Genomic DNA, 121,896 nt, shown 5'->3' with positions numbered 1-121,896 from the left:
CAAATAAAACTATTCTTGCTCTTATCCATAATAATCTCATTACGTAGACTAGCCTACCTGCACTGTACATGCAAGCTGTTGGCTAGAGTGCACTCGCCAAGACCAGAGTAGGTACATTTGCCATTTAAAGCAACAGTTCTTGTGACAAAACTATCAGTAGCATTGAAAATGCAATGGAAACACATTGAACTTTACATTTTTATTCAGTACATAAAAACGTTAGTGAATAGTACATTTTGTGTGCACTATGTCATCACATACTGATTTTTATCCGCAACAATTCAGTTTGTTGGAAACACCATTGGTGGGAAAATGTGCATATTTTCTTTATGCAGATTTTGGAATATTTGCATGAAAATCTGTCACCAATTGGATGGAAACCTAGCTATGTATACACACTATTTCATTTTCATCTATGGTTAATACTGTTGATTTTCATCACAATTTTTATCAACCTGTTCCTGCATTATATTTCCTTCCTCAGTTTTGCTAAAACAGTCCATGAAAGGGAGGGGTAAGTGGTGGGGAGGGAGGTCCGTCCATTAGTGGGTTAACAAAGTGTGAGAGTCTGTCATGTCAGCTTCCTCTCTGGTGACCTCTAGCCCTGCACCCCTCTCAAGTACAGATTACTGCACCACTCCTCAGGGCTCCATGCTAAGCAAAACTAAGTGTGGCTTTGGCATTTATTAATGTACTGTTGTTTCCAGTATTGGGCTATTTTAGGATAAATAGGAGTACCCCCCAGTACAGCCAAGATATATATAGGATATATGTCGTTAATTAGATTTATATCAATTGACCATATCAGTAAAGATGTCATGTTACAATAGTTATGGGTGGCTGTTTTCCAGAATATCACCACATAAGAAGCTCATATAAAGTGAATTTTGTGCAGCATGAACAGATCACTTGGTTGGCAAAATGAACTTGGCATTGGGACAGCAGTATACCCTGCTGCAAATTAGGTTTCTGTTATGTCTCACTGTTGTTCCTATGGGATGCCGACTGGGAGGGAAGAAGAGAGTTCCTGAGTGAAAGAACAACTCAGTTTACTCAATCTGAGTCAGCATACTTACGTACTATTGTGTGTACAGATGAACGTGGTACATTCAGGCATTTGGAAATTGCTTCCAAGGATGAACCAGACTTGTGGGAGGTCAATTTATTTTCTGAGGTCTTGTCTGATTTCTTTTGATTTTCCCATGATGTCAAGCAAAGAGGCACTGAGTTTGAAGGTAGGCCTTGAAATACATCCACAGGTACACCTCCAATTGACTCAAATGATGTCAATTAGCCTATCAGAAGCTTCTAAAGCCATGACATAATTTTCTGGAATTTTCCAAGCTGTTTAAAGGCACAGTCAAGTTAGTGTTTGTAAACTTCTGACCCACTGGATTAGTGAGAGTGAATTATAAGTGAAATAATCTGTAAATAATTGCTGGGAAAATTACTTGTGTCATGGCACAAAGTAGATGTCCTAACCGACACGCCAAAACTATAGTTTGAGTGTTTGAAAAATGAGCTATAACTTCAGCCCAAGTGTATGTTAACTTCAACTGTATATTTTTTGCTATTCACGATTATCATTTGGCTGACCAACTACCGTCATCCAAAATCCATGACAGTCACAGGCCTACACACACCTCTCGTCAAATACCAGCTCCAAAATGTCAAATGGGGTTAGAGGCTGTGAATTATAATTGTTTTGCCTCCAGTCATTTTACTTTTTTCTATTCTTATCAGAATGGCTCTGCTACAGCATAGCAACGGGATAGCCTCTGCTGAAGGCCAAATTCTATCATGCAGATTTAATTACATTATCCCCAGTCACTGAATTCCAAAGACATAAATTGCTTAATTACATGTGTGGAAATTGGCTTATATGGACAGGGATAAATTGAAATGTTTCTTACAGAAATATGGAAATCATATGCATACCCATGGTAGCTATTAAAAGGGAACAGTTGAGATTATGTGGAAATTAATAGACTAAAAGGACAACAGTTCACCTGACAAGACAATCTAAACATTAGTTGATTTTATGTGCATTTTACATTTACTGTACTTTGCCACATTTGTTGGTAAGGAAATCTAAAAATACACTGGATACATTCAGTAACATAAGAACATTCTTGGAAAATTTGGGGTAGGTGCAACATAAGACAAATATGGGTTTGAGTGAGAGGACTAACTGGTGTCTCCAACTGGCCACACCTCTACAAAGTGTGCACAGTTCCTAAGTAATTTCAATGCACTTATGACTAAAAGACGAGTCTTCAACTATAAGGTGATTTGAGTCTCCTAGCTCTGCCATTGAGGAACTAGAGCAAGAACACAGGAACACAGCCTTGCATCCCCGCCTTTACACACTCAAAAAACAGCCAATTATAAATCACAATCTGGGTCAGGTGGGTATAATTTGAAAGCTTGTTCCATTGCCAACATGACTAGCAAAAAGATAAAATATGATCTTACAGTGCTAGGCTTTCTCAAGACAATTCAAAGCAGGTCGTAATTGGTGAGCATAGAATGGAGTCATGAGTGCATTCAGATGTGTGGTAGACTGCAAATCTTCACAATACAACAAACATGGTCTCATTCTGTTCAGTACAACCCAGGGTATAACACCATAACATCTAGTAACTGTACATCAAACAGTGATTATAAACGTTGACACTATATTACAAGTTTCATATGGTAATGTGAAGTACTCATTTGTACTCACCGGTGTTTGGCTTGCTTGTATGACATCAAAGTTGTATTTATTACCCTCATCGTCTCATCTTTGAAATACAGAGTACCGGTAATCCTAATTTAAAGCAAAAAAATATATAATTTTAAAGATGCCCAATTAGGGGGAGGGATGGGGCACCTTGTCCTACGTGGTGCAAGTTCAGAACGGCTGTGTCAAAACCCATACGGAGCTGTGAAGCGCAGAGCCAGAGCTCTGATCTCATGTATAGCATGTTACAGTACAGAGGTCCAATTTAGATACTTGTCCAAATCTGCCATTTTCAACCAGTATACAGCTAGACAGATACTGCAAATCAACAACTCAATGATAAGCTAACCATTGTCAAGGTCCAAGAGCCAACAGCATTTTTTTCTCAGAATGGTTGGAACACCCGGAAGGATGCAAAAGTTTAAACCTCTGCCATCTGAGGACAAGTACTCCAATACCACAGTTGCAACATTCCATTTGAAGGGGGATGTGGTTAGTCAGCTGGAGAATCAACAATAACTACGGCATGTTTATTCAGCTTTATTATTCAAGAAAAGGTTAACACATTGAAAAAGCTCTGTTCACTATGCGGGGCAGAATAAATCCTAGAGTTTAAGGGCCAATAGCATAGTATTTTGTGCACTTATATCAAACAAAATAGATGATTTTCTATCAGCCATGGCTCGATCAAGATCTCCGTCTAGCCAGAGAAAACCTCAATAAGCCAGCCTTGGGTTTTAATTGCTGAGCGCTAGCAGCCTCCCCCTCCACAGCTCCTCTAAGGATTATGACTGTTTCCAGGTCTGCCGTCAAAGGACTCCGTAATTGGGTTCATTGATTAAAGCCCAGTTATTACTGACAACACCACCGCTGTATGTAATAGTCCAGATGACATTATAAACAGAGACACGTCTCCACTGGCTGCTCAGTAACTTCAGACACCACCAAACTGACATGATCTATCCATTTTTGACAGTGAGAAACTGTACACTGGAGCACCATCAATTGGGAGTGGACCATAGAAATCAGAATTTTCAATAAAAGTTTTTTTTAATCAAAATCTTTGCCATACAATAAGCCAAGAGAAAATAGTTCAATTTCTGTTTAGACTTGATATAAACCGAAACATAAAAAACATTAGAAGCCACACCTTGTGTCCCTAGTATCAGGGTTGTCTGAAAACAAAACAAGCCCTTAAACTAGGCGCGGGTAGGAGACAGTACAAAAATAAAAAATAAATCCCCATCCCTCAGAATGGAACCATTCAAAACAGTTGAATGACAAACTGAAAAAGTCTGTCACCACAATCACTCTTTAGTGTCCATGACCTCTTTAGCATCCATGCTCTCCATTTCTGCATCCTCATCATCATCGTCATCATCCACTTCCAATTCCACCTCCGGCATCTTCTCATATGCCTTCTCAGAAGGCTTCACTGTCACTCCATCCCACGTGGATGTCTCCACCACTAGATCTGACCAGAGAGGACAGAACAGGTAAACGCGTGTGGGGGAGAAAGTTCAATCACTAATAAAAGTGCTGTAAATGCCTCAAGTTCAGGTGAGTTGACTTACGGCTAGCGTCTCCATCCAGACCCAGAATCTTCATGTAGCCGCCATGAGACAGCAACCTCACCAGGGTCTGAGCAGTGAGGCACACCATGTCCTGGACAGAGCAAATATTATGTCAGCATCTTGGTATGGTGAAGAAGACACTGAAAATGTATTGTTTGATACACTATTATTATAAATTAGGCCACGACTACTGTCTTGCAGACTACGGTTTAGACAAGCTAAAAAAATGGAATTCAAACAGAATAATTCAAGGTTACATTCAGAAAGTTCAGGTTTACACTCTTACAAGATAAGAGACGGGCCAGCAGGTAGCCTAGCGCTTAAGAGTGCTGAGCCAGTAACCGAAAGGTTGCTGGTTTGAATCCCTGAGCAGACTACCTGAAAAATCTGTCAATGTGCCCTTGAGCAAGGCACTTAACCCTAATTGCTCCAGTTAAGTCACTCTGGATAAGAACATCTGCTAAATGACCAAAAATGTAATGGAGAAAGGCCAGCAGGCAAGTACCTGTTGCTCCAGGTTCATGACAGTGAATACACGGTAGTGTCCATTCTCACAGGGGTCTGCAATTCCAGCTGAACCAGGCAAGAAAAGCCCCGATGACAGCATCTGCAAGCTGCGCCTGAAGGCCACATTGAGGGCTAGCGGCTGTCTGCTGGGGTTGTTCATGACTGCAGAGTGACCCTGGACAGAGAGCGAGAGAAACTGAAAATCTTCACCACGGAAAAACAGACTATTCAGGAAGCGTCTTGTGCCAGTACACATATTGACGATTTCGTTTCAACGCTAAAATAGCAGGGCCGGCCATTTCTTCTGCCTCGTAAAGTGCATTTCGCGTGGGTAATAAATGACACTTAGAGACCCTTGAGTACGTCTCCAACTGCTGAGCAGACCAAAACCTCTGCTCTAAATTAAGCTCGTCAGGAGCAGGCCCACTACATGAGGTTTAGGAAATTAGAATTAGGCCAACATTGAAGTCTAATGAGCACATTAACATATGGGAGTGCTTTTTTACACCTCTTCAGGTTAAACAATCTTTCCAATGACGACAACTAGTTTGCTTAAATAGGGTCAGGACAGACATACACTCAATTTATGTTGTATGCAGACAGTTGTGCATGGGGCTCACCAGTAAGTCCAACATCCAGGGGGTAAGGGGTTCAAACCCTGGGAAGCGGATTCTCAGGTCCTTCAGCAAACGGACCAGGACCTTCACCCTGATAGGGCAGAACCAGACCCCACACACACAAATTGACATGTTTGGATAGGTATATTTAACATCAACAACATTTCCATTCTCTATTCAATCCAAAATTGACCGTTAAAAAAATAAACCACTGATGAAGCCATAGGTGGGTGGGAGTTCGCATTGGCAGCTCACGTGGAGTGGGAGGCATTTTCTTCAAACCAGCGAGCGTGGCGAACAGCAGCCAGGGAGTTCTGCAGGAGCTTCATATCGACTGTGGAGAAGGGAGACAGACAGAATCACTCAATATGTCTGGCTAAACCTGATGACATTGATGTTTTAGTCCCTCGTGTCAGCTATAACAGCAATATTTCAACGACTGGCTTCTTCGATCAGAGGATACACAGTAGAAGTGAAAGGTTAACAGCGAAACCATCTCCATATCTCTGGTTGCCTCCATCCACCCTTCACCCCCCCCATCCATTGTAAGAGTGTGACTGTTAATCCTTGCTATACGTACTGTGCACATCAGGCTCCAGCTTTCGCATGTTGTGGGGCACGGTGGCAATGAGGATCTTCACAGTGGCGTCGGCCGAACTGATCTCAAAGCCCGTCTCGTTGGGCAGCATGGAGAGTACTGGGGAAACATATTCAAACACATACTGTAGATTACCAATATAATCTCAGAAAACCAGACCTAAAATCGTGCATAATTACACCAGATACTTGATTAGGTTCTAAGACCGATGAGAATGTAAAGAAAAGTGATGTGCATTACCTTCCGAAGGGTCCTGTGTGCGTAGGGTCTCCACCACCTTGGTTCCCAGAGCGGTCACTGTCTCCACTGGAAGAAACAGACATATTAGTGGTCAGTTGACCATGATCCATCCACTACCCCCATTTCCTCTGAGTAGTGATCATCACGTAATAGTGACATTAGAAATGCATTTAGGTAAAAACTTACCAGAAGGCAATATCTTCAGAATGACAGCAAGGTCTGCAACATTGTGTCCTGTTGTCATAGTGCCTTTCTTGTAGGAGCCTACCTGTCTCATTTCCTCAATTTCCTAGTTAGAAAAGTTTGAAAACAATTCGTCACATTCAACTCAACTAACTGGTTTGAAATATCCTCATCCCTGCATTTGAGGATTCACCAAACTGTATTTCTCTGGCGAGATGAAATCTGACACTGTAGTACGTACCACTTCATCAGCCCCAGCTGAAACGATGAAGTTGTCAATGACGTTGGTAATTTTGGTGACCAGTGACAAGATGGATGACTAGAAGAAAGAGAGAAAAGGTAAAACTACTGTCTGACGGCAGTTCTAACGTGCTAGTTCTAACTGGAGTCATCTTGGACACTGGTTCAAAATGGTTTAAGAAACACTGGTCTATGAAGCAGACAGCTGGAGTGAAGTAACACATTGGGCGCCACTAAACTATGGAGTAGGCTGCCACCAAGTGTCTGAAATCAAACTGCCATAAACACACAAGTTGTTGAGCACTTGAAATCCACATCCCTGCCACAACAGTTCTTGCCTGAGAACATTGCAGACATGCCAGATCTTACAACGTATTAGGTATTTGTAATGGGAAATTATAGTAACTATTTTCCTGTATTTGAGTTACTGTGGATATGGATCGATAAATAAATAAATGTTTATTACCTAACTAGGCAAGTCAGTTAAGAACAATTTCTTATTTACAATGACGGCCTACCAAAAGGCCTCCTGCGGAGACAGGGAATGGGATTAACAATTAATTAAATACAAATAAGACAAAACCCATCACGACAAGAGACAACACTACATAAAGGGAGACACAAGACATCATAGCATGGCAGCAACACAACATGCCAAACATTATTTGGCACAGACAACAGCACAAATGGCAAGAAAGCAGTGCAAAGCAGCCACAACCTGTCAGTAAGTGTCCATGATTGAGTATTTGAATGAAGAAATTGAGATAAAACTGTCCAGTTTGAGTGTTTGTTGCAGCTCATTCCAGTTGCTCGCTGCAGCGAACTGAAAAGACGAGCGACCTAGGGATGTGTGTGCTTTGGGGACCTTTAACAGAATGTGACTGGCAGAATGGGTGTTGTGTGTGGAGGGGAAGGGCTGCAGTAGATAGTAACATGATTGTATCTGTGGGGAGATACAGCCAGAATCATTCCCTTGGGGAAGGGAAAAAGGAATTAACCATAAATGTTTAAGTACCATATTTAATGAAGCAGTTTGGTGCCTGTTTATCATTATCTGATATAACTATGTACTGATGATCTTACCTTTGATCTGTATCGAATGTCTGCCAAGTGTTGAATGTTGTGGATTTAGTTTACATTTAGTTTAGTTGACAGTAGCTAGGCTTCCATCCAATTGGTGACACATTTTCATGTGAATGTTCTAAAATCAGCATAAAACTAAAACTAAATTTTCTCACCAGAGATGTGTTTCAATCAAATTACAGTGTGCGCAATGACGTAGAGCACATAACTGTAGCGGTTAAATTCCCATGTACTGAACACAAGAATACAAGTTAAATGGGCTTCTATCACGTTCTCAACTCGACTTTTGGTTTGGTAAAATTTTTTGTGTTATACAGCAAATCTCTGGTCTTGGCAAGTGCACTCTAGCCAACAGCTCAGATACAGTGCAGGTAGGCTACCTACATGATTAGAGAGATTATTTTAGTTTGTTAAAATGACAGTCAAACATTGATCATCATGTCATCAGAATAACACCCTCAAAATGTATTGGAAAGGAACATCAAGCTCATCACCATGCACTGGACTTCCTGACGGGCCACCCCCAGTTGGTAAGAGTAGGCAACAATACATCTGCCACGCTGGTCCTTAACACTGGAGCCCCTCAGGAGTGTGTACTTAGTCCCCTCCTGTATTCCCTGTTCTCCCACGACTGCGTGGTCAAACATGAATCAAACACCAACATTAAGTTGGCTGACGACACAGAAGTGGTAGGCCTGATCACCGACAACAATGAGACGGCCTATAGGGGGGAGGTCAGAGAACTGGCAGTGTGGTGCAAGGACAACAACCTCTCCCTCATTGTGAGCAAGAGAAAGGAGCTGATTGTGGACTACAGGAAAAGGCGGGCCGAACAAGCCCCCATTAACATCAACGGGGTTGTAGTGGAGTGTCGAGAGTTAAGTTCCTTGGTTTCCACAGCACCAACAAACTATCATGGTCCAAATATACCAAGACAGTCGTGAAGAAGGCACGACAAAACCTTTTCCCCCCTCGGTAGACTGAAAAGATTTGGCATGGGCCCCCAGATCCTCAAAAGGTTCTACAGCTGCACCATCGAGAGCATCCTGACCAGTTGCATCACCGCCTGGTATGGCAACTGCTCGGCATCTGACCGTAAGGTGCTACAGAGAGTAGTGCGAATGGCCCAGTACATCACTGGGGCCAAGCTTCCTGCCATCCAGGACCTATATAATAGGCGTTGTCAGAGGAAAGGCCATAAAATTGTCAGAGACTCCAGTTACCCAAGTTATAGACTGTTCTCTCTGCTACCGCACGGCAAGCGGTACCGGAGCGCTTAGTCAAGGACCAAAAGGCTCCTCAACAGCTTCTACCCCCAAGCCATTACACTGAGGAACAATTCATAAGAATCCCCCTTGTTTGTTTGTTACATCTGCAGTCACTTCGCCCCCAGTTACAGATTACCTCAACTAGCCTGTACCCCTGCACACTGACTCGGTACCCCCTGTATATAGCGTAGTTATTGTTATGTTACTTTTATTACAACTTTTTATTTTCGTCTACTTGGTAAATATTTTCTTCTTCTTGAACTGCACTGTTGATTAACAACATAAATGGATATTATTCCCAGCTTATATTACAGACACAGAACTAAAAAGGGCACTTGCTGCTGTAGTGTCTCATCAGACCACCTCACTTGAATTACTCCAGTTGTAAGGTCTGCTGCATGTGAACATGTTTAAAATAGTAAATGGTCATGTGTGCACGTGTGTGTTTAGTCACAGACCTGTTCAACAGAGGTGGGGCCAAGGTCCTGGTTCCTCTTCAGTAGGGCCTCACTGAAGGCTGTCTCATCGGGGGCAGGCTTCAGACGAGGGAAGGCTATTTCACACTGATGGGGAAATTGATATTTATTAACACAATGGTACAAATATAATCTCAGTCATCATGTTGTATTATGTAAATAGCAACATATTCCCATCAGTCATCTCTAGTAGAAGGAAACTATGCATCGAAAGAGTGCTGTGAAGCAGGGTCTTGAGAAGAAATGTGGAAGCTCAAGGATGGAAATATTAACCATAACTTGTGTTCAAAACATCAACATGTAATTTCTTTGAAACTGAACAAGAATACTCACCACGTAGAGGTCAAAGGGGATGTGAGGGACAAATGGGCGAAATCTACAAACGGACAGGGCAATTTCACAGATTAATTTTATAAATGCATTTGAATTTCAATGCATTTCCTGAGTTTAAATATAATTTACCTCAAACATTACTAAGGGCGCACACTTTGCAATGTTCAGTGTGGTGCTCAGAAGGTGCTTACCCTGGCACAGATCCTCCCCCCCGAACCCCAAAACGGCCACCACGGCCTCGACCCCTCTCGCCTCTGGCAAATGAACACATTCATAAACTTGATTCAAAGTATTGAACACAAAGCAACATTAAACGACGTGCAAAGTGATGTATTAATAAACAAGTAAGGGGCGTGATCTAGCACAATAGCTAGCTAGCGAGTTCCCTGAACTCTGTATACAACACGAGGTAACGTTACGCTTACGACGCTAACGTTAGCTAGCTAGAACACCTCGAGCGAAGTTTTAACTAGTGTTTAAGCGTGGTGAAATGCGTTTGGTAATTTATTATTGAAAGCCATCTAAATCACATACGTGTAAATATATGTACTTTACCTCATTATGTGAGACGTTGTGGAAACTTCCTCGAAATCGATATGGAAAATGTGCACTTCTGCTGCTAGGTGTGTTTCGAACCGGCTGCGTTGGCTTGTTAGTGGGTGTGGATTCTTCTTCTTTTTTTGAGGTTTAATGGCAGACTACAACCTACTGTGTATTGCCGCCACCTACTGTTAGAGGTAGTGAAACAAAAAATGTATATTGCGGGAAAGCTGTGGGGGGGACACCGACATCATACAAAATACAGTAACTCAATCAAAAACATTCCCAGTCCTTCAGTCACAGTTCAAATAACATCCCTACAGGGGCATGTGAGGTCGACAGGATTCCTTGTAATGCCTAAAATCCATTATTTCTTCCCCTCTTCTCACCACCTCCGTAGAGGAGTCATGTTGGACAGCCCTTATTCTTGCCACCTCTGTCTCCTTCACACTAACAGAGCACTTCAGGAATTCAGGCCCATGTTCACCACCATAATTGCAGCATATATGCTCTGCTGGCATACAATACTTCTCTCATCTATACACACTTGACCAAATACATTTGCATTTATCACACTGCATGGGTTTGGGCATTAAGGTTTTTACAGGGTATCTCACAAATACACATGAGAAGGGAGAAACTCTTCTTCAAAAAACAATAGAATGGATAGAGTGGGCTTCCTCACTCTATCAACCACGTGGGTCAGATGGTGAGCACCAACCACTTGATCCAATTCTTCACATATATCCTTTGCTTCTAGCACCACCCCAGACATATCACCCCCCTTGATAGGCACCCTGCTCCAAAGATCCACAACCTAAAATCCAATATCTTATTGAAGCGCAGAGTATGCTCTGTCTGTTCTACTGATAGACAGAAAACCAAAAGAAATCCACTTCTTGTTACGCTCACCTTCTCCAACGCATCCACGATTTTCAGACTTAAAATGATTCTCCCAGGTAACTCCATCAATTCAAAATCCCTCACTCTCACCCAAAAAAATATCAGAACTAGGCTTGGATTTACCAACTTCAACTACCACTTTACTTCACTTATTTCCTTTCGTATTCACCACTGATTCCAACCCTTCTCATCTCCACTCGACGCGCCATCTGATTCAAACATAACATATAGTTCCACCATCTTCCCATTAGTATTTTCCTGTTGACGGTGGCTTCTTCTTCTTTGGATTTTTATGGCAGACTACATCCTATTAGGTATATTGCCGCCACCTACTGTACGGGTTAGTGAACGATATGTGGGCTTGGCTAAAGTGTGAGAGAGTTAGCATGCAGCAATGACTGGTCCACCAAGAGAATGCTGGCACCTCCGTCTCCTTGTCGTTTCACTTAACGCCTCATTTACATTACAAAAGGCACATCTCAATAGGGCTCCAGGTAATAAGTGATAGCACTTATTTTTTCAACAAATCAATACATTAAGAACATGGGGAAACATAAATATATATAAATAACATACAAAGGATAATTGGGCTAGGGGGTACAATATCACATATATTTAATTGTCTTAAAATATAGTTCAATTTCTTTTTGTAAGGTAAGAAAATGTGGTGTTTTGTTTGTAAATTTGAAATTTGTGAATATGAAATTTGGCCAAAAGAATAATGAAATTAATTACATAAAATTGTTTCAACTTATTTCTATCATAGGTAAAGAATCCAAGCAGTACATCTCTCCACAATAGTGTAAAATCTTCATAAATGTGTTCAATTATAAATCTACTGATGTCTTGCCACAGTTTCATTACATGAATACAATGAAGAAGATGCAACACCGTTTCTGGGTGGTCATTACAAGGTACAATTTGAGTTTATCTTTTTCTTAAACTTCATCATATAGTGGTTGGCAGGATAATATTTATGAATATTTTTAAAGGAAACTTCCTTAATTTTGTTAACAAGTAGATATGTGTGTGGCAACATCCAAACTTTTTCCCAACAGATATTAGCTATAAAACCGTTCCAATAAGGCATGACTTAAGGTACAACATCCTGCTGAAACAAGGTTCGTATCGGTCTGTTGTTGAATGGACCGAAGGAGAAACAAATCTTTCCTACTAATGAGTCAACAGGGTTAATGGAAGGTAGGTTCTGAGGGTCAGGTCTTGACACATTCCTGAATAATAAAGCAACACCTGAGGGAATGGCATCTAAAACAATTGCAAAATCTTTGGGTGTTACAGGGACCTTGTAAAGTGATGAGAATTCCTTATAACTAAGTAAAAAAACATTTACAAGTTGGCTCACCAATAGGATATTATTTCGGAACCAATATTCTAAAAACAAAGACGTATTTTTATACAATATATCCCGATTATTCCATATATAATTTATGTGTGGAGAAAACATATGCTTATAAATTAAGGACCATGGCAAGAAAACATGCCGATGAAAAGCAGAGTTTCACTGGAACTTTGTCAATATTATAATTGCAAACCAACATGAAGTTAAGGCCACCAAAAGTAAAGAAGACAGGAATACAATTCCACATAGAAGTGGCTCCAATTGATCCTGAAAGTATTATTTAAGGTAGTAAAGTCCAGAAAATTCAGCCCACCATACTCATAAGTGTTCATTACAACAGTTTTCCTAATGTAATGGGTACGGTTTCTCCACAGAAAGTTGAAAAGCATCTGGTCTATTCCCTTGCTTATTTTACCATCAAGATATAAAGATAGAGCGCCATATGTTAGTCTAGAGATACCTTCTGCCTTGGTTATTAGGATTCTTCCTTTTAAAGATAAGATCCTTAGTAATGGTTATGCCTAAATATGTAAGTTCTTCTTTCATTGGAATACCATAATATGAAGGTATCACACAATCTTCGACAGCCATGAGTTCACATTTATTCATGTTAAGATGTAGACCAGACACTTTGGAGAAGGATTGTATCATATGGGAAGTTGGTTGGCATCTTTCAGAAAAAGTGTAGTATCGTCAGCCAGCTGGCTTATAATCATTTCTTTACCAGCTATGGAAATACCTTGTACAGGACTATTATTTAAAGAATTTGTAAAGAAGTTGGGTGATTAATAAAAACAGATTCTGTATCGCCGATCGAGTGAACATTATTTAGTGAGTCAAAAAACATATTTACGGATTCCTGAGAGTACGTAGAGCTATACAATTTCCTGTAAAAATTACTACAGTATTTAGCGATTCATTTTTGGTCATCTGTAATAACACCATCAATGTGTAACTTATGGATAGTGTTATTTGTAGAATGAAATTTCTCAAATCTAAAAGAAATAGGATGAATTCTGTTCTCCCTCCTCAAGTCATTTTTTCCTAGATCTAATAAAGGCTCCTTCTGCTTTTAATCTATAAACAGTTGAAGTCAGAAGTTTACATACACCTTAGCCAAGTACATTTAAATTCAGTTGTTCACAATTCCTGACATTTAATCCAGGAAAAAAATCCCTTTCTTAGGTCAGTTAGGATCACCACTTTATTTTAAGAATGTGAAATGTCAGAATAATAGTAGAGATAATGATTTATTTCAGCTTTTATTTATTTCATCACATTCCCAGTGGGTCAGAAGTTTACATACACTCAATTAGTACATTTAAGTCATTTAGCAGACGCTCTTATCCAGAGCGACTTACAAATTGGTGCATTCACCTTATGACCTCCAGTGGAACAGTAGTGCATCTAAATCTTTTCAGGGGGAGGGGGGGTGAGAGGGATTACTTTATCCAGTATTTGGTAGCATTGCCTTTAAATTGTTTAACTTGGGTCAAACGTTTCGGGTAGCCTTCCACAAGCTTCCCACAATAAGTTGGGTGAATTTTGGCCCATTCCTCCTGACAGAGTTGGTGTAACTGAGGCAAGTTTGTAGGCCTTTGCTCACACAAGCTTTTTCAGTTCTGCCCACACATTTTCTATAGTATTGAGGTCAGGGCTTTGTGATGGCCACTTCAATACCTTGACTTTGTTGTCCTTAAGCCATTTTGCCACAACTTTGGAAGTATGCTTGGGGTCATTTTCCATTTGGAAGACCCATTTACGACTAAGATTTAACTTCCTGACTGATGTCTTGAGATGTTGCTTCAATATATCCACATAATTTTACTTTCTCATGATGCCATCTATTTTGTGAAGTGCACCAGTCCCTCCTGCAGCAAAGCACCCCCACAACATGATGCTGCTTCACGGTTGGGATGGTGTTCTTCGGCTTGCAAGCCTTCCTCTTTTTCCTCCAAACATAACGATGGTCATTATGGCCAAACAGTTCTATTTTTGTTTCATCAGACCAGAGGACATTTCTCCAAAAAGCACGATCTTTGTCCCCATGTGCAGTTGCAAACCACAGTCTGGCTTTTTTTTATGGCAGTTTTGGAGCAGTGGCTTCTTCCTTGATGAGCAATCATCTATATATACACTGCTCAAAAAAATAAAGGGAACACTTAAACAACACAATGTAACTCCAAGTCAATCACACTTCTGTGAAATCAAACTGTCCACTTAGGAAGCAACACTGATTGACAATCAATTTCACATGCTGTTGTGCAAATGGAATAGACAACAGGTGGAAATTATAGGCAATTAGCAAGACACCCCCAATAAAGGAGTGGTTCTGCAGGTGGTGACCACAGACCACTTCTCAGTTCCTATGCTTCCTGACTGATGTTTTGGTCACTTTTGAATGCTGGCGGTGCTTTCACTCTAGTGGTAGCATGAGACGGAGTCTACAACCCACACATGTGGCTCAGGTAGTGCAGCTCATCCAGGATGGCACATCAATGCGAGCTGTGGCAAGAAGGTTTGCTGTGTCTGTCAGTGTAGTGTCCAGAGCATGGAGGCGCTACCAGGAGACTGGCCAGTACATCAGGAGACGTGGAGGAGGCCGTAGGAGGGCAACAACCCAGCAGCAGGACCGCTACCTCCGCCTTTGTGCAAGGAGGAGCACTGCCAGAGCCCTGCAAAATGACCTCCAGCAGGCCACAAATGTGTATGTATCTGCTCAAATGGTCAGAAATAGACTCCATGAGGGTGGTATGAGGGCCCGACGTCCACAGGTGGGGGTTGTGCTTACAGCCCAACACCGTGCAGGACGTTTGGCATTTGCCAGAGAACACCAAGATTGGCAAATTCGCCACTGGCGCCCTGTGCTCTTCACAGATGAAAGCAGGTTCACACTGAGCACATGTGACAGACGTGACAGAGTCTGGAGACGCCGTGGAGAACGTTCTGCTGCCTGCAACATCCTCCAGCATGACCGGTTTGGCGGTGGGTCAGTCATGGTCTGGGGTGGCATTTCTTTGGGGGGCCGCACAGCGCTCCATGTGCTCGCCAGAGGTAGCCTGACTGCCATTAGGTACCGAAATGAGATCCTCAGACCCCTTGTGAGACCATATGCTGGTGCGGTTGGCCCTGGGTTCCTCCTGGGTTCCTCCTAATGCAAGACAATGCTAGACCTCATGTGGCTGGAGTGTGTCAGCAGTTCCTGCAAGAGGAAGGCATTGATGCCATGGACTGGCCTGCCCGTTCCCCAGCCCTGAATCCAATTGAGCACATCCGGGACATCATGTCTCGCTCCATCCACAAACGCCACGTTGCACCACAGACTGTCCAGGAGTTGGCGGATGCTTTAGTGTATGTAGGTCTGGGAGGAGATCCCTCAGGAGACCATCCACCACCTCATCAGGAGCATGCCCAGGTGTTGTAGGGAGGTCATACAGGCACGTGGAGGCCACACACACACTACTGAGCCTCATTTTGACTTGTTTTAAGGACATTACATCAAAGTTGGATCAGCCTGTAGTGTGGTTTTCCACTTTAATTGTGAGTGTGACTCCAAATCCAGACCTCCATGGGTTGATAAATTTGATTTCCATTGATAATGTTTGTGTGATTTTGTTGTCAGCACATTCAACTATGTAAAGAAAAAAGTATTTAATAAGAATATTTCATTCATTCAGATCTAGGATGTGTTATTTTAGTGTTCCCTTTATTTTTTTGAGCAGTGTATATTATCAAGTTGATTTAAATTTATTATCCAGTTTATTTAATCTATATATATTATCCAGTTGATTTAATCTATATTTATTATCCAGTTTATTTAATCTATATATATTATCCAGTTTATTTAATCTATATTTATTATCCAGTTGATTTAATCCATATATATATTATCCAGTTGATTTCATCTATATTTATTATCCAGTTGAATTAATCTATATATATTATCCAGTTTATATTAATCTATATATATATATATATATATATATATATTGTCCAGTTCTTTTGTAACTCAATCAGTTCCATCTTCTCCTCCCCCAAGTGAGGACCTCTGAGACCTCTGAGAAAGGTCTTAGCAAGATTACTACCATATTTTCTAAGGAGTTTGGACACCTCAAACTTAAAGAGCTCACAGTTCTTGCAATAAGATTTTTATTCACAAGCCCTTTCCCAAAAGTGTGAGAGCAGACCTTTAACCCCAACCTGAACTATATCATTATTTAATAACAAGCTATTTAGCTTCCAGTAGGATGCTCTACCAAGGTTAGTATCAGGGGTAAATATTTTGATATCAATGTAAATGGCCCGTTGCTCTGTGAGGGGAGTAGTACAAATATTTGTAGTAACACACTCACTATCAATACATTTGGATATAAGCCACAAATCTATTCTGGATTGTCTGGAACCGGTTTTGTTGCTCCAAGTGAATGATCTGTCGGCTAGAAACCTCTCTCTCCATATATCAGTAAGATCAAACTTTTCCATAAAAATTATTAAACCCAAATTCTGACTGTTTGGCCTACCTGGGGGCCATCTATCAGATGAGTTATCTTTTGTAATGTTACAGTCCCCTACTATCAATAATAACGAATTAGGACATTTAGATAATCAATGAAGTACATGTTTATCTTTAGGTTCAAGCAACTCGTAATTCTCATGTTTGGTGTTATACCCGTAGAATTTTACAGTAATGAGCATAAAGTCATTGTAACTGATCACAAGACAAATAAAGTGACCAAAAGGGTCACATTCCGAGTGTAGAATATTACCACCAAAGGTATTTTTCATTGTAGTGACACCAGCGGAGCGTTCAGATCCATGGGAAAGCCAAATATCGTTGCCCCACTGTGACCTCCAGAAGTTGGCATCAGCAGAAATTGAGTGAGACTCTTGAAAAAAGCAAAAATCTGTAATTTTTCTGCAAATAAAAATAAGGCCTTGCGCTTCACATTGTTTCGTAACACCCTGGCATTAAGATCAAGTATAGACAAAGACAAAACAACAAAGATAATATAAAAGTATACATTGTAGGATGAGTAAAAAATGTAGGAGCAGTGAACATAAGCGATAAGGAACCAAGATCTGCACCATTTAAGTCAACTTAAAGTGAAAATAGCTTATACCATAAACGTTGAGCTAGTTGTTATCCGGCTTTTGAAATTCAACTCAACAGAAAATTATGTTCAAGACCAAACCAAGGGTTCTCTGTAGTAAAAGAGAATAAAAACCCTCTTTATGTCACGACTTCCGCCGAAGTCGGGTCCTCTCCATGTTCGGGCGGCACTCAGCGTCGCCAGTCTTCTAGCCATCATCAATCCACTTTTCATTTTCCATGTATTTTGTCTTGTTTTTCCTCACACCTGGTTTCAATTCCCTCAATCACTTGTTGTGTATTTAACCCTCTGTTCCCCCCATGTCTTTGCACGGTTTTTGTACCCAATATATTGTTATTTTTATGGCGTTGGTTTTGTTATTAAACTGCTCCGGCTATTACCAAGTTCTGCTCTCCTGTGTCTGACTTCCCTGCCACCGGTTACGCACCCCCTACACTTTAGTGTAATCAGGGACTATTCTAAGAAATAAAAATAAAATACTATTTTTTTATTTAAAAAAAAAGGGAACTATTTTAAATAAATATGAAAACGGATCATTAAAGAAATTAAGAGTAAAAATGTTTTACATATACACATTCTAAGACCCATTTTACTTGGAAATAAGTATTAATATCTGTCACGCCCTGGGGCCTGTTGCACAAAAGTAGAATTAAGACATCCGGGATAAATGACTCAGCTGAGCTCAATGAAGCCAAAACATGTGCGTCCAGGCTTAATTGGTTGCACAAAGACCAAGCCAGGATGAGCAGACACGGATTCATTAAGCCAGGTGAAACCAATCCTGGATAGGTGCGCGCTCACGGCTCACTCAAATAGACCCCGCCACAGATAACAGATTAACTGATTTACCATGGCAACTAGAGCCGCGTACTTTTCCCCGTCGGAAGCACAAATCCTCATGGAGGCATACGAGGAGGTAAAAGATATAATTAAGAAGAAAGGCAACACCGCCACAGTGATAAAGCAAAGAGAAAAAGCGTGGCAAAGTATTGCAGACCGCCTGAATGCGTAAGTAGTGCACAATTACACACTCACCGCTCCGCTGAAACATCACAATTACAATTCAAATATTTAATTCACATCTCCAAAAATGCATTGTACTGTAATTATGAAACGGTTAAATTTTTAATTGAAATGCACTGCAGATATGAGTGAAATTGTGTAAAGTAACTCCATCACACTGTATAAAGCTATGATACATTTTTTGATATTTTTACTGAAAACAAGACAAAAATACCAAGTAATTTTTTGCAGTGTGACTCCATTAAATGTGTGTGTGTGTGTGTGTGTGTGTAGATTAAACATGAACGGGCCAAAACGGACATGGCAGCAGGTCAAAATCAAATACAAGAACATTCTGCAGAATGGTATGGTCCCTGACTAATATTTAACAAAGCACAAACATATATTGTACCCAGAAGGTGCCTGCTCACACATTGTCTGTACTGTTTTAGCAGTGAAAAAGAATACCCACAGACAAGGCACGGGTGGTGGGTCACCAAAGGCTGACCTTACCCCAGCAGAGGACATGGCCTTGGAGCTAAATAAAGGCAGGCCCGTCTTAGAGGGGATCCCTGGGGGGAAAGAGACGAGCATAGGTTCCTCCCAAGATGCCACCCGCTTCATTCAAGGTATGTCCTTCCATCTCTACATGGGATACAACCACATTCATATTGAATCAATTTGGACTGTCTGACTTTGGTTTACCTATTGCCTTGCAGTGCCTGGCAGCACTGTGTTCCTGTTAGAGCCACCAGCACAAGCACCAGACGATGCTGATCCAGTGAGTACTCCATCAAAGGCATACTGTAGGCCTGGCATGTCTTGTCTACTAGCTTTAATATGAATCCGATTAAATGTGATAGGGTGAAGGCCCCAGTGCAGCAGCAACAGCACATGATGGAGACGATGATGAGGAGGAGACCATCTCTCTGGATTCCAGAAGGCATGAGGTATCATGTTAAGACTGTGAAAGTACTATTTACTCTACAATGGTGAGGAGTCCTCATCAAAAAATCTAATTTCTTTTACAGGACCCAGATGCTATACAGTGGGAAAACCAGCCTGGCAACATAGTGCGTATTAATAAAAGGACACCACATCCTGCCAAATTCCAGCTGCGCTAATTGTATTGTGTTCACAGAGCTCACAAGCTATCAGAAAGTTGTATGGCAACCACCTCCGGCGCCAAATAGAACTGGCAGACATAGACATTCAGTACAAGAAGAAAAAGATGGAAAATCTTGCACTGGAGTCCGAAATAAAAAAGAGGACAATTAGGAAACTGGACCTGAAATAAAAAAACTTGAGAGGGAGGTGAGATATGCCTTCAATGTACACTGTATGCTAACTGTAACACAAATGTATTAATCATTATTTTTCTTTCCTCCCCCAGCTCCAAGAAGATGACACAGCTCAAAATAAAAATTAGGTATATTCTCGTAAAGTCAAGTGAGCCATGACATATGAGCTCTTATTGTGAGCACACAGGACGGTGGCATCTTTCTAAGGTTTTTTTTATTTTCCCAGCAATCAGTACAACCAAGTCATCGTTATAAGGCATCGCCCTCTTTTGCCCACCCCCCCCAGCACCAGGTGTGGCCACTAGCCTATATGAAGGCCCAAAATTGTGTGTTCCTTTCTGCTCTGACAATGGCATGCCCATTCGTGCGAGATGTGGTGGATGAAGAAGCACTTGTGCTGAGGAGAGCCTTCAGGCGAGAAAGGGTCTTCAGGGACCGGTTGGACCCACTGGCCTTCCCTGATGACCATCTATATGAAAGATACAGGTTTTCTGCAGATGGCATCAGGTATCTATGCAGACTACTGGGTCCCAGGATTAAGCACCGCACTGCACGGAGCCATGCACTGAGTGTGGAGCAAATGGTTTGTGTAGCCTTGCGCTTTTTTGCTAGTGGAGCCTTCCTGTACTCAGTGGGGGATGCTGAACAAGGCCACAATTTGCCGCACAATAAGGAGTGTGTGTCTGGCTATCAAAGCATTAGCAGATGTCTTCATCTCCTTCCCTGGCCACAGAAGACTCTGTGACATCAAAGAGGAGTTCTATAGGATTGCAGGTAAGAGGATCTACAAATTACAGGACAACTGTTAACACATAGTAGGATACTCATTACTTTGTGTGACAGGTTTCCCCAATGTCATTGGTGCAGTGGACTGCACACACATAAGGATAAAAGCCCCTCAGGTGCCCATGAGGCCGATTTTGTGAATAGGAAATCCTTTCACAGCATTAATGTTCAGGTGAACATAACTTTTTGATATTGTCCATTGACGAACACTCTGCATTGCCAGTGATGTGCATTGATTGGTGTAATATTCCTCATCTTATGATTTCAGATGGTCTGCAATGCTGACTGTGTGATCAGCAATGTTGTGGCAAAATGGCCTGGCTCAGTCCATGACTCCAGAATCTTTCGGGCCTCTGAAATCTATCACAAGGTAAGCCACACAACCCCTATTTATAACCATCATGGCTTTGTCAAGAATATCACTGTGTTTATGAGGTAGTAATGATGAGATTTTGTGTTGACAGGTGAATTCTCTGGTGTGTTGCTGGGAGACAGGGGGTATGGCTGCCAGCCTTTTCTCCTGACACCTTTCACAGACCCCCAGGAAGCACAGCAGGCCTACAACCATGCCCATGCCAGGACCAGGGCCAGAGTTGAAATGACCTTTGGCCTCCTGAAGGCACGCTTTCACTGCCTTCACAAATTAAGGGTCAGCCCTGTTAGGGCATGTGATATTACTGTGGCTTGTGCTGTCCTCCACAATGTGGCCTGCCTGAGGAAGGAGAGGGCCCCCAGAGTGCCACCAGCCATGGACTGGGACAATCCGGCAATCTTCCCTGATGACGACAGTGGTCGGCTGCTGAGGGACCAATATGTGTTGAATTATTTTAGTTAGTATGTGTGCTTTCAATTTTGGTTAAATATGTCCTGCGGTGGCAGAGGAATTTGGGTTTTTTGGGTTCGTTTTTTGACGAATTTGGCCTCTTATGATGTTTGTGCGGTATACTGTGTGTAATACAAGGCTGCAGGGAGGCTACTGCATCCATTCATTTGTCTGTTCAGTTGATGTGTATGGATTTGTCCTGCATTTATTTTAGTGTGCAGACATGCAGGGTGTGTTATATACAGACCTTTGAATGTGTATGTATCATTTTGTATAATATGCTTGGATTCTGTGCTTTCCATCTTGTAGAGTCACTGTGACTTCAGTTTCGAAAGGAGCTGATGGTTTACCTGCTTTGTTTTGTCCTTATTCAATAAAGGAACATAATGTTACACATTGTGTTTTTATATTCATATGGAATGTGTATTTGTTTATATGACAGAGTACTAGGGCCACACTGAAGAAAAAGGATAAAGTCATAAATTTATGAGGCTGGTTCTTTCTGCAGAAAAGCTACATATTGTTTTTACAGTTTTGATACTTATGACAATGTGATACTTAATATTCTGGCACATCAGCATGTCTTTGTTTATGAAACCATACTGAAGTACAATTTCACGAAATGCCCCACATCTGTCATTTTAACAACTGTCCTCCTTTAAAACAACTGGTTACAATATTATGACTTATGTTTTTTTCCCCTCTGTGGCCCTAATATTCTATCATTTTATATATAGCCTTATAGTCTATGGGAAACTGTAAATTATCTAATGATAGCAACATCATCTAAAAATCATTTTTTTATCCAAAATCATTGAAATTAATGATCACAAACGTTTAAATAATAACAGTGGGTCTAGTTATATGTGATAACAATGTATAGTGAGCAGTGAAATAACTATTGGTTTCCATTTGTGGTGACTGCTGACTGACATTAGGGATGAGATTAAATAGATCCTGGAATTTAGCCTGGTCTGAGGCAGGCTAGCTCCACAGAATAAATCTCCATGGTAATTTATACCATAACATATCCTCCTGCCCCCTATCCATCTTTAGTGCAACCGGATTACGGATCAATTGAGCCAGGATCACCAAGATATCCTGGCTTAATCCCTTATCCTAGTTTTGTGCAACAGGCCCCTGGGTGTGACATGGGTTTATTTTGTGTTGTGTTTTCGTATTGGGGTTTTAGTAGGCATTGGGATTGTGGCTGAGTAGGGGTGTCTAGCATAGGCTATGGCTGCCTGAGGCGGTTCTCAATCAGTCAGGTGATTCTCGTTGTCTCTGATTGGGAACCATATTTAGGTAGCCTGGGTTTCACTGTGTGTTTTGTGGGTGATTGTTCCTGTCTCTGTGTTAGTTATTCACCAGATAGGCTGTATAGGTTTTCACATTCCGTTTGTTGTTTTTGTATTGTTCGTGTTTATTCTTTCATTAAACATGTATCGAACTAACCACGCTGCATTTTGGTCCGACTCTCCTTCAACGGAAGAAAGCCGTTACAGAATCACCCACCACAACTGGACCAAGCAGCGTGGTGACAGGCAGCGACAGCAGAAGCAACAAAGAGAGGATTGGACATAGGAGGATGAATTGTTCGGAGAAGGACCCTGGGATCAGCCTGGAGAATATCGCCGCCCCAAAGAAGAACTGGAGACGGCGAGAGCTGAGAGGCGCTGGTATGAGGAGAAGCAACAGCGGCAGCAGGAGCAACAATATCGGGACTACACTACTTGGGAGGAAATAGACAGGTGGGCTGTCGACCCAGAGAAAGTGCCGGAGCCCGCCTGGGATTCGCTGGAGCAGTGCGAAGCAGATTATCGGAGAATGGAGTTGGCGAAGCAAGCACGGCGGTGCGGAAGGAAGCCCCAGAAATTTATTGGGGGGGTGGCTCAGGGAGAGAGTGGCAGAGTCAGGAGTCAGACCTGAGCCAACTCTCCCTGTTTATAGTGAGGAGCCAAGGAGGAGACCAGAACCAGAGCTGGTGTTAGAGGTGAGCGAAGCAGAGACTGTGAAGGAGTTAATGGGGAAAGTGGAGGAGAGAGTAATGAGGGAGTTGCTAGTTTGGTGCTTTAGGTACGATATTCGTCCGACGGAGCGAGTCGGGGATTTGATGGCACCTGGGTCAGCGCTCCATACTCGTCCTGAGGTGCGTGTTAGTCGGCTGGTGAGAATTGTGCCAGCCTCACGCACTAGGCCTCCTGTGTACCTACCTAGCCTTGCACGTCCTGTGCCAGCCCTGCTCTCAGGCTCTCCAGTACACCTTCACGGTCCGGTCCATCCTGTGCCACCTTCACACACCAGTCCTCCGGTGGCAGCTCCCCGCACCAGGCTTCCTGTGCGTGTCCTCGGTCCAGTACCACCAGTTCCAACACCACGCACCAGGCCTTCAGTGCGTCCCGCCTGTTTAGCGCTGCCAGAGCCTTTCTCCTCTCCTGCGCTGCCGGAGCCTCCCGCCTGTTCAGCACAGCCAGAGCCTTCCTCCTCTACAGCGCTGCTGGAGTCTCCCGCCTGTTCAGCACAGCCAGAGCCTTCCTCCTCTACAGCGCTGCTGGAGTCTCCAGCCTGTTTAGCGCAGCCAGAGCCTTTCTCCTCTCCTGCGTTGCCGGAGCCTCCCGCCTGTTCAGCGCTGCCAGAGCCTTCCTCTACAGCGCTGCTGGAGTCTCCTGCCTGTTCAGCGCAGCCAGAGCTGTCAGCCTGCATGGAGCAGCCTGAGCTGCCAGTCTGCATGGAGCAGCCTGAGCTGCCAGTCTGCATGGAGCAGCCAGAGCTGTCAGCCTGCATGGAGCAGCCAGAGCTGTCAGCCTGCATGGAGCAGCCAGAGCTGCCAGTTTGCATGGAGCAGTCAGAGCTGCCAGTCTGCATGGAGCTGCCAGTCTGCATAGAGCAGCCAGAGCTGCCAGTCTGCATAGAGCTGCCAGTCTGCCTGGAGCTGCCAGTCTGCATAGAGCAGCCAGAGCTGTCAGTCTGCATGGAGCAGCCAGAGATGCCAGTCTGCATGGAGCAGCCAGAGCAGCCAGATCTGCCAGACTCTTCCAGATCTGCCAGTCAGCCAGACTCTTCCAGATCTGCCAGTCAGCCAGACTCTTCCAGATCTGCCAGTCAACCAGACTCTTCCAGATCTGCCAGTCAACCAGACTCTTCCAGATCTGCCAGTCAACCAGACTCTTCCAGATCTGCCAGTCAACCAGACTCTTCCAGACCCGCCAGCCAGCCAGGATCTGCCGGAGCCAACTACCTGCCTGAGCTTCCTCTCAGTGCCGAGCTTCCTCTCAGTGCCGAGCTTCCCCTCAGTCCCGAGCTTCCCCTCAGTCCCGAGCTTCCCCTCAGTCCCGAGCTTCCCGAGCTTCTACCTCAGTCCCAAGCTGCCCCTCAGTCCAGTGGGGTCCTTGGTGAGGGATATTAGGCCTAGGTCGGCGGCGAGGGTCGCCAATCAAAGGACGCGTTACAGGGGGACTAAGACTTGGTTGGAGTGGGGTCCACGTCCCGAGCCGGAGCCGCCACCGTGGACAGACGCCCACCCGGACCCTCCCCTATTGGTTTTAGTGTGCGGCCGGGAGTCCGCACCTTGGGGGGGGGGTTCTGTCACGCCCTGGTCTTAGTATTTTGTGTTTATATATTTATTTGGTCAGGCCAGGGTGTGACATGGGTTTATTTTGTGTTGTGTTTTCGTATTGGGGTTTTAGTAGGCATTGGGATTGTGGCTGAGTAGGGGTGTCTAGCATAGGCTATGGCTGCCTGAGGCGGTTCTCAATCAGAGTCAGGTGATACTCGTTGTCTCTGATTGGGAACCATATTTAGGTAGCCTGGGTTTCACTGTGTGTTTTGTGGGTGATTGTTCCTGTCTCTGTGTTAGTTATTCACCAGATAGGCTGTATAGGTTTTCACATTCCGTTTGTTGTTTTTGTATTGTTCGTGTTTATTCTTTCATTAAACATGTATCGAACTAACCACACTGCATTTTGGTCCGACTCTCCTTCAACGGAAGAAAGCCGTTACAATATCTAATTAGAACAATAACTGTGTAAAGTCAGAGCAGAGCTGTATGCCCCTTTAAAACAGTATCTTAGTTACTGTATACATTAAAAAAAATACAACTTTCAGTCTTCGTGAGTTTGTAAACACAATAGGCTTTCTTCTGGTCCAGTCACAAGAACAAGCTAATAAATTATTGAGGTACCTGAGTGTTCTGAAAAATAGTCACCTGAGGCTTGTTAGGTAATCAGTACAAGGAAAATGAGAATACCATGGCTGAAACCATCAATCTGTTCTCTCTGGTGAGATTCTAGGGAGGAATATCAATTTTCGAACCGTTGATGAAGTCTCGTCCTCCGACAAAGTAAGCAGCCTTTCCCTCATTTCGTGCTTTCTTGAATGTTGGTCATAACTTGTTCCTTCTTTCTATGTCTTCCGGGCTGAGATGCTCGGCGAAATGCAGACTATGACTCTGAAGGAACGCCTTCTTCCTAGCAGCTTTCCAGACAGCATCCCTGTATAATCTGTCAGTCAAGAGGATGATGATACCCTTTGGTCTTGAATCATTTTGCTGTTCCTTCTTGCCGAGACAATGCACAACATCAATGGTATCACCAACGTCGTTCTTCTCTGCAGGCATAACTTCTTGGCAGATGCGGATAGCCTCTCGTCGCACATCTTCATTCTCCACCTCTGGCAAGCCGTAGTCTCAGGTTCCATCTTCTTGTGTATTGTTCCAGATCAGTGAGACGTCTATGGTAGACATTGTTATTCTGTTCCACCTTTAACACACGTTTTTAACTTTAGCCACTCTCATTTTCCCATCCTTGATTACACCACATGCAAACTCTACAGTCTTTTTCAAGCCTTCGATAACCATGGTGTTCGCACCTACCATTTTCTCAATGGCGTCAGACCTGGAGTTCATGAGTAAGGAGAGGGTAGCCACGATGTCAGAGTCCATGTTTGGTTTTTTGGAGGGTGGAGGTTTGCACTGAGTAACCGGTAAAGACGGGAACTAGTCATCTTCAACAGCATTCGAAAGCATGAGATTATCCATAGGGCAAGCGTAGTTATGACAGTCAATACATTTTTTTATGGATTTCTTCAATGCTCTGAATAATCAATCTTCAGGTCGGCTATTTAATTACCATAAAGCAAAAACAGTATTGTTCCCATTTAATAAATAAAGTCAAGCACATAAAATAGGACACCAGCAACCACTAAAATTAGGATAGCAAGTTTTGTGAAGAGTATACATTTGGACCACAATGTCATGCTTAAGATAAGGATATGTTTGGATTGTACACACTGTTTATCTCTTAACCGAATGAGGGCCAAAGGACATTTTTAAGTACACGCAAAAGATATGACAGTTTGCTTACAGTGCAAAATGAGTCTCTCAGCATTCAGTTATGGGAGCTGCAAACTACATTGAGCACAGATGCCAGTCAGAAACTAGCTAGGCAGTTTCACAAACATGTTAATGTACACACGAGTAAGGTAGTTAGTCCAAAACATAATCCATCGGTGTAGGCTCACTTTCAAGGAGTGTGTGTGTGGTGTACACTAAGACTTGCTTAAAGAATGCATAGCCAAAACAATATATTCATATCTGTGGTGTTTTTCCAGCTACAATCGAACAACCTTCATCCTTCCCACAGGATGTACTAACTCCTCGGAGTTCAAAGTTAGAAACCTTTTCCATACAAACATTAAGAAGTGGTACTTAAATAGAAAAGTCAAAAATGTTTAACCCATTTTGAAGACCATTCCACCGAATCCCAGATTAAACCTTGTTTGCACCACAGCACCAAAAAAGAGTAAGGCAATGGTTAGGCATTGAAGGCACCCAAAGGGGTCTGGTTGAAAACCAATGTGGTAATAGGGCAGCATATTGGACTGCCCCAGCATATTCCTCCCATTGTCCATAATGAAGGCAAGGAGCTTTGAAGAGCTCTATAAAGCAAATGGAATGCAGTCAAACTAGTTCATCAACACTGTCTACATCTCATCAGCGTGGGCTGGTTTGGTGGGATCAAGGCTTGTGCTCCCTTTTCCTGTTGCTGACACCAGGCCCAGAGGTTCAGTCTGCCCGTCAACCAGAGTCGAGCTGTTCCCTGGTTGGCTCTCCTCCAGGGCAACACCCTCAATGTCAGTGATTTCGAGACTTTCTATTGGTTGCTTTAGTATTCTGGAAGCATCCGGGGGATCTGATTGACTGAGGTCACGGGAAACGGGTAGGGAATCTGGCTGAATGATATGGTTATCCACATCCTCAGCAGCTTGCAAGGATGAAGCAGGATCTGTGAGGATGTTTCTGGAGATAACTGAAACGGTAAAGAATAGGGAAGGCTATTTAACTTTCATAGTTTAAGAGAAATAATCCATTATTAATTCCTAAATGGATAACTAACCCCCTTTTGGTGTATAGTCCTCTTCTATGGATGAGGCGCCCCAGTGGAAGGGGCTGTAACTTGGGAAGATGATGAGGCCCAGAGAGAAGAGGATAATCTGATGGGAAACAACAGACACACGTTCAATTCACTTTTTTTTAAGATCACCCTGAAAGTACACAAAGGCATGGAGGTCTCACCATGACGCAGGTGCTGGTCTGTGCTGCTTTAGTGACCGTCTGCTTGATCAGCGACTGTAGTCTGCGCAGCTGAGCCAGGAGAGACCTGTGCATGGAGATATTATAAAAAGACCATAACTAACAAGACACACACATCATCATTGAGCATCATCAGTGCAAAAAGGTGATAGCCAATTTACTTACATGTTGTGTTTCTCCAGCTGTTCCACGGTCCTCTGCAGCTCTTTGTTTTGCGCTGAGCAAGCCACTGCCCTGAGACACAGAAAATACCTAGGGTCACTGACAGAAAAGTATTCCTACTGTCCGACAGTGTCGGCCCATTGGGGAGAGTCAACAATAACTCGGTGGCAGAATAGAACAGAAGGACCCATTGTCAGGACTTCCTACTGCACATGCCTCGCTGTTGTAACACAAATGAAAATGCTAAGGAAATGCAAGTGACTTGTTTATAGAGGTTATCCACCATGAACTACAAAGTGGGTCCAATTTTCATGGTGCCAAATAGAAGCCTCAGGCCTCACCTGCTCTCAAGCCCATCCACATAGTCCTTCTTCCTGCGACGGCTGTCTTGGGCTGACTGTTTGTTGCGTATTTTGCGTCTCACTTTTTTCAGAATCCGTTCCTCAGCCTAGAAGGGAATTCAGTCCAGTACATTTAGATGCAATTCAACTCAGAGCTAAACAATTTCAGTCAAATCACAAAAAATATACAACAAAGTCATTTGTCATGTCAAAGTTGTTATGCAAAAGTAATGTAATCCAAGTGCATGCAGGGGAGTAATGGATTTGGGTACATTGAATAGTGTAACATCTACCGTGCGTGTGTGTCTGACCTTGGTAAGGGGCAGGTTGTTGGGCAGAGAGATCCCCTCTTGGTTCAGCAGTTTCTGCTCCTCCTCAGTCAGCGTGAGATCAGGGTAAAGCTGATCAGGAGAAGAGAGTATTGTGTTTATAATCCTCACCGCCATAATCCCATAGAGAGACACTTGAACAACCACCTGGGGTCTCAGACTAACTATCCCCCTCCCCCACTATCTTCATATTGTGCCTATCTTGTCCATTCATTAGGGACTGAGGCCTATGGATTTCACCACATCTTTACAATACATTTGCAGGCCTCAATTATAAGAAAGCAGGAAAGATTGTCACTGTTTACATCTAATTAGATGGTAAAAACATTCCCTATTCATTTGGGATTGAGCCCTGCAACTTTTTCCTAATGCATACGGTGGGATCTTCACAACAGATTCCATTGAATATGGTCTTATCTTGGCATTAGACCACTTTTGTGGTGTGAAAATATCTGAACATTCTGATTTTTGAGTCAACTTGCCCCTTTTAGGTCTCACCAGTGGGCTGTCTGGACTGGTGGGGCCTGAGGTGGAAGCAGAGTGGGTAGAAAGGTGACCATGGTCAAATCTCCCAGCGGATACTTGAGGTAACTCGTTGACAATACAGGACTCCGAGATCAACATCTGAGAACGCCACTCATCTGACATAGGAAAAGAGAGTAAACTCCCACCCAACACACATGGACTCACACACACACACACACATATGCACGTGCGCAAGCGTACACATACATACATAAACACACACACACCGAGTTCTATGGAAATGACATCGACACTATGCTGCTCTGGCTCCGTCTTGATGTTGGCCAGGGTGCTGATGTCATAGACCACCTGATAGATAGTTGTGGGGGCCTGAGAGGGGTCCACCGTGGCAGCTAGAGGGCTCTCGGAGCAAGGTTCCTCAGAGATGCCACTGTCGCTCTCTGAGGAGGTCTCCACTGGGGCTCTGGTAGGGAAGACATCATTTGGGTTGATGGCATAAAGCACATCCTCTGGCTCGCTGTCGTTTAGACCCTGTAACAAATGAAGAGGAATTTGGTAATACTTTAAGCAAATGGTATAATACATTATTACATGTTAATAATGTGTTAAGAAATAAAGTTGAGTAAATATAGCCCCAGATCTTTGCAAATTTGCTCACTATATTGTACAACTAGTTATAATGGGAAACATTCCGCACACTTTGGGGGTCTACCGTGCATTCATCCAGGGTTTTTTCAGAGCCAGCATAGATGACATCAGAGCAAGAAAATGGCTCTTCCAGTCCCCAACTCTCCTCTGTCATACTGTCCTCCTTGTGTCTGAAAAACAGCTCTCCATTCTCTACATCCATGTCCTAGAAGAAACAAAACAGCAGTTAGAAGTACTACAAAATATTTAGCAATTCAGTTCCCTTTTGTGTACTTCTCTTATTGCACTGTCAGTGTTACAACTCTTTGTTATTAAAGTATTTGTAACTCATATCTATGTTGTTGTAAATTAAGATTTATAAAGCATGAAGAAGGTGTGGCAACTGCTCATTGAGCTGTTAAAGGGTGGAGCTATATATATTATTACTGTTTAATCAGTGGGAGTCCTTTCGCAAGCGGATATCAGCATCCTGGTACACGCACGCACGCGCACTCACACACAGTTGCATTAAAAAACTGATAGGCTTTCTCAATAGCAATAGCAACCCCTCATAAAATCACAACCATTAGACTTTTTTGACCTCAAATGTAATATGTAGACCTACAAGTTAGGCTAGCAAAAATAATAATATCACGTGACCCACACCAGTATTCTTTAATAAACTATAGTCTGTCTATACGTATGTTTTCTATATTGTAGGCTATTGTCGGCATATTTCTGCCAAGTGTTAAGAGAATGATCTCAAACTATTAAATTGCGGAACTTGAATAAAGTTGATCCATTAAAATTCAACATTCGTAAACGATTGCCTTATTGGTTCGAATTAGATGTTGAGTTTGACACTATACCTCGGTCATGATTCCCTTCCCTGTCAAGCAGGATAAGCAAGAGTTACATTGTACTCCCCGACTATAGCCTCATGTCACCACAAACAACTTACTTGTCTGCTGCTGTTTTCAGAAGCGATGTTGTTCAGAATATATATGTAGGTCTACTTCAAGAGCATTACAACAATAGTAGGCCCAACCAGAGGAGAAAAATGCAGACGAGTAGTATTTAAAGATCAACCAGTGTAAAACGCATTTCTCCCAAAAATCCAGCTGGCAATTCTTATGTCAATCATCCCGTAGGGCGAATAACCATACTAACACGGCGGATGTGCGTCGCCTAAGCGCAACCTGTTGGCTCTAAAATCACTAACTGATAGAGTATATGGATTTCTCTCTGTTTCTTACTTATGCCATAATGCAAAAACATGTATCTTTTATAAATCAGTACATTTACACCGACGTTGTGCAGTTCATAATCGTCAAATAACCCCGAAGTCCCTCCCACTTTACGCATTTGATTGGCCAGGGCAATTTACCAATACAAAAAACAGTAGAGGGTGTGAATACTTTGGAGGCAAAATGTAGCAGTGTGTTAGAGATGATACTGGACATACTGGAAAGGATCAGTTACAGTATCGTATTGAGTTCTGAAGTAAGCAAAGGCCTATACTTTTGCCAACATTCTCTATTGAGGCGTTTTTGCAGTAGGACCGTTAGAGCAAAATCAGGGGATCATGGCAAAATCTAAAAGTGCGTCACACCATCTGGAGTTCTGACTTTGAACAGGTAATGGATATCTCAAAGCAGTTTTGATGGTTTGGACTAAATGCCTGGCACATCAATGATGGCTGGAAGAGCCTGGTCTGTTGGTGTTCCTTGCAAAAATGGATAGCAGGGTGGTGAGTCAATCTTTGTATGTGCTCACTGCTCTCTTTGCACTTATCTATTTACAATAGACACGGATCTTTTTGTCTCACTATTCTTTGTAGTTGATTGACTGATCAACAATGGAAAAGGCAGCCAAATGTTGTGATCTTGAATGCAACTTCGTGAAATTGTATCATTCCCTTTACCCTGTAGGTGGCGCCAAAGTCTGTCCTGCTGGTGGATGGTGGGGAGACCATTTGGGTGCAAGCGCTGGGGGTGACTCCTAGTGTGCTTGGCCAGGGAATTACTGGTGCCATCCAGAGACATGTGACAGAGTATGCCTGCAGTCACTTTCCACAGCTCACTTGCCCGAAAACTGTGCCCAGGACAGACCCATCATCTGAAAAACAGTCTATCGCCTGTTGGCCAAAGAGGTAGGCCTACATAGCTTGCATGCCAGTGTGGTTTTTATTGAGCAGGGATGTGCACAACTGCAGTCCTTGATGGCCACAGTTCTGAGGTCCAGTCATTTGACATAGAACATTCTCTAGTTGTGTTATTTATAATTATATGTATGGACATGCATCATGCAATGTATCTTGAGCTGAAATAGCCTACTCTCTTCAATCACCTATTGTGTCTGTGTTAGGGAATTCTTTCTTTGTGTTGTGAGGTAGGTGACATAGGATCTTTCGTTGAGGAACTACAACAGAGACTCGACCAAAAGTACAAGGCTGAGGCCTTTAACCCAGTGACCCTGAGCAAAGCAGGCAGAAGAAGCAGTGCTGAGCACACGTGGTTGAAAACCTCTCTGTTGTGTGGCACCATTATCAATGACAGGGAGCCACTGAAGCTAATGGAGGCTAATATGGAAGTGCTTCGCAGGAGGGGGCTGAACTGGGTAGTAGTCTGCCCACTCAGGCCCAATGTCTCTGCACCATACCCAGTGCCCTATTGCCCTCCGTTTAAACATCAACATTTTTGGTCACAGCCTTGATTCAGTCTGTGCTCTGATCCTGGCACAGCTTAGAAACCCACTGACGCTTGGTACTTACAGTACCAGTCAAAAGTTTGGAAACACCTACTCATTCAAGGGTTTTTCTTTATTTTCACTATTTTCTACATTGCAGAATAATAGTGAAGACCTAAAAACTATGAAATAACACACATACTCTGCGTCTCACAAAGACACGGCGGTTGGAACCAAAAATCTCACATTTGGACTCAACAGACCAAAGGACAGATTTCCACCGGTCTAATGTCCATTACTCGTGTTTCTTGGCCCAAGCAAATCTCTTCTTATTGGTGTCTTTTTAGTACTGGTTTCTTTGCAGCAATTGGACCATTAAGACCTGATTCACGCAGTCTTCTCTGAACAGTTGTTGTTGAGTTGTTTTTGTTACTTGGACTCTATGAAGTATTTCTTTTTTGGGCTGCAATTTCTGAGGCTGGTAACTCTAATGAACTTATCCTTTCGTCTTTCTTTCCTGTGGCAGTCCTCATGAGAGCCAGTTTCATCATAGCACTTGATGGTTTTTGCGACTGCACTTGAAGAAACTTTAAAAGTTCTTGAAATTTTCAGATTGACTGATCTTCATGTCTTAAAGTAATGATGGACTGTCGTTTCTCTTTGCTTATTTGAGCTGTACTTGCCATAATGAGCATGGTCTTTTACCAAATAGGGCTATCTTCTGTATACCCCCCTACCTTGTCACAACACAACTGACTGGCTCAAACGCATTAAGGAAAGAAATTCCACAAATGAACTTTTAACATGGCATACCTGTTAATTGAAATGCATTCCAGGTGACTACCTCATGAAGCTGGTTGAGAGAATGTGCCAAGAGTGTGCAAAGCTGGAATCAAGGCGGCTACTTTGAATAATCTAAAATATCAAATATATTTTGATTTGTTTAAAAAAAAAAAGATTACTACATGATTCCATATGTGTTATTTCATAGTTTTGAGGTCTTCTATTTTTCTACAATGTAAAAATAAAGAAAACCCCTGGAATGAATAGGTGTGTCCAAACTTTTGCCCGGTACTGTGTGTGCATCCCAGTATCCATCCTGGGCTAAAGCAGTTTTGTTAGAACCCTTCCAGTGTCACGTTCTTCAAGGATTATTGAGAGGAGCTTTTGCCAGAGACCTTTAACAATATCTGGAGCTGGAGGAAACACACAGTGTCGTTGAGCATTCATGTACATATAATAACACCATACATTCAAAAGCTACATGCTGAATCCCAAACCAGGCCTTTAGCCAAAATGTCAGAGAATGTATTTAATATATGAATGTCCTTTATATTGTGTTTATTTGTTTTATTATGGCAAATATACACGGGATAGGATCTCCTGTATACTATTGCAAAATAGGGCAGTTATATATGACTCATGCAACTCCGTTTTCTTCTTTTTAAACAAGGCAAGGTTTGCCTCTTTATGATCTCACCTCATAAGAAATGGGTTGTGGCATCTGCAATTTCTGCCTCTCAATAAATACAGAAAATAATTGTGTTGGTGATCTTTTGAAAAACACAGATGGGCCTAAATTCTAAACAATATATGCAATCAAGATATTTTTATTCAATACAGGAAGTAATAACACACATTACCTAGTAAGCAAAATGTCCATATGTGCATTTCAGGTGCTGAATGAAAGGTTAGAAGACATCTTATAGGGACATCAAAAATATATCTGTACCGGATGTCAAAAAGACATTATTTACAGACGTGAAAAACCATGTATTTTTCTGTCATTGATTCTATGGACAAATTTCAACTGCACATACATTCTCAATGAAGCGTTCTATCACAAAAATATAGGAAAGACTGCAACTGAAGACTGCAACAGAATATTTATTATTGTTCCCATCTGTCACATGCACTTAAGGTTAGATTTTTCAAAAGCTTTAACTTGTGGCCATGATGTTCAAATTAGTCCAACCTCCAGAATAAATCAACAGACCACTTCAACTACAATAACATTCTTAGTAACGGTTACAGATGTTGTTTTTTTCATGCTATGACTGTGATATGTTCTTTATCTACCTTAGTTGAATGCCCTGACTGTCAGTCTCTCTAGATATGAGCGTCTGCTGAATGACCAAATAAAAAACTTGGAATGATGGTAGCCTTGTGAGGAAACTGAGAGAGAGATGCTGCTTATAAACATGGCAAGGTGACCGGGCACAATTGCATGGTTAAACAGAATAAATATGATCAATACAGATTGATTAAGATGACAAGACACAAGTATAGGGACAAAGTGGAGGGGCAATTCAGAGGGTCTGACACAAGACGTACCTCACCCACCTGGACAAAAGGAATGCATATGTGAGGATGCTGTTCGACTACAGCTCTGCCTTCAATACCATAGTGCCCTCTATGTTCACCACAACGCTCACGGCTCTGGGACTGAACTCCTTCCTCTGCAACTGGGTCCTGGAATTCCTGACCAGGTGGTGAAGGTAGGCAACATCACCTCCACACTGATCCTCAAAAAAAGGGGCCCACATGGGTGCTTTCCCAGTCCCCTCCTGTACTCCTTTTATACCCACCACAGCATGGCCTCACACAGTTCCAACTCCATCATCAAGTTCACTGACAACACGACAGTAGTAGGCATGATTACCAACACTGGCAAGACGGCCTACAAAGAGGAGGTAGGAACTCTGCCGGCGTGGTGCCAGGTAAACAACCTCTCCTTCAACATCAGCAAAACAAAGGAGCCGATTGTGGACTTCAGTAGGAACGAGGCTGGGCACATCCTCACCAACAGAGCCACTGTGGTCCAAAACTTCAAGTTCCTCAGCTTATACATCTCCAAGGAGTTAAAATGGTCAAACCACAGGGACACTGTGGTGAAGGCACTACAGTGACTCTTCAACCTCAGGAGGCTGAAGAAATGTGTCCTGTCCCATCACAGTTTCTACAGGAGCACCATTGAGAGCATACAGGCATCACAGCCTGGTACGGCAACTCCACCGCCGCTGAACGCAAGGCTCTACAGGGAGTGGTACGCTCAGCCAGTATGTTTAACAAGTTTAAACATCACATTAGAGTATGTGTAACAGTATAACTTTAGACCGTCCCCTCGCCCATAACCGGGCGCGAACCAGGGACCCTCTGCACACATCAACAACAGTCACCCACGAAGCATCGTTACCCATCGCTCCACAAAAGCCACGGCCCTTGCAGAGCAAGGGGAACTACTACTTCAAGGTCTCAGAGCAAGTGACGTCACCGATTGGAACGCTATTTAGCGCGAACACCGCTAACTAGCTAGCCATTTCACATCCGTTACATATGGCAGTTTAGTACAGTACGGCACAGGACAGTCAAGTTGTATTCAGTAGAGTACAATAAGAGTACAGTAAAAGTAGAGTATAGTTTAGTAGAGTATATTAGAGTAAAGTAGGGTACAATACAGAGCCATATTTAAAAAAAGAATTAGATATCAAAAAGACATCAATGTCTGTAAAATCTTAATGGGAAGTGTTGGCCTACACTCGTTCACTACAGTATTTCCCACAAATCTAAGAAGGAGATTCCAGCATTTTGCTAAGGCTACTCATAATGTTTCATGGTCATTGCTGCCATCCCATTTCTGACACCAGTGTAGCGAACAACATACTCAGTTCTTGGTGTGAAAGGCAAACACCCTACCAGACCAATCAATAGAAGTCTATATGTGGCCAAATCAACTCCAGTCTGGACCTGACCAAATCTAAACCAATCATAGACGTCTGTTGACGTTGAAATCAAGGCCAGTCAGGACCACAGCAAAAGAAAAAGAAAAAAAAGATCACTGCTCCACACAGGACCAGAAAATAATAAGTCCAAATTACGTTGCCTGACTGTGTAACGGTTTTCTTCCGCTGAAGGAGAGGAAGACCAAAATGCAGCATGGTTAGAGTTCAACATGTTTAATCAAGACCATACACGAGAACACTACAAAATAACAAATGCAAAAACCAAAACAGTCCTATCTGGTGAAATGACACAAAGACAGAAGACAATCACCCACAAAATACCCAAAGAACATGGCTGCCTAAATATGGTTCCCAATCAGAGACAACGACAGACAGCTGCCTCTAATTGAGAACCAATCTAGGCAACCATAGACATACTAAAAACTACCTAGAAAGGAAACAGCCCCATAAACATACAAAACCCCTAGACCAGGCAAAACACATAAATCCCCCATGTCACACCCTGACCTAACCAAAATAATAAAGAAAACAAAGATAACTAAGGCCAGGGCATGACAGACTGACTGTACATGCTTCGCGGGTATGTATCCTACTAGATTAGAGAATGCAGCAGAGGTGTGGTACTGGTACTCATGACATTGTCATATTTTGCACATTTACTGGACTGATACAAAGTCTAGAGATGGCTCATGATGTCCTCTCAATCCTTCATCTGTTGCAATTGTGTGCGATTTAATGAGTGATACAATGTACAGTATCTTGTCTCAAAAGTCCACGAATGAATAGACCGCGAAAGTAAGAAGTTGCTCCGAAACAACTGATAAATGATCTGTTTAGCGGACCCCCAATCTTGAGATGAACTATCGACAGCTAAAACGCAGATCTGACTTGAGATCAGATTTCACTGAGCGCTGATGAGACAGTGATATGCCCCTCCCTCGAGGTCGTCCCAGCCTCATTCTGATCAACTGACTCACCACTTCCCATACGGAGTGCAATTTTTTGGAATAGCAGTAATGTAATTTTGCTGCCTTTTTCCCACTTGTTATTAAGTCTGTGCCAATACAAGCTGCTCACCAAGGCTGTCCTTTTATGAGATAATACGATAGAAGGTAATACATTATTTATAGCTTGCGATTTGTAATGTGAGAGATGCCATAGGCAGAAAGCTATACGTTTAGTCAAATTGTTGAAAACTTTTGATGGAATAGCTAGTTAAAACTTTCTAACCAGCTATACATGATATTATCACAGGCCCAGTAAAGCATTGTAATGTTATCTGATGTTAGATCAGTCACATGCTTTCTATGCCCCCCTTTCCTACACTAACTTTACATTCCAGATCCTTTCACATACTGTATCTGGGAATTCATATTATTTGTTTGCCAAGATCCTAGAGCAGATGTTACAATGTGACATTTTCACAGATGTCTCTCACCCTAAACCATGGGCACTATGAAAATGTATGCAATAAATGTAAAACTGTGTTTATTTGTATTGACTTGATTTGAATGTAGGCAAATGTTCCTCAAACTTCTCTGGTGTAGGTGGTCTCCCCTCCCCATTTGACTGTAAGCCAATGGAGGGTGTCTGAGAGCTACACTTTGCTGTTTCACTCAGACTTGAGAGAGAAGCAGGTTGTGCAGACATGGCTCTCAGAAAAGGATCTTCTTCTGTTGCCCTCTCCGGGTGGTCATCTGAAGTGCAGATGAACCCAGCTGATGTCCCTGGCCTGGAGGTAAAGCTGGGAGGATTGGTTGTTCTTTTCTCCATCACACTGGTTTGTGGCTTCGCCCCTTTGTGCTTAGTCAGGGGGGCAGGGAGGTGCAATGTAGACCCAGGTAAGTGGCACTTTAGATCAAAATTAATTTAGAGAATGTGATGTGGAAGGACCACCAGAGGGCAGGCTGGGCTCATGGATAGTAGCCCAACAAGGCATGGGAGACAAGGTAACCAGAGGCAATTAAGCACAGCTGACGGTACTAATGACATACTCTCCTTCCCCTATAAGAGAGAGAATGGAACCAGCAGAGAGGGGTGGGAAACTATCTCTGGAAGATGGCCACCGAGAGAGAGGAGCTATCCAGGAAGAACCACTAAGACGGTGACAATCCTGTGACTTTTTGTTATAGTTTAAAGATAATCCTATTGTGTTCCTGTTTCATCTGGAGAAGAAGATGTATGTTTTTCCTTGGAAGATTTTCATTGATTATGTTGGAGTGTTTGTGTTGACCAAATGCCCTCAATAGAGAACTGTGTTCAATCAAGAAAACCTACTCCTGACTCGTTTATTCCACCTTCCCGCTTTAGAGTGACGCCTAATTACTTGGTCCGCTCACAGTGACTTGAAGGTAAACCCTTTTCAATTGAATAGAACCTTCCTTACATATTTTCCCATTGTAAAAGTGCTCAGAAAGTTACTTTTTGGACCTGAATGCCAAAATAGTCAAAAGATAAAAGTCCTCAAAGTTGACCTATTTTGCATACACACCATACCATGAGACATCTCTTCATCTCTGGAAAATATAAACAGTTGAGATGTGTATATATACAAAAGCTTATGAACAGGGTTTTAATACTACTCTACTCCTCCACAAGAGCATCATCTCTTTCAGTCTAGCCCTAAAGTTGGCCCAGGGCAAGCTGCGGCGGGCAGCTGTGGTAGGTTGCCTCCTGCTCTTTGCTCTCATGTCCCCGTTGGGCATTGCCGTCACCAAGACCAAGTCGTCCCCCCAGCACCAGCTGGCCAGGTCCACCTTAGAAGGCCTGGCGTCTGGCACCTTTATGTATATCACCTTCATGGAGATCCCAATGAGCTAAGCTCCCCGCAGAACCCCAAGGTGGCCATGATTCTCACTGGTTTCGCAGTGGTCACTGGGGTGCTGTTCATCAAAATGTAAATATTCTGTAGATCAATCCTTATGGTCTGATTCTATGAAAAACTGACAACCCTTCTGGGATATAATACAAAAACAAATTTCCTTTTGCGCCGTGAGAATGCAATTTGGACTGATAAGCATTAAACAATGTTTACAGCATGAGACCAAAAGATACTCAACTGTATCATTAATTCAAACATGTTTCCTTAAGGTGCAGGGAGAATGCTGGTTACACTGAAAACTTTTGATTCAGTAGAGGTCTTTTAGTTTTATTATGTAGATGAATGTTATTCATTCAGATTTTTTAAAAAGGGATATATGCTAATCCTGCCATGCTTTTAAATTATCATCATATAACATTTTCTATTTGAGATATTTGAACATTTTAATATCTATATTTTTTACATAAACAATGACATACTTCACAGACAGCTTTCTGTATACCGTGATGTGGTCAAAATTACTGAATTAAAAAAGGAAATATTAGCACTTTTGAGTAATTTATAACTCCTGGATTGATATTATAGCAATCCTAATGTTATTCTGGCTGTGAAATCTGACTAGCAGTGTCCTGAATTGTACACAGAACATTTGTTTGTTCAGTAGTATGACTGCCTAGCCCCTGCATAAACATAATAAGAGCATATACAGCTGGCTATTACTTTAAATCCTTAAAAAGCTAAATGGAGTGTTTGCTCTTTGTCAGAGCCTTACATTGAGATCAACATATAGGCCCTTATTTCACTGCCATGTGGTGAGAAAGCTTTGAGATATAGTCCTCTATCTTGTAAAACTTGAGTTTGAATAATTGAAATGGCTGCTCTTGTTTTTATGTTCACTTTTAAACCAGGACTTGTTTAGCTGTACCTGGTTGACTGATTAAAAGTAATCTGAAATACTTTTCAACATGTTGCCTAGTTATTTTTCCCCTGGAGAGTGATAGGATTTGTGATGAGTACGATAGTGATCAGACAACCAGTGTGGCAGTGTATTTTACGACTGAATAATCTTGTTTATATGCAGCCCTTTTCTTTGAGGAAACCAACCAATACAATAGTTAACGTTTTTTAATCAATATCCAAAATATCCATTATACAGAACTGTAATTTCTGTATTGATCTAGCCTTATATATAAAAAATAAATAAAAATAAACTACATGTCCCAGATTGCGTTTGGGCGCTCTGACTTTCTCCTCCCACAGGTCAGATGGTTTCGACTAGCTAGTTACCACAGACAAAGTAAAAATGGGCTTTATCGTACAAATTCATGAAAACAAAAAATAGCTTTTTGGTCTTCGTTTAAGGTCAACTGTGTTGTTCATGTTAGGTTTAAAAAACATTTTAAGATAAATTGTAGAAATAGGCGGCCCTTATCACTTTGTGGCTATGGTAACTAACGTTCGTGACGACCAAGTCAGATCATCCCACTGCGTGAAGTCGTTTGGCAAAGATGTCTGCTACGGATGTAGGCGCTTGTGGACCCGGAGCAGGACCCAGTTCGGGTGCTGGGTCCGGGGCATCAAACCCTCGAAAATTTAGCGAGAAAATAGCTCTACATACCCAACGTCAGGCTGAAGAAACTGCCGCTTTTCAGGAGGTTATGATGGACATCACCTCCACCAGGGTAAGTCGGAGGGGGGAGGCAAGAGAGGAAAGCTGGAGTAAGTATAGGCCCGGGGCTTGTCAAGAGGGTAAACAAAAAAATAAGAACATTATAAACTAATATAACGTTAGCCAGCTAACTAACTCTAGCCAAGAATGAACGTTATCCACGATTTGCCTTTTATCTGTTGGAGTTTGAATGTCTAGTTATTTCACCTAACGTTAACTAGCTAACTACGATGTTGATTGCTATCTTATCTAACTTGTCAAAAGTGTCATGCGAACCAGCTAGCTAGTTAACTAACGTTACCGTAAATAAACGAGTTAGCTAGCCCTGAGTTAGCCACCTGTGGCTAACTAGTATTTCAATTTCAGTAGCTAACGTTAACTAGTTAGTTACGTTACTTAACGTTAGCTAGCTAACTACTTAGCAAGCTAATGTTACGATACATTGTAGTTATAAACAACTTTTTAATATATTTTCGTTTCTCCTACATTTACAAACCAAACTACGTAAGAACTGCTGAATTGTGTGACTGGTTGATAACGCGGCAGGGTAGTGGTTAGAGCGTTGGACTAGTCACCGGAAGGTTGCAAGTTCAAACCCCCGAGCTGACAAGGTACAAATCTGTCGTTCTGCCACTGAACAGGCAGTTAACCCACTGTTCCTAGGCCGTCATTGAAAATAATAATTTGTTCTTAACTGTCTTGCCTGGTTAAATAAAGGTAAAAAAATAACGTTAGCTAGTTTGTCAAGTGAAGTGGTTCATAGTGGCTGCTGTCAACCAGAACAGATTGCAAACTCTTGGCATACTGCAACCAACTCAATTATTTTTCCACTGAGTTTAACATTCACAAAATGGTGTGTTTATAGGAACTCCACGGCTGTATTAATTACGCCGATTCTGATGCAAGCCGTTTACTCCAAACATTTTTTTTAACGAAAACGAGAGTTTCTATTGGACAAATTCCGGTAGGTCTTCCCCCGTTTTTCATCGTTTGCTCTGTTTGTGTACGTTTGGTTCTTAAACAGGTTTCCGTTGCAAGACAATGTATACACCCCAGAGTTTATTCTAAGGATCTTTCAATTTGAAGTAAATACGCTTGAACTGATTTTCAAACAGATACAAATTATTAATTTGGTTATTAATGAATTTATGAGCATCTTTTTTTGAACATTCAATCTTTTAGAAACATGTTAATGCCCACAATTTCCCCCCTCTACGAATAGCCTATACCTTTTGAGGTGAATGTGATGGAGACTGAGACGGAGGAATAGAAAGGAGAAGAGGGCAAATCAAAATCGGTGATTACATTTTTTTTAAACCTTTATTTAACTAGGCAAGTCAGTTAGGAACAAATTCTTATTTATAATGACTGCCAAACCCGGACGACGCTGGGCCAATTATGCGCTGTCCAATGGGACTCCCAATCATGACCAGATGTGATGCAGCCTAGATTCGAACCAGGGACTGTAGTGATGCAGTGCCTTAGACCGCTGCGCCATTCTGGAGCCCAAAGACTCACCCTCTCATAAATTGCATTGTTGAGCAGCACATTCAATGGCTGAAGTCTTGGCTCATCCCAACCGCTCATAACACCCTACTTCCTTCATTCACGGTAAATCCCCATTGCCATCTCAACCACTGCCTTTTCTGGGAATTCTGCTGAGTCTTGTCCTTTACAACCGTCCCATCTAATATACTCCAATCAGCCTAATAGCAAGGCAGGGGCACAGTTACCGGTAAATGGAGACGGAGCATGCTGCAAAACGTGTGTGTGTGTGTGTGTGTGTGAGAGCAGGCACGAACTATGCAGTAAAGTAGTACAGAATTACGCTGAGACTTCACTTTAAAATGTATGTCAAACAAAAACAATTGATTTCTAAGTTTAACAAACCATGCAATTCTATGCACAATGACTACTTTGAACAATTTACTCAGTAAATTAAAAACATCTAGTGGAAAAACTGTGCAGGTGCAAAGTTTGATAACAGAATTTCGGTAAATTCTCACTGAGTTTTATTCTGTTTCCAGACTTTGTATCTGCACAGTTCATCCTGTAAATGTGCTTTTGTAAAATGTTCAATGGAAATTGTTAAAACTAGTACTTGTGAATAGAGTTCTATGGTTTGTTAAACTTATAAATCAATGTTTTTTTTGTTTGGTATTAATCGGAGTCTGTGCGAATCTGTTACCATGGATTTGCCCACTTCCATTCATTTATTGTATTTATTCATCAGTTTGGTTGTACAGCCTGTATATGTGTGGAGAATTCATATTGTCACCAGTGTGATGAATACTGAAAGCTCTAGCTACTGTAATCCTATTCGCCTGTGGCTAGGCCTATGTAAAAGAGAGGGGATTGAATCTGCAGTAGGGGAAACAGCTTCACCTTCCGCCCCATGGTCGTTGTTATTGCATTTGTTTTGTTGACGAAGTGAAGGTGAGGAGCGTCACCCATCATAGTAAAACTTGTAGCACATACTCTGCTGTTCTATCACTGGTGCAGTGATGTCAGAGGGGAAAGAAACTGTTAACCTCTTTGTTGTAATATCGCAGTTTCACAATTAAGGATTCCAGCTTTAATGCTTTTGGGCATTTTTAGGTGGGTTTGTAAAATATGACACAGTAGGTCTATCTAATCTCTATTCTGGAACAGTAGTGGTTCATATTAATCAATTTCAGAAGGGAAGGGAACGTTGTAAGAGCAGATTTAATCTTATGTCCTATGAAGACCTTGTCTCATTGTTCTGCTGTCATAATATTTTACACTGCCAATGTCACAAAGGTACACAAAGCAGTATTTTCTCACTGTCACCTCGCTGGAAATGTTTTGTCCAACTTGAAATGTATTAGTTAACTCCTGGGTGTTATTATCAATATCCAATATGCTGGTGGGGATGTTGTTGCTTTGTGACTGTTTTCAAAGTTCTTATTTTTTTTGAAATAACAATTTAGCAGCTTTTCCTCAGTACGTGTGGTTTTCCCTGTGAATGATTGTCCATATCTTTTACAATGATGAACTCACTGCCCTCTGTTTTAAAGGTTGAGAGACTGCATGAAAGATGTCAGAGGCAGGACAGCACATTATAACATGTCAAGTTCTTACTCAAAAGAACAAGGTCTGAAAAGACACCAAGATGTTTGCCTGTGTCATTAATGAAAATGGCCAGACAGTGTCTTACTAAAAGAATGGGCCAGCTCATTTCAAACATTCTATTGTGACATAGGACAACCACAGCTTTGCAGGTGATAAAGCACACAACAACATTTACATTTACATTTAAGTCATTTAGCAGACGCTCTTATCCAGAGCGACTGGACAACAAACTCTTGATGATCTTGTTACCCATTTGATTATCTCAATCCACTGATGTGGCATCTTGTCTCTGTGTAGGCTATGCAGCAATCCAGCAGTGAAATATTTCAAGGACACACGTATTGTAGTTTGTCTTACAGAAGACATTAGGTATTCATAAAGTCTCCATTGCCTCTTTGTTCTCCAGATCCAGGCTCAGAAAGTGCGTCTGGCTAGAACCCAGGGCCCGTACTATGGGGGCTCCCTACCCAACGTTAATCAGATCGGCAGGAACCCAGGCGACTTTCAGGTGAGAGAGGCTCACCTTTTTTTTAAATCCTCAGTGTGTGGGTAGGTCCACATTAATATATAGCCTAAAAATCTATCCATACAATCACTTGACACCAATTTAAACACCATGGCATCTCTCCCTCTTCTCTTGCACCCCTCTTTATCCTCTCTCCCTTTCTGTTTCTCTGTTCTCCTAATGGTTTCTTTCATCTTTCCCCCTCTCTTAGGGTTTATTCCACTCTAACCTGGACTCCAGTCGCTCCACACGGCACCACGGCCTGGTAGAGCGGGTCCAGAGGGACAGACGCTTCATCTCCCCAGTGCGCCCCTACAGGAGAGTAAGTATCCTTCACAATACCTCTTAGACCAGAGTCTGGGAGGTATTCCACAAAGCACAATCTAGGAGCTAATCCAGAGTTTTGCTCTACTTAGGCAAAGGACTGCTTTGATAATATATTATTTAGTCATTTTCTATGTTGTGCTGACCAAATCCCTGATTGTGGATGAGAAGAGTAGATTTAGTTGTTGCCTTGACTTGTGTGCTCCTCAGGTGGACAGCTCTCCATACAACTCAGCCTATCTGTCCCCACCTCCGGACACCAGTTGGAGAAGGTAATGATCTAGAGTGGACCCCAATCTGCAGAGACATGGGTATCCCCAGGGAAGCCTGTTCATTTTTGATGTATCGTGCTTAGTTGTTTTTCTCTGCAGCATTATAGCTTGCTCTCAAGGTAACCATGCATACTAACGCAATTGGGACTGACTAACAAGACACCTGATTTTAGCTTTCCTTCATAGCCTCGAATTCAGTTGCTTTTCAGAACTTTTAGTTGTTTAACTTTCCCCACTTTCCTCCATTTTCTGGCATCTGAATACACTTACTCTTTTTTTCTTCAAGTTTTGGAAAGAAACTCCCACCGCTTTTCTCTTGCCAGTCCTCTTCTTTCTTTTCTTTCTTTTCTTTCTTTCTCTGCTAAATGGAAGAGGACATACTCTTTGAGAAAGGGAAGCTGGCTTTGACATGAAATTATGACTCTTACACACCTCCCAACAGTTCCACTTATCTTAATCTCTGCAAAAAGTAAAGGCATGTCGAGTAGACATATACATTTGCTTTGACACATGAATAAAATGAAGGCCGCTCTAAACCAGCGTTTCTCATCCCTGCTCGCTTGGATGCTGCACTTTGGGGAATGGCCTCCATTTATCAGGTGAATGGAGGGAGCTGCTCCTGAAGTTTGTTTATGGTGGAGTCGGCACAAGTCTGTCCGATTCTTTCCAGATCAGCACTGGAGTCTGGAAACACTGATAAACAGCCTCGTAAGCTCTACTGATGTGAACCAATCGCTGCAAGACCCCATTTTAGCAGAGAATTTAAGAACCTCTTTCATAATAGCCATTCTTACAGAAGCACATGAGCACACACATGCATGAGCGCAAGCTCACTCTTGTGAATGCATACATTTGTGCACATGAGCATGCAGTAACACACACCCAATATTCTCTGTATCCACCAACATGAGTGAAAAGTATCTATGGGATGGGCCATGTGTTCTGTAGAATGTCAATCTCCCTCTTTTCCTCCCTCTGTCTCTGCATCTCCTATGCTCACGGTTTGTCCCAAGCCTTCTATCTTTACATTACATTTTTTAAATTATCCTTCTTTGGAGATTAATGGCCATTTTTGTTGTTAATCACGAAAGGAACTGTTCGGGCAACTTCCCAGGAGACAAAAGCCAGTTATTTCGCCTCCCCACCATGGCACTCAACAGGTGAATCCCGCCCTCTCCATCTATCTTCTCTTCTCCCCCTCAACATAGGGCATCAACTTACTGTCCTGGGGAAGACATTAACAGATGATTGTGCCAGTGCGAGATGGCCATTCAAAGATCTTCCAAGAGCTTGTATATTTTATTTGTTGATCCTTTTTTATATTGAATGAATGTATATTTAAGACTGAGTTCCAACATATCATGGATGGAGTTAGTTTGTGGCTGAGTAGAAGTAAAAGTCAAGTGGTGATTGTCATGATGTGGTTACCGGAGGACTTTTCTAATGAGTCATGGATTGACTTGAGTTGTTGGTTCCTGTTTGGAGAATGTGTTTGTGGTTGATGTGGCAATGGAAAGAGACCCCCTGGATATATCTTTCTCCTCTCCTGATGCTTTTCTCTATGCAGGACCAACTCAGACTCTGCCCTCCACACCAGTGTGATGAACCCCCCTGCAGGAGACCCCTTCAGTGCTGGACACACATTCACCCTTCAGGGCAGACTCACAGGTGAGGACTCACTAAAGACTAAAACAAGAGCATGTGTTTTTAGTTAACAAATCGGAGTGGGAGTTGAGGGTTTGCAACTTAGATAAGTGTCTGCTAAATGACTATATTGTTATAATTGCTTAAGTGTGATTGTGCCTTAAGCCCATTCCCAGTTTGCCCCAGTGCTCTGACTTGTGTCTCTCTGTGCTCCTCCAGGCCAGAGTGAAGGAGAGGGGAGAAGAAGTGAGCCTAAAAGTCCCACTCGCTGTACACTAACAATTCTGTCCTACTTTAAACACACCACAAATAATCTTGACAATTGAAAGAAATCCTTGTGACCAGGAGACAGTGAATTGATTTCCTCAATCATGTTGTTTGTCACCCACAGTGTTTCCATACCCAGTTCCCCCCATTGAGGAGAACGTTCTGGATCAGGGCATACTGCTCAAGCCCTGGGACACCAAGAAGTTGCCCCTGTTGTCTTCTCGACCCAAGTCCTGTGAAGTTCCCGGTATTAAGTAAGTCAATCCTTCTAAAACACATCCAAGTCATTTCTACAGCTTTTCTCACAGGATAGAATAACTTATGTGGAAATGTCTGTGGCTTTTGAAGTTTGAACACAATTATCTACAGTAGTCTGTTTCAGTGGAGACACACGGTTATGAAAGCCTGCGATGTTGTGCATTAATGTAGACCTAATGTAATATGTCATTGCTGCTTACATTTAATGTAATTTGTTTAATTTAATGTGAATCAGCGATATATGGAGGGGAGTCTGATAGGAGACACAGTATTGTCCTATGGCTGGCGTGTGCCCTCAGGTATGACCAATTCATCCATAGCCGATTTTCTGTTGAACACTATCTGTTGCTGTAAAAGCCTCAGCTCAATCTCCATTTGTTCTCCATTGAAACAGCCATTTGAAATATCTTCCTCCGTTTTCAGCCTCTGTCTATCCTCCTCTTCTTGGTCATGACTAGCAGTCGGTGTAATCAGGGATGCAGAGGGCTGTTTGACATGACGTTACACTCCCCCGTAGCCTTTCCGTTGCTCATTATTTTATCTTTCTCTTATAGCTGGGGTTTAGATTGGAATGTGTGGAGTGGACGTTATTTTTCCCTCTCTTTCACTTGCTCTTTATCTCCCATTGTCTTTTTTTCCCCTTGTTCTCTCTCCTCTGTAATTTATTATCTCGTTCGCTTTCTCCCCTCGGTCTATTCTTCTGTTCTTTTTCTCTCTCTGTTTTCTCTTTCTTGCTGCGTGTGTCTGGAGGCTGATGTTGGGTGTGAGTCAGTTTAGTTCTTGGACACTGAGGTCACCCTATCTGTCTGGAAATCACACGCACCACAGTGTCTAATTCTTGCCGAATGTGAGAGACCACTGTGGTTTCTCTTGTCTTTCTAAATAGTTTCTCCATCTCCTCCTCCAGTATCTTCCCCTCCCCGGACCAGCACTCCAGCACCCCCCATGCCCCCTCAGCCCTGAACACGGGGGGCTCCCTGCCCGACCTCTCCAGCCTGCACTTCCCGTCGCCGCTACCCACCCCGCTGGACCCAGACGAGCCGGGCTACCCTTCGTCCCTGAGTGGGGGCAGCAGCACTGGCAACCTGGCCACTACCCTCACCCAGCTGGGTATTAATGCCAGCAACGCCTTCCGCCACTTGCCAGGTACGGGGAGGGGCGGTGGGACAGAGGCTGAAGAGTGTGTGTGCTATTGTATCCCATGTTGATCTTCAGCACCTCTCTCTTGCGTGTATGTTCGTGTGTGCTCTCATGCAGGCATGCTAGGAACAATACAACCCTTTCTGTCACACAAGCTAAAATGTCTAAGTTGTGAATCAAACGGAGGAAGCTAGTGGGTGTTTGTGCAAGAGGGAGACAGGCCGATATTCATTTAGGTGGGTGCGTGTAAGATTTATTTAGAAAGTGAAACTGGAGGTTAAGTGCAGGGCTGTGCATTCGGAAGAAGTAGCTGTCCTAGGGCCCTAAAAAATCCCTGATGCAGAGAACGTGGACAGAATCAGATAATCTAGACAATAAAATGTAATTCAACAATGTAAAAAAAAAATGTATTGAACTTAGTAGGGAGTCAACGAAATGTAGTGAAAATGAATTAATTTGCCCAGGTTTATCATAAGACATGACCAGAATGCATCAGTGATTTGTATTTCCTGCAACTTTCTGAAGAGGCAACGAGAATTCCCCCGTCTGTGTATGTGCGGTGCACGCAGTTACCACTTTGTGTAAGCTGTTAGCGATGATGCTAATGAAAACAGTCTTCTGGTAGATGGAAAGACTTTCCCAAAAACCTTCTAAATTAAATGTTAACTGCAAAGCCTATGCCTACCTGGCAGAAGGATATCATGATTATTTGCATCAATCCAGTGGGTGTTTGTTTTTCAAAATCTATCATAACAAGAACACAGCTGAACAGCCTCTTGCTAGGTGTGCGCTGGATTTAAAGGGTAACTACACTCAAAAGTTCCCCCAAAAATTCCCAGACCTCAAAAGTCGTCTCCTTATGTGGTTTAAGCATTGTTGTGGGGAAAACGGAGACCTGGAAAATCTCTACGGAATTTGGGTAAGAAATTAAACAGATTTTATATGGCCCTACTGACCTTAGCTGTGTTGAGGTGATTTGGCCGACCACACACTTCAGTCTAGAGGCAAGGCCTAGGGTGCATGTCAATAGTCTGAGGTGGCTTGCTCTTCTCGTCTTGTCTCTTCGTCACTGATGGAAACAGGTGAAAACAGTATGGTGAATGCTTACCAGATATTTGCTGTTATTCTATTTCTTTCACATCAGTACAAATTAAGGATAGGAGACAATGAAAGGAAACCTAGTTTGACTCTTGAGATGCACCCTGCAGCTCAGGACCTCTTCAGGGGACTGAGCTAGCGTTATACCTCCTGATATGATCGCCAGGAGACAAACTGTTTCAATACATCTTCAGTGAATTTTGATGTTCGTAGTCTTCTATACTAAACAAAAATATAAAGATTTTAGTTAGTTCATATAAGGAAACCAGGCAATAGGAATTTATTTCAATCAATGGATTTTACATGACTGAGAATACAGATATGCATCTGTTCCTCACAGATAGTCCCTTTAAAAAAGGGTTGGGGCGTTGCCTGTTGATTGTGGCCTGTACAATTTTGTCCCACTCCTTTTCAATGGCAAACAAATTTGTTTGCAAAGTTTGAGAGACATAAGCTTTTTGTGTGTATGGAACATTTCTGTGATCTTTTATTTCAGCTCATGAAACATGGGACCAAAACTTTACATATTCTTGTCCAGTGTATTATGTACGCATTACCATAACTTTCCACACCAGGACTGAAAATGCGTGTTTTATTTAGCTATATATTCTGATCTGTTTATTTGTCTTATTTGAACAGGTCTCCTGGCATCTCTTCAGGGCACTCTCAGTAACCCCTCCTTGCAGTCCTCGCTAAGCAACCCCAACATCCAATCATCTCTCAGTAGCCACTCCTTCCCCAACTCCCTCAGCTCCACCTCCTTGCACTCGTCGCTTAGCAACCCGTCCCTGCAGTCCTCCCTTAGTTCCTCCCCCTCCCTTCAGTCTTCCCTCAGCAACCAATCCCTGCACTCCTGCCTCAGCAACTCCTCCCTGAGTGGCCAGTCCCTCCAGACCGCAGCCAGTAACCCTAGTTACAGTAGCGGGGTGGGAGGGTCCGGCTCGTGCGCCTCTTATTCGCCATTGTTAACTAGCCAGGGGCAGTCGCCTCTCAGCACGTCGCCACGGAGACTAGCTCAGCTCTCCCCTCTGATCCAACCCATGGGAGGGGAGTCTCGCCGGCACCACTCCAAACAGTTCTCCCCCACCATCTCTCCTAACTTGTCCTCCATAACACAGGTAATGTCTACCTACGTTCTCCTTTTACCATGACTTAATCACAGGCCAGAATAAGCACTGCCCTGGGGTTGGGCAGTATCCAGATGTTTATACCTTCATGCCGTTCCTGTGCTGTACACAAAACAAATAGATGTCAGGGATCTTGATCCAGCAGGGGATTTGTCTCTGCTGTAACCAAGAAGATTGATCTTGCAAGCTAGCCACTTAGTTAGCCAAAAGAGCCTGACTAGATGTTAATTACTTCTCTCTCTGGTTGGAACTATGCTATGCCAGAATGTGGACGCCACGGAGCCGGCGCGAGATATGGCTCGGAAAACGTACATCTATCCAGGAATAGGAGATGGCGCTGTACTTCTAATTATGATGAATCGAGAAGATTGAAATACTGCTAGTTTTTAAGTAAACTGCCCTTTTCGTCAGCATGCAAGGGTAGCTAATGCTGTTTTATCTATTAACCTAGTGCACAAGTTGACTGTAGGTGTTTATTTAAAAATAACAAGTATTCAAATTGATGAAAAAACTAACTCAATTGTTTTGACGTATTGAAAATCATGCCATGGGTATTTCAAAAATACCCCAGTATATAGTTTATACTGTATCCAGCTCAAGCCTACATGGCACCATAACATTGGCTGACCTGCATGCCAATTGAGTTTGTATTCCATTTCCAATCAATGTGTTTATCTCCTCCCAGGGCGTCCCTCTGGACACCAGCAAACTGCCCATGGACCAGAGGCTCCCTCCCTACCCCTTCAGCCAACCCCAGCAGCAGCTTCATCAGCCAGGTCCTCCAACATCCCAGCAGGCCTCTCAGGCAGGACAACAGCTCTCCCAGCCGTCCGTGGTACTACAACAACAACAACAACAACAACAACAGCAGCATCAACACCATCAGCTGCATTTGCAATACCAGCTGCACCAGCAGCAACGTGCCCAGTCTCAGCAGGCCCTCCAGCAGCTGCACCTGCAGAACCTGCGCAATGTCCAGAACCAGCAGCAGCATAGGGTGTCAGTCAAAATTGAGAAGCAGGGTGAGCAGGGCCAGAACTCCCAGTGCCTGCAGATGCAAGACCTCCAGTCGACCCAGCAGCAGCAACAACAACAGGACCAGCAAGACCAACAGCAGCAGATGGAGCAGCAAAGGCAGCAGGGAAGTCTTCCCCAGCTGCAGCACATCAGCCACTCCCTGGCCACAGACCTGGGCCTCTACAACGTGAGTGGAGTCAGTGCCAGCCCATACACACAACACACTCATGCCAATTGGCCGAATAAAGCCACAATTTCCTCTGTCCTCCTACTATCGGTCCGTCACGGTTAACCTACCTCACCACTCTGGGACAGAGGGGCATGACAGCCAGCGTGGGCTGTTTTAAAGCAAGCGCAATGTTGTGATAGAAACTGAGGTCAACTAGAATGATCCGGATGATGTAATCATCTGCACATCTATTATGAAGAACATAACAAGTGTCAGCCTGATGGCTTCTGGTCACACCAGGACATATTTTAAGAGTTCACTCTGTCATCTAACTAGAATTAGCTCACTATTTTGTATTGTATATTTATATAATCAGCTGATTTATTTATACATTTGGCCATGCAAATTCGTGTGTGACATCCTCAAGTATCAAATAGTATAATATCTTTATCTCTTTACAAATGACACATTACTCTGCTGTCATGGGATATACAGTACCAGTCAAAAGTTTGGATTTTTTCTTCATTTTTACTATTTTCTACATTGTAGAATAAAAATTGTAAACAAATCTTAATCTATTTTATATTTAAGATTCTTCAAAGTAGCCACCCTTTGCCTTGATGACAGCTTTGCACACTCTTGACATTCTCTCAAACAGATTCATGAATGCATTTCAATTTGTTAAAAGTGAATTTGTGGAATTTCTTTTCAGTTGTTGTGACAAGGTAGGGATGGTATACAGAAGATAGCCCTATCTGGTAAAAGACCAAGTCCATATTATGGCAAGAACAGCAAGTAAGCAAAGAGAAACGACAGTCCATCATTACTTTAAGACATGAAGGTCAGTCAATAGGGTACATTTCAAGAACTTTTAAAGTTTCTTCAAGTGCAGTCACAAAAAACATCAAGCTTTATGATGAAGCTGGCTCTCATGAGGACCGCCACAGGAAAGGAAGACCCAGAGTTACCTCTGCTGCAGAGGATACTAAAGGACATCAATAATAAGAAGAGACTTGCTTGGGCCAAGAAACACGAGCAATGGACAATAGACCGGTGGAAATCTACTTGGGTCTGATGAGTCCAAATTTGAGATTTCTGTGTCTTTGTGGCACGCAGAGTAGGTGGAAAGATTCTCTGCATGTGTGGTTCCCACCGTGAAGCATGGAGGAGGAGGTGTGATGGTGTGGGGGTGCTTTGTTGGTGACACTGTCTGTGATTTTAGAATTCAAAGCACACTTAACCAGCATGGCTACCACAGCATTCTGCAGCAATATGCCATCCCATCTGGTTTGCACTTGGGAAAAGGGGATATCTAGTGAGTTGTAAAACTAAATGCATTCAACCGAAAATGTGTCTTCCGCATTTAACCCAACCCCTCTGAATCAGAGATGTGCGGGGGGGGGCTGCCATAACCGACATCCATGTCTTCGGTGCCCGGTGAACAGTGGGTTAACTGCCTTGCTCAGTGCCAGAACGACAGCTTTTTACCTTGTCAACTCAGGCTTTGTGGGACTATCATTTGTTTTTCAACAGTACAGTGACCCAAAACACACCTCCAGGCTGTGTAAGATATATATTTCACCACAAAGGAGAGAGATGGAGTGCTGCACCAGATAATCTGGCCTCCACAATCACCCAAACTCAACCCAATTGAGATGGTTTGGAATGAGTTAGACCGCTGAATGAAGGAAAAGAAGCCAACAAGTGCTCAGCACACAGTTGAAGTCGTCGGAAGTTTACATACACCTTAGACAAATGCATTTAAACTCAGTTTCACAATTCCTGACATTTAATCCAGGAAAAAAATCCCTGTTTTAGGTCTGTTAGGATCACCACTTTATTTTAATAATGTGAAATGTCTGAATAATAGTAGACAGAGTGATTTATTTCAGCTTTTATTTCCTTCATCACATTCCCAGAGGGTCAGAAGTTGACATACACTCAATTAGTATTTAGTAGCATTGCCTTTAAATTGTTTAACTTGTTATGGCTGCAATCCCGATATCGGGATAAGTGTCATCAACAACCGCTGAATAGCATAGCGCTACATACAATAAATATTACTATAAATATTTATATTCATGAAATCACAAGTGTAATATAGGAAAACACAGCTTAGCCTTTTGTTAATCCACCTGTCGTGTCAGATTTTTAAATTATGCTTTACAGCGAAAGCAATCCAAGCGTTTGTGTAAGTTTATTGATCGCACAATAAAACATTGAGTACACTTAGCATCAGGTAGCTCGGTCACGAAAATCAGAAAAGCAATCAAATTAATCGTTTACCTTTGATCTTTGGATGTTTTCACTCACGAGACTCCCAGTTACACAACAAATGTTGTACCTCCGTTTGTTTGTCGCGTTAGGTTCAGAAATCCACAGGAAAGAGTGGTCACGACAACGCAGACACAAATTCCAAATAGTTTCCATAATGTCCACAGAAACATGTCAAACATTTTTTATAATCATTCCTCAGGTTGTTTTTAAAATATATAATCGATAATATATCAACCGCAAATATCTTTCACAGTAGGAGAGGGGAAAACAATGGGTGTCCAAATTCTGTTGCACGAGCAAAACTCATGTGACCACTTGACGTGATGTTATCGTTCTGGCTCATTTTTCAAAATAAAAGCCTGAAACTATGTCTGAAGACTTGACACTTTGAGGAAGCGATAGGAAAAGGAATCTGGTTCATATCCCTTTAAATCCAGCAAAGGGAGGCTATGGAACATGGAGATTTCAAAATAGAAGCCACTTCCTGTTTTGATTTTCCTCAGGGTTTCGCCTGCAATATCAGTTCTGTTATACTCACAGACAATATTTTCACAGTTTTGGAAACTTTAGTGTTTTCTATCCAATACTACTAATAATATGCATATTAGCATATATTAGCATCTGAGACTGAGGAGCTGGCCGTTTTACAATGGGCACCTTTTCATCCAAGCTACTCAATACTGCCCCCCTGCAGCCATAAAAAGTTAACTTGGGTCAAACATTTCGGGTAGCCTTCCACAAGCTTCCCACAATAAGTTGGGTGAATTTTGGCCCATTCCTCCTGACAGAGCTGGTGTAACTGAGTCTGGTTTGTAGGCCTCCTTGCTCGCACATGCTTTTTCAGTTTTTGATGGCCACTCCAATACCTTGACTTTGTTGTCCTTAAGACATTTTGCCACAACTTTGGAAGTTTTCTTGGGGACATTGTCCATTTGGAAGACCCATTTGCGACCAAGCTTTAACTTCACAGTAGGAGAGGGGAAAACAATGGCTGTCCAAATTCTGTTGCACGAGCAAAACTCATGTGACCACTTGACGCGATGTAGACCTCTACTGATGTCTTGAGATGTTGTGTCAATATATCCACATACTTTCCCTACCTCATGATGCCATCTATTTTGTGAAGTGCACCAGTCACTCCTGCAACAAAGCACCCCAGCAACATGATGCTGCCACCCCCGTGCTTTACGGTTGGGATGGTGTTCTTTGGCTTGCAAGCCTCCCCCTTTTTCCTCCAAACATAACGATGGTCATTATGGCCAAACAGTTCTATTTTTGTTTCATCAGACCAGAGGACATTTCTCCATAAAGTACGATCTTTGTCCCCATGTGCAGTTGCAAACCATAGTCTGGCATTTTTATGGCGGTTTTGGAGCAGTGGCTTCTTCCTTGCTGAGCAGCCTTTCAGGTTTTGTCGATATAGGGCTCGTTTTACTGTGGATATAGATATAGATACTTTTGTACCGGTTTCCTCCAGCATCTTGACAATGTCCTTTTGCTGTTTTTCTGGGATTGATTTGCACATTTCGCACCAAAGTACGTTCATTTCTAGGAGACAGAATGCATCTCCTTCCTGAGCGGTATGACGGCTGCGTGGTCCCATGCTGTTTATACTTGCATACTATTGTTTGTACAGATGAACGTGGTACCTTCAGACATTTGGAAATTGCTCCCAAGGATGAATCAGACTTGTGGAGGTCTACAATTATTTTTATGAGGTCTTGGCTGATTTATTTTTATTTTTCCCATGGTGTCAAGCAAAAAGGAGTTTGAAGGTAGGCCTTGAAATACATCCACAGGTACACCTCCAATTGACTCAAATGATGTCAATTAGCCTATCAGACGCTTCTAAAGCCATTACATAATTTTCTGGAATTTTCCAAGCTGTTTAAAGGCACAGTCAACTTCTGACCCACTGGAATTGTGATACAGTGAATTATATGTGAAATCTGTCTAAACAATTGTTGGAAAAATTACTTGTCATGCACAAAGTAGATGTCCTAACCGACTTGCCAAAACTATAGTTTGTTAATAAGAAATTTGTGGAGTGGTTGAAACACTTAAGTTGGAATCAATAAAACTTGTTTATGTAAACTTCCGACTTCAACTGTATGTGGGAACTCCTTCCAGACTGTTGGAAAACCATTCCAGGAAAACCTCATGAAGCTGTTTGAGAGAATACAAAGCTGTCATCAAGGCAAAGGGTGGCTACTTTGAAGAATCTCAAACATAAAATATATTTTCATTTAACACTTTTTTTGGTTACTACATGATTTCTTATTTCATAGTTTTGTGTTCACTGTCTACAATGCAGAAAATAGTTAAAAATATAGAAAAACCCATGAATGAGTAGGTGTTCTAAAAAGAAATTGACTGGTACTGTATTTATTAAACAGAACTTGGGCTATTCAGGAGGCCTTATTATAACCTCTGCTCAATAATTTCCTTCTTGATGCTTCACATTTCCTGGACCTGTATAGTTTCTCAATACATTTCCAATGCTCACTCAAGTCGGCTCCATAACTAGCCACTGGAGATTGTTTCACAACTTCCTTCTGACAGATGACGTCATTGAACATGCGCACAAGTTTATTTCGCTGCAGAATGTGCTGGGTGGAACTTGAGAGGGGACGCTGATGTCATGCCCAAGTGAGGTGAAATGGATCCTGGGCTCTGTTGTTGAATGGCTCTATTAATAGCAGTCCAGAGAGCAGACTATCTTTGTGTGCTGGGGGGTTGTGACATTGGCACCACAGTGAAATTGGCCTGTAGGATGTAGCATCAATGAAGCCCCACTTCATTACTACAATACATATTGTAGGTGATGTTACTCAACATAACTTGGTATGACGTGTTGTTCTGTCTTTACACTAAAGTACCTGTGTTTTGTGTTGTAGGACACATTACTGTTAAACTCTCTGTTGAATGATCCCTACCTGGGCCTGCAGATCGCCTCCAGACAGAACCAGCAGGTATACTATTTCTGCAGGCACTTTATTTCTCTCTGGCTCATATTTATATTGACTACTGCACCTCTGCTTTCATTGCTGAGTTCTGTTATACTGTATTTGTTTGCCTGAGTTCACGTTTGGTGTTTTGTTCCCGTCTCAGTTCAACATGGAGACTCCGGGAGACAGCCTGTCATTCAACCATGGTGGCTTGGGCTGTGGGAGTGGTGGAAAGGACCAGGAGGAATCCTACCACTCCAACCATGGCTTCCTGGAGCTCCACGATTCAGGGGATAGGCAGCACCTTAACAACCAGAACTTTGGGGGAGAGGGATGCCACAACGTCCCTAACATCATCCTCACAGGTGAGATATGGGCTACCACTTCGGCTATTTCTCCCTTGTAGGAGAGGAATGCTTTCCTACAACTAACACTAATCCTGAGTGGCTCAGTGGGTAGAGTATGGCACTTACAATGTCAAGGGTTGTGGATTCGGTTCCTGCTGGGGCCACCCATTCGAAAATGTATGCGCACATGACTGTAAGTCCCTTTGGATAAAAGCGTCTGCTAAATGGAACATTTATTATTATGTATTACTAGCCCTCTTTTCTTTCTTCACCAGGAGACAGTTCGTTGGGCCTCTCCAAGGAGATCGCCAGCGCACTGTCCCACGTGCCAGGGTTTGAGATGGACTCCTTTGCCCTGGATGACCCCCTCAGGATGGACCCTCTGGCCCTTGAAGGGCTGGGCATGCTGGATGGGGACCTCATGCTGACCGACCCCGCCGTGGAAGACTCCTTCCGCTCCGACCGCCTCAAGTGACCCCCCCCCCCCCGGCCTGGAGTGGATACTGAGGAGTACGGAGGGAAGGGGCTTGGAACAACCCCGGGCTGAAGCAGAACAGGTGGGGTTGAGCCCTGCTTTGCTTCCCCCTCCTTGGTGATTGACCCAACCACAGGATCTGCGAATACGAGGTCAGGTGGGAGGTTTTGGACAGTCTAGTGCAGTGTTCTCTGACTGGTCCTGGAGAGAAACTGGGGAGCAGGCTTTTGATCCACCATAGTACTAATATACCTTTCAAATAATCAGCTAATCACAGTCTTCAATCTGGACCTTGATTATTTGAATCGTGTGTGTTAGTCCTGGGCTTGAATAGAATTCTACATGCTCTCCAGGGCCAGAGTTGGAGGCACCTGGTCTAGTGGGGACGTCTCCACATGCTTTTTGCGAGGTGATGTGGGGAAGGTTGGAGGACAGGACTGACATGTCAGTGGTGGAGCAAGTTTGTTAAAGGTTCTTTCCGCTACATCCAGGCATTTATCGAAAAAACGCACTTATGATGCTTAAGAGAAAAAAAGAAAATATCGGCATTAGCTTGTACGAGTCTTATCTGCATGTAAACAAATGCACTTCGGATAATGCATAAATGCAGGGATCACGCATGAGGTCAGTTACACTTGAAAATGCCGTCTTGAAAACCATGCAATATGCATTCTATAAGACAGGACTTTTCCGACTGGTATTTTGGCTTTGTCTGTCGGTGTTCCATCATTCCAACGCCAGTATGGGGAGGCTGGAATATCAGCTACGTTTGCCATCATTCTACTGCAAGAACATACAGTAGATCTGGGGTATTTTCTGGATTACATCAACCCAACCAACCAGAGTTCAACCAATAGTGGCCAATTGACATGTCATTAAGTGTTTCTGTTTTATTTAAGTTTGGTGAAGGTAATTCAATGGCGGACCTTGCTAGCTATAGTTCAGATAGAGTTCAGTGTTTCAATGGACAAAGAGAAAGTGTGTTTTTGGAGAGGTGACTTTCTCAGTCCCTTGGGACAAGTTGGCACTTACGGGGCCATTTTAGTGTCTGGACAGCATATTCGTCTGTAAGATTATCACTGTCTGTGTTCTAGACCCAGCTAAATTGACCTTTCTCATTTGACGTCTGTTAACTCGAATCGTCTTGATCGTGCCGAATCTAAAAAATAACTAAATCGATCGTCTAAGGATATTGTCCTCCTATTGAATCAAGTAGTCCTTAGAGTTCATTATCCTGTCTATTAAAAACAACACATAAAATAACACATTTCACTGCACCTATCTGGTGTATGTGACAAACATTTGTGTATGTATTTGTTTTTATATATGTCCCAACATGGCAGCTGTTGCCATTCTGCCAGCCTGCTTCTATACCATGGAGCTTCTCTGTAAGTTTAAGCCGTGGACCTTTTGCTATGTACCACCTCTGTGTGCCTGCTATCCTGCTAGCTCCCCCTTAGATCTTAGACCTACCCTTTTCTACACATTCCCTTTGAAGCAACTAGGGACTGTTTGTATTTAAATGTGTACTATTCACAAAGTGTCTGCCTTCCATCAAGAGAATTGGCATTGTTGACATGAAAAAGAAAGAGGGGACAAAAGCCCTCAATACATTTCAATGACATGAGTTGTATGTTTTATCATTGAGTAATTGGGAAACGACAAGGCCAAAACCATGTGAATGCATAGCAACATTTTTGCCATAGTATGTATTGTAACTGTTATTACTATCCTAAGGCCTTGGAGCTTTAGTGTCCGTTTTAGTCAGGTAATCCTAGCCACTGTGATTGACACCTCTAACCCCTCCCACCTGCTGCACCTGTCTTGCCACAGCAAGGGCCATAGCCAGATTATAGTAACATATTTTTATGTAACAAAGTAGTTATTACTATGAAGTTTTATTTTTTAATTAAAGGTGGTCTTTGTATATAAATGTATAAATAACTGAATATATTTAAGAAGAGAAGCCGTTTGGTTCCGCAACACCCTGAAACCGGTTGCATGATTTGAAAAGCAACATATTCTGAACAATGTAGTCCATTTGCTATGCAAAATGTTCTTGTGCATGTCTTGTGACTGTCTGGGAGTTGTCAAATACAAATTTTCAGATAGTACATTTGCATCATACTATTGTAGCGAAAATACATTTTTTGTAAAATATTTTTTTGCGTTTTTAAATTGTCATTTTGCTTTGGTGACAATTTGATATTGGTGTCTAAAGACTACTGTAAGTTTGACATTGTGTGGCAGCAACAGGATGTTAGAGCGCTTGAGATAATATCGTTTAACTTTCATAATGACAAAGATTATGGAAATCAGCCCTTCTTTCCAGTGTGGACTGAAAGAGGCCATGTTTGACAGACTTAATAAAACACAAGTTTTGCTACTTGGATATAGAAAGCTGTATGCAACTGTTACATCATAGATTGGTGGTAACATCCATCCTAAAATGAAGTAGTGCTGTTCTGAAATTGTGCTAACGTAGAGTTTAACCCCCTTATTGACAGATATTGAAGTACCTCTAATTACCGGTGTGCTTTATTTCTACCATATTGCTTTTACACTGATCATATGAGCCAAATGCAAATCTGTTTTGACAGGGAGTGGTGGTTGAAGTGGTTTGAGTATCAAACCTATGGAAAAACCTATTCACTACGGCCTCCTATCCAACAGTAATAGTGTGGGTTTGCAAAGTCCCCTTTTACCACTGTGAGCCAACGTTGTGCCTTGGTGTATATCTTGCTTCTTACTAGGCTGGTGGTATTGGCAAGCCCACAAGTCGTTTTGAAGAGCCATAATAATGTATTTCCAATTTAGCCATTAATGAGGGGAGGTATAAAAATAAAGTTAGCGTGAAAATCATATTTGAAAGTGTTTCTGCATTGCTTAGTCCTGTGTTCCCTATTTTCTGTGGCATGTTTCCTGTATTTTCTGATTTTATTTAGTACTGCACTGTGGACCATTCCCAACCAAAACTGAAAATATTATTTTGAAGTGATATTTTAATTGATAGGCTATATAATGGAGATTTGATTGAGGCTTTTTTAAATTGGACTGAAGAGTGGATGAAATGTCTTCTCTGTTTAGAAGGAATCATGTAAGTGTGGGTAGTATATTTTGGATTTGGTCTGAATGGTATTCTGATGAAGTACCAGTTAATTTCAGTGTCAGCGCTGGCAGTTGACTCGAGAGGTGTGATGATTATATGATCTCCATCTTCACCTGGTGTGAGAACAGACATGAAATGCAGAGAAAGTCATTTTACTGTTATTCTGCACATTGTCATTTGAAAATCCAAGAGCACGCCCGCCATGCCCGCCATTGGTAGTCCTGCTTGATTAGTCCAGGGTGAAGCATGTTTGCTCTACCAGTTGTTTGATTTCGAATCTGTGACAATGTTACGCAATGCCTCAGAGAAATATAAGTCACTTTTCTTCAGGTTATTATTATATTTAAATAAAAACGTTTTTTTTTTTTTTTACTAGGCAAGTCAGTTAAGAACAAATTCTTATTTACAATGACGGCCTAACCCGGCCAAACCCTAACGACGCTGGGCCAATTGTGTGCCGCCCTAAGGGACTCCCCATCACGGCCGGTTATGATACAGCCTGGAATCAAACCAGGGTCTGTAGTGACGCCTCAAGCACTGTGATGTAGTGCCTTAGACCGCTGTGCCACTCGGGAGCCCAAAATTATCATGTGTATCCAAAAGTTTGATTATGTACACTGCAGTTTTTTTTGCTGCGAAAAGGAGCAATAATTGCTCATGGTTTCCCCCTCTGCATTAGTTAGTTATACCAAGTGAATTTGTCTCACATCTTGGCAATTCTTCACAGCTGCAATTTGATGCTTCAGCTGTCATGCCTTTAGAAAGCAATAATAATGTGGTCGTTTTGTAGGCACTAACAGAGCTAGGCTATGGAGAAATTATTTTTGGGTTTGTTTTGATAAACACATCAGGTCTGTGTGGAGAACACAGGCTTGGGAGATCTTATGTTTTGTTCTATGAGATCATCTATCACCATGTCATTTTTTTGTTGTAAATTTTGAAGCATTTATGTAATCAAAATAGGCTTCATAATTCATAAAGGTTGTGTTCATAGACATATCTCATTGAACGAAACATAGAAAGTCATCAAAGCATGTGTTAACCTCGGACCTTATTTTCGGAGTTTATCCCCAAACCACATTAATTTCCTCCATAGGAACGGCTGAACGAACCTGAGGCTTAATTTCCGATTTTTAAGACTACAAGGAGGCTGCGCTAACAACTTCATTGATCTCTCAGTATCTGTGTTATGCAGTAACGTTGTAGTTGAAGACCATGCACGGCAATAACATTGCCAGTAGGGGTTGCTGTTGAACAGTGAAGCTATGTGTGATAGGGATCAGTCAGATGGCCATATTAATTGCTGTGTTATTGTTCAGTGAATTCTACGGTTGTAGTTAACGTTTTTGCTTCATGTTTAGGGTCAAAACCATATGTATTTTGCGTTTTCAGAGTAATTACATTTAAATGTTTATTTTAAACTTGTAATATCCAGGGAACCCATCGATGTTGTAAATAATGTTCCTAAACCACTGTGCATCTTAAACCTAACAAGAAAATATTTGTACCTTTTCACATTATTTTACAAAAAATAAAGCAAAAAATCCTGTCAAAGGCTGGTTTTATATTGTATTATTATCCGCGTTGTCATAACAGATTCACTGGTCTCCAGTACAGTGACAGCTGCATGCACGCGGGTGTCCACCAAATTGTTTTTACTCACGCAATTTCCTTTCCTCTAGTTTTATAATATTACCACAGCAAACATGTTTTTAAATGCATAACAATAGACTGCAGTGAGTTTCACAAATTAATAACTAGTTTGTATGTATTATTGAAATAGTAGCGCAAGTGTCTGTGTTCTGAGAGCTCTTTCGGTCTGTGGCACTGGAAGTACGACAGTGTTTTAGTTTCCCATCTCGACCGCAGGAGCTGTTGGCAGCTAACCTCCCGACCAGCCAGCAAGAAGCGGACTGATACGACAGACATCTACACTGGCTCTAATTAGAAACCGACTCCATGGTACATACGACCTCCAACATGGACGCTAAATGTCTAAATATGACCTAAACAGGATGATATCCAAAGTGAGCAATCGGAACTGCCAGCAAGGATTACAAGGTAAATAGATTGCTAGTTAAATAGTGGTAGTGTCCCCACAATATTTTGTTAGCAAGCTAGGAGGCTAAGTAACGTTAGCTAGCTAATGCTTGCAACTGCTTTGGATTAATGGCACACAATTCAGGTATGGTGCGCCAGCGGTGACAACTCAAACCCAAATTCCCTCTCGATTTGTTTTATTCGAAACCCACAATAATAGTTGTTAGCCATTATACCAACGTATCTGGCCGTAGTGCTGCGCTAACCGGCTAATGTGCGAAGCGATACAACAGTAACGTTAGTGTGTAACGTCAGGTTATTTCTGGGTGTAACGTTAGGCTATTGTCTTGATCCAATGAGTGGTACCAAGCATTGACCCAAATGTATATGGTACATGTATATGGATTTTAAAACAATTAAAGGTTGGTAGTTATACTACATCGCCTGGTGCCCCCTGCCCCTAGTCCAAAATGTTAAAATATGTCCGCTAGCGCGGACATTAATCAATTTCACGTTGTACTGCGCGTGCATCACGTTTTGCATTGGAACGCATTTCTCTACATTTGCCATCTCATATACTGTGTTGTCCATTCATGGTACTTTGTGGATTATGAAAATGCATTATGTGCATTTATCGTGTTTCTGCTTGAGTATTCAGCATACATAAATCCTGCAAACGCCTCATTCCACGATGATTTGGGAATACCAGTTTCGTGGGCCCCTCAAGGTTCGAGCAATATTTATTCAGAATATTGACCAGGAAAAATATTGACTTCAATCATTGACGGAGTTGACAACATATACTCAAGACAGACATACTTGTTAATCTTAACTTTTTGAAACATTTAAAAATATATATAAATACATTTGTAAAATATAGAAAATGATTCATTTGAAAATACCCTATTCAACCATTCTATCAGATCTTCAGGCATTCTGATGAAATTTGTTTTACGGAGTTGACAAAAATAGTACATTTTTCGTCTTTATTGAAGTGGTATACACAGACAGTATCAACAAAAAAAAATTCAACAGTTGCTTTATGTTTCTAGAACCTAATTAAAGTATAGTGTATTTGAACAAGGAATATGATGTCCATGTCTCAAGGCTTAAATTCTTCTTTTAATCTGTCTCCCCCCCTTCATCTTCATTGATTGAAGTGGATTTAACAAGTGACATCATAGCTTTCACCTGGTCAGTCTGTCATGGAATGTTTTGTACACTCAGTGTATAGTGTCGGTCTCATGGCATGGTCTTTACCTTGTCAGTTCAGGGATTCAATCTAGCAACCTTTCGGTTACTGGCCCAACGCTCTTACCACTAGGCTACCTGCCGCCCCTGAGCTCAATTTCGACATGCTGTCAGTAATCCTCACCATCTATTCTTGCCCTTTCATTCCTTACAGATTACTCAATTCCAGACAAAATATAATAAATACGATTTCAACTTGACACACTTAGATTTTCATGTAGGGGAAAATAAGCTGTAGATGTGTGGGCCTACTTTGTTGTGGTGTACTGAGCTGGCATAGAGAAGCACCCTGTCTAAATGTATCTAGATGTTGTGGGCATAGGTTTGGACAGATGGTTCAGACGATATGTTTCTTTACACTAATTTCTAAAATGGAGATTTGCTAAGTAGTAGAGGAACTGAGCCTACCTGACATGAAATTAGTAATATTGCAACTGCTATTTGCTGCTGGCTGGCCTACTTAGCTGCAACTCTGCATAGACAACGGAGGCTTGCATTGTTGATTGTTCCATATCTTCGTCACTCATTTTCCACTAGTGTAAGGTTAGATTAACCATGCGCCAACTAATTAATCAGCATTGATTTAGCAAAACGCATTTGGTACAGTACCATCTGAATTCCTCTACCTAGTTTGGGATCTTCATAAAGAATAGCCTCTAACGACTTTGTAACACAAAAGTTTACCCATACATTTATGAACAAGGTCATGCAGGATAATGTGTGTTTCTTTGGGGAAGTCTTTTTGTGACACAACTAAAAGTCTACTGAATATGTTTCCATCCATCGTCACAAAACCCATAAGGCATAGTGACAACTTTCTCAAAACCCCCATGCATCTAAAGCACTCAATGTAGCCCAGTAGTAGAATTTGGGAAATAGTTTCCGGAGGGTACTCTCAGTCCTCATTTAGGCCTACCTATCAGCTTTTGCTAAATATACCTCTCCATGGCTCTCCAGTGTTTTTTCACAGACTCCTCCTCCTCATGTCAGTAGACAGTAGTCTGTCTGTATGATACCTGAGATTGTGATCACACCTGGGACCTGTCACCTCTTGTTAGGGGTTTGTTACAGCTGGGGAATGTTTCTTGAAGAAAGGCACCTCAAAGCAACACATTGTGGGGGGTCACACTAGGGTTGGGGGTCAATTACATTTAAATTCAGTCAAGAAATTCAAATTCCAGAATTGAAGGTTGCTTTTTACTTTGAATTATGATTTTTCAATTTCTGAATAGAATCTGAATGCTCAAAGTATAGTCTGATCATGAAGTGTTAGAGCCTAGTCTTCAACAGTCTGTGCCTCACTTCTTACCTACTCTCCTCAGCATTCCACCTTTAGTGTTTACACTACCTCCCAGGACTCCCAGTTCCCATTCACATCATATCTCATTGCAGAGGTAGGCTATGCTTTGTGCATGAGGGATTGAGTATGTTTCTCCTTAACCTTTCACATTAGTGCTACATTTACATAAGTCTGTAAGTTGATGCAAAATATAATGGTCCATGTCGAATGTCAAAACAATGAAGTGGAAACGGAATGTTTAGAAGGAGGAACCAGGGTTTGTCTTGAGACATGTTCAGTTGGCTAATACAGGGAGGGTGTCAGTATGATGTCATCGTACCAGCCAGCAGTCATATTCCATTTCTTCTCAATAGTGAAATTTGGCATCATTCCTCACCAAGTTTATCAAACCACTGACCCTTGCTTTATGACCCAGTGTCACACAGATTCTCCCTCGCCCTCCATTTGGAAAATTTGACCATAATTATATCCTCCTGATTCCTGCTTCCAAGCAAAAACTAAAGCAGGAAGTACCAGTGACTCGCTCAATACGGAAGTGGTCAGATGACGCGGATGCTACACTACAGGACTGTTTTGCTAGCACAGACTGGAATATGTTTCGGGATTCATCCAATAGCATTGAGGAGTATACCACCTCAGTCACCTGCTTCATCAATCAGTGCATCGACGACGGCTCAGACAATTCAACGGCTCAGACATGAGGTATGTGGCAGGGTCTACAGTCAATCACGGATTACAAAAAGAAAACCAGCCCAGTCACGGACCAGGATGCCTTGCTCCCAGGCAGACTAAATCACTTTTTTGCCCACTTTGAGGACAATACAGTGCCACTGACACGGCTCGCAACCAAAACATGCAGACTCTCCTTCACTGCAGCCGAGGTGAGTAAAACATTTAAACATGTTAACCCTCGCAAGGCTGCAGGCCCAGACGGCATCCCCAGCCGCGTCCTCAGAGCATGCGCAGACCAGCTGGCTGGTGTGTTTACGGACATATTCAATCAATCCCCATCCCAGTCTGCTGTTCCCACATGCTTCAAGAGGGCCACCATTGTTCCTGTTCCCAAGAAAGCTAAGGTAACTGAGCTAAACGACTACCGCACCCATAGCACTCACTTCCGTCATCATGAAGTGCTTCGAGAGACTAGTCAAGGACCATATCACCTCCACCCTACCTGACACCCTAGACCCACTCCAATTTGCTTACCGCCCAAATAGGTCCACAGACAATGCAATCTCAACCACACTGCACACTGCCCTAACCCATCTGGACAAGAGGAATACCTATGTGAGAATGCTGTTCATCGACTACAGCTCGGCATTTAACACCATAGTACCCTCCAAACTCGTCATCAAGCTCGAGACCCTGGGTCTCGACCCCGCCCTGTGCAACTGGGTACTGGACTTCCTGACGTGCCGCCCCCAGGTGGTGAGGGTAGGTAACAACATCTCCACCCCGCTGATCCTTAACACTGGGGCCCCACAAGGGTGCGTTCTGAGCCCTCCTGTACTCCCTGTTCACCCACGACTGCGTGGCCACGCACGCCTCCAACTCAATCATCAAGTTTGCGGACGACACAACAGTGGTAGGCTTGATTACCAACAACGACGAGACGGCCTGCAGGGAGGAGGTGAGGGCCCTCGGAGTGTGGTGTCAGGAAAATAACCTCACACTCAACGTCAACAAAACTAAGGAGATGATTGTGGACTTCAGGAAACAGCAGAGGGAACACCCCCCTATCCACATCGATGGAACAGTAGTGGAGAGGGTAGTAAGTTTTAAGTTCCTCGGCGTACACATCACAGACAAACTGAATTGGTCCACCCACACAGACAGCATCGTGAAGAAGGCGCAGCAGCGCCTCTTCAACCTCAGGAGGCTGAAGAAATTCGGCTTGTCACCAAAAGCACTCACAAACTTCTACAGATGCACAATCGAGAGCATCCTGTCAGGCTGTATCACCCACCGCCTGGTACGGCAACTGCTCCACCCACAACCGTAAGGCTCTCCAGAGGGTAGTGAGGTCTGCACAACGCATCACAGGGGGCAAACTACCTTCCCTCCAGGACACCTACACCACCCGATGTCACAGGAAGGCCATAAAGATCATCAAGGACAACAACCACCCGAGCCACTGCCTGTTCACCCCGCTATCGTCCAGAAGGCGAGGTCAGTACAGGTGCATCAAAGCTGGGACCGAGAGACTGAGAAACAGCTTCTATCTCAAGGCCATCAGACTGTTAAACAGCCACCACTAACGTTGAGTGGCTGCTGCCAACACACTGACTCAACTCCAGCCACTTTAATAATGGAAATTGATGGGAAATGATGTAAAATATATCACTAGCCACTTTAAACAATGCTACTTAATATAATGTTTACATACCCTACATTATTTATCTCATATGAATACGTATATACTGTACTCTATATAATCTACTGCATCTTGCCTATGCCGCTCTGTACCATCACTCATTCATATATTTTTAGGTACATATTCTTTATCCCCCTACACTTGTGTGTATAAGGTAGTAGTTTTGGAATTGTTAGCTAGATTACTCGTTGGTTATTACTGCATTGTCGGAACTAGAAGCTCAAGCATTTCGCTACACTCGCATTAACATCTGCTAACCATGTGTATGTGACAAATACAATTTGATTTGATTGATTTGATTTACATACATTTCCAAACCAGAAGCCATGGATTACAGGCAACATCCACACCGAGCTAAAGGCTAGAGCTGCTGCTATCAATGAGCAGGACAATAATCCGGACGCTAATCCCGCTATGCCCTCAGACAAACCATCAAACAGGCAAAGCGTCAATACTGGACTAAAATTGAATCATACTAACACCGGCTCTGACGCTTGTCGGAAGTCTTGAAAACAAATACTGATTACAAATGGAAACCCAGCCGTGAGCAGTGATGCGAGCCTACCAGACAACCTAAATGCCTTTTATGCTCGCTTCGAGGCAAGCAACACTGAAGCATGCATGAGAGCACCAGCTGTTCCAGACGACTGTATGATCACACTCTCCGTAGCTGATGTGAGCCAGTCCTTTATACAACATTCACAAAGCCACGGGGCCAGATGGATTACCAATACGTGTACTCAAGGCATGCACGGACCAACTGCCAAGTGTCTTCACTGACATTTTCAACCTCTCCCTGACCGAGTCTGTAATTCCTACATGTTTCAAACAGACCACCATAGTCCCTGTACCCAAGAAAGCAAAGGTAACCTGCCTAAATTATTGCTGCCCCTTAGCACTCACATCAGTAGCCATGAAATGCTTTGAAAGACAGGTCATGGCTCATATCAACACAATCATGCCAGAAACCCTAGACCCACTCCTATTCGCATACTGCCCCAACAGATCCACAGATGAATCCATTTCAATTGCACTCTGCACTGCCATTTCCCTCCTGGACAAAAGGAACACCTATGTGAGAATGCTGTTCATTGACTACAGCTCAGCGTTCAACACCATAGTTCCCACAAATGTCATCACTAAGCTAAGGACCCTGGGATTAAACACCTCCCTCTTGATCCTGGAATTCCTGCCCCCAGGTGGTAAGGGTAGGCAACAACACATCTGCCACACTGATTCAACACAGGGGCCCCTCAGGGGTGCGTGCTTAGTCCCTTCCTGTACTCCCTGTTCACCCACAACTGCGTGGCCAAACACGACTCCAACACCATCACGTTTGCTGACGATTCAACCGTGGTAGGCCTGATCTCTGACAACGATGAGATAGCCTATAGGGAGGAGATCAGAAACCTGGCAGTGTGGTGCCAGGTCAACAACCTCTTTCTCAATGTGAGCAAGACAAAGGAGTTCCTGGACTATAGGAATAGGAGGGCCGAACAGGCCCCCATTCACATCGACGGGACTGAAGTGAAGCGGGTTGAGAGCTTCAATTCCCGTAGTATCCACATCACCAACAAACGATCATGGTCCAAACACACCAAGACAGTTGTGAAGAAGAATACAAAGATTTGGCATGGGTCCCCAGATCCTCAAAGTTTTACAGCTGCACCATCGAGAGCATCCTGACCGGTTGCATCACTGCCTAGTATGGCAACTGCTCAGCATCTAACCGTAAGGCACTACAGAGGCTGGTGCGTATGGCCCAGTACATCCAGGACCTATATACTAGGCGGTGTCAGAGGAAGGACCAACAAATTGTCAGACTCCAGTCACCCAAGTCATAGACTGTTCTCTCTGCTACCGCATAGCAAGCGGTACCAGACCGCCAGGTCGAGGACCAAAAGGCTCCTTAACAGATTCTACCCCCAAGCCATAAGACTGCTGAACAATTAATTAGACTGTCTACACTTTGTTTTTATGCTGCTGCTACTTGCTGTTTATGATCTATGCATAGTCACTTTACAAATTACCTCGACTAACCTGCACCCCCACACATTGACCCGGTAGCCTCGTTATTGTTATCTACATTTCTTGTTACTTTGATTGTTTTAGTTTTTTTAATACATTTTTTTCTTTACTTTAGTTTATTTAGTGAATATTTTATTAACTCTATTTCTTGAACTGCATTGTTAGTTAAGGCCTTGGAAGTAAGTATTTTAGTGGGGTGGCAGGTAGCCTGGTGGTTAGAGCGTTGAACTTGTAACTGAAAGGTTGCAAGATCAAATCCCAGAGCTGACAATATTAAAAAATCTCTCTTATATAGGGAGAGAGAGATTTTTTAATATTGTCAGCTCTGGGATTTGATCTCTCTCTCTCTCTATATATATATATATATATATATTTTTTAAATCTGTTCTGCCTCTGAACAAGGCAGTTAACCCACTGTTCCTAGGCCGTCATTGAAAGTAAGAATATGTTCTTAAATGACTTGCCTAGTTAAATAAAGGTAACATTTGAAAAATTCACGGTGATGCTTGTTGTATTTGGCACGTGACAAATCAAATTTGATTTGATTCTGAGGAAAGGCTAGAGTCCTTCCCAGATGTGTATGGCCCTCCCTCGTCATCATAAGAAAAGAGGAACGAGGTCTTATATTTGCGTGTTGAAAGTGCTTAGGCAGCTGCCAGAAAGAAATAATACAATCTGAGGAAGTGGCATGTCATCCAACTACTGAATATCAGATTCGGAAGTGGGGGTAGTGTTGGGAGAATATGAAGTGAGTAGGTTTGTGGGATGATGCAGGTTGGGTCTACTTCTGGTGGAGTCCAGGTGCAGCCTATTTGTTATTCCTATCTCCATACTCCACAACGAAGTCAGGTTGGGGAGGCCGTTGAAACTCACGCAACTCCTCTGTAAGCCTGAAACTGTGTGTCATGTCAGCCCCTCTCCTCTCATACAGGGTCACTCCTAAAAGCAAACCTGATGTTGTTGAAGAAACAGACTTAGTAACAGTCAGCCAGTCTGTCACCTGTTCAAGAATCTCTCCTTTGTACTGCTGTAACAGCAGCATTATACACTGTGCTTTAGGGCCTGGTTCACAATGCTTAGCCCTGTATTGCAACTGTTGGGTCGTCTGCACTCGCATACACTCTGATTAGCTCTGAGAACAGCTCTATAGCCTTCAGCTCCATTGGCAAACGGCCAATGTCAAGATTATGTAACCATTTGCGATGGATGTCTCCTCTTTTCACTTGCATCCTGTATGGCTAACGCAGTACAAATGACTGTTTTCAAAACAGAGCATCACTTAAGACTCATACTGTGTGTAATATGTTGGACTACTTTATGCTGCGTTATGCAACACAAAGAGGAGAAATTATGTTTTAGTAGGGAAATGCATGAATATCAGTTATATGCACACACTCACACAGCCTCAAACGCAAGCAAACACTGCACCAGCCAGCCACTTTTATAGTCCACCTCGTTCAACGTCAGGGATTATATTGTCCACTGTAATGTAATGATCATCCCACTTGTGCTTGCTAAATCAAACCTGGCGACGCCTCAAAATAAACCTCTCTACACTTCCTTCCTCTCCTTTTCTCTTTCTGTCTATCATGCTCTCTGCCACTGCCCTGTCATCTGTCCCTTCAATACTCTCTTCCTCTGCTCATACTTTCTGTCAGCCCTAGCTGAATATGGCAACCGTCAGTGTGTCACCTACACAAATACGCACACACTTTGCACCTATCCCCCCTGTCGTACACACAGAGATCCAGTTCTCTTGCTACAGCCTGTAGTTCATTCCTCCTTTCTCTTTCCAAACTCCATCTCTGCCAGCTAAAGGCACGGTCTGTCCCTCCTTCTATCCACTAAACTAGCATAAACACTTTAGCCACATTACCATAGGGGTTAGGTAAAAGCCCAGTGCATCACAACAAGGAAAAGATAGGTCTTCCAAGACCTATCACAATTATTGGCAATTGCCCACACCAAACTCTCTAACATTGTCTAGTACCCTACCTACTGCTAAATGTGGATGGATACATCTTGGTTCTAGCGTCTAAAAAAAAATTACGGACACTTTATTTTCATGGATACTATACAAAATCGAGATAATGAGACAGTTGGTTGGTGCATCATATTGTAAACTTAAGCCAGCATTGACTGAAGTGCCTTTCATGATGCTCTCAGCCTCTCCCAGTAGGGAGTCTTGGATATTTATAACTTTAGATCTCCTTCAAGTGTCTGTCATTTCTCTCCCATTTCAACAGTAAGGTCTGTCGGCTTTTCCCGTGTTGTTTGGCAATAGGCTAATCCTTAAAATGTTGACGTGGCCCACGGGTGACAGTTTTCCAGAAATCCTGAGAAGCTGCTTTTTGTTGAAGTGCTAGTCAGTTATCACACCAATACCTGGAGACGTTTGAATTTGAATTGTAATACTTCAGCAACAACAGAGAGAGAAGACGAGAGCTGCTGAAGCTGTCTGAAGCAGGTCTCTTTATTAGAGGCAGAACCGACTCTGACCAGGCTTTAAATAGAAGCGTCGTTTGAAATAATCAAATCAAAGTTTGTCACGTGTCCCGAATACAACAGTAGACCTTACAGTGAAATGCTTACTTTCAGGCTCTAACCAATAGTGAGAAAAAAAGGTGTGTGTAGGTAAGTAAAATAAATAAAACAGCAGTGAAAAGACATTTGAAAGTAAGAGTAGCAAGGCTATATACAGACAACGGTTAGTCAGGCTTATTGAGGTAGTATGTAGGTATTGTTAAAGTGACTTTGCATATATGATTAACAGAGAGTAGCAGTAGCGTAAAGAGAGGGGTTGGCAGGTGGTGGGACACAATGCAGATAGCCCGGTTAGCCAATGTGCGGGAGCACTGGTTGGTCGGGCCAATTGAGGTAGTATGTACATGAACGTATAGTTAAAGTGACTATGCATATAAGATAAACAGAGAGTAGCAGCAGCGTAAAAGAGGGGTTGGGGGGGAGGGGAACACAATGCAAATAGTCCGGGTAACCATTTGGTTACCTGCTTGGGGTAAAACCTGTTGAGAAGCCTTTTTGTCCTAGACTTGGCACTCCGGTACCACTTGCCATGCGGTAGTAGAGAGAACAGTCTATGACAATTTTTAGGGCCTTCCTCTGGCATCGCCTGGTGTAGAGGTCCTGGATGGCAGGCAGGCAGCTTTGCCCCAGTGATGTACTGGGCCGTACGCACTACCCTCTGAAGTGCCTTGCGGTCGGAGGCCGAGCAATTGCCGTACCAGGCAGTGATACAACCGGTCAGGATGCTCTCGATGTTGCAGCTGTTGAACCTTTTGAGGATCTCAGGACCCATGCCAAATCTTTTTAGTTTCCTGGGGGGGAATAGGTTTTGTCGTGCCCTCTTCACAACTGTCTTGGTGTGTTTGGACCATTCTAGTTTGTTGTTGATGTGGACACCAAGAACTTGAAGCTCTAGACCTGCTCCACTACAGCCCCATCGATGAGAATGGGGGTGTGCTCTGTGCTCCTTTTCCTGTTGTCCACAATCATCTCCTTAGTCTTGGTTACGTTGAGGGATAGGTTGTTATTCTGGCACCACCCGGCCAGGTCTCTGACCTCCTCCCTATAGGCTGTCTCATCATTGTCGGTGATCAGGCCTACCACTGTTATATCGTCTGCAAACTTAATGATGGTGTTGGTGTCGTGCCTGGCCATGCAGTCATGGGTGAACAGGGAGTACAGGAGGGGACTGAGCATGCTCCCCTGGGGAGCTCCAGTGTTGAGGATCAGCGTGGCAGATGTGTTGCTCTCAGGAGTGCTGATAGTCAGAGACAGTGCCAGCCACATGGCTCGATGGATGCTGCTGGAGGGGAATTAACAGTGCTTGTGGCATGAACCCTGGTGTTAGGGCCACCGAGACCTCGGAGTCTGTTTGGCTCTATGACTTTGGGTTAACCAACCAGAACTGTTATTAGAATCTTCTGTGGTCTTTAGAGTGGTGTGTCTTCCTTGCCCTGAGGTATTACCAGGGTGAATTCAGACACCCTGGACAATGTTGCGTTTTGATGTGGTCAGGGGACCATGCAGCCTGAGAGGATCTCTGTGTTGGTTTTGTTCTCAAACCCTTTTAGTTTATGGCCTAGGAAAGTGAGTAGGAGGAGAGTGACTAGCAGAGGAATACATTTTGTTTGAGGTTGAGAATTGAGACCAAGTAGGCCTAGTCGTGCTTTTTTGGAGTAAGTGAAATGACTAACCTTTCCCACTGAAATGACTAACCTTTCCCACTTAAATGACTAACCTTTCCCACTGTAGTTGCATGTATCAAGTTTCCTGAATTGAATTGTGGATGGCATTTAGATTGATCAAAGCATTATCAAGGATCAACTCTGGAAGTTATCCACATCGAAGACACTCTTGCTCCCTGATCCTTAAGTTCTGCCAGTCTGTGTTGCAACATCAGCAAGACATCATGTGTCATGTGTCATCTAGAGAGGTGTCAATAAGTGTTTCCCAACCCCTGGACTGTGGACTGGCACTGGCCCATGAGATGTCACTTACTCGTAAATCCGATGATCTCACACAAATTTTAGTCTACCCTCTAGTGCTAGTTTTAGTTAAGAAGTACTTACTCCGAGAAGGAGAAGCATAGCTTGTCGAATCCTGATAACTTCCAAAAACACTGGTGTAGGTCATGCCTTCTCTTTGGTGGTCTAATGGGCCAAGATCACCTTCATAACAACATGCTGATTGGACAGAGAAGGATTTGTCCCCCCACCACCCTACAGTATTTAATCATCATACCCTTCAAGTTAAGTTCACACTAATGGAAGGCTCCACTATCGCTCTTCTAGGCCTACATTTTGCTCCAGGCAGCTCTGTTAAGTCAGAGTTGTGGTCTTTGGTAAACAGTGTGTGATAATGTACTTTTCCCACTGTCAACGCTTTGGATAATGCTATTTACCGTGGTGAGCTTGTGAAATGACCATTGTGGTGCAGTACTCCCCTCTGGGCCTCACTCTGTTCACTGTGTGTGTGTGAATGTATTTCCCCTCTTAACATCATCACGTGCTTGCCCCGTGCACACAAAAGGAGCATTGTGGGCCGTCCGGGCCTCCATTTTAGGGTGGTATTGTGGTGATGCCCCTGAGTTGGTGTGGGCGTGGTTGTACCAGCTACCAGGCATCTCTCTCCCCGTCGCTGACTTCCAGCATCATCTCGCTGGGAAGAGCGACCCTGAATACCTCCTCTGTCACTAGCTGTGGCTCTGGTTGAAGGCCAGCTATGGGCAGCAGCATTCTGACAAGCACAAAGGCACTGCCTCTGGGCAGCATTCATCCCTAACAACTTTATCTTAAGCATTGTTTAGACAGGTAAATCATCTGGCAAGCATATTTTGAGGAAGAATGTTTTGCATTAAGTTGCAAGATACAAGTATTTGTAACAGCTGTTAGCACTGTACATTTCTGCTGTATTTAAAATACATTTTGTGAGTGCTGTGGTGAGTATTTAAAATGATCTGGGAGTGTTTTTTTTTAAAGATCTCCACAATTTTGTCATGTCAAAATGTTGCCCCAGCTATGCATAACACAAAGTAAAAATCAATACTTTCGAGGGTAATATTGACAAATCCATGAAGGAATGTTGACGTGTGAAATGATGCGTGTAGCCCCTCTTCACACACACAATTTCACACATTCTCAAACATGTCAGGAGTTTGAGAACCTGCTGTATAGGAAGAGTGAGAGGGCCAGTCTGCCAGTTCGGGGGCAGGATTTCTAGCTGCCAAGCCTGAACAGAGCTCTCCTTGTCCGTTTGGGGTGTTCTTATCACGAGCTCACACCTGGAGAGATGTGGGGGCGCGGGTTGAGTTGTCACTCCACTGGCTCAGAAATAACTCTTCTCAATCCGTTGGAGGCAAGGCTACTCTGTAATTCACACACACATACACAGTGAGCTATAACTAACTGCTATATTTGACTGATATGGGGATTTAACCTACGTAAGGTAGGGAATCTCTCCTTTCCTCAAACATTCATTGAGATGACTCATTCCTCAGTAGCTTGCGTTAGAGGTTTATAATCGTGTGGAAATATATATTCAAGCCTTTCCTGGCTGGTGCTCAACAAAAGCAGGTGAATTAAAAGAAGAACCAAACCCACGACCTGTTTTAAATATCTTGTGGCTCTTTTTATTTCCTGCTTGTTTGAAGCTACTGTTCTGAGGAGGTTGAGGTATGATGTGAGTTGCTGGAAGGCTTTCAATTGAGTTTTGTTTCTGAGCATTACCAAGCCTATTTTGACAAATTGCGTAAGCCACTGTTTCTCAATGAACCCTCAGGCAGCACACAACACACTTTGTTTTCTATGTTTAAGTATTGTATCACCCCACTGAATAATCACATCAGTAAATTATTATCTGGAAAAACAGCTGGCTGATAAGTTCAAGATGCAGTACAGACTAGATGGAGAAGTGGGTAGCGACCTGAATTCATGTGCTCAACTTGTTTGAATCTTATGTCATTTCTGTGGATGTTATTTATGAGTTATGAGTCAGAAACTCTTGACATTAGTTCCACCAAGCAGGGATGCATAACTCTAGTCCTTGATGTCTGCACTTGGTCTGATTTATCACTGATCAGTCTGATTTATAAATGATTTGCCAGGGAGGAAAGAACTAGCAGAATGACAGACTAAAACAACCCCTCTTCTTAGCTCCACTTCTCCCGTTCCATAGTAGGCCATGGTCCAATACTTCACATTCAGCTCGTGTGATCATGGTGGTGGTGGTCCACTGCTTCCAGGCTGAAGGACACTGTCAGACACGGTGCCATTCTGGGGAATAAGACCTTTACTGCTGTCTTGTTGCTTGTCTAAATATGTCGTATTCTATATCTATGATGCACTGGGTTTCATACGAATGGGACTTCAAAAGCCTCTTGTCAGGATGTGGGCGCTCTAGTTCCAGAGCTCGCTCTCTCTTGCTCTCGCTTGCTCTCTCGCTCAAACTACTGACAATTTCAATGAATTCATTTCTCAGTTATGTTGACAAGGATATTGAAATGACTTGCAGTTGCAAGGATTGTGACCAATATTAAGACATATTGGACATTGGGGCAATTCAGTAGTCAAAAGGGGTTTTCCAGTGTGTGTGTTTTGTGTGTACATTCGCGAGCGCAAGCGTGGGTGTCAGAGAGAGACAGTGCACGTTACCATGTACGTAGGATATTATGAAAAGGGAAACGACAATTTATTAGCCTACATCAGCAATTTCTGGAAAACCCTGAGATTCAGTGTCCTTGATAAGTTCCCAGCAGGGCAACACCCTTTTATTATAGTACCATTGTAGGCCTTAGGGCCTAACAGATCCGTTATACTGGTGTGGTTGTTTTGCAATCAAATTCTGCACTGAAATATTAATTTTCTTAAGATAATAATACAATGAGCTCAAACCTTTGACAGTAATACAATTTTTGCTGTTTTGGTTCTGTACTCCAGCACTGGATTTGAAATGATACAATGACACTGAGGTTAAAGTGCAGACTGAGGCTATTTTAATACATATCGGGGGAACCGTTTAGAAATTGGATGACATTTGGATGCTAGCATGATTACGGAATGAATTGTGAATAATGTTGAGAAAGTTAGACTCGCAAATATCATACCCCGAAGATGTGCTACCCTGTCAACATTACAATAACAGGAGAGGTTAGCGTTATTGGGGGGTATTAAATTTGTGCGTCTAACTTTCTCTCTCAACATTATTCACAATTCATTCAGTATTTTCCGTAATCATGCTAGCATCCACATTAATGTAGAAGTGTTCAGAAATATGTTCTATTCTTATTTACAATAAAAGTGACTCAAATGACACACTACATTATTTAACATTCATTTATATTGGGCACAAAATGATCTGAAACACAACCAAAACAAAGAGCAAATACATCATCAAATATCTATCTACAGTTAAACAACAAAAAATAGTCATTTTGTCATCACTGTATATTACCACCTCCTGTGTCCTGTCATAATTTCCCCCCTGAAGAAGTGTCACCATGCTCCAGTGTCACTAGGAAGCTACTGATGAACTCTTGGAATATAACAGGAAACAGGCTGCCAGTGGCCACTTCCTGTTTGCCAGTTAACCTTTAGAGCCCAACCTGCATCGATTTCCTCTACTCTCACTTTTTCAAGGCCATTTTAGTCATTCTCTCACTCTCTAGGCATGTATAGTACTCTTACACGTTAGATGTGCTAACTACAGTAGGCTACTAGTCTCAAGCGTACTTGGTAGCAGGCTACAACTTTCGTTAGCCTAATCTCTGTTCATTCTAATGACTCTGCTCTCTCGTTCTGGGAATTCCTGAAAAGCAGTTATATCAGTGCTTTATCAGAGAGCAACAGATTGACAGCGCAAAGCAAACCCCCAGTCATCCCAAGCCTATTACGACTAGAAAGAACAAGAGAAAAACGTTGGGCTGGTTGCAGAGAGCGAAAGAGAGAGGGGGAGTGCCTAGGTTACATAAGAGGGGTTTACTGGTACAGTTTCTACTGACTGTGACACAACAGCATCCTATTTTTATGCCCTCCAACTCTCCCCTCCACGCTCAGTGCACTTTTAGTTTAATCACACATTCATTTTGTAACTAAGCACAGTTAGAGACTTATCTCCCTCACCAACTTTAAACATCTGCTATCTGAGCAGCTAACTGATCGCTGCAGCTGTACATAGTCCATCGGAAAATAGCCCACCCAATTTACCTACCTCATCCCATACTGTTTTTATTTATTTACTTTTCTGCTCTTTTGCACACCAGTATCTCTACCTGCACATGACCATCTGATCATTTATCACTCCAGTGTTAATCTGCTAAATTGTAATTATTCCCCTACCTCCTCATGCCTTTTGCACACAATGTATATAGACTCGTTTTTTTTTTTACTGTGTTATTGACTTGTTAATTGTTTACTCCATGTGTAACTCTGTTGTTGTCTGTTCACACTGCTATGCTTTATCTTGGCCTGGTCGCAGTTGTAAATGAGAACTTCTTCTCAACTAGCCTACCTGGTTAAATAAAGGTGAAATAAAAAAATTAAAACAGTGGAAATAAAAAGGCAACACACTGTCCTGTCTTCCTAACAGTCGAGACTAAACGATTCATCCGCTCTGTGAGGATGGCCTATCCATCCCGTATAAATGCTGTTCTAGACTAATGCTCCCTCTGAAATGATTGGAGAGGGAATCCAGAGGGGAAAATTACATTCATGTGAATGGCCCCTTATGATACATTTTTTTTATTGACTTTTCATCCACATTATTTGTTTCTAATAATTTGCTGAATCGTTTTTTAAATCAGTTTTTAATTAGATTTGACGTATCGGTTGGTTTGGTTTACCAAACTATCAATGTTAACTAGCTAGCTAGCTTTAAATAGCTAGCTTTGAATACCGCAACACTGCAGAAGCAAATAGGACTGCATTAGCAGAGATGGCTTGCAGTAGTGAAGGTTGTCCACTACTCTGACTGGCACAAAATGTATGGTGAGCCTGTGCGCCAGTGGCAGGAGTGGCATCTACAAAGGGTTAGGCTTATCTACGAAGCCCAACCGACGGATAGGAAGTTGGTAATGGAGGGGTGTGCGCTATGCTGCTGAGGCTACGGACTTCCGCTGACCATCCGAAGTGCAACAACAAGCCGGATCCCATCCATGACTTCTGAACTTTCTTGATTTGCCAACTGTATCACATTTATTGTTTTGTTTTCTTGTTGTATTTCCTGAAGCATATGAAATCCAACTTTTAGTTGCCATGTATACTGAAATAAACTAACTAAACTAATGGGTGAGTGGTAATTGGTGGGATCTCCCCTCTCAGCAGAACTCAGCAGCTTATTGTTGACCTCTTAGACTGGTCAGATCTGTATGAAATGAGAATGACTAAAGGCCTTTGAGTCCAAAATAAATATTTGTGTGTGGGACTGTGTGTGCATCCACATGCAGTGATATCGTTATCACTGTCCTGGTTGTTGATCTACTGCCAATGATGAGAACCAAATATTGTCTGTCTGGATAATAAGGTTATGTTTCTATAAGACTGTCGGAAGGAAGAAATCCATTATTCATCAACTGTTCAGCCAGTTGTATGTTTACATAAACGAGATTGCACAATCTCACCTTGGTTCCCTCTCCTTCTCTTTTTCTCCCTCCCTCCCTCCCTCCCTCTCCACAGAAGTTGGCAGACAGGCGGCATGACGGAGGAGAAATGCCCCCAGCTAGTGGACTACTTTGTGGTGGCAGGGCTGGCTCCGGGGGGCTCGGCCCCACTGGACGAAGAGGGCCAGCAGAGAGGGGGCCGGGTGGTGGAGCCAGTCATAGACCTGGCGGTGATCGCCCGGGGCTTGGGGGAGGAGGTGCCCGAGGGCTTCACCTGCATCGAGAAGACCCAGGGGGGCCACCCGGCCGGGCTGAGCGCCGGACTCATCAACAACCCCCACATGTACCTGTGTTACCGCCGTGGGCATGACAAGCCACCCATCCTCGACCTTGGGTGAGACACTCCAGCAGTGATGAAAAAAATGATCATTCTATTCTGTGTGCTGGAGTCGGACATTAGCCACAACATCAATTTAAAGCTATGCATGGTTCTTGGAGTTCACCGACTGGAGTTCACATACTGTAGCTAATGCATAACAATGCTTTGAGCTTGCATTATGCAATTATTGACATACTGCATGCTGTAACCATGGACGTGTGACCACAAAGCTTTTATTGTATGCTATTGCTATGTAGCCCTAAACTGCTATAGTCAGTATGGCCAAGCCATACATGACTGCAAAATGTAATTGTATATATACCCATTGATTATTTAATGAAAGAGCTATGCACGTCACATGATACATTAATTCTGGACAACGTGTGGGATGTCTTCTAAACATGAAAAGAAAAGCTTTCCTTGAATGAGTGATAGAAATTGGTTTCTGTGAACTGGGTAACTAGTGACATTGACTGACTCATTGTCCCGACTCTGCCCCCTCCCCCGGTCCCCAGGGTGCTGTACGAGGGCAAAGAGGTGGTGAAGCAGGGCTGGAATGTGATCGAGACCACCCCCTACAGCCGCTCAGCCAGCCTGAGCTCCGGGGGGCCTGCCACCCACCGCACCTTCCTGACCTACCGCCGGGCCCCAGAGTCCCAGGCCCTCCACACCCTGGGGGTCACAGACATCTCCCTCCTGCTGCCCAGCAAGGGGGAGGTGGCCCCCCACACCTTCTGCCGGGTGGAGAAGAACCTCAACACTGGCATAGTGCGTTTGAAGAGCTCTGTTTTTCTACTCTATTTTTTAAAACTTCATTCTTAATCTCTCTTGCTCTCCCTCCATCCCTCTCTCTCTCACTGTGCTTTGTTGTTTTGGCTCCACAGTGGGGTCCAGCCTTATACCTGTGCTACAAGAGAGCTGTAGCCAAAGCCAACGCCCTAGTCTATGAAGCAGGTGAGTGTAGACTGTTCCATTATGACGGTATCACAGCACTCATTCTGCTGCGTCGCCATATGTGACGTTCTAAACAGAGGCATATTGACCTACTTTTTCATAATTAAAGACATTTAGAAGTATAAAGATCTACCAAAAATAAAAGTATCTCTGTCGTCACTAATCAAAATGGTACTTTTATTAACCGTCTGTCTCTGTGTGTGTGTTTCCCAGGTCTGATCAGTCGGTATCCTGAAGCGGACGTGGAGTCGTTCCCCCTGCCAGAGTCTGTGCCTATGTTCTGTCTGCCCATGGGTGTGACGGTGGAGAGCTGGCCCCTCAACACCAAGTACCAGCTCCCTGTCTTCTCTACCTTCGTCCTCACCAGCGCCTGTGGCGACAAGGTGGGTCCACCTGCCTGCCTCCCTCTCACACACACACTCTAACACTGCACAGTGGCTGAGCTGTTGAATCCATTGGGTGATGTGCTAAGCTGTGTAGGAAGGTTCTCTATTTGCAAGTCACCGGTTCAGTCAATTTCAACAAATGACAATAACTTAAGATGCCATTATTTGTCAGACATTGAAATACTTCACTCCATCCATGATGCCTGCAGTAACAGTGATAATCATAATGGTAATAGTAAAGTTTCCTAATTCATATTAAATCCAGACAACAAGCAAAACATTTTCTAATAAAAGCTCAGTTTATTCCGAAAAGTAAATCATATCATCCTAGTAGGATGTGCCCAGGATGAACCTGACCCCTTTCTTCAACCGTTTCCAGACCCTCCTCAGACCTATATCAAGCCAAACCACCCCTTTATTCTTTCCCTGCGCAATCATCATCATCTCCATCACCTCCCTCTTCCCCTTTCCTTTCCTTTTCCTTTCTCTGTTCCCTATCCTTCCTTTTCTGCTCTTCTCAGCCTTTTTCTCAAGCCGTGTTTTCTTATCCCCCGCCTTGTACTGTCCTGTCACCAAGGGGACCTGGCCGTTCTTCTAAGAAAGATGACAAGTATTGTTTAACTGCAATAACTAAATACTAGTATACCTACTGAACCATGTTTAGTTGTACTACTGCTTCTACTGTAATTGTTGAAAATATGATAGTTTACTCAACAGAAGGACAGTAGAATCAACATTCTAGTGCTGAAATAGTCACTAAAGCTCACCTTTGATTGACCACTCTTTGTTTCTCCGTCTTTCTCTGTGAACAAATCCAATGCCTGGACTCGCCAAGCCATGTCCTCTAGCAATCCCTCCATCTTGGCTAGGTATCTTCCCTCGACGTCCAGTTTTCTCTGTCTCCATAGGATCTCCCTCTTTCTGATCTCACTGCTCTTGTCCTTCAACCACCCCCCCTCGCTCTTTAACATTCTGTTACATTTCTGTTCAAAAGGGGTTAGGTCCTGTTTTTTCCTCATGTGATCTCCCCCTGCTTTCTGAGGGTGCTCTACTGTACGGGAGTCAGTGGGAGTCAGTGCAGGTTCCACTGTTTGGGAGTCCGTGCCATCTCTCTCCTTTGTATGGATCTGTTAAGACGAAATTAAACGACTATGAGCCTATATGGAAATTTAGCCGAGACCACTTTCACATTTGCCTTCACTTGAAACAGAGCAGAAAAGTGAATCAGAAAATGCCAGTGTTTACCAAAGTTGGGCAGTGGCGTCTGGTCCTGGATCTGCCTCTCTCACGGCAGACAGTTTTCTCGTCTTCCTAAAAAAAGAAAAGGTTTTCATATAATCATGACATTGATCAAGAATGGTTAGCATATGGCATCAGAAAATCTGACAATAGGCTGCAGTGTTTTGACAATATTTCTGAGTTAATTTTTTTGCTCACAGTTATTGGCCTTCTTGGGCGGATAGACACACTGCGTCCGCGATTCATTACATTCCCCTCTGCCTTCTGTGGGTGTTCCACTGTTTGGTTCACAGTGTCAGTGGCGTCTCTCTCCTGTGTACGGATCTGTTAGGGCAAATGGAACAACACTTAGCCTATATGGAGAGTTTAGCCAAGGCCACTCTCACATTTGCCTTCACTTGAAACAGATCTGGAAAAAAAATGTAAATGCCAGTGTTAATGCATTAATATATGGGCTGGTTTACCGAAGTTGGGCAGTGACGTCTGGTCCTGGATCTGCCTCTCTCACGGCAGACAGTTTTCTCGTCTTCCTGAAGAAAAAAAAAAGGTTTCGATTATCATTATGACAAGAACGTGACATGGTTCAAGATTGATTGGCATATGTCATGATATTAAGAATTTGAGATTAGTGTAGCATGTTCTTAAAGCTGTTTTGTATGTTTTTTTAACTCACCTTTTTTGCTATTCTTTGAGGGATAGATGGCACACTCCATCCGTGAGTCATTACGTCCCTCTCTGCGTTCTGAGAGTAGTCCACTGTTTGGGACAGAGAGTCAGTGCTGTCTCTCTTTGTATGGATCTTTTAAGACAATGAAATAACTTTTAGACTACTTTGAAAGTTGAGGCGGAAACAGGTATAAAAAATAAAATAAAATACTTTTCAAAAAATGTCTGTTCCTCCATACTGTATTAACCGATGAATAGAAGGGCTCGTTTACCAAAATTGGACAGTGGCGTCTGATCCTGAATCTGCCTCTCTCACGGCAAACACATTTCTCGTCCTGCTGAAAATAGAACATGTTTTATCACCATGAACATGACATGGATCAAGAATGATTAGTATATGGCATCAGATTAAGAAATCTGAGATTTAGCTATCGTATTAAAACAACATTTTCATATGATTTCTTTACATTTACAGATCTTGCTCTTCTTCGAGGGACAGACGCACTCCGTCCACGATTCATTACGTCCTTCGCTGCCTTCTGAGGGTGTTTCACTATTTGGGTCACAGAGTCAGGGCCTTCTCTCTCCTTTGTATGGACAAAATTAAACAACTCTCAGCCAAGACCATTCTCAAATTTGCATTAATTTGAAACAAAACAGAAAAAGTTTATTACAGAACATCTGTGTTATTAATAATTACAGTCTTCTATATTGGCTGGTTTACCGAAGTAGGGCAGTGGCATCTAGCCCTCGATCGGCCTCTCCCGCGGCTGACAATATTCTCATCATCAGAAACTGCACTCCTTCGGGTCATGGACACACTTAGTCGTCGATTCATTGCTTTGTTGAACAGAGGGTCCAATGAATGTGTGATATCAGCTTGAAAAAATCTGCAGAAATAGCAAGTTTGTCTCTTCAAAGGATTTTTCACAGACTGACAATTTTGGAATATGATGTTCCATTGATTTTGTTTGATGATATAGTAATCATCACTATGGTAACTCAGAACTCATCTGATTATGATCAGGGAATCAGCATCACGAGTGATGACATCACAGTGACACGCCAGTGATGCCACCAGTAAGGAGTATGTTGCTAATTCTATGGTTGCTACAACAAAATATAATTCTAGAACCAAATGAGCTGAATTATTTCTAATTCCACAAAATGCCTATGACCTACGGTGGCTGACAAGGTTCAGAAATACACACTCACAAAGAAATGTATATCAAGTGTGAGATATGAAGATTGCCAAATCCTAATGTTCTAATGTTGATAAATACCAACTATTTGTTGCTTGACTTGTGTGTAGTTATTTACCAAAGCAGCTATTCAATATCATGCTTGCCTACCTCAATTACAAGTTTTAAATTGGCCCACTGTATAGACTATCTGTGACAGCAGCAAGAAGCTATAAAAACAACAACATTGAGATGCAAATGACTTCAGTATGAACTCGCTCACAGTTTAATTAAAAAAATGTAACTCCACTATTTCTCACAGTATCTAGCATTTGCTAAATGCTAACTGGTTACACAGTTCAAAGCATCTAGCGTCAGCTGAATCCTTACTTCTTAACACTCCCGTGTCTCCTCTTCCCGCCCCAGGTTTATGGTGCTGCCATCCAGTTCTACGAGGCGTTCCCACGGGAGAGCCTCTCGGAGCGGCAGAGCGTCCGTCTGGGCCTGGTGAGCGTGGTGGACCGGCGGCCTATCACCAACCGCACCCTGCAAGTGAAGAAGAGTGTGTGTGTTCTCTCCCACTGGCCCTTCTTCACCGTCTTCCAGAAGTTCCTCACCTTCGTCTACCGATACTCCATCTCCGGACCCCACGTGCTGCCACTTGAGAAGTCAGTGGTCCTTCATGGCAAATATCAGCTATGTGTCTTTATAAACCTAAACTGGCTAATCTACTGGCTAACATACCTTCAGCCTATTGGCCATTGATTATTAACATGAACTCTGCTCTCTCCAGGCACATCTCCAGCTTCATGCACAACGTCCCGTTCCCCTCCCCTCAGCGACCTCGCATCCTAGTGCAGGTAGGGACACCTGTCTTTAACTCAATTCACATTCTCCTTGTTATCTTTATTCCTTATTAACACATCAAAGCACTTTAAAGCATCAGACGGGTGGAGTGGAAAACCTTGCTAAGCATTGGTTTAGCTCAGGGCTATACAGAAGGCAGCATTAAAAACACCTAATTCAAGTAAGGCATGACTGTGATTATTAGCTGAATCAGGTGTTTTAGTGCTAGTTTAGAACAAAGTCTTGCTCTGTGTGCATTACAAGCGGAACCTCAGCTTGAGTTCTATTTGAGCTTGACACCAGTAGCATTGTGGTGTTTCTCACTAAAGATTTGACTTCCTCCCCCACAGGAAATGGGCGTTTAATGAATTGATGGTTTCACTGGTTAGTGTGTGCAGATGGACAGGGTAAAAATAACACCCAATCAAAACAATCAATAATTTACTGTGGATTTAAAATAATTTAACATCACTGAATGATCCTTCTGGCTCTAGAAAGTAGAAACGATTGTTTAAGTTGTTTGGGGATTTCTAGAAAACTCAAATTGAGTCTCATGGGGCTTTTCAAACTTGATTCCTAATGGCTTGTTTCAAATCAACATATATCAATTTGGTGAATGGTGGTCTATGAAATTGAAGCATGGCTAAACTTTCTTCCTTAGACCTATAGATTATTGTCCACCATGTTGGTTTGTCAATGAAAAATGTTTGTGTGTCATTTCAGCTCTCCCCCTATGACAACCTTCTCCTCTGTCAGCCTGTCTCCTCCCCCTTACTACTCAGGTCAGTACAGTAAATCTGCATTAGGTCGAGTCGCAATAAACTGTAGTGGAATGCGTTCTTCTGCGCTAGGCTCTATTGTTCCAAACATGCCTTAGTTTCCCCTGAGGGATTTCTATTATCATATTGAAGTGAATCCATTAAAACAATAATTAATTGATAAAGAGGCTGTTCTTTTCTGTTTGTAGTGGTGCCAGCTTTGTGAAGCTGCTGCAGAACCTGGGCCCTGAGAACGCCTGTGTCCTGCTGCTGGCCGTGCTGACGGAGCACAAACTACTGCTACACTCCCTCCGCCCCGACGTCCTCACCTCCGTCAGCGAGGCCCTGGTATCTGTGAGTCACACACACGCCAAACCTACACACACACACACACCACCATACACACATACAAAGACATATACGTACACACACTCATTCCAAGGGGACGGCAGGTAGCCTAGTCATTGGTGCGTTGGGCCAGTAACCGAAAGGCTGCTAGATCGAATCCCCAAGCCGATAAGGTAAAGATCTGTCGTTCTGCCCCTGAACAAGGCAGTTAACCCACTGTTCCTAGGCCGTCATTGTAAATAAGAATTTGTTCTTAACTGACTTGCCTAGTTAAATAATGTAAAAAATAAAATAAAAGAATGCACTCTATCCCTCTAGATGACGTTCCCTCTGCGTTGGCACTGTCCGTACATCCCCCTGTGCCCGCTGCGGCTGGCAGACGTACTGTGTGCCCCCATGCCCTTCATTGTGGGCGTCCACTCCAGCTACTTTGACCTCTATGACCCCCCTACTGACGTGGTGTGTGTTGACCTGGACACCAACACCATCTTTCAGTGAGTACACTGACCTTGAAGTCCTGGACCAGAATGCAACTGATGGAAGAGGAAGCAACAAACCAAACATACGCACGTTTGAAAGGATGAAGTCCATAGTTTTGTTTTCTCTTCTCCTGCAGAGCAGAGGACAAGAAGCCGTTGTCATGGCGATCACTACCAAGGAAGCAAGGCAAGATGCTGGTGAATACCCTCACCAACTTGATGAAGACACTGGAGAAAAGTGAGTGATGGCTGGAGACCATGCATGACATGCATTCTCTTCTCATCCCCCTTCTTTCAATCATTTTACATAATCTAGCCTACTTATTCTGAAGCCCATCTAGGGACTGATGCTGGAAAATGAGTACAAGCTAAAACATATTGGTGCAATACATCTGACTCTTGATAATTCTATGTGCCAATGCTTTGTATCTTCATCATTTTCTCTCTGTGCCTCTCCACCACTACCCCCATTTCCATCACTTTCCCTCTCCCACACATTCCCCTCCATCAGTCTACACCACTGGCCAAGAGGAGGCCACCCTGGAGTTCCTGCTGACGGACTATGACCTGATCTACGGGCGTCAGAAGCAGCTGGAGCTGGAGATCCAGGAGGCCTTCCTGCGTTTCATGAGCTGCCTGCTCAGGGGCTACCGCGCCTACCTGCTGCCCATCACCCAGGCCCCCTCAGACAGGACCACCGACTGCAGCTCCCTCTTCAACCTGCAGGGTCAGTGTGGGTGGGAGGGGGTGGTTGCCTGTGTGTGTGACTCATATTTTTTTAGATGTACACAAATATTATATAACATTCTAGCTGAGTATGTGTGTGTGTGGGTGTTTTACCTCACCTACTTACTGTGTCCATAAGCAACACCCCTGTGAATCTAGTATTTTAATGTGTGTCTGAAGTTAACCCCTCCCTGGCTCTTGCAGGCTTCCTGAAGTCTCGTGAACGCACCCACCAGAAGTTCTACACCCAGCTGACCAGGACCCAGATGTTCACTCAGTTCATCGAGGAGTGCTCCTTCGTCAGTGATCGCCACGCCTGTCTGGAGTTCTTCGACGAGTGTGTCCAGAAGGTCAGAATCACATCTTCTTGTTTTACAGGATGTTTAGTGACGCACCATATCTTATGGAAGCTTTTAGTGTGTTGATTCTAATACTGAAACCGGATGAGCCTTTTTGTATTTGCACAACTAATAGAAATGTGTGTGATCCCATTCCTGCCCTCTATGTTGTCAATGTTTGTGTATTTCTGTGTATGTGACCTGTGTTTGCGGCGTGTGTGTGTGTATATTTATGCGGTGTGTGTAAGCAGTCGGATGTGGAGAAGCCTGAGGAGGTGCGTCTGATAGACCTGGACGAGGCCCACAGTGGGGAGCACACGGTCTTCATCATGCCCCCAGAGGAACCCCAGGAGCCAGACGGTTCAGAGTGCCCCACTCACTACAGGTAACACAGGCTCTACATATAGCAGAGTTGGTGTTCACTAAGCTTCTCAAAGTAGGGCTGGGACTAGGATCAGTTTAGTCTTTTAAATTATAACGAATAAGAGGGTTTATCTGATTCTAGATGAGCACAAATAAGGGCCCCGGCACTTTATTCTGTCTGATGCTGTGACCAGTGACAGCGTGTTTGTCTGTTTACAGCTATGAGACATTCCCTGTGCTCTGCATGGATCTGTTTGACCAGCCTCAGGACCAGCTACGTGTCCCTACCAAGGGGAGTGCCCCCAGCAGCCCTGCCCCGCGACGGACTAAACAGGTACAGACCCCAACATGCTGCGCCAGAGCCCCTTAAAACACACTGCAACCCCGTTGAAAGCCAACACAACTATACAATAATATTAAGAGGCTGACTCACGCAGTTTAATTTCAATCTTTATTATTTTATTAAGGGCATTACCCTGCCTGCAAATCAAAACAAGTGATGTACTGGGCCGTACGCACTACCCTCTGTAGTGCTTTGTGGTCGGAGGCCGAGCAATTGCCATACTAAGAAGTGATGCAACCAGTCAGGATGCTCTCGATGTTGCAGCTGTTGAACCTTTTGAGGACTATTTGTGTTGTGTGCCTCCCCCCAACCCCTCTTTTACGCTGCAGCTGCTCTCTATTTATCATATCTGCATAGTCACTTTAACTATACATTCATTTACATACTAACTCAATAGGCCTGACTAACCGGTGCCTGTATGTAGCCTCGCTACTGTTATTTTTCACTGTTTTTTTTTACTTTGGTTTTTATTTCTTTACTTACCTATTGTTCACCTAATACCTTTTTTGCACTGTTGGTTAGAGCCTGTAAGTAAGCATTTCACTGTAAGGTCTTACACCTGTTGTATTCTGCGTACGTGACAAATAAACGTTGATTTGATTTGTATTAGCATCAATCAACTTGATCTGTTCAAGACTCCCCAGTTAGCTTTATGATAACCCAATTTCCACAGCTAAAGAGGGAACATGCTTCACTGTTTTTCTGTGCCATTTTGAATTTAATGAGCATTCATATTTCATCCTTCATTCAATATTTAAAAGCAGGAAGCACAGTGGCGGCTGTGTATTTTGGGTGAATACCCCAAGCACCCTTCAGGGTTGTTAAGTTCTCCTACTAGGACACATAGGAACCACATTATTACGGCTTTAGTAAATCTAGATTGGATGACCTAACTCCTCTGTATCCCTCTCTCTCCTTTAGGAGATTAAGCTGGCACAGAAGCGGGCACAGATATACTCGGCAGTGCCCGACATGTGGTCCAAATGCCTGCTGGGCCACTGCTATGGGCTGTGGTTCATATACCTGCCCACCTTTGTGCGGGCGGAGAGTGCCAAGGTGCGTGCCTTGCAAACGGCATACGAGGTGCTCAAGCACATGGAGACCAGGAAGGTGGTACTACCAGATGAGGTGTGTTACAGGATCCTGATGCAGCTGTGTGGACAGTACGGGCAGCCTGTGCTCGCTGTTAGGGTACTTCTGGAGATGAAGAAAGCTGGGATCACACCCAACACCATCACCTATGCATACTACAACAAGGTGAGACATTATTTACTTCAATTAAAAATAGAGTTGAATCCCGTCTGTGATCCCATCTGAAGTGTTTTTTTCTCTCCATATTGACTCCCCTCTGGCTCGGCCCTCTCTCCTCAGGCAGTGCTGGAGAGCAAGTGGCCCTCCACCAATCAGGGTGGCCGTCTGCGCTGGGCCAAGTTGCGCAACGTTCTGATGGCCGTGGCGCAGTTCAGACAGCCAATCAAACAACGGCTGAAGAGTGGTTCAGTACGCTCGCGGACAGGTCAGGACATATTTACATGTTATTTGTTTTTTACTATTGTTTGTAACAATAAATAGTCATTGGTTTTAGAGTGGCCTTTTTAATGGTTTTAATTCAAATCATTATATATGTTAAAACATTGAGGTGAAACATGTTTTGTCTTTTTAAAAAGATACAATGGACAGTAACCAACGGTCCCGCCCACAATCTAACCTGATTCGTCAGTCCAGCTGGAGCGGCCTGAGTGAAAGCTCCAGCCACGAATCGCTGACGGGGTCTATGGTGAAGAGCAACAGCCTGAACAGCATGAGAGGCTCAACAGACAGTGAGTGACGGATATATATTTTATAGAAATAGCACGGTCATTGGAATGTTATATGGCATTGAGGAGTACACCAACTCAGTCACCGGTTTCATCAATAAGTGCGTTGACGACGTCGTCCCAACAGTGACTGTACGTACATATCCCAACCAGAAGCCATGGATTACAAGCAACATTTGCACCGAGTTAAATGCTGCCGCCTTCAAGGAGCAGGACACTCATCCGGACGCTTATAATAAATCTTGCTATGCCCTCAGACGAACCATCAAACAGGCAAAGCGTCAATACAGGACTAAGATTGAATCCTACTACACCAGCTCTGACGCTCGTCGGATGTGGCAGGGCTTGCAAACTGTTACGGACTACAAAGGGAAACCCAGCCGTGAGTTGCTCCCTCAATGTGAGCAAGACAAAGAAGCTTATCGTGGACTATAGGAAAAGGAGGGCCGAACACGCCTCCATTGACATCGCTGGGGCTGTAGTGGAGCGGGTAGAGTTTCAAGTTCATTGGTGTCCACATCGCCAACAAACTATCATGGTCGAATCACACTAAGACAGTCGTGAAGAGGGCACAACAACACCTTTTCCCCCTAAGGAGACTGAAAAGATTTGGCCAAAAGTTTTACAGCTGCACCATCCAGAGCATCCTGACCGGTTGCATCACCGCCTGGTATGGCAACTGCTCGGAATCCGACCGGAAGGCGCTACAGAGGGTAGAGCGTGTGGCCCAGTGCATCAATGGGGCCAAACTTTCTGCCATCCACACTGCCACTAGGTCAGAGGAAAGCCCAAAGTCATAGACTGTTCTCTCTGCTACCACACTGCAAGTGGTACCGGAGTGCCAAGTCTAGGTCCAAAAGGCTCCTTAACAGCTTCTACCCCCATACCATAAGACTGCTGAACAATCAATAAAATGGCCACCTGGACTATTTCCATTTTTACACTGCTGCTACTCACTATTTATTATCAACGCATAGTCACTTTACCAGTACCTACATGTACAAATGACTGACTAACCTATACCTCCACACATTGACTCGGTACCGGTACCCCCAGTATTTTCACTTTATTTAGTAGATATTTTCTTAACTCTATTTCTTTAACTGCATTGTTGGTTAAGGGCTTGTGAGAAGCATTTCCCGGTAAGGTCTACTCCTGTTGTTATTGCCGCATATGAGAAATAAAATGTGATTTGATTTAAGGTTTAATGTAACATAACACTCTCATCAAACAACTGTGTCTAATGTTTGGGAACCACCCTCCTAACAATTTCCACCCCACAGAGTCTAAGCTCTCAATGAAAGCGGTGCTCGGGAACCCAGGTGCCAATGGCTGCAGCAATCCTGCCTCCCGTAAGCCCCCCGTGGGGCCACGAGACACCACCACCCCTTCTCCCTTTCCCCCTGGTGGTGTCCTGGTGCGCCGCGACCAGGTGTGCCTGTCCACCTTCTACAAAGACTGTGCCGAGACGGCCGTCTCTGACCCCGACTGCAGCTGCCAGCCTGAGGACAGAGACGGCAGGTGAGGGGGTGGAGAAGCTGGGACTGATATGTTCTGGTATGTTTTTGGATTACAGTTTGAGTATCACTCAGATATACTATAAGAGTATGTCTCCCATTCCTCTGTTCTCAATGTAGGCCACCTGGGCCGAGAGACACCGTGAGCCGCAAGGCCGTGGACGAGAACTACAATAATGTGTCACCGCCGAGTCGGGGAAGCCTGGCAGGGAAACTACAGCAGCTGCTCACACCTACTCGCCATCGAGTCTCGGGGCGGCGGGCCGCAAGTGTAGACGCTCGGCGCTCGGGGGTGAAAACGGGCCGGTGCGCAGGGTGTCGGAACAGAGGCTGTCCCGAAAAGCCCAGGTGGCTGAGAGCCTACTGAAGGCTAAGGAGAGGCTCTACACTGCTACCTCTGAGGTGAGGGGACAACATGTGGGTTGTTGTAGCTTATAGTCTTACTCTACTGTATTGCCCAAATGATTTAGTTTACTGTGGTAAAATGCATTTGCAGATGTAGGGAGAGTTATCAAACCTGTCAAAACGTGCTTAATGTTTCTCCATCCTTTTCCTCTGTAGAGTTCTCTGTCGGTGGGGAGTGACGTCGACCTTCCTGAAACCACCAATTTGGCCTTTCCTCTCCGCAAGTCCTGGGACACCAACCAAGAGGGAGCGGGACTAGAGGTGTTGATGTCGAGCTGCTCCCTGTGTCGGAGCTGTAACTCCCTGGTCTATGATGAGGAGATAATGGCCGGGTGGACGTCTGACGACTCCAACCTCAACTCCAGCTGTCCCTTCTGCTCGACCACCTTCGTCCCCCTTCTCAACGCTGAGATTTGTGACCTAGGACCCATCAGCAGGTAGGACTACTCCTCTCATCACCCTAACATTTAGGTGTGTCTCAAATGACACCCTATTCCCTATATAGTGCACTACTTTTGACCAGGGCCCGTAGAAGTCAAAATCCCTTCATTTTGACTCCTATTCTTATTCAATCTGTCTATTCAGGGCCATGTGCAGTTCTCACCATATGTATTTGGAAAGTGAAGCTACGGTTTTACTTTCTAAATACATATGGTGAGGACTGTGTAATGTATGGTGAGGACTGTGTAATGTATGGTGAGGACTGTGTAATGTATGGTGAGGATTGTATGGTGCGGACGGTATGATGTATGGTGAGGACTGTATGATTCTTAAACAGATTTTTTTTTAAACAAAACGCTCACCACAGCCTGGAACGTACCAATTGGAACATGGACGAGGAGGTGGAAAGCGCAGCCAAGTCCCCTGGTGACCAGGAGGCCATCCTGGGTCACAACGGTGTGAGTGAGGACTCCAGCTCTGAGACCAGCAGTTATTCTGAGAGCAGCAGCGCTACCATGGTACTCTACCAACACTGGTTTATTTCTCATCTTTATCTGTTGGCTTCTGGGAAATATTCAGTCTAGCTATACCCACAGTTAACGTGTTATTGACTCCAGGGATCATCGGTGGGCGGGTCGCCCCAGGTGACGGTGGCCTACCTGAGCCCATTGGTGCTGCGCAAGGAGCTTGAGAGCCTGCTGGAGAACGAGGGTGAGGCGGTGCTGTCGCAGGGCCAGCTCCTGGACAGCCACTCCATCATCTTCTGGAACATGGTTTGGTACTTCCATCGCCTGGGCCTGCCCAGCAATCTGCTACAGCTGGTTCGCTCCTCACCGCTGGCCAACCAACTAGCACAGGTAACTCCACTCCCAGGCTTTTCTTGGGGCCTAGTGATTAATTATTAGCATTAGTATATTACAATACATAATGTCCTCATACTAATGTTGAGCTCCTATCTGTGTGTCAGACTTCAGAGAACTCCGCAGTGAGGGTGAGGCTGCTGTGGGACACACTGACCCCTGACACAGACTACTGGCCCCCCCTCTACATCCTGTGGAGGATACACAGTAAGATAAACACGTTATTCACTTGGAAATAGTCAGATGATACAGGTTCAGATCCTTTCATGAATTACATCTCTCACTCACTCAGGTGGCGTACCCATGCGGAACCACAGCTGGCGGAGGCACAACCACCCCTTCACCCTGGCCTTCCTGGAGGAAGTGCTGCGCTGGGTCGGCATGAACGAGGTACACAAGGGAATCACTCTCTTCCTGGAAACCATTGCCAAGCAACCAGGCACGCCCAAGATACAAAGGTGAGTGCAGGAAATTGCCTCTGAATCATCAATTGTTGATAGCATTTTTTGTTTGTGTAAGTAATCGTGTCTTCAGAAAGTATTCACACCCCTTTACTTTTTTCACATTTTGTTGTTACACTCGGAATTTAAAATGGATTTTTTTTTAAATTAAAATTGTCACTGGCCTACACACTCATTAATTAAAAATGAAAAGCTGAAGTGTCTTCAGTCAATAAGTAATAAACCCCTTTGTTATGGCAAGCCTAAATATATTGAAAAAATATATAAATGCATGTAAAGTGTTAGTCCCATGTTTCATTAGCTGTTTGCAACAAGGCATTAAAGTAATACTGCAAAAAATGATGTGGCAAAGCAATTCACTTTTTGTATTGAATACAAAGTGTTAGGTTTGGGGAAAATCCAATATAACATATTACTTGAGTACCACTCTCCATATTTTCAAGCGTAGTGGTGGCTGCATCATGATATGGGAATGCTTGTAATCATTAAGGACTGGGGAGTTTTTCAGGATAAAAAAGAAACAGAATGGAGCTAAGCACAAGAGGAATACCTGATTGTCTGCTTTTCACCAGCAGGATAATAACCTAAATCTATACTGGAGTTGCTTGCCAAGAAGACAGTGAATGTTCCTGAGTGTCCGAGTTAGAGTTTTGACTTAAATCTACTTGAAATCTATGGCAAGACCAATGAAAATGGTTGTCTAGCAATGATCAACAACAAACTTGACAGATCTTGAAGAGTTTTGAAAAGAATAATGGGAAAATGTTTCACAATCCAGGTATGGAAAGCTCTTAGAGACTTACCCAGAAAGACTGACAGCTGTAATTGCTGCCAAAAGTGCGTCTTCAAAGTATTGACTCAGGGGTATGAATACTTACGTAAATGAGATATTTCATTTTCAATTAAATTTCTAAACATGTTTTTACTTCATCATTTTGGGGCATTGTGTGTAAATGGGTGAGGAAAAAATCAATTTAATCCATTTTGAATTCAGGGTGTAACACAACAATGTGGAATAAGTCAAGGGGTATGATACTGTATTTTCTCAAGGCACTGTTTTGGTTATATGATTGCACAATTGTGATCGATAGTACTTTGTGTTGTGTGTCCAGGAGTCTGTACAGAGAGATGCTCTTCCTCACGCTGGCTGCCATGGGTAGAGATCACGTTGGTAAGCAGCCTCTGACACTTTAAACACAGTTGGAATACTAGAACTTCACTATAGTTTCAAACCAACCAGGCTTATTGCTTACAGCACTTTCTGTCTTTTAGCTGCGTTTGATAAGAAATACAAGGCTGCGTACCAACGGCTGAGTGGCTCCTTGGGCCGCGAGGAGCTCCGCAGGAAGCGAGCCCAGCCACCTAGCCCCAAGGCTGTGGACTGCAGACGGAGCTTCCTTCTGCCCCTCGAGTGCTAATACCACCTGCAGGCTCCACCCACTCCAATTCAGATCCGCCCCCATCGCTGCTGCCTCCGCTCCCTAGAACACTGATACCCAGCTGCCAAGAAGAAGGGATTGGAGAAGTTTGACCGAAAACAACAGACAGAAAATTCTGCCTTCACTTTGGACTTCTCTGCTGTGCTGCCACCTAGCACAGCTTGGCCACACTATAAAAGCCCCCTGACTATGTAACCACACCTCACTATCCTTGTTTATGTGAACCCGATATCTACATTTGACCTTCATTAATTTCCATTGTGCAACTGGCCTTTGGACAGCTTCCTCAATAACTAAACACAACCCTCTCGTCCTATAGTTTGGCTACAGGGATTATTGGACCTGGTACATACAGCCCAGCCCCCTTGGACTTTGCTCATTGCTCGTATATACATGGCCTCTGCCTCACCACTATAACTCATACTGGTTTGTAGGTCATAAACCATGCATTTCATTCGTATGCAACATGTAAGGCATATTACCGACCTGCGATCTATGCATTCAATGTGAATATATTCTATAATTTGCATTGCTTTCAGACAGAAAATCTAATGAGTGGGAGATGTCTAGTGATCCTTGATGTGATGGGAAGTGTCTATCATCGAACTGTAACATACATTACATTGCAAGGGGGTACATGCCAATCACTCACAGTCACAGTCAAAACCTTTAGATTAGATCGCATTTCATGCCTCTCTTGCTCTTTTTCACCCTCTGGAATGAATTCTGTCAACTGGACATTGGTGGTAAAGTCTATCACTTTGGGATGAGACTGCTTCAGCAAGCCAATCCAAACGAGGATGTTTACTCTGGGAGAGGATGATGTTGAATATCGACTTCGGGTGAGGATATCTTCTGGAGGATTATGTCAGCTCAGATGTCGAATCTGGGAGAGAATTATGTCAACTAAGAAAGGATGATGTTGACTGGGGGAGGATGATGTCAACTCTGGGAAAGGATGATGTCAAATCTGGGAGATGATGTCAACCCTGGTAAAGGAGGATGTTGACTGGGAAAGGATGATGTTTCCTATTGATTTTTGGAGAGTATGATGTTAACTATCGGTTTTGGGAGCAGATGGTGAGCTGTGGTGATCAGCAATGTAATGGTTTGATCACTATCACTATGGTTTCCTTAGTGTGTGTGTTTTCCAGCTCATGGTGTGGAATGGGGCTATGGTCAAACTTTGGGTATGGCAGGAAATAGCCTATGCAGAGTTGCCAGAAATGCTAACATCCGGTTTTCAGGGATACAGTATTTCCAACCTGACGGAAGTGGGAACTCTGCTCAGGCGTCTTTCAATGCCTGCAACATTAGGTTAGGCAGTAAGTGGAGGGGGGTGTGACTGGGAACAGACACTGACAGTCAAGGAGAATCCACGAGTCCTATAAAACCCCAGTCCTGCACCCCTACATCACAACCAGGAAGGACGTTTCATACATGGACACACACATACATATTGCATACAGGATTTATCAGTTGTTTTGTGTTTTTTAATTCCCTGTACTGTTCTTGTGAATTTGAAGTGTGCTTGGGGGTTCTCAGTTCAAGAACTGATTCTCAGTGATTGAGGCATTTGTTGCAGAAAGTGGCTGACAGAAGAATAAAAGAAAAACGTGTAGAAGGGGGGTTGATTATGGTATGTAAACGTGTAGAAGGGGGGTTGATTATGGTATGTATTGATTATGGTATGTAGAAGGGGGGTTGATTATGGTATGTAAACGTGTAGAAGGGGGTTGATTATGGTATGTATTGATTATGGTATGTAAACGAAAGGGGGTTGATTATGGTATGTAAACGTGTAGAAGGGGGTTGATTATGGTATGTAAACGTGTAGAAGGGGGTTGATTATGGTATGTAAACGTGTAGAAGGGGTTGATTATGGTATGTAAACGTGTAGAAGGGGGTTGATTATGGTATGTAAACGTGTAGAAGGGGGTTGATTATGGTATGTAAATGTGTAGAAGGGGGTTGATTGATTAAACGGTAGAAGGGGGTTGATTATGGTATGTAAATGTAGAAGGGGGTTGATTATGGTATGTATTATGGTATGTAGAAGGGGGGGTTGATTATGGTATGTAAATGTGTAGAAGGGGGTTGATTATGGTATGTAAACGTGTAGAAGGGGGGTTGATTATGGTATGTAAACGTGTAGAAGGGGGGTTGATTATGGTATGTAAACGTGTAGAAGGGGGGTTGATTATGGTATGTAAACGTGTAGAAGGGGGGTTGATTATGGTATGTAAACGTGTAGAAGGGGGGTTGATTATGGTATGTAAACGTGTAGAAGGGGGGTTGATTATGGTATGTATGATGTGTTTTCTCATGTTTTACGCGTATTTACCTCATCTCATACCTCTTTTCCCGTGTTAAACTGGAGTGATTTGTCTGGGAGGATGGTCCACAAGGAAATGACTGTGATGGACCTTTAGTAGTAGTAGACTGTGATGGAACTTGAGTCACACATCACCAGTTTTTCATTCACCACACATTGAGGCCAGTAGTGGGTTAAGAATTTTGGGCAGAGATCAAAGTTCAGAAGATCCAGTTGAGTGGAAGGGTTTAAGGAGAGGAAGGTACTTCACTGTGGAGCACATACTTACCTACTAGGTTCTTGTTTTCATGTACAGTACTTGTGAGGCCTTTTCCCCTCTTAGTTTAACACTTTATTTGTTGTTCGACTTTGTATATGAAAACAAATTAATTGCACAATGGACTTTTCATTTTCTTTCAATTTCATATGATGTTGCCACACTGTTCAATGCCTCTGTTTACCGTCATACCTTGTTTTTGATCTTGCAGTGTTATATAGCAGAGTCACGAGAGAACGCCTTGTGTTCTGCCTTTGAAGATTGTGTGAGTGACAGAAATTATTGTCCCACCTGGGAAGTAAAGCTGTATTTACAACTAGGGATGTGAAGTTGTAGCGAGAACAATTTTCAGATCTCATATTTTAGTCCTGAGGGTGAGATATATTTCAGATGGCACTGATATCATTGTGAGTCTACCCATATATCATTAAAGTACAAGGGAGACATTGTTTGCACACAGCCATCCAGTCAACAGGGATATACAGACTGGAGCAAAGCATTGAGCATTCTCAGTCAGTAGAGGGCAGTAGGGCATACAGAGTCCAGTTCTAGCCATTGGTAGGGTGAATTGGGCTTGATCATGCTAAGGCAACCCTGGTCTTGGAATTGACACGTCTTTAGTAATAACATGGTGGGAACCTGTTTATTCAAATTGCCTATCAATGGTCATGACGTAAAGGAGACCCAAGAGGGAATGCTGTTTAAAAGTTAACCCAAGAGGGAATGCTGTTTAAAAGTTAACCCAAGAGGGAATGCTGTTTAAAAGTTAAGACTTGAGTTATCGTCAGCGTCTCTAATTACACCCTATTTGGCTCTTGGTCAAAAGTAGTGAACTGTATGGATAGTAGGTTGATAAAGTGGTGTATATTTTGAGATTTCCCAGCCTGAAGTTAGATTGTAAAAATAAGGTAGGTAGATTTGTTCCCCAATGTAGGCAATATTACATTTATGGCCACTATTTCAATGCATCTGACTGCAAGTGAATATAAGGGACATTTATATTGTCTGTTCTTTTATTGGTCAAGTGAGCAAAGAAATGAAGAGAGGATATCTGTATTTAAAATATATTGTGTTTGCTGTTGTAATTTATATGGATGTGACTTCAGTTGTAAATGTCTTGTTTTATAGAAGGAAAATACAAACAGATTCCCCAAAGTTCTGTTTTCTTGTGTGATTTAATGTATGATTTTCTCTCTGCCTAACAATAGTATTAGAGCGGCTCTAAATTACATCCTAAAATAGTTTTCTCTGACCTGTCTTTGTTCTGAAGTATTGAAAAGTTCTCAGGCCAGATAAAGCAACAAATATTGTTCAATTGTGTATACGTACAGTACCAGTCAAAAGTTTGGACACCTACTCATTCTAGGGTTTTTCTTTATTTTTACTATTTTCTACATTGTAGAATTAATAGTGAAGACATCAGAACTATTGAAATAACACATATGGAATCATATAGTAACCAAAAAACTGTTAAACAAATGTAAATATATTTTATATTTCAGATTCTTCAAAGTAGCCACCCTTTGCCTTGATGACAGCTTTGCACAATTATCTTTGTAACAGCTTACAGACGGTAGGCAATTGAGGTCACAGTTATGAAAACTTAGGACACTAAAGAGGCCTTTCTACTGACTCTGAAAACCCCCAAAAGAAAGATGCCCAGGGTCCCTGCTCATATGCGTGAATGTGCCTTAGGCATGCTGCAAAGAGGCATGAGGACTGCAGATGTGGTCAGGGCAATAAATTGCAATATCCGTACTGTGAGACGCCTAAGACAGCGCTACAGGGCGGACAGCTTATAGTCATCGCAGTGGCAGACCACGTGTAACAACACCTGCACAGGATTGGTACATCCGAACATCACACCTGCGGGACAGGTACAGGATGGCAACAACAACTGCCAGAGTTACACCAGGAACGCACAATCCCTCCATCAGTGCTCAGACTGTCCGCAATAGGCTGAGAGAGGCTGGACCGAGGGCTTGTAGGCCTGTTGTAAGGCAGGTCCTCACCAGACATCACCGGCGACAACCGCGCCTATGGGCACAAACACATGGTCGGATTCGCGTTTAATGCCAAAGGAATGAGTGTTACACCGAAGCCTGTACTCTGGAGCGGGATTGATTTGGTGTTTGAGGGTCCGTCATGGTCTGGGGTGGTGTTTCACAGCATCATCTGACTGAGCTTGTTATCATTGCAAGCAATCTCAACGCTGTGCGTTACAGGGAAGACATCCTCCTCCCTCATGTGGTACCCTTCCTGCAGGCTCATCCTGACATGGCCCTCCAGCATGACAATGCCACCAGCCATACTGCTCGTTCTGTGTGTGATTTCCTGCAAGACAGGAATGTCAGTGTCCTGCCACGGCCAGCGAAGAGTCCGGATCTCAATCCCATTGAGCACGTCTGGGACCTATTGGATCGGAGGGTGAGGGCTAGGGCCATTCCCCCCAGAAATGTCTGGGAATTTGCAGGTGCCTTGGTGGAAGAGTAGGGTAAAATCTCACAGCAAGAACTGGGAAATCTGGTGCAGTCCATGAGGAGGAGATGCACTGCAGTACTTAATGCAACTGGTGGCCGCACCAGATACTGATTGTTACTTTTGATTTTGACCCCCCCTTTGTTCAGGGACACATTATTCCTTTTCTGTTAGTCACATAGAGTGGGGCAAAAAAGTATTTAGTCAGCCACCAATTGTGCAAGTTCCTCCACTTAAAAAGATGAGAGAGGCCTGTAATTCTCATCATAGGTACACTTCAACTATGACAGACAAAATGAGAAGAAAAAATCCAGAAAATCATATTGTAGGATTTTTAATGAATTTATTTGCAAATTATGGTGAAAAATAAGTATTTGGTCACCTACAAACAAGCAAGATTTCTGCCTTTCACAGACCTGTAACTTCTTTAAGAGGCTCCTCTGTCCTCCACTCGTTACCTGTATTAATGGCACCTGTTTGAACTTGTTATCAGTATAAAAGACACCTGTCCACAACCTCAAACAGTCACACTCCAAACACCACTATGGCCAAGACCAAAGAGCTGTCAAAGGACACCAGAAACAAAATTGTAGACCTGCACCAGGCTGGGAAGACTGAATCTGCAATAGGTAAGTAGCTTGGTTTGAAGAAATCAACTGTGGGAGCAATTATTAGGAAATGGAAGACATCCAAGACCACTGATAATCTCCCTCGATCTGGAGCTCCACGCAAGATCTCACCCTGTGGGGTCAAAATGATCACAAGAACGGTGAGCAAAAATCACAGAACCACACAGGGGGACCTAGTGAATGACCTGCAGAGAGCTGGGACCAAAGTAACAAAGCCTACCATCAGTAACACACTACGCCGCCAGGGACTCAAATCCTGCAGTGCCAGACGTGTCCCCCTGCTTAAGCCAGTACATGTCCAGGCCCGTCTTGAAGTTTGCTAGAGAGCATTTGGATGATCCAGAAGAAGATTGGGAGAATGTCATATGGTCAGATGGTAAAAGCTCAACTCGTCGTGTTAGGAGGAGAAAGAATGCTGAGTTGCATCCAAAGAACACCATACCTACTGTGAAGCATGGGGGTGGAAACATCATGCTGTTTTTCTGCAAAGGGACCAGGACGACTGATCCGTGTAAAGGAAAGAATGAATGGGGCCATGTATCGTGAAAGTTTGAGTGAAAACCTCCTTCCATCAGCAAGGGCATTGAAGATGAAATGTGGCTGGGTCTTTCAGCATGACAATGATCCCAAACACACCGCCCGGGCAACGAAGGAGTGGCTTCGTAAGAAGCATTTCAAGGTCCTGGAGTGGCCTAGCCAGTCTCCAGATCTCAACCCCATAGAAAATCTTTGAAGGGAGTTGAAAGTCCGTGTTGCCCAGCAACAGCCCCAAAACATCACTGCTCTAGAGGAGATCTGCATGGAGGAATGGGCCAAAATACCAGCAACAGTGTGTGAAAACCTTGTGAAGACTTACAGAAAACATTTGACCTCTGTCATTGCCAACAAAGGGTATATAACAAAGTATTGAGATAAACTTCTGTTATTGACCAAATACTTATTTTCCACCATAATTTGCAAATAAATTCATTAAAAATCCTACAATGTGATTTTCTGGATTTATTTTCCTCCTTGTGTCTGTCGTAGTTGAAGTGTACCTATGATGAAAATTACAGGCCTCTCTCATCTTTTTAAGTGGGAGAACTTGCACAATTGGTGGCTGACTAAATACTTTTTTGCCCCACTGTATCTGTGGAAATTGTTCAGTTTACGTCTCAGTTGTTGAATCTTGGTATGTTCATACAAATATTTACACATGTTAAGTTTGCTGAAAATAAATGCAGTTGACAGTGAGAGGACGTTTCTTTTTTTGCTGAGTTTTTGTGTGTATGTATGTGTGTGTGTGTGTGTGTGTGTGTATATATACACTCATAATATACTCATAATCAGTATGAGACCATTGTATCCTGCATAAGGTTATGTAGCAGTGCCATCTTACACTAAAGCTCTGTCTGATCTACATTGTACAGTAGTTGTATCAGCCCAGTGGGATATACGTTCCAAACCAGTTCATCTGGTCCAGTTGCCATGGATCTTTTTATTCCACTGTCAGTATAAGTCAGTACATGACACCTTTATTTCAAGAACATATATTAAAGTGGTCTTTTTTCACTGGCGGTTGGGCAGGGTGTTGGGTATTGGGTTGTTTTGCCCCCTGTTTTTTGGTCTTCTTTATACGCCTCAGCTTGTTTGTTTTCTGACGACTTACTATTCCATGAAATGGAATGTAGTTCCTGATGTAGTCTGCTGCAGGAAACAGTGTTTTTCTCAAATGTAAACAGGGAAATGTCAAAGGTGGGGAAGCAAATAATCTTCATCTTTATCTCTACTCTTCTCCTCCATCCTATTTCCTCCATGACCACAAGCCTTGTAGAGAGGAGTGGTGTAAAAATCTGAGCCGTATGCATGCAGTGAGAGGAGGTCTTGCCAGGCCAGCTCAGATTAGACCACTGTGATCGTCGCTATGTGAAACCCTAAACCCCATTATGTGGCTAACAGGATAAAGCTTTGCTACTGCTGGGCGGACAATGAGCTACAAAGGGCTCTCAATACAGCCATGCTTACTGCTCACTGTTTAACCACACAGGCCTGGGAATAACTCTATTAGTCTCTGTATGCATACTATGGAGGATAAAGTGGTCCTATCGATTGAAATGCCCTTTGCCATTTCCTCTTGGGTGAAATATCATAGGCTATTATAAGCTGATGTACCTGCAGGGTAAGAGTACTGATTCACATCATCTGATGCATTACAGGTTGAAGGTTCATGTCAGTTTGTTGAGTGTTGAGCATCCCTGTAATTTGAATGTTGAATCCAAACTAACTTCATTCTGAAGACCTGAATTCCTTTCAATTGTGAAACAATTCTTTATATGTTATGTGCTACAAAATATGAATTTGACCGATTTGAGTAAATGAACATACTCCAAACAGACAATACTAGTTTATCTTCTCTTCTATAAAGTCCTGAAACACTCTGAAATGTATGATGTTGCCCTTCGAGACATAATAACCTCACTGATCGATAAGACATGGATAACTTCGCACTGTCCAGACCTGTAATACCATAGCAACAACCATCTTCAAGCCATCTGCTCTCTCTGATCTGATCTCTGAGACACCAACCTTTACTGGCTAGATTAGGACAATATATGAGTTTAGATGTTTTGTTCTTAAACCTACTGCATCATACAGAAGTTTATTGTCAACGAGGGTTATTTGAGTGATGTTGCACAGTAAAGCCTGACCGGCTTCACGACGAGTCTACAAAACATTATGTACACATTGAGAACATATGATACTTGCAGTATGTAGATTTAAACATACTGGGCTCAGCAGATGAAGGGACATTTTCAGTAGGAACTGATTTAATGGTGGTGAGAAGAATGAGGATGATTATGAGAAATCACAAAAGCTGCGCTTAGACAGGCAGCGCAATTCTGATATTTATTTTCCACTAATTGGTCTTTTGACCAATCAGATCAGCTTTGAAAAAGAGCTGATGTGAAACATCTGATGTGATTGGTCAAAAGACTTAATAGTGGGAAAAATATCAGAATTGGGCTGCCTAATGAGTTCGCTAAGAAAATCACAAAGGGGTGTGGGCTGCGGGGTGACTGTCTATACCTTTAAAAAAAAACTGGAATGGGTAGACATGTTTTGTGTCTGTTTCTCTCTGACTCTTTGCATGTATATATCTCTGAACATTCCCAGTTGGACCAGAGCCCTAATTATATATATATTTTCATGTCCTTTCTATCTCCCTAGCAACTTTAATGGCCAGATTAGGAGAAAATATGATATGTGATGCTGATACAGCTGTAGTATAGTTTTAACGAGCCCATGGGGGACAGTTGATTGATGTTGTCCAGTAAAATTGGCAAGCATGACCACCTTCACTCCCTTACCAGACTGTGTAAAACGTTATATTTGGTGTTCGAGATGTGTAAAACATTTTTTAAGGGGGAGTACATTGTACGGTGAGTTTAATCAAAGTTGTACTGTGGGTGGGGAACATGGGACAGTAAGCTTGGTTTTAGATCAGGATGAGTGACCAGATGATCTGTTCATTTTTGTAATATATCTGTCTATTAAGTATTATTGCGCAATATTATTATATGTGAACTGCTATTCTAAAGACCGTATACGTTTGATATATCTAAAACAATTCTATAGATACTCATTCATACACTTGATAAAAGATGCAAAATTGAACTTTCATTAGACACTACCATTACATAGAAGAAGAAAACGGTTCTCTTCCTCAGATGATGAGGATCAGATTTAATGATGGTGAGAACCAGGGGGATTAGGATAGGAACAGTCACTGAGCTACTTACTAATGAGCTATTTAAGAAGATACAAAACAACTGTGTGTAGGTAGGATCTATGCCTCTTCCCTCAGATGGCTAAAAAAAACATGCCTCATTCTCCTCCCAGATCCTTGTTTTGCATGTTGATATCTCCCTCATAATAGACTAGGCCCATTCCCACTTGGACCGATCCCCAATTAGATCCCTTTATATGAACAGAAGACCACCTAATGAATAGCACGCTGCTACTAGCCTGTTGTTCTCCCTTAAGAGGGGTGCGTATTGTGTGTGTTAGGGGGGCTGATGCCTGTTAATTGGCTGGTCTCTCCTACTGTGAGCCACACTGCATTCCATTCCAACAGCTTTGGTAATGGAGCCATAGTGAGGACCGTTGGGGCAGAGGGTGGCTGAATGTGTTTTTCTTTTTAAACATTCGTTATTGTACCCAAGGTTGAGAACTTCTTTGAGGCTGGTGGAGTTGAGATGATGAGATGATTTGAGTTGGTGAATGGTCTTCATTGAACAGACCTTCAACTTGCTTGTAGCTACTATGACTGTGTTTTTAGTAAAACTGCAGTACAATATGCTTCCCCTTCTCATCATCAAGAATCCACTTTTTTAGGAGAGAGAAAAAAACACCAAAGAGGAACAACATGATGACTTTATTCAAATGAGTTTATCCCTTTGCTAAGAAGTTTCCTTTCGTTTGAAAGTTTGTTTCTTGAAATCCTTTGTTGTTGTAATGAATTCTTTACAGTGATGTTTTTTCATCGTATTTTAAATAACTTGTAGAAAATACACTTTATGGCACTGTCATGAAGCATTAGGACTATCCTGTGCCACTTTACTTTGACCAAGAAAATAGACTTTATGACACCTTCAAGAATCATTATGACCATCATAATGCCAAATAGGCCTATCACGTACAGTACATGCCCTTATGTCAGTCATCAATCAAAAAGAGGGTGTCTTGTCCTGCTCCTGAAGGATAACAACCTCTAACTCAATGTGAGCAAGACAAAGGAGATGATCGTGGACTACAGGAAAAGGAGGGCAGAGCACACCCTCATTCTCATTGATGGGGCTGTAGTGGATCCAGTTGAGAGCTTCAAGTTCCTTGGTGTCCACATCACCAACAAACTATCATGGTCCAAACACACCAGGACAGTCATGAAGAGGGCACGACAACGCCTATTCCCCCCTCGGGAGACTGAAAAGATTTGGCATTGGTCCTCAGATTCTCAAAAAAGTTATACAGCTGCATCATCAAGAGCATGGTTGCATGACTGGTTGCATCACCGCCTGGTATGGCAACTTCTCAGCCTCCGACCGCAATGCACTACAGAGGGTAGTGCGTACAGCCCAGTACATCACTAGGGCCAAGCTTCCTGCCATCCAGCCACTCTAGTCATATACTGTTCTCTCTGCTACTGCACGGAAAGCGGTACCTGAGCACCAAGTCTAGGTCCAAAAGTCTTCTTAACAGCTTCTACCCACAAGCCATAAGACTGCTGAACAATTAATAAAATGGCAACCCGGACTATTTGCATTGAACCCCCCCCCCCACACACACACACACACACATTTTTACACCGCTGCTACTCTCTGTTTATTATCTATGCACAGTCACTTTACCTACATGTACATATTACCTTAATTACCTCGACTAAGCTGTGCCCCCGCACATTGACTCGGTACCGATACCCCAAGTATATAGCCTCGCTACTGTTATTTTGTTGTTGCTCTTTAATTATCTGTTATTTTTCTTTTTTCTTTTCCTTTGTTCTTTTTTCTTTATTTCTTTTTTACTTCAGTTTATTTTAGTAAATACTTTAACACTTATTTTTCATAACTGTGTTGTTGGTTAAGGGCTTTTAAGTAAGCATTTCACTGTATGGTCTACACCTGTTGTATTTGGCACGTGACAAATAAAATTAGATTTGATATGTCATGACAGTGTTATGACTATATTATAACCGGTTTTGTCAGCTGTTATGACATGACATGGTTATGCCCGTGTCATAACATGTTATGATGCTGGGTGTCAAGTTAAGTGTTAACATATATATATATATATATATACAGTGGGGAGAACAAGTATTTGATACACTGCCAATTTTGCAGGTTTTCCTACTTACAAAGCATGTAGAGGTCTGTCATTTTTTATCGTAGGTACACTTCAACTGTGAGAGACGGAATCTAAAACAAAAATCCAGAAAATCATATTGTATGATTGCTAAGTAAATCATTTGCATTTTATTGCATGACATATGTATTTGATACATCAGAAAAGCAGAACTTAATATTTGCTACAGTAACCTTTGTTTGCAATTACAGAGATCATATGTTTCCTGTAGTTCTTGACCAGGTTTGCACACACTGCAGCAGTGATTTTGGCCCACTCCTCCATACAGACCTTCTCCAGATCCTTCAGGTTTCGGGGCTGTCGCTGGACAATACGGACTTTCAGCTCCCTCCAAAGATGTTCTATTGGGTTCAGGTCTGGAGACTTGCTAGGCCACTCCAGGACCTTGAGATGCTTCTTACGGAGCCACTCCTTAGTTGCCCTGGCTGTGTGTTTCGGGTCGTTGTCATGCTGGAAGACCCAGCCATGACCCATCTTCAATGCTCTTACTGAGGGAAGGAGGTTGTTGGCCAAGATCTCGCGATACATGGCCCCATCCATCTTCCCCTCAATACGGTGCAGTCGTCCTGTCCCCTTTGCAGAAAGGCATCCCCAAAGAATGATGTTTCCACCTCCATGCTTCACGGTTGGGATGGTGTTCTTGGGGTTGTACTCATCCTTTTTCTTCCTCCAAACTCGGCGAGTGGAGTTTAGACCAAAAAGCTCTATTTCTGTCTCATCAGACCACATGACCTTCTCCCATTCCTCCTATGGATCATCCAGATGGTCATTGGCAAACTTCAGACGGGCCTGGACATGCGCTTGCTTGAGCAGGGGGACCTTGCGTGCACTGCAGGATTTTAATCCATGACGGCGTAGTGTGTTACTAATGGTTTTCTTTGAGATTGTGGTCCCAGCTCTCTTCAGGTCATTGACCAGGTCCTGCCGTGTAGTTCTGGGCTGATCCCTCACCTTCCTCATGATCATTGATGCCCCACGAGGTGAGATCTTGCATGGAGCACCAGACCGAGGGTGATTGACTGTCATCTTGAACTTCTTCCATTTTCTAATAATTGCGCCAACAGTTGTTGCCTTCTCATCAAGCTGCTTGCCTATTGTCCTATAGCCCATCCAGCCTTGTGCAGGTCTACAATTTTATCCCTGATGGCCTTACACAGCTCTCTGGTCTTGGCCATTGTGGAGAGGTTGGAGTCTGTTTGATTGAGTGTGTGGACAGGTGTCTTTTATACAGGTAACGAGTTCAAACAGGTGCAAATCATACAGGTAATGAGTGGAGTACAGGAGGGATTCTTAAAGAAAAACTAACAAGTCTGTGAGAGCCGGAATTCTTACTGGTTGGTAGGTGATCAAGTACTTATGTCATGCAATAAAATGCTAATTAATTACTTAAATATCATACAATGTGATTTGCTGGATTTTTGTTTTAGATTCTGTCTCTCACAGTTGAAGTGTACCTATGATAAAAATTACAGACCTCTACATGCTTTGTAAGTAGGAAAACCTGCAAAATCAGCAGTGTATCAAATACTTGTTCTCCCCACTGTGTGTATATATACATGTCTATACATATATATATATATACATACAGTGCATTCGGAAAGTATTCAGACACCTTAACTTTTTCCCCATTTTGTTACGTTACAGCATTATTCTAAAATGTATTCAATTGTTTTTTTTCTTCATCAATCTACACATAATACCCCATAATTACAAAGCAAAAACTGTTTTTTTAGAAATTTTTGCAAATGTATTGAAAAAAATAACTGAGATGTTACAGTATTCAGACCCTTTACTCATACTTTGTTGAAGTATCTTTGGCAGCGATTACAGTCTAGAGTCTTCTTGGGTATGACGCTACAAGCTTGGCACACTTGTATTTGGGGAGTTTCTCCCATTCTTCTCTGCAGATCCACTCCTGCGTTGTCTTGGCTGTGTGCTTAGAGTCGTTGTCCTGTTGGAAGGTTGGAAGCATCCCAGAGATACCTCTTCACCGTTGACATTGAGACTGGTGTTTTGTGGGTACTATTTAATGAAGCTGACAGTTGAGGACTTGTGAGGTGTATGTTTCTCAAACTAGACACTCTAATATACTTGTCCTCTTGCTCAGTTGTGCACCCGGGCCTCACACTCCTCTTTCTATTCTGGTTAGAGCCAGTTTGCGCTGTTCTGTGAAGGGAGTTGTACACGGCATTGTACAATATCTTCAGTTTCTTGGCAATTACTCGCATAGAATAGCCTTCATTTCTCAGAACAAGAATAGACTGATGAGTTTCAGAAGAAAGTAATTTATTTCTGGCCATTTTGAGCCTATAATCAAACCCACAAATGCTGATGCTCCAGATACTCAACTTGTCTAAAGAAGGCCAGTTTTTATTGCTTCTTCAATCAGAACAACAGTTTTCAGCTGTCCTAACATAATTGCAAAAGGGTTTTCTAATGATCAATTCACCTTTTAAAATGATAAACTTGGATTAGCTAACACAACGTGCCATTGGAACACAGCAGTGATGGTTGCTGATAATAGGCCTCTGTACACCTTTGTAAATGTTCCATAAAATGTGCCATTTCCAGCTACAAACATTTACAATGTCTACACTGTATTTCGGATCAATTTGATGTTATTTTAATGGACAAAAAGTGGGCCTTTCATTCAAAAACAAGGACATTTCTATATATATATATATATATATTTTTTTTTTACAGATGCTCACAATGTCATTTGGAAAGTGGTTAGTGGAGTACCAGTAACATTGTCATTGCCAGTAATCATCAGCACCTCCACAACTGACAGCAATAACCACTATAACAGCATTAAAGTGTATGTATAGAGTTGTAGGTTGACAATATAATGATGATGACCTGCATATTAAGACAACATTTGGCTTCTGGAGCCTCTTCATAGCAGGTTCCCTCAAGTGATGATTTGCGGTTTAGAAGGGGCCACCCCTTTTGACTGGCCCCCCATCCTGCCATTGGCTCGTTTACATGCCCCCAGTCTCCGCTGGCCAGTTCTATTGTTGTATCGGTGTCCATTCATTGACCGGGATGTCAGCGGGGACAACAATACCTTACGCATAACTAATAGCCACAGAACCCAGCGAGGGCCGTTCTACAATAGCAAACAGAACATTCTCAAAGCAGCCTCGTCCAGAAGCCAGTGGTTCGCTGGACAGTGGAACTGAAACTGCGGAAATGTTTTTTTGAGATTTGTGTTGGTATTTTTATTTAATACATTTTAAGGAGTGAAGCTCGCTATTAAAGCGTCGCTATAACAGCTAGACTTCGAACTAAAAGGGATTCCTACCAAACCATGAACCAGACGAGGAATTTTCAGCTTTTTCTATTGGTGGTCATATCTTCAGGTAATGCTTTTCATATTTAAGCGGATGAATGTTCTAGCTTTGAATAGGTAATGATAGTATACGTCGAGTTAATGTCCTCCATGTGGAACCCACTGAATGTTTTGCTACTTGCATGTGATTTTGAAATGATTTTAGCATGCAGCCTCAGTATCTAATGTATTTGAGGTGAACGCGAAGCCATGCGTCTTTAGTGTGCACCTGGCTCTCTAGCCTATTGCACTGCGTAAAAGCAATTATTTCCTTTCCTGTCGACTCCATCTCGTCTGTATATGTCTTCCATAAAGTCATTGGTGTCGATTAGGGGACATGTGTAGTTTGCAGCCTCTGGGATACCATGGGTGTAATTAGAGAAATCAATGGGGGCTGTTAAGGCGCGCGTAAAGATGAATGGCCAAGTTGGAACCGTTAGGATATTTACAACTGTGTCTTTGGAGGGAGGCTTTTGACCTTCAAGATACATGTCTATAGTGTTCATTTGACATTATGCGTGGATAGCAGAATGGAGAGCCTTCAAAAAACAGAACACATCTTTGTTATTGATTCGGGAAAGGTGAAATACAAGAGCATTAGATAATTTTTTTAAGCGTTTTTCATTCCAATTTGTTTAATTAATTATGTGTTATCAGCACAAAAGTTGACATATGTTTGATCACAGATTTCAATGGTGTGCTACCATGATGCACCATTCAGTCGATGCGTAAAGATACTAGCCTATGCTCTCTCCTTTTACGCGCAAGTTTATTTCTCTGTAAGGCAATTCGGGGACACGAACTCACGGTGCTTTATCATGTCAGGCTTCATGTTATTGACTTTAGTCAGCTCCCACGTTATTTTCTCTGATTACACCACTTAAGACAAATGAATGGCAAAAGCTATCCACGAAACAAACTTTACATAATAATAACAACGATAATCCAATCCACCTTTCAATTCTAACATTGAACATGTTAGTAAATTTGACTCATCCTCTGAACCCGATTATTGCCTCTCATGCATTTATTCCTTAATCAGGTATTGGCTGTTTAAGTCTCCATCTGATTCAAAACACTGTATCATCTTTTAACCAATATGTGCAGTTTGCAACTGTTTCCATTAGAACCACGTTTACACTACACATAAAAAAGTGTTGAACTCAGGCAAAGAACATATCTGGAGATCCAATAACTGTAGGGTAGGAAATAGCGATGTTTTGGCTACCACTTGTGTATTGAAATCTCATCAGGGATATTTGGTCAGATCAGACTCATCTACCCGTCATGGTCAGACACAGGGCAGCCAGTTGGACTTGGGGTTAAACAATGATTGACCTCCTCACACCTTCATTTACATAAAGCAGACAGACCCTCTCTGTCTGTCCCCCCATCCCCCACACACCTCATTTAGGGGCATGATGGTGTGTTTGGGATTGGGTGTTCAGTAATCCCCCTGCAGCTGCCTTATTAGATATCCCCTAAAACCTATGCACACACACACACACACACAAATAAACACTCTCCCCCAGCCTGCACAGACAGTGTTCTCAAAATCTCAACCAGACACCCCTCTGACTGGGGGTGTTAATCCCAAAGATCTACATTGAGGTGGAATCAGGGCCAAGGCTCTACCCTACCATGAGGCCCAAAAGCTTGGCCCTGGTTCCTTCAGACTTATTTGCTCTCTGTGCCATAGCCTCATATCCTTTCCTGTTGGCCTCCCCACTTCTTCACCTCTTATGTGGCTGGACCCACCCTGGGTTCATATATAACAAATAAGACTGAAGTTGGCTCATAGAAACAGTGCTGCTGGCTGTTATTGCTGTGTGTATGAGGGATAAGAACATTCCCCATAGTTTACAAACTGAGTTAATTACATGCATTGACCATATAAAATGCAAGTATTCAATAACCCTTTTTTGACGGCAGTTATGAATGACATATAGTTTGTAGGTTGAACGTTTCAAGGTGCATTACATTTTATAGAACTTTAAGCAAGACCTAAAGGCCTTCGCGACACTGGCAATTTTTTAAATGTAATAGTGCAAAGCAATGTTGTCAGCAATGGTTGCTGCAACCTTTTCCATTGCAAATGAGAATCGTTTTATTATCTGGGGAAATGTAATCGGCAGGGCCAATTAGTCAATAAGATTGTTATTGCCTCGGCAACAAATTGCCTGTGTATCATGGGCATGGTGAAAGAACAATTTACACCACGGGTCTCATACATTGAGAGCAAAATTCTCCCAAGGCCCTCTGAGGTGAAACGTACAGAAACTGAAAATAACATTGTGTTCATTATACAATGAAACCTTTTATAAGAGAAAGAGAAAGACACACTGAGGTTTATTGACCTCAAGAAAGAAAGTTATCAAGAAAGCCTGTAAAAGTGAATTCTGAGGACAGTATTGGAAAAACATGTCCATCTCGATCTACCAGTTTAAATGAAACAATACCGATGCCACTTTTACTGAATAGAAACATGGAACAACCTTTGTTCTGGAATTGTTTTCAATTAAAGATAAAACTAGACTTCCTGTTCTTGAAAGTGAAATCCATTCAATCAAATGCTGGTGGTCAATGAGACCTGATGTTAAAACTAGTTCAAAAAAACTAGTTTCCCAGTCAAAACTGTTCGCTGCTCTGGCCCCCCAATGGTGGAACAAACTCCCTCACGACGCCAGGACAGCGGAGTCAATCACCACCTTCCGGAGACACCTGAAACCCCACCTCTTTCAGGAATACCTAGGATAGGATAAAGTAATCCTTCTCACCCCCCCCCCCCTTAAAAGATTTAGATGCACTATTGTAAAGTGGCTGTTCCACTGGATGTCTTAAGGTGAACGCACCAATTTGTAAGTCGCTCTGGATAAGAGCGTCTGCTAAATGACTTAAATGTAAATGTATGTTGACTTCTTGACAGAAGCCACTTTCACAAGCAGCAGTTCAAGATGACATAGGCAATTTCTGTGCAACAATGTCAATACATTTTGGTCATCCCGATTCGGGTTGTGATTGCTTTGACAAAATGCGCTCCACTGCATCTCTCTAATATGTTTCTGAGGAACTCAGGCCGAGGCAAAGGGAAAGCGAAGTTGGATAATTTTGGATCTTTCTTATTTTGATTGTGCTGTTTTTACATGGCCACAGTGTGCTGAAAACATTATATGCCTAACCCATTTACAGCAGACTCAAAATAAATGAAAAATACGCTTGGAGCATGTAGTTAGAACAAGGGTTAAAATACTGATGAATTAATAATCACAGTGTGTTGTCATTAGAATGAATTGTCATTAAATAGGCTATTAAGGGTTGTTGAATGATGAATAACAGACAAGCTAAATATGTTATCTCAAAACGTTGCATAATGGATGCTTGGTCTGTTGCCAACATTGCCCACATTCCTACAATGCCACCCCTTGTAATTATTGGTCATTAAATGCCCCCTACCCTTGCTGAACACACCCATGGGTGCGTAAGTGAATTGATTAGCGCAATGGGAAAAGGATCTTGTGTTCACACACACGCTAATGCCAAATTGGCTGGCAATTAATGAAGAAGTGGCTGTTTAAACAATAGGAGAGGAGCTATGCTGGGAGCAGATCTGCTGGTGCACCATCGCCAGCCATAAAGAAGAGCGTGCCACGCAGCTAGTCAAGGGGGGTTAGAGAGGGGAGTTTAACTCCTATTAGTGGGACAATAGGCCCAGCCCTGCAACGTCAGTCCCCAAATCCACACAGCCCCCTGACCCAGCACCCCCAATCCTCAATCCCAGCTGGGCCCAGGAATCAGTCACCAATACTTATACAGACCTATCTTCCCCCCTCCCCTCCATCCATTATGCCTGCCTGCCTGCCTGCCTGCCTGCCTGCCTGCATGGGCCTAATTCAGTAGACATCATCTGTGCCTATCCCTCTGCTATGATGAAGAGTGAAGGAGGCTAGTGAAGGAAAAGATGAAAGGAGAGAGGGAGAGCTGCTGGCTATAGCTATATCCACTGGTAATAAGGCATGTTTATGCCTATACCAGAGGGTCTTCCTGTGGTACGACTTGAGCTGATAATACAACTAAGCCTTTAGCATTCTATGCTTATTATAGCATGGTCATTCATCTTATCCATTTCACCTAATGGAGCTTATCAACACTAAACATGTGAGAAAGCACTGTGAATACAGTGAAGCACACATAAAATATGTTAATTTTCACTATGGCATCCGTCTATTTCCAAAGCCGGCCTCTCCCCTTCATGCAGGGGTTCCCAGGGTTAGGGAGAGGGGATAGTATGGGACGAGTCAATTAAGGATTCTGCGACACACTTGCAACTGGGCTTGACTCACTAGCAGCCCCCCCCCCCCCCCCACACACACAAAAACATACAAACCGACACAGGGAAAAATATAGAGAGGACGCAACCAATGAAGGGATTTACTTGTGTTTGCCTTCTCTGCCTCGACCCTGAACCCCCTTTTCATGGTCCTGGGGGGCTTAGCCACCTTCACGCCACAGAGTCACAATGGAAACTGTGAAGTTCACTGCCAAGTCTGAGGCGACAATAAACAATGAAGGGACTGGGGTAGGGGGCTGCTTTGGTGACCGAATGCAAGCTGTCCTCTGCCCGGCCCCCTCAGTCCCCTCAGCCAACTCTCTCATGACCTTTTAGGGGCTGGGGTCACAATCTGGGGCTGAGGGGTAGAGATTTGGGATTTTGTGGGGGTGGAGTGTGAGGGAAAGCTAGGGGGATGGGGCCGGGGGACCCTGTCCTCAGTGTTCTGGATAGCCCCCCTTCTGCTTATTATGAGCACCCAGATGGGTGGTGAATTTATCCCTAAACTTAACACTTAATCACACTCCGTGGCACAGGGGCGAATGCCGGGCTGCAGTGGTAAAGATGGGCTTTGCATTCTGACTGTGTGGAATACAGCTGGGAACTCATAAGGCACAGCTGAGCTTGGCTGCTTCTATATGGCATACATTGATGATAAATAATATCATCATTCACTTTATGCCTCTGATTTCAAGCACAAATGAAACAAATCTACTACTAAAAACAAATTATTAAAGTTTCCTTCTTGAGCAACCCCAAAATAATGCTGTTTCCAGCACTCTCACCCCTCAAAGCAACACAATTTGACACCAGTCTTAACTGCTTCCCTCGTAGTTCCTTCTTACATTACACTCTCCCTCTATCCCCAGCATGGAAGTCCCCAGATATCTCTAATCCAATATGTCCCCACAGAAGATCTGACATGCAGCTAATCTTTAGTTACCGTGACCGACATCTCACTCTCTGTACATCCCCAGCATTGCATCCCCAGGTATTCCATTATCCACTGCTTCCCCTTTCATCAGATGTTAAGCTTGACTGGGTGTCTCTGGGTAGTGCAAGTAGTCGTTCTGAACTTCAAAGACCTGGGGCCCAAGCTTCTCAGCTGTGTCAGGCAGTGTGACTTGGGGCCTGTTCTAAGACTCCAGGCCAGAGTGACTTGGGGCCTGTTCTAAGACTCCAGGCCAGAGTGACTTAAGCTTCGACCTGGTCCTGGGTCATAGTATTAAAATCCAGAATTGATCTATTTTGCAAAGCAGATATGAAGGAGATTGTAAAATAAGTTATGTTTTCGAAGGGTTTGAGATTGCTTGTACTGCGGCTGCTTGTTTGGCATGCATCCATGTGTGCATTGATTGTGTAAATTATGGACTTTTACCCAGAATGGCCTATGCACTCATATAATATAAAGTTGTTGGAAGGTGCAGGTGATTGAGAATAATTGTATATCAGTGATTGAAAGATGTATAACCAGAATCTAAATGTAATGATCAGGTATCTACTGGAGCGAGAAGATATCTTCATTTAGATTAAGATGCTTTAAGGGTCAGTCCTGTGGATGTGCAGCTATACTGTGAATAGACTCTAGTTTCTGGTTAGTTGTTATTTCTTACAGAGGGAGTCAATAGAGGTGGATTAATTGGAAAATGGGGAGGGATTAAATGGAGTAAAGGGAGGCTAATTGGACAAACAAAAAAACAACTGGAGGCAGTGGAGATTACACAGCATGTGTTGGAGCAGAGCCAAGAGCTGGAGTTTAGACTGGGTCTCCCAGAATGGGCTGATGTGGGAGAGGGGGCTATGGGAGAGGACTATGGCGAGGATGGGAAGAGTATGGATGGATGGGGGGAAGGAGTTGGGAAAGAAAGAGCAGCTGTCTGGCGTGTTTTGGTGGGATGTTTGACGGTTGCAGAGGTTTGCTGTGGTCGGCCGTGTTGATGTTTGTTGTGTCTGGGTAGTGTGTATTGTTGTTCTTCGGAAGGGTCACAGGGTCAGGGGATCCAGATGTCACACGCTACAATTCCACAGCTCGCCACGTAAACATAAGAGACCGAAAATGAACTGAAACTTTTCTTCGTCTCAGCATCTCTCCTTTTTTATCTTGAACAGCTGGGAAAGGTGGATTGGTCTTTAGAATGGGTCAGGGGAAAGAGAGAGGGTTAAAAATCAAGGGGAACAGAAGGGGTATCGCCAAATGGTGCGTATAATTGGGGGACGAGCGTGTCGACGGAATCGGTGACGGGGTTCGATGTAGTGTGAGAGATGGGGGTGGCATGGGAAAGTCACCTCCAAGTTCAAGTTAAAAAGGGGAGAGGGGACAGGGGGTGCAGTAGAGTGGAGAGGGGGGGCAGATGTTCTCATCTGAGTGGGCGATGACTAAAGGGGACAGAGGGGGAGAGGGGTGTGTGGGGGGGCTTATCACTAGTCATCCAACCAGACTCCATTGAAGTCATCCAAACTTGACCCCTAACCCCTCTCTCTCCCCCCTTCTTCCCACTTCTTGCATTGTTCAGGCCCTCTCTTGCATCAATGGCTCCATGGCATTCGGCACTATTGTAAGGCAGTTTTGGGAATTAATTGTGTTTGCGTGTGGGGGAAGGAGGGGGGCACCGTGAAAGGCAGAATAGGATGGGGGGTGGAGGTAACTAACAGAGCTATCAATCAGGCTGGAGGAAAGTCAAGTGCAAGTTCACACTTCTGAAAACTACCCAAACAGACTCCTCTGAAGACATTATCTTTGCTCCCCTCCCTCTGCGCTGTTGTTTCTCTCTTTTTCAGCCCAATACCCCCCCTCTCTCTCTCTCTCTCTCTCTCTCTCTCTCTCTCTCTCTCTCTCTCTCTCTCTCTCTCTCTGTCTCACACACACAACACACACACACACACACACACACACACACACACGCTTGGAGAATGAAGCTGTCACCAGTGCACACAGTGTGTGGTGCTCACCACTGAGAGAGGCAGTCTGACTTTTCACAGGGTCTCATTGTGGGGTAGAGTTAGGGCTTTCAGGCTGTCTGCTCTTGCTCAATGAAACTGGCCATTTATCAGTGTGTGATTCCCAGCCTAGCGCTATAAACCCAGCCAAGCAGTAATCCAGCGTCCTCTTTTTCCCCTCTTAATCTCTCATTAACAACCCTGTTATTCAGCTGTAATTAAGGTGTTATTAAGAACACAAGGGCCTGGATTATGTCCAACATCTAGTTGGGCAGAGATGCACAACTTGGTTTACAAAGTTTGGTTCTTTTTACGTTTAAAAAAAAACGTAACCTTTACTTGATATTTCAATATAAAGGAGCTGTAGGGAAAAAGAGGAATAATGGAAAATACATTAAACAAGATACAAAATGCCAGTAGAGAATGGCTCGTAATGGTAGATTCCTCAGAACTCTAAAACACACTGTTTATTTCTTATAAATCTATCCACCAAGAAAGGTGCTTCACAATATTTCCCCAGAACCAGATGGCCATATATTGTCGGTATTGGAAGCTCCTAAACTTGCTCACTATCTAGAAGCTATATTTTACAACGGTGATCTAACACTGTGATATGTGCTTAAGGCACTACACAAAACCGATAGTTAGGTTGTTAACAGAGAATAATTTATGAAAAAAGTCCACTTAAATCGATGATATCAGCACTTTGGTGGCTTCATCAGCCATCTTTCAGTGTCTTCCTCCCCCCACCTTAACGTTGAGTGGGCATCGTAAAATGTGGTCTTCAATTCGTTCATGACTCTATAAACGGAGGAGCACCACCCCTGGCCCTTCTCTGCTTCTTGAGGTTAACATTGTAAAGCTTGCAGGCAGGGAGAGTTTCAACCTCTGGCCCTCTGAAGGCTCTGTACTGGAATCACTGATTGATTGGTGTAGTAGTGTAATAGTAGGTGATAGGTCATATTCCTATGTCGGTTCAGTTTCAAGAGTATTTTTTTGTGTGTGTGTGTGTGTGTGTGTGTGTGTATGTGTGTATGCAATCATTATTATCATCCTCATTCTCATCTTCATCATTGTCATTTTTCAACAGCCCTCTTACTTTCATCATTGTCCTCTTCTTCATCATCAACACCACCACCACCACCACCACCATCATCATCAGATGCTCCATTCTGTCCTGAGGATCTCCCTTGTCAACTTCATCAGCCCTCTTACCTCCATCATCATCATCCTTATCATCTAAATGGAGGAGAACTTCAGCAGTACCTGACCTCCCATGCTCCTCTTCTATCTCCCAGTGTTGGGCAGAGCCTCTGAGCTGGCCTTCCTGAAGGAGCCCAATGATGTCATCGCCGTGCGTGACCGGCCCCTGATGCTGGACTGCCAGGTAGAAGGGGAGGGGCCTATCTCTGTGATGTGGCGGCGCAATGGAGTGTCCGTTCCCACCGGGCCGAAGGCTAGCGTGTTGGCCAACGGAACTCTCCTGATCAAGAGCTTCCAGAAGAGGAAAGAGAGCAACGAGACGGACGCTGGGGAGTATGACTGTGCTGCCCAGAACCACTATGGCATGTTGATCAGCCGCAAGGCCAGGGTTCAGCTGGCATGTAAGTTATACACACACCACAGACACGCACAGGCACATATACATATTGGAGTGCTCACACACACACATTAATAGTCATACATAAGACAGATGATACACATACTGTATACTGTAAGAGTCATGTGTTACACATTACATGGCATGCAGCAGTTATATGTCAACTCTTTGAAATGGCTAGCAAGCCATTGAAGTGAACATAACATCTCACATAAACCGGCTCCCATGCTGGTCAAGACATTCTTTATGTGTGTTCATTCATTTGATACTGCCCATTGTGCCTTTAAATCATACCTGTCTGCTTTAATCCTCCCTTCCCACTCCTTCCTCCATTATTTGACCAGCCCCCCAGTTGGGACTGAACATTAATAACCACAGCACCTCCCCCCACTCTAAACCCCCCACTGAGTGGACAACCTTTCATTCACTCACTCCCCTGACCCCTCCCTCTGGCCAAATAAAACCAGAACTGGGCTGTTGGGGGCTGGGAGATGCAGGGGGTTGTGGGTAAACCAGCAGGATTATGGCTCTTGGGAGGATTGGTGGTGCTCCCCTCAGGGAAAGGGGTTACCATGGAGATTCACAACGGCAAAACGCCCTACCCGTATTGATTACAAAATCCCATAGGTTGTTGGGCAGTTGTTCTAAGCCTATCAGAAAGACCTGTCTCCAGGGACTTTGTTGTTTTCGGGTTCTAGGACATTGAAAACGGTCTTGGATATGCCTATTTAAAATCTCTGATCTATTTTCTCTCACACACAGCTCTCCCTAAGTTCCACATACACCCAGAGTCCATGTCGGTGGATGAGGGTGGCGTTGCCAGATTGACCTGCCAGGTGAACGGAATCCCAGAGGCCAGCATCTCCTGGGAGAAAAACAGAACTGCTGTGAATACTGACGATAACAGGTAACACACACACACACACACACACACACACACACACACACACACACACACACACACACACACTATAATTCTCCTTTCCTGTATTCAGGTACACCATCCTGCCCACAGGGATCCTGCAGATAACCGGTGTAAGGCGGGCTGACAGTGGTGTGTATCGCTGCGTAGCCACCAACATCGCTAACACTCGCTACAGCCATGAGGCCCAGCTCACTGTCACTGGTAAGAGAAGCTGTCCTTTCTGAGTCTGTATGTGTCTGCTAATGTGTTGTTACCATGCTGTGTTGTAATGTGTTGCTGCCTTGCTATGTTGTTGTCTTATGTCTCTCATTTATGTAGTGTTGTGGTGTCTCTCTTGTTGTGATGTGTGTTTTGTCCTATATTTCTATTTATTTATTTATTTATAATCCCAGCCCCGTCCCTGCAGGATACCTTTTTCCTTTTGGTAGGCAGTCATTGTAAATAAGAATTTATTCTTAACTGACTTGCCTAGTTAAATAAAGGCTAACATTTTTTTATTTAAATAATAACAAATATGCCCATAGATTTGTGCATTTACTGTATTTTTGCCTCTTCATCATTTCCTGTCTTCTCTCTCTCTCTCTCTCTCTCACTGTCTCTCTCTCTCTCTCACTGTCTCTCTCTCTCTCTCTCTCTCTCTCTCTCTCTCTCTCTCTCTCTCTCTCTCTCTCTCTCTCTCTCTCTCTCTCTCTCTCTCTCTCTCACTGTCTCTCTCTCTCTCTCTCTCTCTCTCTCTCCATCTCTCTCTCTCTCTCTCTCCCTCTCTCTCTCTCTCTCTCTCTCTACAGTGGCAGCTCCACGGATCTACAAGGAGCCGGTGATTCTGTCGGGTCCTCAGAACCTGACCATCACTGTGCACCAGACCGCCATCTTGGAGTGCATCGCCACTGGCAACCCTCGACCCATCGTGTCCTGGAGTCGGCTGGGTAGGGCTG

At 43.2% G+C, this 121,896-nt stretch overlaps 4 protein-coding genes, 1 long non-coding RNA gene and 2 pseudogenes across 11 annotated transcripts in view; 5 read left to right on the top strand and 2 right to left on the bottom strand.

The window, feature by feature from the left end:
* Positions 1-2,023: 2,023 nt before the first annotated feature.
* Positions 2,024-11,525, bottom strand: LOC115103116 (interleukin enhancer-binding factor 2 homolog; annotated as a pseudogene).
* Positions 11,526-18,386: 6,861 nt separating this feature from the next.
* LOC135564326 (uncharacterized) lies at positions 18,387-22,059 on the top strand. 3 transcript variants are annotated; one of them, XR_010460932.1, is made up of 10 exons: positions 18,387-19,122; positions 19,210-19,386; positions 19,477-19,538; positions 19,621-19,707; positions 19,789-20,071; positions 20,151-20,186; positions 20,285-20,832; positions 20,902-21,016; positions 21,113-21,214; positions 21,309-22,059. It is a non-coding gene; the product is annotated as an uncharacterized LOC135564326 (long non-coding RNA). The 3 variants fall into 3 exon arrangements; XR_010460931.1 differs by lacking the exon at positions 20,902-21,016 and having other exon boundaries at positions 18,388-19,122; positions 19,789-19,830; positions 19,899-20,071; XR_010460930.1 differs by lacking the exon at positions 20,902-21,016 and having other exon boundaries at positions 18,388-19,122.
* A 4,747-nt stretch (positions 22,060-26,806) lies between these two features.
* Positions 26,807-31,388, bottom strand: LOC115103094 (cyclic AMP-responsive element-binding protein 3-like protein 4). 3 transcript variants are annotated; one of them, XM_029623723.2, is made up of 10 exons: positions 31,163-31,383; positions 30,272-30,427; positions 29,841-30,105; positions 29,587-29,729; positions 29,071-29,160; positions 28,760-28,866; positions 28,422-28,490; positions 28,239-28,323; positions 28,060-28,156; positions 26,807-27,972 (listed from the first exon to the last, which is right to left on the bottom strand). In XM_029623723.2, exons 2-10 carry the CDS (start codon positions 30,422-30,424, stop codon positions 27,647-27,649), a joined length of 1,335 nt encoding a protein of 444 aa, XP_029479583.2. In that variant the 5' UTR covers positions 30,425-30,427; positions 31,163-31,383; the 3' UTR covers positions 26,807-27,646. The 3 variants fall into 3 exon arrangements, with proteins under 3 accessions (XP_029479583.2, XP_064865105.1, XP_064865103.1); XM_065009033.1 differs by having other exon boundaries at positions 29,587-30,105; positions 30,287-30,427; positions 31,163-31,388; XM_065009031.1 differs by having other exon boundaries at positions 29,587-30,105; positions 31,163-31,386.
* On the top strand, positions 31,078-39,452 carry LOC135562988 (uncharacterized; annotated as a pseudogene).
* A 1,447-nt stretch (positions 39,453-40,899) lies between these two features.
* On the top strand, positions 40,900-62,746 carry LOC115103076 (CREB-regulated transcription coactivator 2-like). 3 transcript variants are annotated; one of them, XM_029623703.2, is made up of 14 exons: positions 40,900-41,135; positions 44,622-44,723; positions 44,932-45,042; positions 45,255-45,316; positions 46,408-46,476; positions 46,884-46,984; positions 47,180-47,206; positions 47,352-47,481; positions 48,393-48,631; positions 50,363-50,841; positions 51,536-52,054; positions 57,211-57,285; positions 57,425-57,626; positions 57,884-62,746. In XM_029623703.2, the coding sequence occupies exons 1-14, from the start codon at positions 40,962-40,964 to the stop codon at positions 58,081-58,083; spliced, it is 2,490 nt and encodes an 829-aa protein (XP_029479563.1). In that variant the 5' UTR covers positions 40,900-40,961; the 3' UTR covers positions 58,084-62,746. The 3 variants fall into 3 exon arrangements, with proteins under 3 accessions (XP_029479563.1, XP_029479557.1, XP_029479571.1); XM_029623697.2 differs by having other exon boundaries at positions 47,180-47,230; XM_029623711.2 differs by lacking the exon at positions 46,408-46,476 and having other exon boundaries at positions 47,180-47,230.
* Positions 62,747-62,834: 88 nt separating this feature from the next.
* On the top strand, positions 62,835-97,919 carry LOC115103064 (DENN domain-containing protein 4B-like). The gene is given in 28 exon segments (XM_029623685.2): positions 62,835-63,253; positions 80,376-80,693; positions 81,194-81,446; positions 81,563-81,632; positions 81,846-82,015; positions 85,531-85,772; positions 85,898-85,964; positions 86,674-86,732; positions 86,918-87,062; positions 87,375-87,550; positions 87,673-87,773; positions 88,047-88,262; positions 88,466-88,611; positions 88,851-88,984; positions 89,182-89,296; positions 90,227-90,562; positions 90,677-90,821; positions 90,973-91,125; positions 92,406-92,643; positions 92,760-92,923; positions 92,926-93,041; positions 93,201-93,481; positions 93,853-94,003; positions 94,103-94,342; positions 94,453-94,552; positions 94,638-94,803; positions 95,919-95,977; positions 96,079-97,919. Coding segments are annotated over 27 exon segments (4,488 nt in total). The 5' UTR covers positions 62,835-63,253; positions 80,376-80,394; the 3' UTR covers positions 96,225-97,919.
* A 20,700-nt stretch (positions 97,920-118,619) lies between these two features.
* LOC115103059 (immunoglobulin superfamily DCC subclass member 3-like) overlaps positions 118,620-121,896 on the top strand; it is a 17,609-nt gene continuing 14,332 nt past the window's right edge. Inside the window, exons 1-4 of the mRNA XM_029623662.2 lie at positions 118,620-120,040; positions 120,799-120,943; positions 121,032-121,162; positions 121,750-121,887. Of these exons, the coding sequence (XP_029479522.2) occupies positions 119,713-120,040; positions 120,799-120,943; positions 121,032-121,162; positions 121,750-121,887 (742 nt within the window). The 5' untranslated portion in view covers positions 118,620-119,712. The remainder of the gene's footprint in view (positions 120,041-120,798; positions 120,944-121,031; positions 121,163-121,749; positions 121,888-121,896) is intronic.

The sequence above is a fragment of the Oncorhynchus nerka genome, linkage group LG3, assembly GCF_034236695.1.
Source record: "Oncorhynchus nerka isolate Pitt River linkage group LG3, Oner_Uvic_2.0, whole genome shotgun sequence".
NCBI classification, from domain to species: Eukaryota; Metazoa; Chordata; class Actinopteri; order Salmoniformes; family Salmonidae; genus Oncorhynchus; species Oncorhynchus nerka.
The sequence above is the reverse complement of the archived record's forward strand: the minus strand, read 5'-3'. Positions and strand labels throughout refer to the sequence as shown.

Excerpts from the sequence above, each read along its gene's own strand:
- LOC115103094 (XM_065009031.1), bottom strand. The coding sequence starts at position 30,424 with ATGGATGTAGAGAATGGAGAGCTGTTTTTCAGACACAAGGAGGACAGT. Across the intron at positions 28,867-29,070 it reads ACAACCTGCCCCTTACCAAG|GCTGAGGAACGGATTCTGAA; the intron begins GTCAGACACACA and ends ATTCCCTTCTAG. Across the intron at positions 27,973-28,059 it reads GGACTATACACCAAAAGGGG|TTATCTCCAGAAACATCCTC; the intron begins GTTAGTTATCCA and ends TTACCGTTTCAG.
- LOC115103076 (XM_029623697.2), top strand. The coding sequence starts at position 40,962 with ATGTCTGCTACGGATGTAGGCGCTTGTGGACCCGGAGCAGGACCCAGT. Across the intron at positions 45,317-46,407 it reads CCGGACACCAGTTGGAGAAG|GAACTGTTCGGGCAACTTCC; the intron begins GTAATGATCTAG and ends TAATCACGAAAG. Across the intron at positions 46,477-46,883 it reads CCCACCATGGCACTCAACAG|GACCAACTCAGACTCTGCCC; the intron begins GTGAATCCCGCC and ends TTCTCTATGCAG.